Here is a 141,665-nt window from a genome sequence, read left to right as displayed (position 1 = left end):
TTATAGTTTAAATTACTATTCTAGAGTATGTAGTAAGTATATCTTATTTTAATATATTTATTTATACTTATATAGAAAGTGTTACTTTTACTTTTATATAACTACTATTAAATAGCTTAACTAACTTAAGATACTAGATATTAAACTAGCTATAAGCCTTAGTATAGTAGTAGTAAAGCCTAATAAGTAGACATTTATTAATTATATACTAGGTAAGAAAATCTATAGCTTAATAGTAGAAAGTACACTAAGTTATTTAACTAGTATTAGAAATATAAAGAATATAGTATTAGACTATAAAGATTATATTAAGTATATAAGTATAGTAAGTAGAGTATATAAGAAGTAATAAGTAGAAGTATTAGAGCTAGAGAAAAAATTAATAATTAGAGATAACTAAGTATATTATAATTATATACTTCTAAGAAAAGTTAGAATAAAATCTATAGCTATACATTTATAAGCTAAGTAATTATATATCTAAAATAATATAATTTTAACTACTATTTAACTTTAATATACTTTTTAAAGTAGTAAAAGTATTAATTTACTCTACTAAGACTAATTTTATTTAATCTACTATAATAAGTATACTTTAGTAGAGTCTAAGCTTTAAAATTTAAAGTATAGTAGTAGATTATAGCTTAAGTAAGTATCTACTTATACTAAATACTAATAGTAGTAAGCTTTTACTTATTAAAATCTAGCTTAATAGCCTAGAAATTAACTTTATTAAATTAGAAATTATTTTATAATAGTCTAGAATTTAGCTAATAGCTATAAAAATCTAAGTATTTAACTAGTAAATAATTCTAATAGTAGAATCTAGGCTTTTAGCCTTTTTTAGGTAAAGTTTATAGTATAATTAATAGCTTTATAAGCTATACTAGCTATTTATATAAGTACTTACTTAGGCTAGAAATAGATACTTTAAAATTAATAATAAAGTCTCTAATTTTTTTTTTTTCTACTATAGTTAATCTCTCTATTATATTATAAAATTACTAAAGCTTTTAGCTAAAAACCTATATTTCTAACTTTTTTATTTACTTAAAATTCTTTACTTTTAAGCCTTTACGCTTATAAGCTCTTATACTTAAATTTTTCTCTAATATATTATACTAGTGCATAAGGTGTTCTTATATAAATTAGATCTTTAATAACCTAAGAATTATCTAAAGAGAGAACGTCTTTTAATAAGAGCTCTTTAGAATTATCTTATTATCTACTATCTTATCTTTTACTTATACTTTTTAGTATTAGACTCTTATATAATACTTTAGATAATAGAATCTCTCTATAATAGAACTCTTTTTTACTAAACTAACGTCTATATACTTTCTTACTTATACTAATTACTTTACATTCTTATAGTAATATATCTTTATACTTTCTAATATCTAAATAAATAGTAAAGCCTATAAAGATATATTCTACTATATAGTATAAGAAGTAGTTAGTATACGTTAATACAACGTATATAGTAATAATAACTATAATAAATATAATAAGTATAGACTTAGCTCTTTTCTTTAGGTTAGCTAGAACTATAATAGTAGTTATATTTAGGCTAACTACGTTCTTACTACTAAGTAATATTAGATAAGATAATTACGTAGATAAGGTAACTACTTAGAAACACTAGAAAATATTAATTTAACTAATACCTAGAATAGTAATATTAAAAGTATAATAAAATGCTAGGCTAACTAAGTTAATATAATACTATAATAGTATATTTAGAATATATACTAGTGTAGAACTATAGTTTAATAGAACTAATAACCTAATAGAGTATTATAGTAAGTAAAACACTAAGCTATACTAACTATAAAAGTATTTAAAAAGTATTCTCTACTATTAGGTAGAGAATATTAAACACTATTAAGTATTTAGAACTTATCTTTTAATTATATAATCTCTATAGTATAATATCTATTTAGTATTTAAGCTATTAAGTAAAAAAGTATTAGCTTCTTTATAAGTTATTTAAAACTATAATAACTACTAAAGAAATAGAAGAAGCGTAAGGCGTTAAGAGATCTAGTAATTTTCTCTTTTAAGCATTTATTTACTACTTCTTTAACTACTTTAATACTAAAGATACTAACTTCTAAAACTATCTCTAAAGTAGAGAGTATATTATTATTTATAATAGTAACTAATAGTGTAGTCTTTATAGTTTACTCTAGACACGCTACTTTAGTCTTTACTAGTAATAACGTTACTAAGTTTCTTAAAAACTATAACTAATAAGCTAATAATAGAGGCCTCTCTAATAAGATAAGAGTCTCTATTCTTTTAAATTATATTAGTAATAAGAATTACTCTATTACTTATATTATTAAGCTTTTTACTAGTTATAAGAAAAAAGACTAAGCTAAGCTTAAGGTAAATATAAAGAAATACTAGGTAGATAAGAATACTACTATTATAATAAGTAAGCGCTTATACTTATAGGCTTTTATCTATAAGTATATAAATAATCTACCTAGTCTTACTAAGTATTATACTTACTTTTACGTAATAGTAGAAGCCTATATTACTAATAAGTAAGTTCTATAAAAAAAACTTAGCTTTTTATTCTACTATAGACTTCTAAAGTATAATAAGTAGATAGTTACTTTTATAATATCTAACGCTTCTAAAGGTAATAATTAGACTAAGTACTATATAGATAAGATCTATACCTTTCTTAAGAAATACTATAAAAAGAATAATACTATTAATAATATATATACCTAAAAATATAGTAGTATAGATACTAAAATAAGATATATTATACTTACTAATAAGTATACTATCTTTAACCTAAAGAAGGTAAAGAGCGTTATTACTAATTTTAAGAAGTAATAAGAAAAGTAAGAATCTCTACTTTCTTCTAATATAGATTCTAAAGTAGAATAACTTATAACTTTACTAAATAGACTAAGACTTAACGTAGACATAGTTTATTTCTTTATAGCTTACTTATTAGTTACTCTAATCTTTAAGAACCTTTATAATACTCTATACTTTATAAGCTATATAACTAAGAAAGAGCTCTTTATTAAGAGAAATAATAGTTCTTTTATTACTAAAGTACCTAAAAATATAGCTTCTAAGAGAGAAACTATTTAGTATAGAAAAGCTAAGTATACTAATACTTACTATATATATAATAAAAAGAGTTATAAGATTACTAAGTATAAACTTTATAATAACCTTTATAACTTAGATTAGATTAGTTACTATTAGAATAGTAAGCGTAAGTAAGAAATATACTATTTTAGCCTACTCTATAATTATCTTAACTAAATCTCTAGTACTTCTCTATTAACTTATAAGCTTAAATAGCTTAGATCTAAGATTAAGAAGTATTTTAATATTACTAATAATATAATAAAATAGCCTACGTCTAGTGTTCTTTCTAAGAAGTTTAAGAGAAACTCTTACCTTAAGTATATTCTTTAGTAATTAAACTTAGCTAATATAATTACTTACTTAGACTATTACGTTAGTTATAAAAACGCTTAATAATAGTTTATCTAGTTTTAGAAAGGTATTAAGTACTCTAAGAAAGTCTAGCTACTTAATAATATTAATTCTAATAGTATTATTATTAGTAGTAAGAACACTACGTTTCTTTATAGCGCTAAAGGTAATACTATTAAATATCTAAATAAAAGTATTCTTAGTAACTCTAATTAAGTTTATAATAGCTATATTAAGAAGAGAGGTAGACTCTTTAAGTAATTATAAAGCTCTTAGCTATTACCTAAAAAGAATATAATTAGATAGATTTCTAACTTATAAGTATTAGACACTACTATAATACTAGAGAATAGTTAGTTAGAGTAGCTATTTCTTCTATAAGCTTCTAATACACTATTTATAGTTATTTATCTACTTACTAATATCTATATTAATAATAGTATATTAGCTAATTCTAGATATTTATTATAAAACTATAAGAAGAAGGTAGTTAAGTTCTTAGACGCTCTTTCTAACCTAGAACTTAAGAAGCTTATTAAGAGATAACCTAATTAAATTGTAATAGCGCTTCTAAGTTAGAAAGTATAAAAAGTAATAGTTTCTAATCTAATTAGTTAGAATAATATTACTAATTAATTATGTAATCTTCTAAAGAAAAATAGTATTAGTATAGATAGTGTTAGAATAGTAAATAGCTTTAAGGCTAGCTACGCTATAGATTTTAAGTAGGCTCTATTTTTACCTAAAATCTATACGCTTTTCTACGCATTTACGCTCTACTATTATACTTTCTATAAATATCTATTATAACCTCTACTAACTATATAGTTATATTAATATAACACTAATACCTCTTATAATACTATTAATATATACTACTTAAATATATAAACTTAATATAAAGTTACTAGTTATAGTAACTTATAAAGTAATACTCTTAACTATATACCTACTAAAGTAGTATATAGAGTATAGAGACGCGCTAAATACGCGTTTATCTAGATAGACTTACTAGAGGCCTAAGTTTATATTTATAGTAATTCTATTAAATACCTTATTAATATAAGTATATAAATAAATATTCTTTATCTTAGCGTAGCGCGCGCGTTAAAGATACTATATAAATACTAGATATAAAAGCTTAGTAATCTACTATAAGATATTACTTCTACTAATAGAAGCTATAAACTATTTATTAGTACTACGTTTAATATACTTATACGTATTAGTACTATAGTTATTTACACTACCTTTTATATTATTATAAACCTTATACGCTTAGCTATACTTAGAGAACTATAGTATATAGCGTTATATATTAGAATATAATATAATATATTTAGTAGAGTATAATATTATATTTAGTCTAAAAATAGAACTAAGTTAGTTTTCTTTATTACCTTAGACTCTAAGCCTATATATCTATTTTCTACTATAAACTATAAGTAAGAGAATAAGAATAATAATACTATAGAATACGTATAAGTTAGTACTATAACTAACTCTACTTTAGAGCTACTTTAAGATTCTTCTATAGTTTAGTACTTACACTAAGAAGTGTAGTATAATCTAATATATAGTTTTAGGTAATATAATATACTATTTCTAGTAAGTATCTAATAAATATAGAGAAGATAGATGCGCTCTCTCTTTAATAATAGCGTAGAGGTACCTTAGATAGATAAGAATACTAAGCTAATTATTTAGTATAAATAGAACCTTACTAAGTATACTATTATATATAAGATTAACTATAAGAAGATACTTAATTACACACGTAGAACTTATTAGTAACTAGAAGTTACTACCTTATATAAGACTATAGATAAGAAGATTTAACTTATTAATATTTCTTAAGTAGATAAGCTAATAGAGTTTAGATAAGAAGACTAAAAGAAATAAGCTATTTAGTATTAATAACTTTATCTATCTATTTATAAACTAGACCTAGAACTATATAATAATATCTTTAAACTATAATACGCTATATTTCTATAAGAAACTTACCTTATACTTAAGAGACTAGCTAATCTTTATATTAGATTATAAGTTATATAAGAAGAGAGAGATCTTTTTATTTAGATACTCTATAATAAAAAAGTAGCTTTATTATAGAAATTTACTAAATCTAGTAGAATATACTCTTATATATACCTACTATATAAGATCTATATAGTTAAATATAAAGCTTAGTAAGTGTAAAGCTTTACTATTTCTAAGAAGCTTAAGCAGGTTATAGTTAATATAGCTAATACTTATCTTAATAAAGGTACTTAGAAACGCTATAATAGTTAGTATTATAACCTATAGTACTTAGTCTTTAAGAAGAATAGAGAAGCTTAATAGATCTCTAATACGTAAAAAATTAATACTATTAGTATATATAATATAAACTTACTACTAATAGTAGATAAGTTCTCTAAACGCTTTACTAGATATCTTATTAACTTTCTTATAGATCTTTATTCTAGTTATAATTAGATTACTTTTTATACTATAAGCTAGAATATAATAGTCTTTTAGATACTAGTTAGTCTTTTTTATTTATATACTATAGTTATAGAGGTAACTAACTTAGTTATAGTATTCTAGCGCGTTATAATAAAGATTCTTAAGAACTATTAGCTAAATACTATAGTATTTATTAATAATATTACTTATAGAAGTTCTAAGACAGACTATAGTAAAGAAATAACTATACTTAGTATTTATTACTACGTCTATAAATATATTTTCTAACTTAACTACGTTCTTATAAATATTAAGTACGTAGAAAAGATAGTTTTAAGTAAGAAATACTACTTTTTTATAAAGCGCCTAAAGGTTATTAGCTATAAGATTAGCTCTAAAGAATACTATTCTAATAGTAAGAAAGTCTAGAAGCTTTTAGATTAGCTACTTTACTATAATATATATAATGTTTACTCTTTTCTTAGGCTATATATCTACTACTACATCTAGGTAAAAGAATTTACTACTATTACTAAGCCTCTTTTCTATCTTCTTTATAGAGATATAAAGTATAAGTAGAGTCTAGATTAAGATTAAGTAATATACATACTTAAATACGCTATATACTTAGCGCTAGCGCTAGTAAGCCTTAACTACTTAGATATATTAAAGTATAAAGTTTTTCTTATAACTAATACTAGTTAAGATAGAAAAGAAGCTTATTTTAAATAGCTACAGGCTAATAGTAGATACTACTTTATTTAATTTAAGAGTATACTCTAGTTAGTAAGAGAATATCTTTAGTATTCTACTAAGTTAGAATATAAGGTAGTGCTATAGGCTTTAAAAAAGTTTTATATATACTTATATAGTATATACTTTACTATTAAAACTAATATAGTAATACTTATTACCTAGCTTAATTACTTTTCTACTAATAACCTAGAATTAGTTATAAATTAGTAGATCTCTACTATTCTTCTTTAGAACTTTAATATTATCTATATTTCTAGAAAGAAGAATATTATTATAGACACTCTCTCTTACTACTCTAAATCTAATAATTAGGTTCTACTAGAAGAACCTAAGAATAATCTTAAAGAGTTTATTAACTACATAATTAGAAGTATAGAAGAAGAGCTACTACCTATTAAAGCGTTCTAAGTACTTAAGTATAAGTATACTAAATAGTCTAAGTAGATTACCTAGTTTCTTATTAATCTTAAAGTTTCTAAGAGTATAATACTAAAAGAGCTTTATATATAGAAGAAAAGAGCTCTAAACTTCTTTATACGTAATTACGCACTTTTCTATAAGACTTTAAGAAACGTAGCTATACACTATATTATTAATAATACTAATATCTACTTATAAACTATATAGTTAATATATAAAACTATTAGCTATTATAGAACTAATACTATATACTCTATACTCTTCTAATATTACTAGTAGTCTAATATATATAAAGATGTTTAAGAAAGAATTTAGTATTATTCTAAATACTAGCTTTACTTCTCTAAGAGAAGAGTTAGTATATTAACTAATATATATAGCTTTATAATCTAGAAGTTAGTTATAATTAATATAGTTTATATACTTTACTACTAAGGTAAGAAGTATCTTATTATTACTAGAAAATACTTAAGTAGATAGCTAGAGGCTAAAGTGCTTTCTAATAATAAGTTTAGCACTATTACTAAGTTTATCTATAAGAATATTATCTATTAATAGAGTATAATACGTAAGATCTTAGTTAATAGTAAACTAGACTTTGCTAAAGTAGTAAAGTATTTTATAGCTAACTATAAGATTAAACATATCTAGTTATTCTTATATAACTTATAGGCTATAGGTAAAATTAAGAGTAAATATAAACCTATTATTAATACTCTTACTAAGCTATTAGGCCTATAAGTAAATAACTTATTTACTATTCTTCTTACTAACTACATTTCTACTTAGTCTTAGATAGACTATTTACTATACTAGTTAATTACTAGTTAAAACCTAGTTCTTTTATTAGAATTAGAGCTTCTAATATAGTAGACTCTTCTATTCTAGAAAGTAAAGAATTATATATAACTTCTAGTAATATAAGTAATATAACTAGACCTCTAGAACTAGTTTATAAAAAATACTATTACTTATTCTAATTAACTACATTAAGCTAAGAAGAATTATTAGAAGAATACTAAGAAGATACGCTATAAAAAACTTTAACTTAGTAACTTAGTTCTTTTATAGAACTCTATATAGAAAATTAATATATCTAGAGATAAGAAGCTTAACGCTAAGTAGATAGATCTCTATTATATTTAATAGCTATAGCTAGAGTAAGACACCTATTAGATTAAGAATCTTAATAGAACGCTACTTCTATATACTATTTCTAGTAAAAGACTAAAGCTCTTTTACTAATAAATACTAGAAGATATTACTAAGTAATATTATAGCTAGATAAAGCTCTATAACTTAGATAGCTAGAAGAATACTAATGTCTCTACTAATATGCTAGCTAGCTCTATTAATAATAATAAGAAAGATAGCTAGAATACTTCTTTCTAACTATAACTTAAGAAAGAGAAAGTAAGTAACGCTCTAAGACTTATTAATTAGCTAAGTATCTTTCTAAAGCTTATTAGTTAGCTAAGTGTAGTTATTACTAAGCGCCTTATAGAAAAAAAATAGAAAGTATTTAAACTAGACTTTATTTCTTTCTTTAATTCTAATATATTATTAGTATTAAATAGAGAAAGAGCTTAGGCTATAGAATAGCCTTTACTTAAGAAAAAAAAAAGAAAGTCTACTATAGGCTCTTTTATCTAAAAGCCTCTTTAATAATATATAGTTTACTATTACTAAGTCTTTAAAGCACACTTCTTTAGTTTCTTTTTATTTCTTTCTCTTCTATTATATTAACTATACTATAAAGAATCTTAATATTATAAATATATATAGACTATACTAGTCTTATAAAGAAGTAATCTATAAGTTCTACTAAAATTAAAGAGATAGTACTTTTTTTACTTTTAACTTTAATTTATTCTAGCTTCTTTTCTACTATACTTATACCTTAATAGTAATAATAAGTCTTTACTTATTATACTTTCTTTCTAGCTTTTATTAACTCTTACTACTACTAGTAAAAGAAGTATCTAACTTCTTTATAGTCTTAAACTACACTAAATAAACGTATTATAAACTATAAGATAAGTAGTAATAAAAATAGTATAGCGCTTATAGCAGCGTTTAGCTAAAAGCTACTACTAGAGCCTAAGATAAACGCTACTCTAAGTACTCTCTACTACCTCTAACTTCTCTACTATAATATTAATACTAGATAATATAAATAAAGAGTTTACTATATATAGTAATATCTTTTCTTATAAGCACTAAGTAGTATATATTTAGATACTCTTAGTAGAGTATAAGTACTATAAATCTTAAGATAAAGTAAAAAAGATAGCTACTACTATTCTTACTATCTTACTATATTCTATCTTACATTAGATTTTTTACTACTAGTTTACTAGACTATAGAGTTATATAACTACTAAGGCGTTACCTCTACTTAGTAATAACTACCTAGACTTAGTTAATTTACTATTCTAAGCTTTTTAAGCTACTTAAATTAGAGCTTAGAATAGTAATTTCTAGTTATATTAGTCTACTTATAGTTAGGTCTTTAGAAAGTAACTACTACTAGGTAGATAAGAATATATTTATTCTACTACTATCTTAATATACTTAGAACGTCTAAAGAACGTAGTAGCTATAATTCTACGCGTAATAACTAGCTATAACTCTATATATAACTACCTAGAAACTACTATAATAACTATAACTATCTTATCTTTAGTAACTAATTCTCTATTACTTCTATACGCTTTTAAAAGTAATAAAAGAGAGAGCTATAAGTATTATAGCTCTTTTATAACTTTAATATTAGAAATACTAGTACTAATTATAATAAGTATTACTCTTTTAACTATTCTATCTAGCTTTAAACTCTCTTTAAACTATATTTATATAGTTATTATAGTTTTTTAGCTATAATTCTAATAATTATAGACTATAATAGTTCTAATATATAGATTTTAGATAGGTTAGAATTTTATCTAAAATCTAGTTATTACTACTATAATAATATAACACTATCTATTTACTAATACTATTATACGCGTAAGAATACTATAGAGTATAATAGCTAATTACGTAATTAATTACTTTACCTTTACTATAATTTTATCTTTTAACTTTACCTATTAATATTATAATATTATAATACTATAATAGATAGAGGTCTCTTAATTATATATATATATATATCTTCTCTTAGCTATTACTTCTTTCTTTCTTTTTTAATCTTTTTAATCTTTTTTTCTTACTTCTATATACTATAGTTACTTCTTAGAAGTAAGCTATGTCTTCTTTCTCTCTTTATTAATCTAACCTTTCTTATTTTCTACTTTAGTAATTATAATAATAACTATAACTATAACTACTACGCTTAGTATAGAGAAGTATAATAAGCCTATAAGCTATCTAAACTTTCTCTATAACTTCTAGTTACTATTAACTCTATATATAAGAGCGCGCGCTTAGTCTACTATACTTATAACTAATTCTATAAATAAGTATATAAGCGTAACTATATATATATATATAAGCTTAGTACTATTAGTTCTATACTATAAGCTAGTCTAGTAAGAGTTTCTTTATAAGAGCTAGTCTAGAATTATTAAAGAAAGATACTTACGCTACTAGAAGCTTAGTAGAAAATAGCTAGTAATAAGAATAAAAGTAAGAGTAAAGCTATAGATACTAGAAAGTTAACTTTCTTTTATAGCTAAGGCTTTTCTTTATAAAAGACTTTTTCTTAAAAAAGTCTATCTTTTAAGCTCTATATATCTAGTCTTACTAAGAATTTTACTACTTTAGATATCTATAGTTAAGCCTCTAAAAGCAATACTAGCTCTTTCTCTACTACTTCTTTTAGTTTATAACTAAAGAAAGATACTTTTATAATTATTTAGGCTCTATATACTAAAGCTAAAATCTAAGTTCTTATCTTAGTTTAAAACTAAGATCTCTAAAATCTAAATATTAATAGTAAGGTAATAGAGTTTATTACTAGTCTTAAATAGTAGTCTTCTAAGTAATAGAAAGTTATTCTTAATACTTTTATAACTAACGCAACCTTTCTATTTAACTAGATTACTAACTTTATTCTTAAAGTATCTAATATAGTTAAGGCGCTGCTAGAGCTTATAAATAAGTATAGTAGTGTTAAAGTATTTAATAGCTAGTATTAAGTCTTAAGCTAAGCTAAGAATACTAAAGATAAGCGTATTATAGAGCTAACTACTACTACTAAAAGTATTAATGTATTAGAGCCTAGTCTTATAAGCTATATCTCTTACTTTTTAAGTAAGGTTCTATATAACTACTAGGCTATATCTAATATATAGTTCTATCTTAGACGTCTAGATATTAGTAATATAGCTCTTTTCTTAGTCTAAGTAGTAGCTATTTATATTTATACTCTACGTAAAAGTACTAAGACTAATATTATTATATAAGACTAGGCTATCTTAAGAAATTCTATTAAGATAACTATTTAGTTTACTAAGAAGAATCTACTTTCTAAAATACTATCTCTTTTAAAGTATTCTATTAAAGTATTAAAAAAGAACTATAAGAAGTATAGTATAACGCTAAGTATACTTAGTCTTACTACTAGAAATATTATAGTTTCTTTTACTTATAAGTATAAGAAAGATAGTACTTATAATAGTTAATATAAGTTTTAGTAATATATCTTTCTATATATAGCTAATAGATATTCTAATAAGAACTACTAGATTATATATACTCTTTATAGTAGTAATAACATAATAATTACTAACACTATTACTAGATACTAAATAAAGCTTTACTCTACCTATTAATTAGCTATCTCTATTATAATAGAACTTAGATTATTTCTATATAAGTTAAGAGTAATTAATAAAAGTAGTAATTATATTAAAGTAGAGCTAAAGAAGATTAGAGTAAGGTAACTTAGTAGAGCTAGATTAGTTACTTCTTTAGTAAATCTAAAGAAGTAGGTATACTAAGAGCGCTAGACTAGTCTTAAAGTAGTTAAGAAAAGAGTAGTAGTAGCTAAGTTATAGAAATTAAGGCTTTATAGTATATAAACTAGCCTTCTACTACTACTACTACTACTTAGCGCTAGCGCTCTAAAATCTACTTTAGCTTACTAATCTTTATCTAAGAAGATAGACACTACGCTTAATAAAGATAATTTAGAAGATAAAGACTAGAATTCTAATAAGCTTAAGACTTTAACTATAGCTAAGAACTATAAATATCTAGATAGAACTTCTAATTTTCTTTAACTAATTCTTAATAGTTACTTTAAGTACACTAAACTTAATAACTATAAACGTGTTAAAGTTATCTAAGTATAGTATTAAGAAGTCTATATTAGCTACTACTCTAATAGCTTATTAATTAATAATACTTATATTTATTAAACTTATATATAAGTAATAGCTACCTATATAGGTTTCTTTAAGTAAGCTATAAATATAAAAGCTATAAATAATATTCTTTTTCTTTTATATCTTTTCTAAGATAAGTAGTATAAACTCTAAACTTATTTAGTTATATCTATTCTCTTTGTTAAGTAACATAAGCTTAGTAAATAAAACTCTAACCTTTTTAGCTATTACTTTTATTCTTAGATAGCCTATAATTTATATCTAATTTCTTTCTAAAAAGTAGTTAGTAAAAAAATAAGTTAGAGTAAGCTAGTAGAAAACTTTAAGTAGAAAGGTAATATTACTATAAAGAACTTTAAGTAGCTATTCTTTAATAATAAGAAACTTAAGAAGATTATTAAAGAATTCTTTAAGATATACTATTACTACCTCTAACATATTAATAGTAATAAGAACTTTAGCTAGCTTTGTATTATATACTATTCTCTTATTTAATAAGCTATCTATACTAATCTTTATTACTAGATACTTTACTTAGTACTTTATAAAGAATATACTATAGTTTTCTACTCTTACTACGCTAAGTACACTATACTAGATAATAAGACGTTCTTCTACTATATTAATCTTAATCTATTATTTACTTACGCTTAAGAGTAAAGTATAAATATAATTTAAGAATTAGTTTTAATTAATAATAAGAACTCTTAGAACTATATAGAAGTCTTAGAGAGCTTCTATTAATATATAAAGCTATACTTATAATAGCGTAAGACTACTAAGAAGAATTCTACTAGCCTTATTAAAGAATAGTATAATAATATTAATTAAATATAAGAAGTATAAGTAATAGCGCTAAGTATAAAGTAGAAGAAGTCTATTTATAAGAAAGAAGATATTTATATTACTTACTCTATAACACTCTATAGCTCTATAGAACTAGTAACTAAGATTTATTAAATAATTCTTTTATAGTATATTATAGTACGCTAGAGCGTTATAGAGATTCTAGCTATAAGAACGTATAATAAGATCTTAAAGGCTTATTATAATCTTACAGCCTCTTCTATAATACTATCTAGATATTATAATAAGTATAGTAGTATTAAGTAGGTATTTCTAGTAGATATATATATTAACTTCTTCTTCTAGATCTAGAAGACTATTCTTACGTAAGTCTTTTAGAATAACTCTCTTATATATAAGAAGATTTATAACCTTCTTAGTAAAAATAAAAATAGTATTCTAGAGTATATTTAGAAAGAGCGTAAGTATATTATTAAAGAGATTAAGGCGCTATAGCTAGTAGTTAAGAAGCTTAAGAAAGCTACTTTTACTAAGAGCGCTAATAGTAAATATCTAGATATTTTCTTTTTTACTAATAAGAGTACACTTTTTTTTTATAAGAGATAGTAGTATATTTAGAATTATAATTATAGTATAGAAGATGCTATTAGATATCTTATTAATAAGATTAATATAGAACTAGATATTTATTACTACTTCTATAACGCTACTAACTTTAATACTATATCTACTTCTTTCTCTCTATTTAAGACTTCTTAGGCTTACGCTAGTAGTCTAGTGTCTAGTCTATTATTACTCTTTAGTACCTTACGCTCTCTAATAATATTACTACTACTAGTTCTACTACTTTCTTTTTAGTTTAAGATACTAACACTAGCTCTATTAGCTTCTTCTACTAGCCTATCTAAGCTACGTTATAGTAAATAAAATGTAAAGTAGACTAAATATACTAGTAATATTACTAGTACTTAGATTTTAGGTAAGCTTTTTATTTTACTTAAAATCTACCTACTACTTACACTATAGTAGTGTATTACTAATATTTCTACTTAATTATTTATTTTACTTTTTACTTTCTTTTCTATATTTTTTTTTTATCTTTTCTTTATACTATAAGTAATTAACACGTTCTAGATAGTATAATAAAACTATACTACTAGAAAGAGAAAGTTTATACTAGTATATAAGGTATTCTTATATAAATTAGATCTTTAATAACCTAAGAATTACTTAGAAAGAGAATATCTTTTAATAAGAGCTTTTTAGAATTATCTTATTATTTACTATCTTATCTTTTACTTATACTTTTTAGTATTAAACTCTTATATAATACTTTAGATAATAGAATCTCTCTATAATAGAACTCTTTTCTACTAAACTAATATCTATATACTTTCTTACTTATACTAATTACCTTACGTTCTTATAGTAATACATTTTTATACTCTCTAATACCTAAACAATATATACTACTTTACTTACTTTTTTATTCTTCTTATTACTATAGTAAGGTTTTACTTTAATACTTAAATTAATAGCTAATAATTATAAGTTAGTCTAATACTTAACTTGTAACTTTTATAATAACTATAAGTATTAGCGCCTTAGCGTCTATTATAATACTACTTCTTATACTAATTTAAGTAGTAGTAGTTATAATATATATAATAGTACTTTGTATAGAAGCGCTTAGTATAATAGCACTTTGCTTTATAACGCTCTAAGAGTAAGTACTTTATCTTTACTATATATATAACTTCTAGTAGCTACTAATTAATATTTAGTACTCTAATTAAAATAACAATCTAGAGTATTAGCCTATTAAGCTATTTTTTTCCTCTATAGTTTATAAAAGCTTTAGTAACTTAAAGCTTTATATTAATTAATAATTTTTATTTATATTAGAATTAGATACTATAGTATAAGCTTACAGTACTAAACTTTTTAGCTCTTAATTTAAGTTATAAGCTATCTTTTTTTAGTTACTTTATTAATAAAAACGTTTATAAATCTTTAAAGTATAATTTTAGAAGTAGTATTTTTATTAAAAAATATACTTTCTAGTCTTAAAATTTAAATCTTTAATAATTAAATTATATTAAGAAGTAAAGTATCTAGAATTAATAGAAGTAAGAGTTTTTAAGCTAAGATAATAGCTATAGTTATTATAGTAAGTAATCTAAAAGTAAAACTTCTAAGCTTTAGACTTTTTAGAATTATTATCTAAAGTATACTAGTTATTAGTATAAGTAAGTAAGAGTAATACTTTACTATAAAGCTTCTAAATGTTTATACTAGAATTAATATATTTTTTAGTAAGTTTAAGATTATATTTTAAAGTTTAATTACTATAAGTAATTTTATAAAATTAAGTACTACCTAAATTATAATCTTTATAACTACTTTACTAACGCTTTATTAATAGAGAGTAGAACTATAATTATAATAAGAGTTTATAATTTTCTTATTAGCTTGTTTTATTTTTTACTAACTTAATAATAAAGCTTAAGCTTAAATAAAGCTTAGTAATATTAATAAAAGCTTTATAAAGATATTTATAGATATAAAAAGAAGTAAAATATATCTAAAAGTAGTTCTTAAGCTCTATCTAGATTATTAGCTAGAAATTAAAGGTTTTTAAGTAGAAAGAGCTCTAAAGCTAAATCTATCTAAGACTTTTAATACCTTCTCTTAATATAGCGCTTATACTAAGTCTATAATACTAAGTAAAAGTATAGAAAAAATTAATATAAATAATAACTAGTTAATACTACTACTTATACTTTATACTTAAGGTTATTTACTTATTATCTTTAATCTATTATAGTAGTACTTAGAATATTATTATTAATATTAGTTTTAGTAGTAAACGCTACTTTAATTTTAGCTAATATTTTCTTAACTTTAGACTTAGTAGCTATAGAATTAGTAGTATAATTAGTATAGTTATTACTAGTCTAAGTAGTATAACTCTTAGTCTTAGTAGCGTAGCTTATAGACTTATTATTAAAATTTATAGCTTAATAGCTAATAATCTAATAGCTTTCTATCTAGTATTATAAGTAGTAGGTTCTACTACTATTTATAATATTAGCTAGCTAAGTATAAGTATATAAATATAAGTAAGTAAATATATATAAAGTAGTAGTACTTACTACTTTAGTGTTATATATACGCTAATAAAGCTTAAACTACTTATCTATAAGCTTAAATTAAAAACTTTATAAAAAGCTAACTTAGAAAGAATAACTTTAAAAGTTGCAGAAATCTTAATTATAGTTCTAATTAGTAAGATAGTTTATATGTAGATTTAGTAGCTATATAGATTAGTAAAGTAGAAAGGTTTAGTAATTTAGCTACTTTATACTTAAATTAATTTAAAGTAATTACTTCTTATAACTAGATACTATTTAAAGTAATAAAATCTAGCTTAGATATAATTAAAACTTATAGTAGTAGACTAAATAAAGCTTTCTCTACTTTATTTACTTTTAAATAATTTAACTTTATAGATTTTGTAAGTTAAGTAGCTACTTAGACTTTTTAAATTATTACTAAGTAAGTAATCTAGTTAATCTATCTATAGTTATAATAATAGTTTATAAATACTTAACTTTAAATTATTTTTTTAGTATATTCTTACTATAGCTATATATTTTAGATATTAATATATTAAAGCTAAGTATTAATATTCTTATCTTTTTTTTATAACTAGCGTAATAGTTTTCTTATTATTATATAAAACTACCTAGAGTTTTTTAATATTAATTATATACTCTTTAAAAAAATACTTAAGCGCTATAGCTTTTTTAGTAGTATACTTAAAAGTAAGAAGCTTTGCTTTTATAGTAAGTATAGTAATAGTACTATACATAAATTTATAGCTTTATATAAAATTATACTTTTAAATAATATAATAATATACTTATAAAATAACTTATAAGTTTCTAAATTATTAGTAAAAAATACGTTTTTATTAAAAGTTAAAGTAGGCCTATTATAGTTACTATATAAGATTATAATATAGTAAGTATAGTAAAGATATATAATTTCTTACTTTCTAGTTTTTCTATACTTATTACTTAGATTTATAAGAAAGTATAAGAGCTTTAAAAATATATATACTAGATTTAGTTAAAGTATAATTACTATATAAAGTATAAAGCTAACTAGTATTTAGTATCTTATAATCTTAAGTTTAGTTACTTTTTTAGTACTCTTAATTAGTATTTCTAATAGTAAAAGTGTAATAAAGAAAAATCTATCTTTAAGCTTAAACTTAATAAGTATTTTATTTATATATATATTATAAATAAGTATAATTATCTTTAGATACTAGTCTTTAATTATATTAATACTAAGCAACTACTCTATATCTCTTTTATTTTAGCTCTTTTACTTACTAAAGCTTTTAGTTTATATAGCTATTACTTATTTCTTTATATTCTTAAAATAAAGTATTAAACTATTATTAATATAAAAGAGAATAAAAATCTTATATTCTTAATTAATGAAAAGATATAGCTTTTTTTAAGAAGCTATTATACTAATAGTTTTTAGTATTTTTAAAAACTTCTTATACTATAATAGTAAAGAGATTATTAATTTATATAGCGCGTTCTTAAGCTATATAGTAAATTATAGATTATTAGATTCTCTACTATAATCTTTATATAAAGAAATATAATAATAATACTAAACTATTTAATCTCTAGATTACTTTAGATAGTAATTACTATTATAGTATAAAAAAACTTTATAGTAAGTCTTACTATATAAGTAAAGTTAATTAAGTTCTTATTCTAGAAATTACTATAAACTAGAATTAAAGCTTTATATTTAAGATGTTAGCTATACTAATTATATTTATAAGTAAATACTTATTTTAATAAAAATATCTAATCTTAAGATTATAACTTATAGATTTCTATCTAAATTTTCTTCTTACTTAGCTAATTAATTTCTCTCTTAGAAGTATTTTAAGAAAGTCTATATTAGATATAAAATTAGTTATTTCTATAACCTAAGTAGCTTTTAAAAATTCTTATAGTATTATTATATAGCTTTTAGCTTATACTTACTAAGTAAAGTAGCTATAATAATAGAGTTTATAGTCTTATAGCTAGCTTAATTATTTTAGTTCTTTTAAAAAACTAAAAAGATAGATCTTATAAAAGTTAATCTAGGCTTATTAATTAAGTAAGCTTATAATTACTATATTAACGCTCTTTATATTATTACTTTCTAGATAATTACTAAACTAAGTAGGCTATCTACTTTTACTTTAAGAGTATTCTAATAGTTAGTTAATATTTATAGTAAAAAAGTACTTAAGCTCTTTATTTTTTACTCTTCTACTTTAGTATAGTTTAGAAAACTTAGCTTTTAGCTAATTCTATAGCTATATTAATTATTAAAAAAAAGCTACTAATTTAAATAGTCTACTTTTTTCTCTTTTTAGAGCTTACTCTAGTTAAGTAGATTTTTTATTAATTTTTTTAAAACTAGATTATCTTATAGTAGACTAAATAAATAGAGTTAGATATTCTAATTTATATATAAAAAATTCTCTACTTCTAGACCTTAATAAGTTAGCTCTCTTAAGCGTAGATACTACTTTTTAAGTATTAAAAACTTTATTATTACCTTAATTATCTATCTTTAAAACTTCTAGTTTAGATATAGATTTTAAAGTAGTAAGTTTAGTAAAAATCTACAAATTATTAGAAATTTCTAATAGAATACTAGTCTTATATCTTATTTCTACTAAATTTATAAAGTTTTAATAAAGTTTTATAGATAAGCTAATTTTATTACTTTAATTAAAGTCTATATTATCTTTTTAATTTTACTTAGTAGTTAATAACTCTACTATACTAACTATTTATTTAATAAGTAAAATATTTAATTTCTTTACAAAATTAATAAGCTTACTATTATTAAGTATTTTAATCTACTTTATTACTTAATCTCTAGTAAGCTTCTTTTTATACTTACTTTAATAATACTTCTATTTATTAAAAGCTATATTATAAGTTATAATTACTTATATAATTACTAGTACTTATCTATTATAGTAAAGTATTAATATAGAGTAAGATTATAAAACGTAGTTAGTAACTCTATATAGTAATCTTATTATAGGTGTATTTTTTAAATACTATATACTTACTATATATAACTATAGAATTTAATAAAACTCTCTCTCTCTAATATTTACTATAGATATAGTACTTTAATAATAATAATAACGTGCTTATAGAAAGTAATAGTTCTCTCTAGATCTTAGAGATAGAGTCTACTACGTTATATCTTATAATATTATACTATGTTATAAATAATAAACAATCTTTTAAGCTATTAAAACTAAGCCTAGTAGACTTAAACACCTCTTACTACCTACCTACACTTCTTTTTTTTATATATTTATAATAAAGACTTATAATTCTATATTAACTTATTTATTACTACTAATAATACCTAGATAATATCTAGTAGTACTACTATATTATACGTAGTCTCTTTTAAAAGTAAGCGCTACTACTACTTCTATTATAGTTATAATTACTTATAAGCTTAAAAAAATTCTAGAATTAGTAGTAATATATCTATAGTGCTATAAAAGAGCTATATATTCTCTATAGCTTAATATACTAGCTAAATACTCTAAAAAAATCTTAAGTATACCTATAGTCTATACTAGTTACGTATTCTACTATAAGCTTATTAATAAGCTATTAGTATTACTCTATTATTTAAATTATCTATCTTACTTATATTATTAGCCTAATTATAGGTTTATAGTTATTATTATTATTAATTACTAGCCTATATAGAAGCTACTATAGGTATAGCTTAGAGTGTAGTAGTAGGTAGAATAATAGTAGAGAAAGTAAAAGACCTCTTAGCTTTAAACTTAAATAGCTTCTCTACTATAGTTAGAATATATAGTATCTAATTCTTATATTAATAAATAAGTATCTTATAGTTTATAAAGTTTTTCTAATAATTAGTTTATTTAAAATTTCTACTAGTAGTAATAAGATCTAGCTAGCGTATATACTATACTCTAGTATACTCTTTTATAAGACTACTTATTAGTATAATAAAGATAGAGCCTAGGTAGTAGACGTTAATACTCTTAGATATATTAGATATATAGTATTATACTATATTATCTATATTAAACTTAGAAAATAACCTAGTGTAATAGTATACTTTAAGTATTATTTCTTTAAACTAGTAGATCTTTATAAAATAGTTTATAAAGTTAAACTTACTTAGCTTATACTTAGTAATAACTATAGAAGTCTTAGTTATAGTAGATATAAAATAGTTTATATGCGTCTTAAAGATAATAAAAGCTTTTATAGTTAATATTACTATATTAATAAGTAGAAGATATAGAAGATAAAAAAGATATAGAAGATAAGAAAGATAAAGAAGATAAAAGAGAAGAGAAAGAAGAAAGAAGATTTTACTTTTTATAACTATAGCTAAAGAGTCTAGTATAATTATATATATAAGACTCTTCTACTACTATTTTAGAATAGCTATTACGTAATAGATTTAGAGTTACTACTAATAAAGAGTTATAAACTACTATACTTTACTACCTTTCTATCTTATAGCCTTATTTTATAAATAGCTTTAAATACTTAAGTTCTTAGATATTTATTACTATTTCTTTATAGTTATAGCTCTCTCTACTTTTTACTTTTATATAGAGTTTCTAAAGAGTAATAAGATATAGATATAACTTTTAAATATTCTTCTAAAGATATATAGAATGTATACTCTATTATACTTCTTTCTCTATAGTTTCTAGGTTAAATTCTAGCTTTTTACCTTTATACTTTTAGATAAAGTTTAAGAGTATTAAACTTTATAGCTTAGGTTTAATTTCTAGACTCTTTAAAAGAATATATACTACTACCTACTATAAAATAAGGTATTTAGAAAATACACTTATATTATAATTATATACTATATTACTTAACTATATTATACTTGTATTTCTACACTAGCACACTTAATAAAGTTATAGAGAGTAATAGTAATAGAGGCTTTTTTAGTATACTTAAAAGTAGACTTAAAAGTAGTAATAAGTAAGCTATAAAGCTATATAAATATTAAAATATTCTTAAAAGTTAATGTAGAAGCGTTCTAAGAGAAAGCTTTTAGTAGAGACTTTAGTAGAAAGAGTAGAAATTATAGTAGAAGTTAAAGTATAGTATAATATAGTTTTCCTCTTAGCTATAGAGCTAGATAGATAAAAACACTTTATAGATAAACTTTAAGTTTAAAAAGTAATATTAAATTATAGTACTATACTACTATAAAATATAAAAAGATATTTATATAAGTAAACTATAGTATAGAGAATAGTAGTCTAGAGAAAAGTATAAAAAGCTTTATATATAGAGAATACTTTTTTTTTTTTTTTTTTTTTTTTTTAAAGAACTTCTTATATCTCTAAGAGCTTCTTATATCTCTAAGAAATTTAAATTTTTAGCTAAATACTTAGCTAAATACCTAAGTATAACTTCTAAACTTAATACTAATACTAATATTACTTTTAAGATATTAAACGCTTTTCTCTCTATACTTAGTACTTAAGTAAGTACTTCTAACTCTTTAGTACCTAGCTTAAATAATAGTTACTTAGTACTACTAATAAGCTTAGTTTCTTATAAAGTTAGTATTACTAATATTAATATAACTTTTAATATCTTATACTTCTAAGCGTATATATATAAAAATAATCTTAAGAATATTATAGTAATATTTATAGATATTATTCTACTAAAAGAATTTAACCTAAAGAATAAAATACTATATACTTATCTTTATATAGATATACCTTTTATTATTAAGCTATTTTAGATAAATACGCTATTTATATACTATACTATAAGAAAAAAGAAAAATAAAGTCTTTACTTAGAAGAAATTTAAGTGTTAAAAAAGAGTAGACGTAATATATAATAAAATAATAGTGCTAGTATAGATAGTAGTAAAAAAGTAGATATAGTTAAATAGACTCTATCTCTCTAAAAGTTAAAGACACTTAGAATTATTAGAAAGATAAGAGATAAGCTATAAGTATAAGTATAGTAGTAATAAAGCTAGTAAGCTAAGAAATAGTAGTTATAAGCGCTTTAGAATAACTTAAGCGTTATTATAAAGTTTAGACTATAGCTATAAGAGCTTAGAAGTTATTAGTATAAATAGAGAATAAGTAAATAGATAAGTAAGTAAGTATAAATATAGATAGTAAGTAGTAGTTGCGTAATATAGCTAATATAGCTAAGCTTAAAAATAATTGTATATAAAATATAAGTTACTAGTAATTATATAGATATTATATAGGTATCTTAGATTAGTTTAGAGGCTTTATACTAGCGTAGCTAAACTTACTTAGTTTTTTTTTTATATTACGTAATTATATAAGACTTATACTAGTACTAGTTAATAGTCTAGATAGCTATTAGTAATATATAATAAATATAAAGTAGTTAGCTTATTATAATTATATATAGTAACTATTATATTAGTAGTAAAAGTAGTATAGGTATAAGTATTATAAGTTATAAATCTAGGCTTACGTTAGAGATTTTTTAAGATTACTTTTAGAGTCTAATATAGTAACGCGTTATTACGTAATTATATAATTACGTAATTACTTAATTTTAAAAAAAGTACGCTATAAGCTCTATCTCTTAGGCCTAAGAGAGACTAGTACTTATCTATAAAATATATTAAAAGTGTAATAGCTAATTAGAAATTTTATATAGCTATAAAGCTTAACTTTAAAGTTTTAATTTTACTTTCTAGCTATATAATTACTATTAAGTAGATAGATATAATAAATATAAGTATAAATTTTACGCTAATCTAAGTAAAGATTAGTAGCTTAGTACTTAATTTTAGGTAGCTAAAAATATTAAAAGTAGTTTCTAAACTACTTATATAATATTTAATTTAAGAATTAGTAGCTATAAAGCTATAATAACCTTATTTTATAGATTTAAGCTATTATATTTATAATTTCTAGCTAGAGCCTAGCTAGAAGATTAGCGCTTATATATAATTTATTAAACTAGTAATAAGCTTTAAGCTAGCTCTTCTTACTAAGCTATTAGACTTATAAGTATATAGTAGATATATTTAAATTATAATTCTCTTTTCTTTAGTTTATTTTTTATATTTTAAGTACTCTTTCTAGAGTAGTATTATAGTATAATTATTTTAATAGATTTCTATTATTATTTTCTAATAGTAGTACTTATCTATAGCTATTAAGCTTATAATAATCTTTATTATAGATTTTAGTATTTTATTACTTAAGTTATAATTATATAGAGTACTTAAATAATTTCTTTTAATAATTTAAACTTATTTATTAAGTATATAGCTTATAAAGAAGTTAAAGAGATATTATAATTCTCTAAAGAAACGTTATAGTAATAGCTTATAACGCTAATAAAGAATTTATTAAGATAAAAAAATAGTGGTATAATTATTATACTTACTATATCTTATACTAGTAATCTTAAAACTTTAAATAGCTTTAACTAAACTCTTAAGAGCTTACTTACTTAGATATTTAAATATCTAATACTAAAGAGTAGCGTTACTAGTATATATTTATAGAACTTATAATTAGAGAAGAGTATTTAGAATAATAAAATTAAAAAAATAAATAAAAGTATTATATTTAATAATTAAAAAGCTAAATCTAAACTTAAAAGATAAAAATCTAATTAACACTTTTAGTATATCTATTTTAATTATATACTTATAGTTTATATACTATATACTATAGTAGAGTAACAAAAAGAAAAAGATATTTTTAGAATTCTCTTTTTAAAAGCTAGATATCTAGATAACTAGAGTAGTTAGACTAAAGCTCTTTAAACATTCTTAAAGAGAATATAGTAAACTAATTTTTAGAAGTTTAGAATCTTAGCTTAGTAAGCTACTAGGCTATAATATACTAGCTTAAAGATTAGCTTTAAATTCTAGCTCTTTAAAATAGCGTACATCTTTTTATATAGTAAGAAAAAGTATAGTTTTAAAGTTTTAGTAAAGTCTATATAGTTTTACTAATTCTATTCTAAAATAATTAGATAGTAGCTATTTTAAGTAATTTTAAAATTAAGAATTTAGATTTAAACTTTAAAGCTTTATAACTTACTTAGACTTATCTTAAAAAAATTACCTTAATAGAAAAAAAAATATAGTTTTAGCTAAAGATTATAGCTTAGTTCTTAAAATAGTAATATTCTATTTTTAGTATATAATTAAACTATTATAAAGGTAAAGTAGCTCTAAAAGGCTAAATATAAAATATAAATAAATATTTTCTAATTTAAAGTAGTTTATATAAGTATATACTACTAGTTTATAGAAGAAAGTTTCTAAAAATAGAAACTTAATATTTTAAAAGCATAATACTTTAAAGTAGTATAACTTAGCTAAAACTAAAGATTAGAAGCTAAGATTTAAAATCTAGGCTATATAAGATATAAGTATTAATATTAGTAAGTTATTACGTAATTTAGAGAAAGTTTTATTTTAAGCTTTACTTAAATACTTTAATAACTATTTAAGTCTATTTTCTAAAATTCTAAGAAAATTACTAAAAATAGATAAAAGTATAAAAAATATTATAAGAAAATAAAATTAGTAGTTTTTAGCTTAGTTAAAAAGATGTACTTAGTTAAAGTAGAGCTTTTTTATTACTCTTTTTTAAACGCTAATTAACTAGCGCTAGTTGCTTAGTAAGTATAGATGCTAAAAACCTATCTTTAAGAAGAGGTTTCTAGCTTTCTAAATTACGAAAAAATTTACTTCTAGCTAGTCTAGCTATCTAGATATAAAGCTTTAAATAAGATAACTTTTTTAATATCTCTTTCTTTTTGTTACTCTACTATACTATTTTTAAGAAGCTTTTTTAAAATCTTATTAGTATAGAGTTTAGAGATAGTTCTAATACTAGTAAGTATAAAATTACTCTTTTTAAGTCTTCTAGAGGTACTAAGTATATAATAAGGTATATAACTACTAATACTTATTACTAAAAGAATTTAGCTACTAGTTTTTACTATTTCTTTATTAGTCTTAATAGAAAACTTAAACTTAAATAAAGCTTAAGTATTAACTAAGTAAACTATAGCTCTACTATTAAGAATTATACTAGGTAAAAAAGTATAAGACTTAAAGCTTATATTAGAAATAAAATACTTAAACTTAGTAATTAGCTTTTTATAGTAAAGAATTATTAGAAATAATATTACTAAAGTGCTTAAAAGCTAGAGTACTTATTTTTTAGTAAAATTACTTAACTTTCTTATATAAGCTACTTTACTTCTCTTTATAATTATACTTCTAGATCTTTTACTTATCTTAAGTAAAGAGCTTTATAAGTATAATATCTTATTATAGTAAAGTATTAATATAGAGTAGAGTAATAATACGTAGTTAGTAAATCTATATAGTAATTTTATTATAGATATATTTTCTTAATATCTTATACTTACTATATATAACTATAGAAGTATAATGTCTTATAGTCTAGATCTAGTAATTATAGTTTATAATTAGAAGTATAAAATAAGCTTATATATATATTTATCTTTAGCTTATATAAGTAGAATTTAAGTAGTAAGCTTAATAACTTCTTACTTAAGTTAGTAAAAGTAAAGAGTTATCTTATAATAGTATTAAAGATTATATTAGCTTTACTTTTTTTAGAAGTAATTTATATCTTATAAAAAATAATACTTAATATCTTACTATAATTATTTATGCTTAATATATTTTTTCTTAAGGCTATAGTAGTAAAAAGCTAATTATTCTACTACTAGTAAGCCTACTTAGAGTTAAACTTCTTAATTATAGTAAAAGAGTTAGTAATTATAAGAAGCTTTTATACTTTTAAGAGCTTAATAATTCTTACTTTTTAATTAAATATAAACTAGTTAGTAAACTACTTCTTAGTAGAAGCTTTTTAACTTTTTTTAAAATAAGTATAATACTTTATATAAACTATATATAATATAGTCTAATTAGTATATAGAAGTATAGTTTAAAAAGTTATTAGAAAAGTCTCTACTATTTTTTTATTATTACTTATAGTTATAAGTAATAAGTACTTAAGTATAATAGTATATATAATATAGATTTTATATTATTTATCTTCTTAATTTATTCTAGCTACTACTAAGAATTATAGTTACAGTAAGCTATAAAATTAGTACTATCTTTAGTTTTATTATACTAATTCTAGAAAAAAGTATTATACTTATATGTAGCTTTATTATACTTATTTTTTAAATTCTTATTTAGTTTTAAAGAAAAAGAAGCTAAAGCTATAAGACTTTAAACTAGAAGCTTAAAGCACTTAAAATTCTAAGCATCTATTTATATAGTATTTTAAAAATTAGAAATAATTCTTCTCTAGATACTCTTTTTATTATAGTATTACTTAAAAAGTATAAACTAGATATTTTAGTTAAATTACCTCTTAAGAAGCTTACTTATAGCTATAATAGCTAAATTATAATTACCTATATTTATAGAGTTTAAAAATTACTAAGTTAATTAATATATAAAATTATAGTAAGACTAATATAGATATAGATAAAGAAATAGAAAGTAATTATAATTATAAGAAAGTTTAAATTACTAAATATTAGAGAAAGTAGAGCAAAGTAAAATTAATTAATCTATCTTCTAGTAGGCTTTTATATATAGTAGGAATAATTTCTATAGTTAAGTAGCTAAACTTATTACTATAAGAGCTAGAGATAATTTATAATAATAGATAATTAAGTATATATAATTATTACATACTAAAAGAAAGTTAGAAAAGAACTTTTAACTATATACTATAGAGCTAAATAATTACGTATTTATAATAACGTAATTAGAAGTACTCTCTAACTTTAATAGGTATTATAAGTTAATAATCTAGACTTATATTATAGATATATTAAGTTTACCTATAGTATCTAATATAGTAATATATTATTACAGAATTATATATTTATATAACTATGTAATTCTTTAAATAAATAAAAAAGTACGTTATAAACTCTATCTCTTAGTTCTAGAAAGAAAATTTAATATCTTTAAGTATTTTTAGATAGTTTCTAACATCTCTTTATTAGCTTCTAATATTTGTAATTTTCTATACTATAAATAAGATATTAAACAAGACTTAAAATACTATAATAGAAATTTTAATATATATTCTAGAATTTAATAAAAATAGCTCGTAAGTATTATTATTTTTAGAGTAGTAAGCTTAGTTTAATTTCTAATATTATAATTAGTATCTAATTTTAAAGTGTAGATATTAGCTTTAAGAATAGTTTCTCTAATAGTCTTTTTTCTAATAGTTATAAATTAGCTTAAAATAAGTTTATATTTATAGTATAGAAATATAGAGAGAAACTTATTTAAAATATAGTAGCTTAGTAAAGCTTCTTAGTAAAGAAGTAGAGTAATATAACTAGTAAGAGATTAATCTTATCTATACTAACTATTATCTAGAAAGCTTATAAATAATTCTTAACTTATATTTAAAAAATAATTAAATATTCTATAAAAGATTAAAGCTACTTATATCTTCTTTTTCTAAAGTTTTATATATTATTACTATAAAAGGTTATAGAAATAAAAGAGTATACTTTTCTAAGAGCTACTATATATATATTCTAGCTTTTAAGCTAAAATATACTCTACTTATTTTTAAATAAGTAAATAAGTTATAAAGATTATAATAACTTAGTTATTATTATCTTTTTATTATTATTAAGCTTTGTTAAGATTACACTTATTATTATTTCTTAATATATTAGAAAAATTCCTAATAAATCTAATTGCTTACGTAATTAAGATTTTAGTAGCTAGTTTTAATCTGCTACACTAGAAGATTCTTAAACACCTCTATTTATCTTAGCCTAGTTAATATTAGAGTTATTACGTAATATAATAACTTTTATCTTCTTATCTCTTTTTCTGTAATTGCTAAAAGATCTAGTAATAAACTAATTATTAGTCTATATAATATAACGCATAAACTAATATAATTAGTACTAGTCTAGATTATAAATCTAGAAGATAAGAAGAATTTAGTAGACTTAGATTATAAATCTAGGAATTAATAGGAATTAAGCAGATTTAATTATAAATTCTTATCTCTAGGCAGAAATAGGTAGATATTTACATAATTATTCTAGTAGCTATTTTCTATAAAAGAAATAGTAATTCTCTATAGTTATTCTTTACCTAGCAATAATATTATTACCTTTTACCTACTATTTACTTTGCAATTACTTTATTATAATCTTTATTAGTTATACTATTTATTATAGTATTTAACTACTTTGTTCTAATAAAGCTATATTCTATTATTAGAGAATAGTTTTTATTATCTATCTATTCTTTATAAGTTATAAGCCTAGCTAAGCGCTTAAAGCTTTGTTAGAATATATTTTATTTATATTATTACTTGTTCTAAGTAATTAATATATTTAAAAGAAAAAGATTTTTATTATTCTAAAAGAGTTATTCTTTAGAATTAATAAAATATCTATTTTAGAACTATATAGTTTAACTTATACTTTTTATTTATTATTATTATAGTACCTTTTTAGCTTTAAGCTATTTAAAGATTTAAAATCTTTATTTAGTAGTTAATTAGCCTCTATTATAATTAATAATAAAAAGAAAAGCACTTATTATTATTTTATAATAATAAGAAAAAAAGCTTTTAGCTATTATTATTAATAATTAATAAGAAAGAAACTATAGTACTTCTTATTAATATTAATAAAATAATAGTATTAGCTAAGACTTTTACTAGTATTAGTCTTTACTTACTCTACTTATAGAAATATAAGATAATAGAGTTTTATATACATTTTCTCTATTTAGAGAGTAGTTAGTTATCTTTTTATATTATCTTAAAAGTAAACTAGCTAGAGGCTTTAATAAGCTTAAAGAATTTCTTTTACTAGAATTCTATATATAAAAAGACGCCTTAAAAACGCGTTCTACTTTATATATACTAGTATTTGTAATTTCTTTTAAAGAAAAAGAGAGAATTCTTTAAGTTATTAATTATCTAAAAAATAAAAGTCTATAATCTTAGTTATTATTACTATAATAACTTTATCTTTATTATTAAAGATTTATAGTAATAAAGTCTTACTTTAGTTACTATTATAAAGTAAGCTTTATTACTATTTTCTCTATCTTAGATTCTAGAATTATTCTAAGTAATAAGTAATTAATATTACTCTAAGAATAATTTAGTATTTTTATAATACTAATTCTTTTATTTTATTAAAAGAATATAGAAGAAAAAGGTATAGAGCTAAACTATATTATTAATAATAATAACTAGTTTATTATTATTAATAAATATAAATAGTCTTTGTTCTATATCTATTATTATTAAATACTTTTTAAAGTAGTTTAATAATCTTATTACTTTTAAGTAATAAAATCTTTAGTTATTTAATTATTATTTAATTAATAACTAAAAAATATTAGATACTATATTTAAAATCTCTAAATTAAAGAGATCTAGTAATTATAATATTTAGTCTAATAAAATAGAAGCTCTTTTAACTAAAGAAGGCTATCTAGAAGTAATAGTATATAATTTATTTAGTTTAAGTAAAGCTACTAGAGTTCTATTATAAGATAAAGCTATTAAAGCTACTAGCTTTATTAAATTAGCTCTAGAAGATAGACCTTTATTATAAGTTAGATATATTAGTAATTCTTATTTATTATAGTAAATGCTAAAGAATCTATATAAAGTAAAAGAATTTAGTAGCAAATTTTTAATTAGTAAAAAACTAATTAATACTACTATTAATTCTTATAAAGGTAATTTAAAATTATATATAAATAATTTTAAACGCTTAGCTAATAGCTTAGAAGCTAAAGAAATTAGTTTACCTAATAAATTTCTTGTAGCTTTGCTATTAAATAATCTTAATAAAGATTATAAATATATAGTAACTATAATTACACAAACTATTAGAATAGATAATAATAGTATAGATTTAGATACTATTATATCGCAATTATTAGACGAAAGTAGAAGAGTTAATTCTATTAAGAATAAAAATTCTACTTCTAATTCTAATAATATTAATAATTCTTTTAGTTATAATTATTCTACTAGTAATAACTATAATACTAGTAATAATAATAATAATAATAAAAGAAATTCTATTAAAAGTAGTAGTAACGAAGATATAGAAATGTCTATGTCTACTACTAAGAAAAACAATAATAATAAGTCTAATAATAATATTAAGACTTGTAATTATTGTAAAAAGAAAGAATATTTAGAATCTAATTGTTTTAAGAAATATTCTAATTTAATTAAGAATAAATCTATTAATAATACTACTAAAGAAGAAACTATTTTAACTTCTTCTATAGTTAATAAAGATAATAGTAATAGTACTATAGACTTTATTTTAGATTCTAGCGCTACTATACATACCTACTATATTAAAGAATTATTTATTAATATTAAACCTAGTATTACTACTATTAAGTAGAGTAATACTAGTAATAATATTAAAGCTAGTAGTGTAGGCAATATTTTAGTTAAATTTACTAGTACTAATAAACTAGTTAAATTAACTAATGTTCTTTATGTACCGTAATTAGAAGTTAATTTATTAAGTCTTAGTTTAATAACTAAGAAAAATTACTCTTTATCTTTTAATAAAGATAATTGCTTTATATATAACTCTAATAATAATCTATTATCTAAAGGTTATTATAAAGACGGAGTTAGTATATTCTCTGTAATTAGTTCTACTTCTAGTATTAGTAAAGATTATAAATCTTATACTACTTTAAATACTATTAATAATAGTAATTTAGAAGATCTAGAAGAATCTAATCTAGAAGATAATCTAGAAATAGATAATGCTATAGAATTAGATAATAATTCTAATTTAGATAATAATTCTAACTTAGATATTATTTCTAATAATAGCGAACAATTAGTATTAAATAATAATACTATAGAACTATTATATAATAGATTAGAATATATTAATCTTAATACTATTAAAAAATTAAAAGATAACGCTTTAGGCGTAGATTTTAATTTAGAGGATATTTCTACTACTAGAGTTAATTTAGATAATTATATTACTTGTATATAAGCTAAATTAACTAAAAATTGTAATATAGAAGCAAGTACTAGAGTAAAAGCTTATTTAGATCTATTATATATAGATATAGGTAGGCTTATTAGGCCTAAAACCTTTAGAGGTTTTAAATATTATATTACTTTTAGAGATAGTTTTACTAAATATTTAGTAGTAAAATTATTAAAAACTAGAAAGAATATTATTAATGTTATAGAAGATACTATAATAGAATTAGAATTAGAAGCTACTAATAATAATAGCTTAGATTCTAATTCTAATAATAATTCTAGTAATTCTACTAGTAATAATAACTCTATTATTATATTTAATAATAATAAAGTTAAAGCTCTACAATTAGATAACAAGTTTAAATCTAGAGAACTAGATAGTTATCTAATTAAAAAAGAAATAAATACTAGATATTCTAGTTCTTATACTTCTAAGCAAAATAGCGCAGTAGAAATAATTAATAAAGTATTACTTAATAAAGTAAGAGCTTTATTAATTAATAGTAATCTACCTAAGAATTTATAAAGAGAAACTATATTAACTGCTACTTATTTATATAATAGAACTTCTAATAGTTCTATTAATTTTAAAACGCCTTATAAGTTAAAATATAAAGAAATACCTAATATTAATAATATTAGAATTTTTAGATCTTTAACTTATTATAAAGAACCTACTAGTTTAATTAAAAAACTAGATAGTAAAGCTAGTCCTTATTATTTAATAGGATTTAGTAGTTCTAATATCTATAAATTATATAATTCTAGTAATAATAAGACTATTAGAGCTAGAGATTGTAAAATTATAGAAGGTTATTATTATAAGCCTAATAATAACTTAAATATTAATAAAATATTTACAAAACTAGAAGATCTTTCTTCTAATAATAATAATAATAATATTATAGAAGAAGACTTTAGTAAAATAGAATCTATTACTAGTAATAATAATAGTAAAATTATTATTAATAATAGTAATAGTAATATTGTTATTAATAATAACTCTAAATTTAAAGATTCTAAAGATAAGTTATTAATTAATAATAATAATAATAACTCTAATAAAAGAGTTATTTTTTCTAATAATAATAATAGTTTAGTAGAACTAGACAATAATTATCCTAAAGATAAACTAGCTATTAATTCTACTATTATTATAGAAGATAATAACTTTAATAGTAAATTAAATATTAATACTAGTAAAAAAAATTAGAATACTCTTTATAATAATTCTATTATAGAGAATATTTTAAATACTAGTAATAATAGTTTAATAGAACCTAAAAGTTATAAAGAAGTATTAAATAGAAAAGATAAAGATCTATATCTAGCTACTATAAAAATAGAAGTAGATAATCTTATTAAAACTAATACTTAGAATATAACTAATAAACCTAATAATATTAATATTATAATAAAAACATAAGTTCTTTCTAAGAAATTAAACTTAGATAATACTATTAAAAGATATAAAGCTAGATAGGTAGCTAAAGGCTTTCTACAAAAATATAATATTAATTATAAAGAAACTTTTACTTCTACTAGTAAGCCTAGTATTATTAAGCTATTATTAGCTATTTTCTGCTATCTAAATTAAGAAATCTATACTAAGAATATTAAATAAGCTTTTCCTAATGCAGAAATAGATAATAATAATATTTATATACAATTGCCTATAGGCCTAGAAGAATATATCTTAAAAGAAGCTTTAAAAGATATTATAGATAAAAGTTTAATAGACTTTATTAATAAAGCTATTTTAAATAAAGACTTTAATAATCTAGTTTATAGATTAAATAAAGCTTTATACAGTCTAAAACAAGCTTCTAAGTAGTAGTAATTATTTTTAACTAAAATTCTAGAACAACTAGATTTTAAAGTTTTAAATATAGATAATAGTATTTTTATACATAATACTAAACCTATTATATTAGCTACACACGTAGATAATATATTAGTATTTGCTAAAAATATAAATCTAGTTAATAAGTTATATAAGAATTTAACTAGAACTTCTAAATTAGAAATAACTAATTTAGAAGAAATTAAAGAATTTCTAGGCGTAGAAATAATTAGAGATAGATCTAAGAGATCTTTAATTATAACGCAAAAAAGTTTTATTAATAAACTATTATTTAAATATAATAAGCTTTTAAATAAGCCTAAATCTATACCTTTACCTATAGAAGTTAAATTATCTAAACATCTAGAAGATAGTTCTATTATTAAAGACTATTAAAAAGAAATAGGTAGTTTAATTTATTTAACTATATTTACTAGGCCTAATCTAGTTTATAGTGTTAATTACCTAGCTAGATTTATGTCTAACTCTAGTCTAGAACATTGTAAATACTTAAATTTTATATTTAGTTATTTATTAAAGACTAGTAATTATAGCTTAGATTTAACTCTGCAATCTTTAGAATCTAATAATTCTTATAATAATAATACTATTAATAATATTAATAATAGTATTAATTTATTAGGTATTAGCGATTTAGATTAGAGGGGTAATTTAAATTCTTAAAAATCTACTATAGGTAATATATTCATTTTAAATAATTCTAAAAGTAATTATAATAATAATATTGCTATTAGTTAGATTTTAAAACTGCAAAAAATAGTAGCTATTTCTAGTGCAGAAGCAGAATATATAGCTTTAAAAGAAGCTACTAAAGAAAGTTTATATCTTAATAATTTTATTAAAGATCTTTTTAATAATAATTCTATTAAAGAATTTAGTTCTATTTTTAATAGAACTAATATTATTAAAACAGATTCTTTAAGTGCTATAGAACTAGCTAAAAACCCTGTTTTTCACGCTAGAACTAAGCACGTAGATATAACTTATTACTTTGTTAGAGAAAATCTGCTAGATAATAAAATAAATCTAGTTTACAAAAATACTAGTACTATTCTAGCAGATAATCTAACTAAACCTACTAGTTATCCTAAATTTAAGGATTTTATAAATAGAATTAGTCTAGTTAAACTAGATTAATTATTTATAACTAGTTATTATTATTATTATTTATAATAATAAAAATAGTATATTAATACTATTACAGGGCTTAGGTTTTCAACCCCTAAGTTCTTATACCTTAGAGATTCTAGTCTAGGCTTTATATTTAGTTATTATTATATAACTATTTATATTAGCAAATAGAAATAGAAATAGAAATAGAAATAGGTTTTTAGTTTTAAGATAGTTATTAAAACTTCTTATATAAATTGTTATTAATAAGTTAGTTATAAAAACTACTTATATTTTCTTATTATTTAGTTGTTATAAACTGCAGCTTAAGAGAGTGTGTAAAGATTATAATAACTTAGTTATTATTATCTTTTTATTATTATTAAGCTTTGTTAAGATTGCACTTATTATTATTTTTTAACAAATTAGAAAAATTCCTAGTAAATCTAATTGCTTACGTAATTAAGATTTTAGTAGCTAGTTTTAATCTACTATACTAGAAGATTCTAAAACACCTCTATTTATCTTAGCCTAGTTAATATTAGAGTTATTACGTAATTTAATAACTCTTATTTTTTTATCTCTCTTTCTATAATTACTAAAAGATCTAGTAATAAACTAATTATTAGTCTATGCAATATAACGCATAGACTAATATAATTAGTACTAGTCTAGATTATAAATCTAGAAGATAAGAAGAATTTAGTAGACTTAGATTATAAATCTAGAAATTAATAGAAATTAAGTAGATTTAATTATAAATTCTTATCTCTAGGCAGAAATAAGCAGATATTTACGTAATTATTTTAGTAGCTATTTTTTATAAAAGAAATAGCAATTCTCTATAGTTATTCTTTACTTAGCAATAATATTATTACTTTTTACCTACTATCTACTTTGCAATTATTTATTGCAATCTTTATTAGTTATACTATTTATTATAGTATTTAACTACTTTGTTTTAACAAAGCTATATTCTATTATTAGAGAATAGTAATTGTTACCTATCTATTCTTTACAAAATTACTATATAGAGTTACTAACTATATATTATTACTCTACTCTATATTAATACTTTACTATAATTAATAACTTTTTAAGTATATTTTCTTAAATTCTAGAAAGATTACTAAGAAATAATAAGAATAAAAAGAATAATAAAGAAAAATAAAATTTATAGTTTTAGGCTTAGTTAAAAAGATATAGCTAGTTAAAGCTAGAATTTTCTTTTACTCTTTTTTAACGCTAATTAACTAGCGCTAAAAGCTTACTAAGTAAGTATACTAGTAGGCTATCTTAATATAAAAGTTCTTAGCTTTCTAAACTACTAGAATTCTTAGTTTTAGCTAGTCTAGCTATTTAGATATTAAGCTTTAAAAAAAAAATCTCTTTTTAATACCTTTTTTTTTTATTACTCTACTATAATAATAAAAAAACTTAATTTAGCTTTAGTAAGTAAGGTAATATAACTAGTAATAAGATTAGCTTTAGATAAACTTCTAAATACTAAAAGAACTTAGAAAAGAGTAGAAATATAGTTAAAAGCTTATATAGTTTACCTTTTAGAGTTAGATTTAATATTAAATAAGTAACTACTAATTAATATATAATATAAGAGATATTAGAGTAATAGTTTATTATCTAGTAAGAATAGATAAATTACTACCTATTTAGCTATAAGTCTCTAGATCTTCTTATACCTACACTAGATAAGATTACCTAATTATCTAGAATATAAATTTCTAATATTTAAGCTATAATTTACTTTAATAAGTTTTTAGATCTCTAATTTACTATATAGTATAAAATAAGAATAAAAATAAAAAGTATATATATATAAGAGTATAATTTTACTTACTAAATATTTTAGTATTATATTACTTTCTAATTTATAGCTTTATTAGTTATAAACTATTAAGAATATATAATTATATTATAATTTTCTCTACTATAATATAAGTAGATATTAGTATTTATAAAATATTTAGTTTACTACTTTAAATTTTAAAAGTTTTAAGTATTATTACTCTACTTATAGAGCTTTTAAAATTATTATAGATAAAATAAAAGTATATACTATAGTTAGCTTAACTAGAAATATATATAATTAGCTAACTTACTTATAGTAATTATAAAGGTTAGTGTTTGAAAGCTATATAGCTATAAACTAAGTCTTAGTAATAAATATTAAAACTTTAGATAGTTATATATACTATAATGTATAATATAATATATATATAATACTCTAGATTAAAGTAAATAATAAGTATATAGTATAGAGTGTAATATAATATAATACGCGTAATACTCTAGATAAAAGTAAATAATAAGCGTATAGTATAAAGTATAATATTATAATATTATAAAAGCTTTATAGACTAGTAGCTAATATAGACTCTAAAATCTATATAGTCTTATATTTTAAAAAATCTAGTTACTACTTCTAGCGTTAGCTAGAAGTAGAGTAGCTTAACTCTAGATAGAGTTACAAAGAATTTTATACTAGTTATAGACTTTACTTTTTTTAAACTAGCTTACTATAGAATTATTAGCTTACTAATACTCTATATTTATTATAATAACTTACTAGAGTTATAAAAGTAGTTCTAGATAAATACCTAATATAAGTCTAATTGCGAAACTCTGCGCGCGCTGCCTAGGTGCTATTATCTACTTTAATATTAAATAACTTTACTAAGCTAATTACGCTTCTAGAGAATATATATAACCTACGCTAATATTATGTGTGCTATAGCGCGTAACTCTAGAGAGTTAATAGAGCTGTAGTAGGCTATCTTTCTAGAATATGCTGTTAGAGGCCTATTATCTAAAGTCTTGCTATTAAAGGCCTATTATTATTACTACTATAATATAAGATAATAGCTGTTAAGCGTACGTTAGGTAACTTAGAGAATACCTACTACACGCCTCTTATATAAGAATACCTATTCTTTCTATAATAAGAGTTACTTCTAACTGCTTTTATATTAAATTCTAGTAGATTCTAGTAAGGTATACTAAGAATCGCCTGTGCAGAGAGTCTCTAATAAGTAAATATTTTCTAAATTTAACTGTAAGTACACTTAGAAGGTGTAGCGCGATGTTATATATTAGAGTACTTTTTCTATAGTACCTTCTAACGTTTCTTGTTGCTACTGTAGTTGTTGTTGTTGTAGTTGTTATAGTTGTTAACAGTGTTGCTACCTTCCTACGTTAGGATAGAAGGCACTACTTATTCCTTAACAGGCTTAAATTTTAACATTAATTACCTCTAACATTGCCTAGTTAGCTATTACGTATAACACAACATTAGGGAGCTATTAGGGGTAGACAGCTATCTTAGAAATAGCAGGTATCCTCATGCTATCCTACCCCTAACTACCCCCCTACAGTGCGCGTGACGGTGGAGACCGCTCATCATAGCGTTGAAGGCGCTGTCGTCAATAGGCCCCACGCTACGCTTCCAAGCCTTGATCTTGCGCTGCTCTTCAAGAATCGCGGCATCCTCAGGATTACGAGTAGCCAGCATATTGATGGTCGCGAGCGCAAACGGGACCAAGCTCGACTCACCCCACAGCCTCAAGAACTTCGCGTATCGGAACGTGCTCCTCATCTCCTGCGCCGGCGAGGGTTTCCATGAGTGCTCGACGCCCCAGTATCCTTCCTCGGTGCTACTCTTCACTTCTCCGTAGGACTTTTGGATGCCGGGCAGGACCTCGCGGTCTCCTTCTTCTAGCCATTTGAGTCCGATGGCTACGATGTTTAGATTCGTGGTGTAGTAGAGCTCGGCAACCTTTGCGACAAATGAGGGGCCACCTTCCTCGATCAGACGCTTCCATGTATCGGATTTGTGGGCTTCATCGATCTCGTCTCTGACCCCAGCCCAAAGTTTCAGGCAGCCACCGTCGCCTTGTTTGAAGAGCTGTGTTCCCTCAGCTTTTCTCTCGGTCCATGATGAGATGACAGCGTCAAGATCGTGGAATTTGCTACGTGCGAAGTCTTCTTTGGCTGACTTAGCAAGGGCTTCCTCGACAGTACCATTAATGGTGACCTGTGACATGTCGCGAAGGCTCTGTCGGAAAGGCTCCAACAGATCTTCCTGGGTCTTTGCAGAAGAGAAGTAATCCGTTGGGCCTTCGAGCTGATACGGTGGACGCTTGAGCACCGGTGCAAGTTCGAAATCCAGAGTTACAAGACTTTTGTAATCTTCCAGGCGATCATCACCTCCTTTGATGGCCTCGCAGAGGAGCTCTACGTCTCGAAACAGCATGATAACGTTGCAAGGCTCCAACAGCTCCGAAGGCGGCAACTCCTTCCTCCATCGAGAGTTGCTGTTCCCTATGGTGATATGCATGGCGTAGCCTCGAAAACGTTGGGTGATGGGCTTGATGACCTTGTTCCCACTCTTCTTTTTCGTCTTGGTGCCATTGTCCAGGTCGAAAGCTAGCGTCGGTACCGAATTGGCCTTCAGCATGTAGGCGAAATGTAGACCGCCAGTCGAAGACACGAGCATGAACCGGTTCCCCTTGATCATGGCGTCGTAACTCTCGGCGTAGATCTGCTTGTTAGCGCGTAGAATACTTGGGCTGAAGTCTTTCTTAGACAGCATTGTGCCGTGCGTAACAGACTCGGGACGCGGGAATGTGCATAGCAGGATGCCATATATCTTGTCGCGAATCTCGCGGGGGAGATCGAGGAACCGGAAGGAAGCCATGTCTGGTGATTCTGGTGAGCTGTTCGGGACGATGTGTAGAGGTCGTGTTCGGGCATGAGAACGGGATTGTGCGGGGCTTAAATTCAACGGCGGTGAGTGGATACCCTTCGATCTAGTACGTTGTGGGCTAGGCTGAAACCGCATGTCGATGAGTACTTGCGCGGCCTCTTTTGCGCAATTCTAGTAATCATTCGATAGCAGTCAGATCCTGCCTCTGCGCATTAGGGACATTAAAACCGATCTGTCACAACATTTGCAGGAGGCACATGTTCAAAACCATCCATAGCAAGAGTATCTTTGGCAGTAGGACTGATGAGGAACTTTGCTTGCTGTTAAGCCGCGTCTACAAGCTTCCTTCCGGCTTTTGATACACTGGCATCGCTACATCGGGATCGTATGTGGACTGCACGACCTTGCTCCCTGGGGGCAATGCTATTTTGGTGCCATCAGGTAATTTCACTTCCCCGGATCTATCGCTCGCGATCATCCATGCGCTCTTCAAGCCCGCCTCTCTCGCGATATGTTCTTTAACTCGATAGACAATTTCCGGCCGTGGGATGAAGTTGTCTAAGTCTCTGCCATCTGTACTCTCTTCTAGCTCGTCCGGTATAGCTATGACCCAAGTCGGGTTTACGTAACGATGCTTGATATGATCGAAACCCATGCAGAATATTTTGTTCTGGACAAAGTCCTGCTTTATAGGATACGGCATATCGACAGTTTCTAGATCGTTTCGAATATCGGTATTGGCGATACTGTAGTTCGCATGCGTGATGACAACGTCGCGGATATCCATGCGGATCTTGTAAAGAGTGTTGAGGTTCTCGGCTAATCCTTCGTCGAGATCGAATTGCTCAGCAAAGTGGTCAAGATACCAGATACCGCCGTCGGTGGGCGTTTGAGCGTCGATAACAAGTAAGGGATCTGCTTCGGGGAAGGCTCTCCTCAAGTCTGCATGGGACAGGTGTGACAAGTCACGTTTGTCTTCGATGAACAGCTGCTCTGCAGGATATGGAGAGCAGAAGTTGGCGCCAATGCCGAAGAGTTCCTGGACTGCATCGAGTTGGGTAGGTGTAAGATCGGCGATGAGAATGCCAAGAAAGCGCTCTTTGCCGCGGTACAAGTTTGGGTCGTAGACCATGATGGAGAAGCTGTGTCAAGCACGAGCAGCAGAACGTTGAGCAATAAGACACTTAAATGTCCGAAGATGAAAGTTGCCTGGTGTCTAACATGTCATCGTAACCGAAGTCGCACGCCTAAATCTTCTCTACAGCTACGCAGAATCAGTCGGTAGCTTAGTGGTAGTCATGATTGGACAAAGTACTGGACTGTGCGAGGCCGTGGGGGAAACAGTCGAGGCTGATGCCTATACTATCATGGATCCGCAACAACGCATTGTGTACTGGTGTAGAGTCGATCACATTCTCTGTCAGACGCACAACGAGCCAATGACGTAGGAGGGGAGTCTGGAGCATTGATGTCTTGTGTCGCGCGTTGATGCCTTAAGTCGTGCCTGGCTATAGCATGCGAAGTGGGGGAGCTGCAAGCCACTACGATGGGAGCCTGGAGATGGGGTGCATTGGTGCCACAGGTTCAACCCACGTTGACACCGAAAGTCGACAGAGTCAATGCAAGGTGACAGATTTGACGTGTGCTCTCTTCAGTGGCCAGGAGTGTGATGATGGGCGGCGAGAGTGAAACTAGGTGGTGATGCTTGGTGTGTTGTGCTGGCCGTCTGGGCGTGGATTGGAGCGCTATGAGACCCTGCTTTTGCACTCCCCACATACTTGTGCTAGCCCAGCGCGTGAGGAAGTCGCGACTGAGAAGCGACAGCTACGCGATACTATCTTCTGCTGTTTAGATCCATCCCATTAGGCCGGCACTTGCTGCACACCCCGCTGAGAGCGCGATTGCGAGTGCATTGATCAGCAGAGGCCCCTGAATCCGGCACCGAATGGCGACACCACCCCCGGCTCGCGACAGAGCTCCCTCGGAAAGCGTGCCAGTCGGGAGTCCGCAGCCCAAAAAACTGCCCGCCCCCTCAACGCCCACATCCTCAGTCCGCCGCAAGATGGCTGCCAATGCGCCTTCCCCAGCTTCGAAAGATGGCGTCCCTCCCCGCCGGCCAACCGCAGCCAGCGGCACCGCTGCGAGCGCCCGTCGTCCTGCAGCGGCATCAACAAGCACGGCGCGAACTGCTACGAGCGCGTCCAAAGCCCCCACCACGGCAACACCGCGCACCAGCACGGTTGGATCCAGCCTGAACAAGCCGCCGACGCGTCCGGCAGCAGGCACGACTGCGCGCAGGACCATCTCATCGTCGAGAACCGCATCCGATGCCGAGCCAGATCTGTCGTCCGTCACATCGGGCGACGAGAAGAAGAGGACAGCAGTGCGCCGGACGCCAGTCACGTCGTCAGCTACTTCGAGGCCATCTCCTGCCAAGCCGACTTCGAGGCAATCCATTGCGCCTTCCTCGACGACGACCACAGCCAAGCGTCCCGTAACTACACGCCCACCTGCAGAGGCAGGCACAACCCGCACTGCCCCACGCGCCTCTCTTGCTGCATCAACACGCCCGACCGCTACTCGGCCCACGGCGGGAACACGGACGGCAGGTGCAACAGCGAAGGCGCCGGCTGGGCCTGCGAAGAAGCTGTCTGTCTCCGCCCCTCCACCACCAGCGCCGGAAACAGATGACACAGCCGAAGAAGCGTGAGTCAGCATTGGCCGCCGGGATAATACAATTGCTAACTTCATCACAGAGAGAGCCCCGTCGTCGTCACCCCTCGCCGTGCGCCTCTCAAGGACAAAGCTGCCTCTGATGCCGAAACCGAAAAACGCAAGAGCGCTCTTGAGCCCATCAGGGCTTCTATGGCGAAACTCGGCGAGGAGCCGCCGCGTCCGGATACTGCGCCGACGGGACGTGCCGAGATGGATGTGGAGATGAAAAGGCGGAGCGCTCAGATCATGCAGGACTTCTTCAAGGAGACCAACCTGCGCGACAAGCTTCAAGAGCAATGCGACGACCTCACCCGCGAAGTCGATAACCTGCACTCGGAGAAAGACAAGCTGCGCAAACAGTTGGCGGACGCTCAGGCCGCTATTGTTGAGAAGGACAAGGCCATCTCCGGCGGCTCAGATGCCTCGCCCTCACAGCACCGCGCCCACACGATCCTCGTCGAGGACATGGAAAAGAAGTTTGCGAGAGAAACCAAGCAGCTGGAAGAGCAGAGCCAACAGCTGGAGGAGGAGAAGAAGGCTGCTCAAGAGAGGGAGGCAACCGAGGCAGCCAAGGCCAGCGAGCTGCAGCAGGTCTTGGACGATTTGAACGCTGAGCTGGAACAACAGGGCCAGCAATGGGACGAAGAGAAGAAGAAGCTCGTCGAGCAAGCTGCGCAGATCGAAGGGCTCAACAAGGAGATTTCCACGCTTCGGGGTGAGCGTGACAGCTTGTCGCAAGAGCTGGACATCGCCAAGAAGACGCTGGAAAACCTCGAAACGAAATTTGCGGAGCTCGAGCAGACCCAATCCGACAATCTCCGATCGCGCGATGCTAAGATCACCGAGCTGACCAAGACTGTCGATGAGTACGTGACAGAGGTTGCCTCTCGGGAGGAGAGGCATACCAATGCCCTCCAAGAAGCACAACGGTCTCTTGAGTCAAAGTCCTCTGAGTCTTCAGCTGTCGTGGAGCAACTTCAGTCGGAGATCCAGACGCTACATCAGAAACACACTGACGAACTGCGCCTCAAGGAAGAGACTATCGCGTCTCACATTCAGGCGCAAAAAGAGCTTCAAGACGATATTGCCAAGCTGCAAGAACGGGCTGATCAAGTCTCTGCTGACCTGGGCACCGAACGCAACGCCCACGCAGAACAGATGCAGGCCAAGATCGAGGAGCTACAGAAGAGTTCAGAAGCAGAGCTGCAAGCGAGAGAAGACGAGCTTTCTGGTCATCTCAAGTCTATCGATGGTCTCCAGGAACAAATCGTGGCTCTGCAGCAAGGTTCAACTGACGGTGCCAGAGTCGCTGAAGAGCTGCACAAGCAAATCCAAGAACTGAAGGAGGCTCATGAGGCAGCGATCAAAGTCAAGACCGATGAGAACGAGGAGCTTGTGCGACAACTGGATGCCATGAACGAGCAGCTTACCACTGACGCCGCCGAGCTTGAACAGCTGAAGGAAGAGGCCGCAAGTCTCCGCAACACCATCGAGACACTCGAGAAAACCTCGCAACAGCAAGAGTCTCAGTACGCCTCCGACATGGCTAAAGTCCAAGCCGAACTGAACGACGCGAACAAGAAGGTGGAAGCCCACAAGGCAGAGCTTGATACGCTGCACGATAGACACAAGCAAGATCTCCGGGTCATTGGCGAGGACTATGAACGCGAAATTGAGTCGCTTCGGGCGGATCTTGAAGGAGACGCAACCAAACGACTGAACACCCTGCAGGCTGACTACGACTCCCTCGTGACCGAGAAGAGCAAAACACTGGAACAACACGAACAGATCCTTGCCGAACGATCCAGCGAGCTTGAAGCTGTCAAGAAGCAGGCAGAAGAAGCCCAGGAGAGTACCGCTCGCGCCACCAAAAATCGAGACGATGCGCTTATGAAGCTCAAGAAGTTCGAAGAAGAGAAGGTGGCTCTCACGGAGGCACACGGCATCTCGCAGTCTCTAGTCGCCGACCTTCAAGCCCGCGTTGATGCCCTCACCCAGGAAGCCGCCACTGTCAAAGACGTCCAGTCTCAATTAGATCGTCTGAAGGAGGAGAAAGCGGCCATAGAAGAGGCGCATGGAATGACCCAGTCGATCATCGCCGATTTACAAGCCCGTCACGACTCCCTTCTGGAAGACAAGACCGCTGCTGAAGACGCTCATAGCCGAGCGATTGAAGCGCTGAAGCAGGACTCTGAAAGCCAGTCCAAGCATCTGCTCGCTGAACTACAAGCGAAGTATGATACCTTGCTGGAAGAGAAGAAGACGGCAGAGCAGGAACACTATCGTGTGCTGGAGACCCAGAAGCAGGACGCCGATGCCTATGCTTCTTCAAAAGAACTAATCGAAGAACTCCAATCTAAATACGACAGTCTGCTGCGCGAGAAGACTGCATCCGATGACGAACACGAACATGCGATCGAGGCTTTGAAGCAGGAACATGAGAACACATCGAGACAGCTCATCGACGAGCTTCAAGCCAAATACGACGCACTGCTCGAAGAGAAAAACGCAACCGAAGCAACCTATACTCAAACGATTGAGGCTTTGAAATCTGAGTCGGAAAGCACCACCAAGTCGATCCTAGGCGAGCTTCAATCCAAGTACGACGTACTCCTGGAAGAGAAGTCTGCGGCTGATGATGAGCACAACCAAGCTATCATGCACCTAAAGGAACAGGTAGAGGGCGCGTCCAAAGAGGTTCTGATCGAGCTCCAAGCCAAGTACGACCAAGCTCAGGACAACGTAAAGAACATGTCCGAAGCTTTAAGCACTTTGCAAATGAAGCACGATGCTGCCATGGAAGAGATTAACAATATCGAGGCTAAACATAAGGCTGAGATCGATGCTCTCCAGAGCCAGCGTGACGACCTTTCCAAGCGACTTTCACAACTCGAAAAGAGCCACGCAGACGTGCTCACCGGGCAGCTGGTGACCGAGGAAGCACACGCCAAAGCACTCGAAACTCAACAGGCTGAGATTGAGCAAAAGTATGCTAGTCTACTTGAGATCATGCAAAGCGACGCCGATCGACTGGAACAAGAGAAGTCTACGGCGCTATCGGGAAAACAATCCGCCCTCAACGAGCTCGCTGCTCTTAGGAAAGAGCTGAACGCTGAGATTGACGAGCTCAAGTCCGGACTCTCCACGAGGGATGAAGTGCAATCCACCGGAGATGACGAGATGACCCTGAAATACGAGAATCTTCTCGCAGAGAAAACTGCTGCGGAGAAGGAGCATCAGGATGCCATGACGTTGCTCAGGGACTCTCTCTCGCAGGACCATGAGCAGGCCCTATTGAAGTTGCAATCCGACTACAACGCTTTGCAAGAAAAGATTGCCAAGACAGATCAAGAGCAGAGTGACGCAATTGAGCTACTGAAAGACGAGTTCCAAGCAGGTCATTCGAATGACATGCAAGCCTTGAAACAACAGCTTGAGACTATGCAGAAACGGCACTCTGATCTCACCGAGCAGAAGGCGTCTATGGACCAGGCACATGAGGAAGCTATCAGCGAATTGATGGTTGGCATGGAGGCTAGCACCTCCGATGCTTTGCAGCAACTGCAAGAGAAGTACGCTGCTCTTGCCGCTGAGCTGGAAGCAGAGCGTTCCCGGCATGCCAGCGAACTTGAAGCTGTAAGGCAAGAGGCAGCCACACAAGCATCCTCAGACAAGGACATACCGCAGCAAGTCCCAATCACCGACATCCCGGAAGCCTCCACATCGAACGGAAATGATTACGAAGAAAAGCTTCGTGAGGTGGAGCGACAACGTGATGAAGCCATGAGAGCCGCTCAGGACGCCGAAGACCGCATCGAGACCATGAAAGGCGAGGTCGTTCGCAAGCACCTGGCACGGGTTGAGCCTTTGGAGAAGGAGAACGCCTTCCTCACGGACAAGATCGACCGCCTTGAAGCCATCATCGCCGCCGGTGATCGCATTGCTCGTGCTGCAGCGACCATAGGCGAGCAGCGTAAGATCAACACTCTCGCAGAAGAGGACGAGGAAGATGACGAAGCCATGGCGCCGGGCATTCAGGCTCCCAAAACAAACGGCGCCAGTGACCACAAGGACGTGGTGGGAACTGTAAGTAACACCCTATCCTGCATGTGATTGTTTTGCCCGGTTTGTCGCACATCAGGTACAGATCGCTAATCCGCCGCTAGCAGTTGGCAGCTATGCAAGAGACCCTGAACCAGCTCGCTGAGCTCAACAATGAGGCCATCTCTGAGAGCACGAAGACCGCCCACAAGCTCACCGTTGAGCAGGACTAGAGGTCTTTTCTTCTTGGGAGGATTGCATGTTGAACATGCTTGCCGTGACGTACGAGTGCGAATGATGCATGTGCTTCTATTTCTTCTTCCAACGTACTGTTGTAATTCTTCCTCTCTCGCTTTTCACAGCATGAGTTTGCCTTTTAGATCATGGCACTATACCCACTCAATGTACTATTGTCGATTATGAAGCCTTTGTTTGCAATATGCCCTGCAATGCAGACATGATGTCACATTTTCACCCAACGTTACACTTGCTGTCGCTACTCATTCATTTCAAAAAGCCAGGGACTGGTGCGAGCACCTTCAGATATCTTTTACACAAGTCAACAAGATTAGCTTCCAATTACGGGGCTATATGAGCTGGCTTTGCGATCAGACAACGAAAAACGCGTCACACATAGACCAAGCCCTGAAGTTTATCATGATGATTTGATTGAACTATACAAAAGGCGCAGCCAACAGAATGTAATATTTATATACAAGAAAACTTTTCCTCCTCACGTCTCACTCAGAACGTTCCATCCTTCCAGATCCTATGACTGGTAAGAGTCGATAAAGGTAGCCCTTCCAAGCTTCTGAGCATGGACGTGCTCCCTGACAACAACAGGGCTGACGGGCTTGTGGCCGTTCATCGCACGCCTGGTGGGGGCGTCGTGACGAAGGGACACAGGCTCGGAGCGGCCGCGCTTAGAAGCCGAACCCTGGAGGCATTGGAAGTAGTAGTCGTTCTGCTTGACGCACTTCCAGCCGGAGGCGCAAGCGGTGGGGCCGGTGAAACCGATGCCGCCGCAGCGCTCGTAGGCTCCGGCTGTGCTGGGCTGGGCGGGCTCAGCGGGGGCAGGTGTGGTGGTAGGAGCAGACTCAGCAGGCGCGGAGGGAGTGGAAGAAGACTCAGCGGGCGAAGACGGGCTGGGAGAGGCAGATGCAACAGGTGCCTCAGACTCAGCAGGTGGTGCTGACTCCTCGGGTGCGGCGGTAGGGGCAGCAGACGACGCCGCGCTGGTGGGCGCTGCGGATGAGGCAGCGGGGGCCGAGGCAGTAGCAACTGGTACGCCGGAGCTGACCTCTTCAGGGGTAGCAGGAGTGGTACCGCTGGCAGGGCTACCACCAAGGGCTAGGATGCGCTCGGCAGCGGCCTCGGCGGCAACCATGACGATGGCTTGAGTGTTACCAGTGGGAAGATCGGGGTGGATGGAGGCATCGACGACGAAAAGGTTGTCGGTACCGTAGACCTTGGTGTCAGTGTCAACAACAACACCAGCATCTCCCTTGGTTCCCATCTTGGCAGTGCCGACGTAGTGGCTACCGGTCTTGAAGGACTTGATGAGGTCTGCACCAGTGACGTTGGAGACACCGGCAGGTGCTTGCACAGTGAGAGTGGAGTTGCCACCCTTTGTCATGGCGATCAAGCGGTCCATCATCATGGTAATGGCCTCGGTGTCGACATCGGAAGTCATGTGGGGGTCGGTGATGAAGGAGGTGGCGCCATCAGCAGTGATACCGAGGCTACCGACAGACTGGAGACCGTGGGTGATGTAGACCTTCATCTGGATGGTGTTGTCGGAAGGCGAGTTGCAAGTACCCTGGAAGAAGATCTCGCTGCCATCAGTGGTGTTGACGGATGACCACCAGTTGAGACGCTGACCAGACTGAGCGAGCTCACCGGAGCCCTTGGCAAACAGATCGATGGTGGTCTGGTTGGGGGTGATAAGCGCGTCCTTGTCAGTTGCAGCAAGCGGTGTGCTGGTGTTGAACTTGACAGTGAAGATGGGGTGGTCCTTGATCTCAGCACCAACCGGGAGATCGATCCAGTCAGCCTCGTCGGGGAGAGTGACCTTGCTGCTGCCGCTGGCAACTGTCTTGAGCTGGTCGGCGGGACCGATTCCAGAATTGAAGAGAATGCGGGGAGTAGACATGGATCCGGCTGCGAGGATGACGCTACCTCCTTTGTTGACGTTATAAATGACGCGCTTGCCATCCGCCGTCTCTACCTCGATACCAGAGACCGCCGATCCCTCACGGACAGCGCGGACGACGTTGGTGTTCATCATCAGCTCGAAGTTGTCGAGCTTCTGGGCGAGGGGAAGGTAGGTCCTGACGACACCGGAACGGAGACCGTCGGCGATGTTCCATGTGGGGTGGCCGTAAACATCGACCTTTGCGTTGGGGTCCTTGACGAAGTCGGTCTCGGTCCAGCCCTGGCCCTCGAAGAACTTGGAGAGGACGTCGTAGGCGCCATCATCGTAGCGGACACCATCTTCGGATCCGTAGGTTTGACCGGGGTTACGCTCGTACAGACGGTCAGCCGCCTTGGCGACATCGGTCCACTTCCAGCCAGCGGGCCACTTGTCGTCAAAGTCGCGCTCCTGGGGCTTGACGTACATCATGGCGTTGATCGCAGTGCTGCCGCCAAGCAGGCAGCCAGCCATATCCGCAGTGTCGGCGCAGTAAGCTGGGCTACCGACATCGCTGAGGTAGTAGCCGTATCCAGGAACATCATACATGGAGACAGTGTCGTTCCAAGGCATGACCTCAGTCTTGCCAGTGAACGCGTAGGATGGGCCACCACGCTCGATCAAGAGGACAGACGCGCCGCTCTCGGCAAACCTCTCAGCTGCGATGATACCGGCGGCGCCCCCTCCAGCAACGATGTAGTCGTAGGTAGAGTTTGCGATGGTGGCTGTGGTGTTTCCACCAGCTGGGGCAGTCGAGTTGCCACCAGTGGCTGGGGCAGTAGAGTTACCAGCGCCGGGGGTGCTAGGGGTACCAGCTACCGCGAGGGCAGCCCACTTCTCGAAATCGGGGCTAGTGGCGTTGCTCATGGGCAGTCCGAAAGCTCCGAAACCAGCGTCGTGGTAGTTGAGAACCGCGCCAGCAGTCGAGGAGTCGGCGAGCGGCTTGTCAGAGTAAGCCCAGCCCTGAACGTTGACGCTTGGGTCCTCGTAGATGACAAGGCCAGTAGATGGGTCGTCGCTTATGCAGTTTGAGCACAAGAATGTGTATGAGAAGGCGGTGTCGTTGACGAAAGTACCGTCCGGGATAGGAGACATGGTGAAGTCACCGGTCTTGACAGCTGGGTTGGTGTAGCCAGTTGCCTCCCGGAATGATGCAAGGACCTTGTCCTCGTGAGGCCAAGCAACGACCAGCAGGTTACCGGTCATAGATTGTCCCAGACTGAAACCAGCCCAACCTCCATCGTTGGTGATGGGTGCTTGAAGCTGAATGATGACATCCGTAGTAGGCTTCTCAGGTAGGGCATAACCCAGTGTGTAGCCGGAAGAGTGATGGTAACCCTGGAAGGTGATGCCTGTCTTTTCATCTGTGAACTTGCCAGATGTTTGCGCTGATGCGCCAAGAGCCAGAATGGCAGTGGAAAGAAGGAATGAGCGTGCCATTGTGACGCTGTGAGTGATGACTGAAGTGGAGGAAAGAATGGTGTGGCACTGCCGCAAAAAAAGAGTGTGAAGCCGTCAAGGCTGTAAAGAATGACTGGAAAGCAACGTTCGTAGAACGAGCAAGTAAAGCGAAAGAATGGACGAAAGCGAAAGAGCGTGTACCGAATAAGTCGCCGCAAGATGCATCCTTATATGAAGACAATACCTATTGTGGACCATGTTTCCCTCAATCTGCCACTTCCAAGGATGAAATCCTTCTCCGACCTAGCGCCCGTCAAACAAGCTCATGATGCAGCCTCACCACGTTGTCAACCTGGAATCTGGACCTCCGATGCCCAGGAACATGGTTTATAGGTGGCGCTACAGGTGTCAGAACGGTCAACTGGCGTTTGCACCACTGTACTAAGTAGATTGGGTGGAGCTTGGACGGAAATATGCCGACGCACTGTTCGGTAACACGGTTGCGTTCATTCGTCGACGACGATGTTTCATGTTTCCATGGCATGAACCTGACGTTGAGGTGGATGCTAGAGCCGTTTCGAAACGCCGCCAAGGCAGGAACCGCTATCCTTCGCAAATTGCGCGTGGGCCTCCAAGCAAAACACCATCTGCGATGGATCGCGCTCGCTGTTCAAGGGCTTGATTGTTGAGTCGGGTGTTCCTCATCGGCTGTTGCACCCGGTGGCTGCAGGAGTCAGGCTGCTTTGATCACGTTGTGGCCCGAAGCCGAATGCGAAAAGCCATGGATCGTGTCAATTTTCGGCGTCGGTCGTTCTGCAACAATCAAAATACGGCAGAACGGCATTTTCGAAGAATTGCATCGATGCAACAGTCGGATTTTGAGAAGGTGACGCGCAAAGCCGACGGACTTTCGCGCGTGCAAGCTTTAGCATATTTGCGACGATGCGACCTGCGATCTTTCCGGGGGACAAGTACGACTTTGTATCCGGATGACGATAGTGCGATGGCTGCTCGATACTCAGCCGTGAGCAACGAGATGAAGTCGTGAGGTCGGATGCGCCCAAGCAGCTACCGTGCTAGCTGTATGCCGATCGCCTACCACAGAAGCACGGCGCAGCGGTTGAGGACGTCGACCTGTCAAGCATAGACTAGTGCTTCGATTGGTTCGAAAGGTTGTTGAACTGTCTCCAAACTAGGTCGGTGGGTGTTTCCGCTGAGTAAGGAACGAGTCGAACGTGCTGATGCTGCGGAGGTGTACAAGTGGGGTAGTCGAACCTCGGCCCAGGGGTGTCGCCTCCCGGCAGCTACTTACCATAAACAATATCTAGGCATACCAACAGTCGTATCGAATCTACCATTACAACTTGATCACTTTTGCACAGAGTCCATCGCTTTCATCACATCACAATGACGAAAAATGAGGTTCCAGCATATGTCCTTGGTGTCGGGCTGACCAAGTTCATCAAGCCTCGACAGACCCGCGCATATCCGGAAATGGGCTATGAAGCGGGTGTGAAAGCAATGCTGGACGCACAAATCAATTATGATGAGGTTGAGACTGGTGTTGCGTGTTACTGTTATGGCGACACCACGAGTGGCCAAAGGATCTTCTACCAGTTCGGCATGACGGGGTATGAAAGTCAATAGCCTTGTTTTGAAGTCTTGAGGCACTGACAGCCATTAGTATCCCTATCTACAACACGAACAATGCATGCGCTACCGGCTCAACTGGACTGCATCTGGCGCGAACACTGATCAAGAACGGAGCAGTTGACTGCGCGATGGTCATTGGATTTGAACAGATGCAACCAGGATCCATCAAATCGGCATGGAGTGACCGACCCTCTCCTATGGGGCTCTCGATGCGTATGATGGCCGATACGCGCGGTATAAGCAACTCTCCACCCAATGCTCAATACTTCGCCAATGCCGGTCTTGAGTACATGGAGAAGTATGGCGCCGAGGCGCGTGACTTCGCTGAGATTGCAAGAATCAGCCATGAACACAGCCAAAAGAACCCCTACGCGCAGTTCAGGGATGTGTACACACTTGAACAGATCGAGAAGGCTCCTATGATTCACTTCCCGTTGACCAAACTCCAATGCAGCCCGACAAGCGATGGCGCGGGTGCGGCGGTCATCGTGAGCCAGAAATTCTTGGACGCGAGGCCACACCTGAAGAGTCAAGCTATCCTCATCGCAGGCCAATCGTTGATGACAGATTCACCACAGCTCTACTCCAAGTCATCGATGGATCTCGTCGGCTACGACATGACCAAGCGCGCGGCGCAAGCAGCTTTGAAGGAGGCTGGCGTCAACGCAAAAGACATCAAAGTTGCAGAGTTGCATGACTGCTTCTCAGCCAATGAACTCATTCTACTGGAAGGCTTGGGCTTCAGCGAGCCCGGAAAAGCACACATGATGGTACGCAATGGCGACATCACATACGGCGGCAAGGGTCCGATCGTCAACCCATCAGGCGGTCTTATTAGCAAAGGACATCCTCTCGGTGCAACAGGACTCGCACAATGTGCGGAATTGACATGGCAGCTTCGTGGCTGGGCCAACAACCGACTTGCTGAAGGGGCCGACGCTGCGCTGCAGCACAACCTCGGCTTGGGTGGAGCTGTTGTCATCAACGTCTACAAACGTGCGGATGGCCAGAAAAATGCAAAGATGAGTGATGAAGAAGTGAAGAAAGCGAGTCAATTCTCCTACAACCCGGCTGTGGAGGCGCGCTACGTGACCAAGCAGGACGGAGAAAAGGTCAGGAGCAAGACTGTCGCAAGCGAGTACGCTTTGGGCGATACGCTGGAGAAGATTCAAAGTCGGTTGTAGACTACAAATAATAGCAATTGGACAGTGTTATGCGAATTGATCTCGCCAACCATTCGGTGTTGCTGCTAAAATTCTTCGGATGGAAATTTTGTCCTCATTTATTCCTTGCTCGAAGGCTTCAGCAGCATAACAATTCATCTTCTTGGTTCTCGTGTAAGAGATATCACCTCTTCTTCTTGGCAATACAGTTCGATCATCTAGTTAACTGCGTTTCATCAGTTCCATATTTAGTTGTTTCAAGAAGATTTTGGTAGGTATCGTGCTACTAATATGCTAAGCAAAGATACTGTCGACCTAGAATTATCTTCAAGCGTGTTAACCATCCAGATATGTCGACTAAGGCGTTGTCAGACCAGAACTTTGCAGGTACTGTCGGTCGACAGTGATATCATGATAGAATTCAGGAGAAGATGGCAATAGTCCAATTTTTCGCCATGACTCTAACATCAATGAACCCGTGGTACGTCGCGATTGTCAAACAAGAGCTGCACTGGGGCCGCTTGTGCTTGCCTGTTTGTAGGACGGAGTCTTGCTGTCTATAAAATACCGCCGCCACGCAGAAACAATATCTACACTTTCTTGATCCACCGCCGCGCAGTGGTTGGCCAGAGTGCCCCACCGGGCAGTCGCTGCGTGACCTCTCTCACCGTCGGTCCTAAGCGACGTCTGTCCCTCTATCACCACCGCCCAGGTACAGATTTACCCCACACATCTCGATGTCACATGGGCGCTAGTGGGTTCCCACCGACCGTGCGTCTTTGTTATCGAGTGAGTGTATATAACCAAGCCTCTTCAGTGACAGACTACCTATCCTCCGCAGCAACGGCCAGTTCAGAGCGACCGCCTAAGTTTCCATCTTATTACATTTGCGGCTCATCATCAAAAAACTTGAGTATATACCTCTTCTATCAACTCCTGATCCCTCCGCTTCATGACTCGCCCGCGTGTCAATATGGATCACTCGTACTCTCCAGAATCGCTTGAGCGTATGTCGAGTCCAGAATGGGGCCTCGAAGATGACTCGCCACCACCTGCGCCCCAAGTCGTTGAGACGCGCGTGAAGTCGGAGTCCGCTGCTCCCTTGCACCCGGTAAGTAACCCGTCACTGCGCCAGTGGTAACGACAAAACCATCGCGACGACTTCCAGGCTTCCGTATTAGCAGCTTTTCTGTATGAGATAGTTGTCGCGAATGCTCCTACGATAGCTTTTGTGTTTACAGCGCTGACCAACCCAATAGGCGAGCGTAGACGCTGAGAACGGCTCAACCGCCCAGGAGAGCATCTTCGTCTCAGACGACGACGTCAAAGAGGTGACGCCCGTAAAGCGCCAGCCCACCAAAGTCCAGACGATCCCCTCCTCATCAGAAGACGATGAACCTATCGCCTCCACCCGTCAGCGCCACAACCTACGCTCGTCAGCGCGCAAGCCCACCAAGCCGTCGCCAAAGAAGCCCGCCCCAGATATTGCCGAGAAACCCAGTCCACTACCCGCCAGACCGCGACCCATCTTGAAGAACGACCTAGTAGCCAAAAAAGCCGTGATCAAAAGCATCGAAAGCTTCTGGGGCAAGAACTGGGTCAAAACCCACATCCCCAAATGCCACCGCCCCCTAGTAAGTACCCACCCACCACCCTACCCCTTCCCTTCCACCAACACCCCACAGTACAAAAACGGCACAAAACGAAACTACAACCGCGCCCACGAAAACGACCCCATGAAATGGCTCCCTTTAGTCCTAAAATCCATCCTCATGGTCGCCAAGCTCACCAAGAACCGAAAGTGGCTTGCGGCTACCATGAACGAAGTCGTCCGCTACCGGGTCAAGAACACTGGAAACCGCAAGCCACAGCTCTGCAGCACGGACTTTGATGTCATGGAGGATATGTTGGTTAAAGACTGGGAGGTGGAGTATGCGTTTGGGGTCTGGTATAAGCATTTGCTTGTCAAGGCCAAGGAGATCCAGACTGAGGAGGATGTGGATAGAATTATGAAGGTTAGTGAGGAGGAGGATGATGGTGGGGAGGGTAGTGGTGGTGGTCAGGACAGTTCTGGGGGGTCTGATTCGGAGTCGGATGACGATGCGAAGCAGAAGTTCGGCGGAGGTGCTTCGGATGGTCACCGGGTGATGGGTGGTTACCAACAGTCCCCTTCGTCGACGCCTCGCGGTAAGAAGCACAAGACACCCAAGAAAGAACCCGTCAAGGAGGAGTCGCCGACGCCGCCTCATCCTCCGCCGCCCGGTATGTATGGTCATTACTACGGCCAGCCTCCGCCCCTCGATCCATGGGGTCGTCCGCTGATGATGCCTCCACGGGGTGGTGGGTTCGGTGGTAATGGCGGCTACCCAGGTTTCAACAGCTACGGCTATCCACCGTACGGCCAGCCCCCATTTCCCAACCAATGCCGCCAACCATCTCATCCATCTCCCTTCCCACCTTTCTCTCGCCAACCACCACCAATGGCCCATCCGCCCGGTACCCCAGATCCTGCGCGCGCAGGTCGCCACATCCCCACGATCAAGCGCGAGTCAGCCGGCCTTGACGGCGAGCAGGCTGAAAACTTCGGTGAACCAGGAGTCGACGGTCACGAAGGAGCCATGGTCGATGACGCTGACATGGCCGAAGACGAGGAGAGTATCAAGGCGGCGATGGCCGTCGTTAGGGCGGAGATCAAACTTGCACGTCTTCATCACAAGCAAGTGAGCATGGCGAGCATGTCGAAGAAGTAGAGTTTGGCGAAGGTACTTTTGGCAAAGATTTCAACTTCCCTTGGGTGAAGAGTTGGGGCTGCATGGTCAGTGAAAACCAGTTGAACTCCCTGTTCCCACTGACGACGAGGCTGTGAAGCACTCGAAAAATCACGAATAGTGTTTGATGTATAGCGAGATAGTTTGCAGTAACAGGCACAAAGCCTTAATGATAATGGAATATCGTGGATCTATCTCATTTCAACGTGTGTCCTAGTAGACCTCAAGCACGTAACGGCCATCATCCTTCAACTTGTCAATCTCCTTGCGTCCATCAATCTTCTTGGCGCCAACGTTCTTGACCTTGTGCTCAACTTCAACAGCCTCCTGAAGCACCTCGGTGACATCAGGTACCGGCCATGTCGGTCCACAGAGGTAGAAGCTACCCTCCTTCTCGAGGTACGCCCTGCGGATGTCCTTCAAAGACTCCCTCATACGGTCCTGAATGTAGATCTTCTGAGGCTGGTCACGGGAGAAGGCGCGGCCGAGGAGGGTGATGATACCGGCGTCTTGATATGCCTCCCATTCCTCGCCGTAGAGGTACTCTTCACGCTGGTGACGAGCGCCCATGTAAAGTAGGACTTCACCAATCTCGTGACCCTGCTGCTTCTGGTAGGCGCGCTCCTGGACAAAGGCACGGAAAGGCGCGAGACCAGTTCCGAGACCAGCCATGATGATGGGCGCGGTGGTCTTGGTAGGAAGCTTCATGACAGATGGCTTGACGGAAACGGTGACAGGCGCGCCAACCTTCAGGCTGTTGAGGTAGCGAGTCGCCTGACCGAAGCGGTCGCGGCCCTTGGGGTCGACCCAGTTGACGGTGACGATGAGCAGAGAAACGGAGTTAGGGGTTACGTGCTGTGCGGAGGCGATGGAGTATTCGCGGCGCTTCATGGGGTTGACAATGCGAACGATGTCGTGGAAGCTTGGGTGTGCAGACGGGAACTCAAGGAGGATGTCGGCGTAGGTGACAGTGTCAACCTCAGCACGGCGCTTGAACTCAGTGGCACCCTCAGCACTCAGAAGCTGCAGAAGCTCGCGCTTCTCACGCTCGTCATCAGCGAACTCAGCAAGCGACTCGTAGAAGCGCTTTGGTGGGCGACCGAAGATGTCGACGTTCTGCATAAGAGACTGGTAGACGGTGCGGTTGACCAGAACGTTGGGGTCGTCACGAGACGGGACCTCGACGATCTCATTGGGGTTGAGACCATACCACTTGATGAACTCTTCAACTTGTGCCTCGTCGTTCTCTGCGTGGATGCCGAGAGCCTCGCCAATGGCGTAAGTAACACCAGAGTTACCGAGATCGAACTCGATGTGGAAGATGTTACGGTCGTAGTTTTGCGGTGTGAGGCGGCGACGCTCCTTGACATGGACGATACTGGTCTTGAAGCCAAGATCGGGACGAACTTGGTTGGCAGTGCCGAAGGCCTCCTTGAAAGCAAAGCCCTTGGCTGCGACTTGCCAGTCCTTGAGCAGGGTTGGTGGCTCGGCCTCAATGCGGTCGAAAGGAGCAAAGCTGTTAACGTTAATGTCTGAGGGGAGGCGAATGGGCTCAACATCCTCCTCAACAGTGCCCCAAGCAGCAGGGACTTCGACTTCACGAAGAGCGCTTTCGAGCTGCTGGGTGAGCTGGTCGAAGACTTCTGAGCTACCGTTGATAGCAGCAAGCTTGCTCAGGCCAGAGGAGAGCAAGTCCTCGCGAGCAACCTTCAAGAAGGCAAGCTGGGTGAGGTAAGACTCTAGAGACTCATCTTCAGCGACAGCCTCAGATGAAGCAGGGTCAAGGACGAAGAGCTGAATGTCCTTGTCCACGAGGGCCTTGCGGAAAGCAGGCGAGAGCTTCTTCTCAATGTCCTCGTTCTTTACACCGGGCAGCTTGACGATGATGGAGCTGTCAGGCTTGACGCTGTTCAGGACATCAAACTCCTTTAAGATAGCAATGTCGCCGACGAAAGCGACATCGGCTTGCTCAACAGCATAAGGCGCTTCGATGGTGTAGTCGGCATTACGGATGTCGGTGCGCGTAACACCGCCCTGCACGAGATTGTCGTGGCCGCTGCGAACGAAGACGTTCTTGGAAGAGTCACTTGAGAGGAGTTTGCCAACAACAACAGGGGCGTTGGCGGCGGTTGATTCGTCGAGGTTCCAGAAGCTGTACTGCTTGACGTCGGCAGTGTTCAGGATGTCGACGTATGAGCGGACCTCGGCACCCTCCTTCTCGGCGTGGATCTGGCGGAAAGCATCGAGGAAGTTGCTGGGTGTCCAGACCTGCTCGCGCGAGTACTTCACATCGGTGACCTCAACGTCTCTGTCGTAGGCGAACTGGATCGACGCCAAGACGTCCGAGTAGAGCCTGGAGTACTCCGCGGGGTCAAGCACGGCAGCCTCATCCTTGACTTGGCCAAGAACAGCGATGCGACGAGTGCTCTTGGGAAGTACCTCAAGGAAAGCCTCCTCAACGAACGGTCGGTAGACACGAACGTTGACGACACCGACCTTGTCCCCATCCTTGGACAAGGCATTGGCGACCTGAGCGGTCAAGGAAGCCTCCACGGTACCAAAGACAACAAGTACACTCTCCGGTTCCTCGTGACCGTAGTAGTCGAAGAGCTTGTAGTCCTCGCCAAGCTCATCGTTGAAGGCCTGGAGCAGGCGCAGAACGCGTCCAGCAGTGTCGGAGTGCTTCTTGTCGACCTCCGAGACGGCCTTGAGCACCGCCTCGTAGCTGTTGTGCAGCCTGGTCTGGTCGAGAGTGTCAACCAGCCTCGCTGTTTCCCTTCCAACGCTAATGCCATCGTATGTGTGGATCGTGGGGAGGACGCTCGAGAGGAGGGTAGCGAAGAGGGACATGTGCTGAGCCTCGAAGACAGACGGGCTGCAGACGAGACCAAGGCCCAAGTCCTCAGCTAGTGTGAGGGAGGAGACATAGTCGGTGACGAGGCCAGCGCTGGAGTTGGCGGAGTAGTCGACTGCGGCGATGTGGGCGGTCAAAGGGTTTGCGACCGAGTAGAGGGCGGATAGCTGGTCGAGCGAAGCGCGGAGGTAGTTCAGCGTAGAAGAGGAGGCGACGATGGACTGGGGGATATGGCGCTTCTTCAGGTCATAGTCCTTGGAGAACATGTATCCCAAGGCAATGGCACCAGCACCGGTCCTCGTCTCCAGGGAAGAGACACCAGTCTGGTAGCCGAAAGCATTCTTCTCGCCCTGTTCTTGCCAGTACTTGACTGCGACGTCCAAGTCGAACGACTCAGCCGAGTATGCGAAGATCTTATCCGAGAGGGCGTACGCGACCTGTTGAACGAGAGTTTGGGCCGTGAGGTAGGTGGGGCCACCGATAGATTGGTAGGAAAGGTCCTGACCAAACGGTAGACTGGACGACTTCTTGGAGAAGTCCTTGGGTGCGTTCTGCTCAGCCCCAGGGCCGGCAGATTCGGTCTGTTGGAAATGCATCTTGAAGACAAGTATGCGCCTCAGCAACTCAGCCTTTCAAGAAAGGCAGTGAGAGTCTCTCTTTGGGGTATATGAGAGAAGGGGAGGTGCTACGACTCTCCGGAGGCTTCAGCGTGGGAGTATATCCGTGTCGTGGGTTTGCCGCCTCGTAGCAGCCAAAAAGTGCCGTCGTCCAGTAGCGACATCGGCAGAAGACCGACCGAGCAAGACGCAATCCTTCACAGACACCATGATTGGCCCTGTCGAGATGCTCTAGCACGTCTTTCGGGCGATAGATTGCAAATGCGCGGAATGTCGCCTTGACGCGACGAGAATTCGGCCCTAGCGCGAATTGCGTGCTCGACACGCCAAGAGTCAGGACACGTGACGGCGGGGAAATCACGGCTCTCGGAGATCTGATCAACAACACCGTCTCATCTCGTCTTCCGCTGTCCCTCGCGCAATGCATTGTCGCGCAACACCTGGCAAATTTCCGTCACGACACTGGACTTGTACTCCAACCATACCTTGCAAGGTTGTTCATTACTGCACATTCTGCGCGTATGGGTGCCACGACACAAGGCTGTGCATGCACGACTGGATGTGCATGCGGATCCAATGACAGGCTGTATGCGCGCAGCGGTGCGACCTATCGCAGGACTTATCTGACCGAATGTGGGCTGTGTATGCCTCTTTTACACACTTGGTGTCGTACAAATAACATTGGACAACTATAGGACGCAGCACTGCGCCTCATGGCCTCCATATGTCCTCCCACCTTGCTTCTGTCGAGTTCATCATAACGACGCGGAAGTCTTAGACTCATCTACCCGCGTTTGCGAATTCACGATGGAAGCCATAGGCCTAGTGGCCAGCATAATTACCCTCGTCAGCGCAGCCAGCCATGTCGCCTCGATCTTGGAACGAGTATGGGGCCTGCGCGGCATTTCCCTCAACGTGCTTGGAGCGATCAACGAAGTCACCGACTTCAAGGCTACTCTCACGTTGGTGCAGAGATCATTAGAAGAAACCCAGGACCAGCTTCCGCTAGAACATCGGGTCGAATACAACAGACTTTTGGATCGAGCAACGAGCTGTGTCGACGCCTTCACTAAGCATCTACTGGAGAATGTGCTACGTAAGCGAGAAAAAGTGGCCGGTGCTGATAAAGTCATAGAGTTGAGGAGACGTGCGAGGTGGATGGAAGTGTTGGGAGGTGGTCAAGCGCAATCTCGGATTAACACATACCAGCAGGAGCTGGCTTCATTGAAAATGAGCTTCGTATTGGCGATGAGTGCGACAAACTTGTAAGTTGAAGTCTGCCGTTGCCGGTCGTAGGTCGTTTTCGCGAGAGAACTCTGGATCAGCTAATGTCGCTGGGCGAAGTAGCTGACTTTGCGCATATAGGAAAACGACTAGTAGGCTTTATACCGTTATCCAAGACGTTACCATCGTCCACGCTGGAGAGCTATCTACAGAATCTATGACACATGACAACACGCTCGATCTGCCTCATGCCATGGAGAAAGCGGCTTGCGTGAGCACAACCCCATCAAGTATGGATAACGCCATGATCGCCCAGCGGATTGATGTCACTTCCTATGTCAAAATCGAAACAATAGAGACTGCGACAAATCGGACTTGCAGGTCAACGTGTCCTTGCAACTGTCATGTACCATGTCAGGGTACCACGCCGAGATGGCTACGGGGATTAGTCGGTGCCGCCTTCTACAAATTCACCTCGGTACCTTTACTCAACCGCCGAACATGCAACTACGGCCATTGTCGTCAAACTTCAAACGGGACAGGGTCACTACATTTTCGTTACTTTTTCCCAACATGGCTTTTACCCCTGGGAATTGAAGTTGCGGGATCTTGGCGCTCGCTGGGTGGTGTTGGGGGAACTTGGAGTCTCAAAATACCACGAGTCATCACAGATGCCACCCTGAATCGCGCATTGCGCCGAGCCATAAGACTTGGGACTGTATCGGATTTGAAGCGCATGATGCAACTCTATAAAGTCAAAAGCATCGACATGGTGATGACTCCTCCACTGCAGCCTGAGTCATTTCTTCAGGTAAGTACGTTCTCGCCGATGTGTGGGCTTGCTAACGTTTTCGTGAAGCTCGCTCTGTTGCAAGAAGTGCCAATGATAACGATGCTCTTGGATGAAGGAGCGGACCCGAGATGTCCATCGCATACGGGCAAAATGTAGGCTTCACTAAGACCATCTTATTACATAGACTTATCGCTACAGGACGCCTGCCCAAAAGTTTGGCATTCGTTCTCTAATGGGTCGCTTGCCCAACGAGCTGCACAGCCGACCAGATCTACATGATATTTGTGAGGAACTCGATCTCGCTCCTGCTTCGAAGCTGCTGTTCGGAGGGTGCTTAGAACGTCTGAGAGACCTTCTTTGGGTTCAACCGAGCGCAGTGCTCGTTCGAGATGCCATGGGAAAGACTCCGCTTCACTGGGCTGCGAGGCTGAGAAACGATGAAGCTATAGATATGCTGATCGAAGCTGGTGCGGACATAGATGCGGTCGGACACGATGGAACGACTCCATTGTATGACGCACTTCGTGGATCACACGTATCACGAACCACTTGCATCAGAATGATCCAAGCTGGCTCAGACGTCAATCATATTACGCCTTATGGCAAGAGCCCTCTCACCACTGCGGTTGGGTTAAGCTCTTGCGTTCCAGTCATTGATATCCTTCTAGATGCTGGAGCGAACGTGCACCATGTTTGCAATGGTCTGCATCTTCTACAAATCGCGGCTAAAAATAGCACACGCTTCGTCTGCGAAGGACTACTATGCGCAGGCGTTGATATTGACGCTCAAACTCCAATAGGCCAGACGGCTGTCATGACGGCCGTGCGGCACAACAACCATCCTGTACTCAGATTGCTTATATACCACGGCGCTCAGCTTGATACCCTGACAGTTGCAGGGTTCTGTATCGTGGATTATGCAGCCTTTTACGGAGATATAGAGACCATGCAGATACTCGAGCAAGCATCCATAGAAGGCTTGCAAATGGATGAAACAGCAAAGGAATATATCTGGGGGTGTTTCGACGAACGCGATCTTCATATCTACCCGCAGGATCGAGAACCTCTACAGGCTGAGGAAGCCGCTTTGCAGGCACTCATCGATAGCATTATACCCACACAATATGCCACGTTGGATGATGCATATCACAGGGATTCTGATGCTTTCCACATACCTGGGGCGTTTCCGACTAATCCAACCGAGGCCGACTGCGACAGTCAAACCGCAGAGGTACAAGAGCAGGACGATGCCGACGGGTACGAAGAGAAGAGAGATAGCGACCATGAATCGTGGGTTACCACCGATGGTGACTGTTCAGACGGCGAAGAGGAAATGGAAGCTGTAAGCGATGATGAGGTCGACGAATTCATTTGAGAAACAGATACATCTGGAGAGAATCACTCAAGGATGTTGAATGAAATATGTACTTTCGTTCATGTTCCGATGATTGCACATTATGGGCAGGCACTCCAGAACTCGGTATCGCGAGTATTATTCCTGATTTTGTAGCATGTAGGACCTGATTCTTAGAAATAGTTCGCTGCAAATGATTGGTGGTGTGATTTATGGGTACTCGCGATTCCCTTCACGTTCCTTTTGGCTATCTCATCGTCTGCAATGACCATTACTTTACTCATCATCCTTCTTAATGTTTAGCTAGATCGACCGTGCACATGTATTTTGTAGATAAGCAACACCAAGCAACACCGCCCCACATCGACGCGAACTGCTGTAGTTGGCAATACCCATAGGCGATCCTTGATCTCCCTAGTGATCACGATCGTCACAAAGCCTTACTAAGTCGCATGTAGCTTTTGTCACATAATTCGACGAATGAAAATGATTGTTCGGTGTTGCGTTGATGTCAAAACCTCCACGCGGAAGTGAGGTGCCGACGCGAACAAGTCGCGATGTTCATGATCAGCACGCGGAGAGCTTTACCGCGCCACGCTTATCGTCATAACATCGTAACATCCACAACATCACGATCCTATCTCCAGTCTCCACTAACCATGCAATTGCATCATTGCAACGATGTCGCCGACTGTTGATAAACAACATCACTTATCTGACCGCGTTCCGCAACTTCCCAGCACTCACACCGTATCCTTGTCGACCCCACAAACTCACCATCCCTCCAACAAGGACCATCTGCGTCCCGTAGCATACAGAAACCTTGATCCAAGCCCCATCTTCACAATTCCAACAACACATCCCTCCCAAAATGGCACTCCACGCCGCCTCCTCCCCCAAAAAAGTCGACCAAACCCTCCAACAAACCCCCGGCATCCAAATCTTCCTCCAACCCATCGCCCCGCCCGCCGCCCTCGGTCTCGCCGGCTTCGCAGGCTCAACATGGATAACCTCATCCTACATCGCAAACTGGTGGGGCACCTCCGAATCCCCAACCATTTTCTTCCCTTTCGTAGGCCTGTTCGGCGGACTGGCGCAGTTCATCGCAGGACTATACGGGTTCAAAGCGCGGGATACGTTGGTGACGGTGATAAATACCATGTGGGGAAGTTTTTGGATTAGTATTGGGGTTTTGTATGCTTTTGTTGTAAGTGTTTCCCATGTATGGGGGGGAATTGGGTAGGGGATAATGGGCTGACGACGGTAATGACAGGCGGCTGGTGCGTTGGATCCACATGAAGTGCACACGCACTTCCCTGAACTCGCGTCCTGGTTCGTGATACTTTGTGTCTTCACCTGGTCAGGTGCGCTCGCAGCGACGGCACGCGATGTTGTCCTTAGCGTTTGTCTTTTTTCCCTGGCTATTGGCAGTACGATCGCTTGTTGCATGTTCGCATGCAATGGTCGTCCCATCACCACCGCGGACACTAGCGCGTCGGGTGATAGTCTCACTGGCGGAGTAACGATGGGGATGAAGGCTGCGAGCTACTTTTGGATGCTGTCCGCCCTCTGCGCTTGGTGGAGAGTGACGGTGTATCTCGTCGAGGAGGCATATGGACCTGATCACACGATTACTAAGTTCTTCCCTATTGGTAGGACGCCGATGGAGAGGAGGGCGCCTTTGGTCATTCCGGGTCTGGGCGAGCCTGGTGTTAAGAGGGGTGTTCCGAAGCCGTTGCCGGTATGATGGAATGTGCATCAAGCTGAGGCTGGTCTTTGTGGCGGCCGTTCAGCGTCTCCAGGACCCGTGGCCCTTCGCCAGTTGTATCACATTGTTAGAGAAGAAGCCAAATACAAGTTTTGAGAGTTATTATCTGCTGTACCTCGCTCTCAAGGTTGGCTTTGAAGATGTCTCTGTCATCACGTGCAATATGGGCGGATGTGCTGCTGTATCCTATGGCATATCGCTGCTATGCAGGATGTTCTAGGGACCGAGTCGTTCGGTCGTGTCAGGCAACGCGTACTCGGACATTTAGCTATTATACTCCGAGAGAATGTCACCTAGAATCCATGTGAACAGTAAACAAAGTCAGATTCGACTCCTGGGTATCCAAAAATGCAGCGTATACACGACGGCCGTTTCCAATGCTTCCTTCTCTCTTCTCGTAATTACGCCTTTGTAGTCCGCATATTCCTGCAATATTCGCAAAATCTTCTCCTTCAAAACAACAGTCTGCAGAATGCCGCACATCGCTGAGAATCTGGTCAACCATGCGAGTGAAACGAACTCGGTGCGACCCATTCGACAGTAAAGCAGGCTGACGGCTACTTGTTCGCGCGCAGGCTGCACCGATCACTGGCCAAACCCATGTAGCCAATAGGCAGCAGGGTCATTGGCTATAATGTAGCACATGGCCGTGGAGAGGTCGCTATCACAGTCCGCTTCCTTCCTGGAAACACAATGAGCTCATACTAGCGCGGTCAGCGAACTGAACCAAGCCATCGATCTCTTGTGCAGTACTTCGTCACCGTCGGTCTCCTCAGAGTCGGTATCTGTAGAGTGAGGCAGGGGTAACATATCCCCGTCCCGAGCCGCATCATCGTACTACTGAAGGTCTGCATCTGCGGGCATGACAAATCCAGTGTCGCCGAAGTCTTGCAAGACGTACTCAGCCAGGGCGTCTAATCTTTTCCGCTGGACGTGAAGTGCGCCGCTCCTGAGGTCCCTATCGCGCTGGCTCATGTTGCTAAGTAATGAGGGTGCTTTCCCTTTGATGGTCAAATGCTGTTCGTTGCTTGAACTAGGACGTGAGACTGGGTCGTCGGCCTCTGGGTATCGTGGGTCTCCCTGTCCTTCGGCCGAGATCTTGAAGCCCTGCTTCTTGCCGGGGGCGATTCTACCGATGAGAACGAGCAGTAGCTCTGGTTGCAATAGGCGTACTATGATATTACAATCCGGAGTCTCGATGGTGAGTGTCCTAAGTGCGGGTTGCAGCGACTGGTCCTGGGTAGCTCCATTGCGGGTCGATGGCTTTTGACGTCCTTGGCAGTTGTCTTTCCAGGTCATAGATATTAGGGCAGCCTGATCGCGAAGCTCCTTGGTCTGGACAGGCTTTGAGTACGCTAATAGTGTGCCATTTGGAGACATCAAGCTACTGGCGTTAGTTGGAATAACAGTGTATGGTACTTGGAACCTACAAGAGTCTTGGGTAGATGTGTTCGTTTGCATTCTGCGTGAGCCAGTCGCTCACTTTAGCGATGTTGATCATTGCGGGATCTGCAGACATGATTAGACGGAAAAGCTGTAGGTGTTAAGAACTAAAAATGAAGAATAGACTGTGCGTGGGAAGCTTTCAGCGATGCGTGAGCCTGTAGCGAGTACCACGCGCTGCAGCGAATGTATGTGCTTTGGATGATGGTGACGTGAAAGGCACGTACCTGGTCAATCGTTGGCGCAACCACTTCCGCGTGTCGTGCTGCTTATTCACCGATCTGCGCCTTCTCCGAGACCAAAGGCAGATATAACAGCCAGCGACGCGTCGCAACAGTAAGGGACGCGTTAGAACACGAGAAGGAACGGATGGGAGCACGAGAGAGAAGTTGCGCGTGTCAGTATCTTGATCATGACGATGTTCAAGACGAAGTTCCCCAGGAGAGAGAGCTATGACCACCTGGGCTGGCCGGAGCCTTGTTTTCCGCCGCACGTGCTCTCGCGCTCATGCTATGAAGAGCTTGTATTGTTGCAGCCTAGCACCATAAGCAGCTTGGAGATGCTACCCAGGTTTCGTGTATCTACACATCACGACTGGACTCAGACGCAGGGTACATCTTTGGGCCGGGTCACGGGTGGAGTGTGATTCGAAGGAATGAGCCCGGGCGCACGCGACACGACGATGTTCTTGGATGACACGCGCCTTACAAAGATATATCGACCTAATGTACATGCCCAGATCTGGGTAGTTAGTGCTCATGTTTGATGTCGACGTCACAGGACGGTTCGTCGTTCGCACGCATTCGAGATGCTTTCTACCCCACCGGGCTGATCTCCGAGCAAATGCCGGGTGGGGGGCGATTGGCAGCTGTTCATTGGATCGCAGACGTCATCGGCCTTAGAATCTGTTTCCCCTCAATTGCGCTGCGACACTGCCAGAGAGCTCAATCAATGCTTTTCACGCGTCTCGCAATACCAAGAACATTAAGAGTAGTCGCATCATCTGCATTTCGTCCTCTCAAATCAAACAATACACCAAGCCTCCTTATTCGAACGCTAGCAACCATGGCGACCGACCCATCCAAGTACAAGCTCAACCACTCCATGTGAGTACCCGCATGGCATTCACTGCGCCATCCCCATTCTATTGGCCAGTTACTCACACCTGCTAGGATCCGGATCAAGGATCCGAAGCGCTCTGTCCAATTCTATGAGTTCCTTGGAATGAAGCAGATCAATCAGATCAAGAACCCCGACGCCAAGTTCGACCTTTACTTCCTCGCGTACGATAGCCCGAAGGCCGTCTCACACGGCAATTACTGGACCGACCGCGAGGGAATCGTCGAGTTGACGCACAACTACGGCACCGAAGACGATCCAAACTACAAGATCAGCAATGGCAACACCGAACCACACAAAGGCTTCGGCCATCTCTGCATCTCGGTGGACAACCTGCAGGCAGCTTGCCAGAGGCTAGAAGATGCAGGTTACAAGTTCCAAAAGAAGCTCACAGACGGTCGCATGCGCCATATCGCGTTCGTGCTCGACCCTGATGGCTACTGGGTGGAGGTCATTGGTCAAAAGCCATTGGAGGAGACCGAGAACGTCAAGGATACCGACACAGGCTCGTACCGCATGGTAAGTAGCGTTAGGAAGACATCACGCTGGTATACTGATGATTGCAGAACCACACCATGATCCGAGTCAAGGACAAGGAGGCCTCACTCAACTTCTACCAAGACGTAATGGGCATGAAACTCAAGCGCACCTCAGAGAACGAAAGTGCTGGCTTCAACCTATACTTCCTCGGATACGGCCCCGATGCATCCGAAAACACCGCAAACGGCGTCAACCCGGTAGCAAACACCGAAGGCCTGCTTGAGCTGACCTATAACTACGGCACCGAGAAGGATGCAAACTTCAAGTACCACAACGGCAACGATGAGCCCCAAGGATTCGGCCACATCTGCATTGCTGTCGACGATCTCGACGCCGCCTGTGCCCGGTTCGAAGAGAAGAAGGTCAACTGGAAGAAGAGGCTTACCGACGGTCGCATGAAGAACATCGCTTTCGTACTAGGTGAGTCGTTATCTATCCATCGCACGAAGCGACAACTGACAGAACACGCAGATCCCGATGGTTACTGGATCGAGGTAGTGCAGAACGAGAAGCTCAAGACACGTAGCAATTGGTAAACGGGCGGCGCCGACTACCCGCGTGATGTGCATATCCCACTCTACAGCAATTCAGCCTCCAATCGTTGAAGATCACACCATATGTGGCTACCCACGCTGCGCAACATATGCACAGTATAGTACCATGACGGACGCGAGCGCTCGCGGTACTACAACAACGACTGAATAATGAAACACGTTCTACATTACATCGATTTTCTTTCAACGGGTTCTCTCATGAAGGTTTTTAACATAGTCTCTGCAAAGTTCCGAGGGCGTTGAACGATACCTAGGTACTTCGCCAAATTGACCCTGCAGCAGCGGCGCTCACCCCGTGGGGTAGAAGGAGTGCGGGGTAAACCTAGCCAACAGGTAAGGCTACCACAAAGACATCCCTCTGACGCATGCTACTGCAGTAGACCGATAGCGGCGCAGTCTTACTCTGGGTGTACAAAATGGAGTGTACTCCTCCTGTAGGCTTTGCGCTTACATCTCATACAGTCTCACATAAACTTACAGTCAACGCCATAACCGACACATACCCTTGTTCAACTCACTGAAACTCTCTCGTACCTAGTTACTTAAGTCTGTCCAGTGCCGGCAAGAACAGCACATACCGATACCCGTCCACATGGCTATCCTCATGCACACAACGAGACGGAAGATCCTGATACCAGAGAAGGTCTCGCCAGATGGACTGGCATTACTCAAAGACCAATTCGATGTAGACGAAAAGAAAGGCCTAAGTCCAGAAGAGCTCAAGGAGATCATCGGCGAATATGACGCCCTCATCGTACGGTCGGAGACGAAGGTGACAGCCGAGCTTCTGGGTGCCGCCAAGAACATGAAAGTCGTTGCACGTGCCGGTGTTGGTGTTGACAATGTGGACGTTCAGAGTGCCACTTCACACGGTATCATTGTGGTGAACTCACCTTCTGGAAACATCAACGCTGCTGCGGAACACACTATAGCTCGTGGGTAGTCTAAGCAAGGTCGTTCTTACATTAACTAACATGTGACAGTAATGATGGCTGTGGCTCGCAACATTGGAGATGCATCGCAAAGTATCAAAGCTGGGAAATGGGAGCGAAGTCGACTGGTGGGTGTGGAGGCAAAAGGCAAGACTCTGGCCATTGTCGGCCTGGGAAAAGGTAAGTTTGATGCTTCACTTTCATAAGAACTGGCTAACATCATCCTAGTCGGTCTCACAGTGGCTCGTATTGCCAATGGTCTGGGCATGCGTCTCATAGCTTACGACCCCTACGCAAACCCGAACTTGGCTGCAGCGGCGTCAGTAACCCTCCGCCCAAGTCTAGCTGAGATCCTGAAAGAGGCCGATTTCCTGACCCTGCACACTCCCTTGATCGCCTCGACTAAAGGCATGATCGGCAAGGCCGAACTAGAGACCATGAAGCCAACGGCCCGCATCCTCAACGTAGCACGCGGCGGCATGATCGACGAAGATGCTCTCGTCGAAGCTCTAGACGCTGGCGTCATCGCCGGGGCAGGCATCGACGTATTCACCTCCGAACCCTCCGAGCAAAACTCATCAGCATCCCGGCTAATCGCCCATCCAAAAGTAGTAGCAACCCCCCACCTCGGTGCCTCGACCAAAGAAGCCCAAGAAAACGTGTCCATCGACGTCTGCGAACAAGTCGTCTCAATCCTCAGCGGCGAACTCCCCCGCTCAGCCGTCAACGCACCCATCGTTCTCCCCGACGAATACCGCACCCTCCAACCCTTCATCAGCCTAGTCGAGAAAATGGGCAGCCTCTACACCCAACACTACTCCTCCGCGAAAACAGGTTCTTTTCGTACAACCTTCGATCTCATCTACGAAGGCAAGCTCGCTACGATCAACACCACGAAACCGCTTTTCGCCGCGTTGGTTAAGGGACTGCTCACGCCCATCACCTCCAGCGACGGCCTGAACATTAATATTGTCAATGCAGAGTTGTTGGCCAAAGACCGCGGCATCCTCATAAACGAACAGCGCTCCCGCGAAAACGTAGAAGACAAACCCTACTCCTCCTTCATCACCCTCCGCGCCCGCGCCTCACGCTCTGTATCCCAACAACCGCATTCCCGGAACGCATCTCCCTCCGCCGCCCGCGCCCTCCAACCTACCACCAACCCCACCACCTCTTCCTCCTCCTCCTCCTCCTCTTCCGACCAAATAATCCAAGGCTTCGTCTCCGGCAACAAACCCTTCATCTCGCGCCTCGACAAATTCAAAGGCGAATTCGTGCCCCGCGGTACCCTGCTCATCTGTCGCAACTTTGACAGTGTGGGTAAGATTGGGTATGTGGGGAATTTGCTGGGGAAGGCGGGGGTGAATATTGAGTTTATGAATGTGGCGCCGTTGAGTGGGGAGGTGGAGGAGAGGTTGGTTGGGAGGGATGGCAATGGGGGGAATGGAGGGGATGGGAATGGAAATGGGGTGGAAGGGGGAAGGGAGGGGAGTAATGAGGCGTTGATGATTTTGGGGGTTGATAAGCCTGTTGGGGAGGATGTACTTAAGGCGTTGATTGGGGAGGAGGGGGTGCTGGAGGCTAGTGTTGTGAATTTCTGATGGGTTGGGCAGGGGATGTGGGTGGCTTCAACATGCCACTGCTTCCCTTATCTCTGGTCTCAGCTCGTCCGTTACATGCGCTCGATTCAATTCATATACACAACCACCACCTTCCATCCACCCTTTCCCCTCCTTCGCATTCCCCCCCCCCCCACCGTACGTCTTCACCACCACCCTTCCTTCCATCCATCCTTCCATCCATCCCTACATCTCCCCCTTCTCCCCCTTCTCCTTCCCCTCCCGCTGCAGTTCCTTCATATGCTCCTCATGATCACTAACCTGCTGCCTATCCGCCGCAATGTTGCTCTCGCCATGACTAGCAAGGTCCTCGCGCCATCTGCCCTCGCCCTTTTCCTGCTCCTGGAGCTGTTCCTGCTTTGCGGCTTCGACTTGTTCGGGGGTGCGCGCTGCGTCTTCTTTGATGCGCAGGGAGGGTGTAGTCTTGAAGGTGCGGCGCGTTGTGAAAGGTATGGTGGTGAAAGGTGTGGTGGAAGTGGTGCGCGAGGTGGAGATGGGGGTGGGAAAGCGCAGGGAGCGGGTTGCTGTGTAGAGGGCGCGGTGTGCCATTTTGACGGGCTTGAGAGTTGTGGTTTGTGGTTTATGGCGGGGGATATGGGAGGTTTGTGTTTAGTTAAAGGGGAGTTTTAGAGGTGTAGTAGGAGGACTAAAGAGGTGTGAAGTGTTTTGTTGTGCAAAGACGGATGTTGCTGCCGCGTTCTTGTGGGCAGCGTCATTGGCTGTGACGTCATTGCATGGGTGCGAGACTGAGGTTGCTCCACGCAGATGCCGCATCCGGTGGAGCTGCAGCATGGGCACGTCACTGGTCGTCGTGGCTTCGGAATTGGCTTTTTTACTTCTTTTTCGATTGTGGGGTATATACAGTTGGATGCTTGAGATGCGACTCCCAATGCTATGATGTTGTGATGTGATGCTCCCTGTACGCCCTGGATTACCCTCGATAGCTACCTGATGTTTATGCCTTTGACATTTCCTTATCATGACTATAGTCTGTCCGCATGGTATCTGCATCTATCCTGTGCTGTTCTTAGGCGCGCTGCCTCCACCGCTGCTCTTCTTGTCCGGCGCTCCGCCATTGCCACCAACATCTGGGCTGTTGGGTTCGCTGACCTCCTTGTTGCCTGGGCTGGCGTTCAAGCTGTTCTGTGGGCCTCCAGCTTCCTTCTCAGCAGTTGCCTCTGCCTCCTCTGGGCTGGTCTGTTTAGGGTCGAAGGCAGCGTCGGAGTGTGCGGCGCCATCGTCGGAGCCAGACTTGGCGTACTCGGTCGACCGGGGCTTCAGCGAGTCTTTGTCTTGCGCATCTTTTTGAGCGAAGCGTGTTGGTGTTGTGCTGAGGAAGCGAGGGCGAACGATGGCTGGGCGAGAGAAGGTTGCGCGTTGTACGGCGCGTGCGGGTTGGATGCGGAACATGGTGAGGTTGCGATGTGCGACTGGGGTTGGTGTCCGATTGAGTAGATTGGATGTATTGAGTTTGAGGTTTGGGAAGTCGAGTAGTTGCGGGGGCACCAGCAATTGACTATCTTGAGATCGCGGTGACGAGTTGATGCTGTAGCTCGGAGCTTGTCCACGGACCCTCACATTGACGTCAGCTCCACCAAACTGCAGCCGAGGCCGCTCCCCACGTGACATACGACGCGTCCATCATCTCAACTCCTATCTGAGCTTTCATTCGCGTCACATCATCTCAAATACCGTTGAAAGGTTTTTGACTCGACGTATGACTTGTGTGTTCGAGCGATTCGACGCGTTCAAGCCCGTGTCGGGGGGTCGCGCTCATCTCCGACCTCCGCCATCTCCCTCGCCTGTAACTCGGCGTTCGCAGGGCTTGTTTGGTACAAGCTTTTCGTTCAACAGGCAACATCCCGCCAGACCCCACACATTGGATCGAACATGAGACAACTCCAAAGTGTCAAATGTACAGAACACCAGGAATTGAATGACGTATTGTGGTCTTCTCGTCTGGCCGGTCATGATGCTGAGACGCACATCGAACCTGACTCTTGCATGCTTACCGAATTGTGCATCTAGCTGTCTTCAAGACTCATCGACTTCTCTTGCAGAGTCACAATCTTCCCATACGCCTTCCGAGTCTGGTGTAGCTTACAATCAGTCTAGACTCATCCCAGGGTACTCCGCAGGCTATGGCTGCACGCCTGATGACTGACCTAACACCTTACGAGTTGTTGCGTGAAGTAAAAAAGGACCTTTCTCTTCATTGCACGTTCGTGATCGACGACCCCATTGTCCATTCTCTTTGACCCGACCTGGCGCACGGAGCACCAAGTCTTTACGCCTTAAATAAAGAAACGCTTGTAGAGATCGAGGGATTACAGCTGCGCCAACTGGTCTACTTCGACGTACTCAATCGATCCCAGATACAATCCTAAGTATGCCCATCTCGACGTGGATACCGCCGCCACCCCCAAACCCCGACACACTGGTCAACCCAGCGCCCTTCGAGCCGTTCCCCCTCATCCAACTACGCGCCGGCAAGATCAAGAAGTCGCTCGGAAATGGAAAGATCGAGTCAGCCATCTACAAAGGACCGCTGACGGGTCCAGTCGAGATCACCGAGCTTGGTATTCCGACCGATGAACATGCATTTCATCTGCACGGCGGCCCAGACAAAGCGCTCCTCCACTACTGCACATCGCATTACGATGAGTGGAAGAAAGAGTTACCCGCTTCGGAACACCATTTTAAGCCTGGTGCGTTTGGCGAGAACCTATTCAACACCGAAGTCAGCGAGATGAACTTGTGTATTGGAGATCGACTGGCTATCGGTGACATTATCGTCGAGGTTAGCGAGCCACGCGGACCTTGCTACAAGCTCAACCACCGCTTCGAGGTCAAAGACATGGCGAAACGCACACAGACGCTACTGCGGACAGGCTGGATGTACCGCATCATCAAAACCGGTACCATCACCGCCGGCGACATGATATCCCTACTCGAGCGACCGCATCCAGAGTGGACGATAGCCAGAGTCATGTACTACCTTTTCATCGAAACAAACAACGTGGAAATGATGAAGCAGATTGTGCAGCTGCCGCAGCTTGGATGGGACATCAAAGGAAAATTCCAGAAACGTCTAGACAGAGGTGTTGTCGAAGACCACAACAGCAGACTGTTTGGTGGCGAGGACGAGAAGATGGATACCTGGAATGAATACCGCCTTGTCGAGAAGCGAAGAGAGACGAGCAGTGTCACAGCCTTCATCTTCGAATCCATTGAAGACATCCCAGAGCCGGCGCCCGTCGAGCCAGGTAGCCACGTGCGACTGAAGCTTGGCGGGAAATTGGTACGCGCCTACTCCGTCGTAAGCGGTACCTCAAAGCGTTTCGAGCTGGGTGTCGCTCTAGACCCAAGCAGTCGCGGCGGCTCCAAATACCTCCACTCGCAGACCAAAGTCGGGGACATCCTCACCGTCGGCCGCATCACAGCAAGCTTCCCCCTCGCCAAAACCGCAGACCGACACATCATCATCGCAGGCGGCATCGGCATAACAGCCTTCATGACAGCCTTTTCCTACCTCCAAGAAGCAAACCAAGACTTCCACCTCCACTACGCTGTCGCAGAAGAAATTCCCTTCGCCTCTAACATCGCCGCTCTGGGATCCAAAGCAACAATCTACAACAAATCGCTCAACCAACGCCTGAACCTCCCTGCTATCCTCTCAAAAGCCGATCTGCAAACCCACATCTACACCTGCGGCCCCCCACGCCTCATGGACGCCGTCGTCGCGACCGCAAAAACCTACGGTATACCCGAGTCCTCTGTCCACATCGAAGCGTTTACGGTAGCTACATCTGGCGATCCGTTTACCGCGGAGCTTAAACAAAGCGGCAAGACGGTGGACGTGCGGGCTACGGAGTCGCTGCTGGATGCGCTGAGGGCTGTGGGAATGGAGATTGATAGTTCGTGCGAGGTGGGTAATTGCGGGACGTGTAGGGTGGATGTTTGTGGGGGGAGGGTGGAACATCGGGGGACGGGGTTATTGGAGGTGGAGATGGAGGCGGGGGCTATGTTGAGTTGTGTTAGTAGGGGGGTGGGGAGGGTTGTGTTGGATTTGTAGGGGGGTGGGTGGTGTGGGTTGGTGATGGGGTGTCTTGATGGTGCGTAGAAGGGACATATAAATCTGTCAAAACAAGTCTAAGGAGTAGCATGTTTGAAGATACTAGAATTGGTGTTATCGGATTCTTTCCAATAATTGACAATGCAACATCTCAAAGACCCAAACGCCATTCCAATGCAACCTCTAATCAATCATCCCACCGCATATTCAAGACCAAGTATTCAACTTCCTTACTACTCAATCCTTTCCCTTTTCCTACCGCCTTCCCCGTCTCCCTCTCATCCCCCTCTCTCTCACCATCTTCGAGTCACATATTCCCATTAAACCACCACGACGCCGCGACCGGCCAACCAAATATAACCGCGTAGAACGGGAAGTAACTTCATGTTAATCAGCAACAGGTTCCCAACAAGAAGGACGATTTGAGTAGAAATGAAGGAAACTCACACAGCACTCGTTTTTACCAATTTCCTTGAGAGATCACCCGCTCGCCATGCATGAGGCGTCATGGTAATGGGGTTGCGAGCGAAGGGGTGGGGTTCTACCATGCTGCGGGAGAGGGTGCGCCAGAGGAGGCGGGCTTGGGTTGGGGAGGGCATGGTTGTGTGAAGGTTGGTTGAAATGGATTTGTGATGGAAGTGATGTTGTCGTAGTACTGTGTAGATAGAATTGGCGTTTACGTCTTTTGCTGAGTGGAAAGATGTATGAAGTGTATGAAGTGGACTGTTGATACCAGTAGTTGTAGTAGTTGTTGTTGTCTGTGAACAGCCACCATACCTCGCATCCACCATCCTATTTATCCAACCTACCCTCCAAACTTCCATCCCCATCACCCTCACAAACCCGCGATCGCACCACCAAACCATGGCGTGAGCCCTCCATCCTCCTCAGCCCTACGCCGCAACCCGAACGGCTGGCCTGACACGCCGGACAAGCCAGGCACACCAAAGCCAACAGTCATCAGCAAAATACAACCCGTATCGGGCAACAGGACTGGGCACTGTGGAAAGCGGTCGCTTGTTCCCGGACACTGTCATTGGTCTGGACTGGTGCGAAACTTTGGATGTGATGACGGTGGTGAGAGGGTGGTGTGAGTTCGGTTGGGGCAGGGTCGGCGGGTGCCGACGGCTTGAGTCAGGGGTGCTGCGGCGGGCTGGTGATGCGATTGTGGTGTGACACGGAAAAGCAATGTGTATGCATGATGCTACCCTCACAAGGAGGAGACGAAGCTTCTGTCATGGTTGTTTGTCTTCGTCTTGCTATGCGATTGTCGGCTGTCACATGTGAGGTGCAGGTCCGATGATGAAGCTGCGAGAGACAGCTATCGGGATGACGCACCTCGGTCGGCTTATCATCAGGGTCGCGGACGAATTTCCGCACCTGCAGACGCGGCGAAACTTTTGACTGACAACACCACGCGCACACATTCCATGCTGAGCAAGATCTTCATACCAAGATCTTCATACTACCAAACAGACCACGACTGAAGTAGCAAAATGGCGGCAGCAGTACTCGCAGGCAGCACCGGCCTCGTCGTACGTCCCCCACAACCCCCAGACAACCCCATCACGCACTCCTAACCCACCACCCAGGGCTCCAACATCCTCACCACGCTCCTCGCGCACCCCTCCTTCTCCGCCATCCACGCCTACACGCGCCGCGACCTCCCCAACCCAGCCGGCTCCACAAAACTGCAACCCATCACCTCTCCCGACTCGTCCACCTGGCCCGCCCAATTCCCCTCGTCCTCTTCCCCCCGCGTCTTCTTCAGCGCCCTAGGCACAACCCGCGCCCAAGTCGGCGGCTTCGACGCGCAACGAAAAATCGACTATGACCTAAACCTCGAGCTCGCAAAGACAGCCAAAGAAGCCGGCGTAGACACATACATCCTCATCTCGTCCAACGGCGCGAATCCCAATGGCTACTTTGCGTATCCGAAGATGAAGGGCGAGTTGGAAGAAGCGGTTAAAGGGCTGGGGTTCAAACACACGGTTATTGTACGCCCCGGTCTGATTGTGGGGGAGAGGAGTGAGTCGAGGCCTGCGGAGGCGGCGTTGAGGAGTCTGGCGAAGGGGTTGAGGGGGCTGACGCCCAAGATGACGGATTGGTGGGCGCAGGATGCGGGGGTGATTGCGAGGGCGGCGGTGGAGGCGGGGGTGAGGTGTGTGGAGGGGAAGAGGGAGGAGGGGGTTTGGGTGATGGAGATGAGGGATATTGTTGAGTTGGGGAGGGGGTAGGTGGTGGATGGGATGGAGATGGGATGGGATGGGGATGGTGGTGTGTGATACCCTTTATGCAGTTTCTTCTTAAAAGAAGTTATGTCGCGTCTTCAAGAGCAGGTCCCGATTTCTTGACATCAATACGATGCCCATGACTGCAGACTACGACGATAAGCGACCCTTTATCACGAGCTGCTTATAGTCAGTCTTTAGTGTATAAAGGCCATGTCAACAGAAACCATAGACTACGACGTCCCCTCTTCACACACCCATTTGAATATCCTTCACAACGAAGTAAACACAATACTCAAACATTCAACACCGATAACCACACTCGGCACATCTACCCGCTCCAATGCACGCTGGACCCTTACAGCACATGCTAGACTCGCTGCGGAAATTCACGCGGTACCTCGCGCTTTCCCCACCATGCTAGAGGTATCTTCCGAAACCTTATACTGCCACCCAATCAGCACGACCAAATGAGACTGCGCCGCATGAAGTTCCCAGACTACCGTTACCCCTGTATCCCTCCCTCGTCTACCTCGCGCGAATTCCCTCTTTCACTTTCCGTGCAGAAACAGCCTGGCCTATATAGACGGAACGGAATGCCTCCCAAATCGCAGCGCAGTAGAGCTTGTGCTCAGTGTCGGTCGAGACGTGTTAAGGTATTTTTATTCAGTATCTGCAATTGAAGGGTTGAAGACTGATATCTGGTGTAGTGCGATGAAACTCCCGTTGAATGCCAACAATGTCGACGACTCGGTCTTGCATGCTCTGGTGCTCTCCAGGGATCCATTGTCATCGATATGACGGAGCGAGTGGCCAAGCCTAGAGGGAGGAAAAAGAAAGAGACAACAAGAGCTGCACTGGCAGTCCGCGCAAAGGATTCAACAGGCGATGGCCAGCCATCAGCGATTCCACGTACTATTCTAGCCCAAAACGAAGCCGCAAGCACATCAACACCAATCGGCCAGGCTTCTTCATACCCAGCACTACCATCCGAAAGCAGAGACAACGAAAAGATAGAGCAAGCCATCGTAGCCATCCGCTACCAATACCGACCTCCCATGCTAAACCAACCCTCAAGAATCCTGCCAGAAGCTCTAGACACCGCATTCCTCTCCCACTACATTGAGCTCAACAAAGGCGGAAGTCAGTACGCACCGGAAATCCAATGGCTGGGTCATATAAACCAGATTCACAGCAACGCACGGAAGCCTGCTGTTCGATTGTCCCTCCGCGCAGTTTCCATGGCCTTTTTCGGGAAGCATCATCATGATCCGAGTATTCTCATTGATTCCTGGAGATGGTATACCGTGGCGTTGAGTGCGCAAAGGACGTCTATAGCGAGGTTAAAGAATGATGCTATTCCGGATGAGGAAGAGGTTTTGGTGCCGCTTATCATGTCGTTGTACGAGCTGTATGTAGGGGCGACTGCGACGGGTGCGATGTCTCACATCGCGGCTGCAGCTGAGATTATGAATATGCGTGGGCCAAGTAACTGCGGTTCAGGCGCCATCTGGCCGCTCTTCAAAGGAATCCGCAGCTCTGATGTAAGACAAAACCCAACACTCTCTATAACTACGATACTAACATCCCCAGGCGCACAAATCCGTAGTCTTCAACCGCAAATCCGTCTACGCCTCCCCAGACTGGATGACCCTCCCCTTTATCGGCAAACCGCGAGACGCACACCAAACCCTGGCAGACATCGAACTTATGGTCCCCCACTGTTTTGCCATGCTCGAGATACCGGGGTCCATGCGCGTCCTCTTCTCCACGCCAATACCCTCGCACGTCGACGTTCGACCTTGTAAGGAACTCGCGTGCAAATTAATCCGGCAACTGGATGACTGGGCTGCAGCGTACCCGCACTTGACGAACTTATCCAGGAGTCCACGCGGCGAGACACCGGTTGAGAGGGGTACGTCGAAACTACCCAAACCCAATACCAGGCAAGGATCTCCCAAATCAACCACAAGTTCACCTAATACCTTCATAGCCCTAATCGCCTCAAACTACATGGCCGACCGCCTAGTCCTCAGCATGCTCATGTACAAAACACACACGGAATCCACAGCCCCCATCGAGTCCCATGAGATGCCTACCCACTATTACTTCGACGTCGCCACAAAAGCCACAACGGATATCATCGAGGCGGCAGCGGAGATCGAACAGGCCCAAACACCGGGGTTTGACCTACTAAGGAGTATTGCGCCCGTTATGGCTGTGGCTTTTGCGGCGCCGACGATGGGGCTGAGGAAGGATGCGGTGGATACGATGACGAGGTGGGCGAGGAGGATAGGGGGGTTGGGGAGTATTATTGGGGCGATTTGAGGGGGGGATTGGTGGGAGGTGTTTGTATGCGACTGCGAGGTCGAGGTTGATGCGACTTGGGTTTTAAGTGCGAGAGTGAGGCGCGAGTGGTGGGTCGCGATGATGCGGTGTTCTTCTGCCTGCCGCCTTTGGTTGTTCTCTTGGACCAGCAGTCAACGCATGTCCGCCTCCAGCTATTTCTTCCTCCACAACGCAAGACTGGGTCGTTGTTCCTGTGTGACGGGTGAGAGCGATGTCATGGTTTTGCCGGTCGCGCGCAACGGAGAGAGCTCGCTTTCGACCGGCTGGACTAGATCAACGCCGATGTCTTCTAGACGTGGGAAGCTGCTCGAACGCGAAGACCTTGTTGGCGATTCTTCTGGGCCTTCTACTGATGCACTGTCTGGACTTCGAGATCTGAGTGGCTGCCAGTCACTTCCAGATGGCCGCGGCATGATTGTTGGCAGGGCGCCCCCGATAGCAGTTTGGTCGTTACCGACTTCGATCGACCGCTCACATTCAACCTCTTTCAGATCGGCCAATCTCCAACCCTTTGCAATTCGCACATCCGCAGTGGTCACGGCGGCCTGTCTTGTACCTTTGGACTATTCGCATCGCTCCCTTACTGCGTCGCGCAGCATATCCTTTATCCATTCGACTCGATCTCTTGAGAGCATTGACAAATCAGATAGCGCCGTCACGAGCGTGGGGGCAATAACGGTACTAGGCTGCGGCCGTAATTGGACAGGAAATGCAAGGCGAAGCTCCGCAATGCAGGGGTTCTTGGACATGCGATACTTCTCTATTTCATAGAGTACCTCCTCGCGAATGAGTCGTATGATTTGCGGGAGGTGTGGTTGGCTCGTCGTGGTAGAGGAAATGTAAGGGAATTGGAATGGGGCTACTTGCTATAGGCCCATCATGTCAGTACCATCCACTGTTGCTGCAGAACCAAAGTATGGAGGGTTTTGATCCAGAGTATCTCATATTTGCCGGCCTTCACATGTAGGTGCACGATTCTATATGATATGTCTGCGCCATGCAAGCGGATTCCGTTACCCATTTGGTGCAAGATCTCAACTCGTCGCCACAACTCTCCAACCCCCATCTCAAGCAACGATGACACACCCTCGCATCAGTCACTTGACCCTCCCAGGAGCAGGCACCGCTACGCTTCGAAACATCAACAAAACTTGGAAGCTCTGGGACGCAAGTCACGCTATACCCTACGACCTACATCCCCACGGCGAGCACCGTGCGAACAAATGGTCTCGACTCTTCCAAATTCGACTGGAGCGTCTTGTACTACTCACACATGCACAGATGAAGGATTACATCCTAGAGCAGATGCGCGACGTTGTATACCTCAGACACCAAGGAAGACAGAATCGGTTGCTGTGTGTGACTGTCTGCGATCTAGACAGGCTGTACAGGAGGATTAGACGCGATCAGATGAGGGAGAACAGTGCGGCGGAGAGAGCAGAAAGATTGTTTTATCGGCAACACATGGAACAGGTTAGGCGATTGGAGCTTGTGGTCCAAGATCTACGTCGGATGGATATGGCCCGGCAGCGACGATTTCAATTACCGGCTCGCACCTTCATCAACGACGCCCCTTAGCATTGGATTCGCATATCAAATGCGACATAAAGAACGACAAGATATCAACAATACCCTCCGGCACCAAGCGTGGCCATTCCTATGCCTTCAACCTCAACTACCTCCTTTGTCACCCATTGTCGTCTTTGTCCACCATCTCACAACGCCATCTTCTTTCACCACCACCATACCCGCAAATACCACCTTCAACTCCGCAAACCGTCGTCACGCCCACCACACACCATAGCTAGCCCATGACCTCCCCTTCATCTACATGCTCCTCAAAACAACCAACTTCTACCCTCTGGCCAAGATCGAAGAAAGAACCGCTGGAGAAATCGCACGCGCAATGTCAGGCAATCCACCATACCCTGCGGGCTATCCGTTTCTTCCCCCTTCGAAAGCTAATCAGAGTGCCACTGAGCGGTTAGCGGAAGTCAGGAAGCTGTTAGCTCAGCAGAAAGAGGGAGGAAAGAGCGGGAGCGGCACGAAAAAGACACAGTCGAGAGATCTTCCTCCCACTGCGCGGAAACACGGTCCAAATGCTTGGGGGGATCTGGAAGAAGCCAGGAAGCTCATTGCTCAGCAGATGGAAGGGCAGAGGAGGATGAATGGCAGCGAGACGCGGCCGCGGAAAGTGAGATGTCCGTCGTCATCGACATCATCGGTTTCTAGCGATAGTCTGCTGGGGCAATTGCCGGGGAGCTCACGATCGCAAGGCCCATATCCTCCGAGCTTACCGTCGCCGCTTCCGAGGAATCACCCGAGGAGTCATTACACGAGACACCTAGAGCCTTCCCCAGATGAATCATCACGCAGTTCTTCACCAACGCGCGCGTCACGACGACCTTTGCGATCAACCCACAATAAAAGCGATCAGGAACGGAAGGCACACCGACCATCACAGCAACGAGACCGGAGTTGCACGCCCATGGACGAGGTGTATGTACAAGATATCACGTGGCCGCCGTTTCCTGAATGGCCGAAGGATGTATCAAAGGATGAGGAGATGAGGTTTATCGAGGGTGAGATCGAACTTTATAGGATTAGAGAGGCGTATGAGAGATCTGTGGGACGGAAACTTGTGGCTAGTTATAGGAAGAGGGTGCTTATGTATGAGAGGGATGTTTTGGCTTGTAGGGTTAATAAAGAGCGGAGGCGGAAGGAGCAGAGCGGAAAGGGCAAGAAGGTAGGGTAACCATACGAATATCACCAGCTCTCGAAACCCACTGTAACTCCGAGGATTAAAATCTCTCTCATTTAATAAGAAGTACCTTTGCGTACATAGTAGTTATATATTTTAGGAGTTATAAGTAGCTCGTCTCACTCTGCGTTATTGTAGTACTATAGATGGGATGGAAGAACTGAAAACCCACTGTGCTAGAATAATATATCGTCGTAGGCGGTTCCATACGTGCAAATAGATAATTTAATGTGTGGCACAGTCATCGAAAGCCGTGGACCGCTGATCCTGGTTGTTTAGGATGTAGATTTGTTTGGGCGGCCCTAATGGTTTGCTACGCGTCTTTGTCTCAGGACAAAAAGCTCGACTTCCTTTCGTCTTGTGCTTTCCTCTGAATAGTCACATAACGCTTTCATACCACTTAACGGAGCAGACTTCCTGCACGTTCGCGTCGGACTAAATACATATCTTACACGTAATCGAGACATCTCAGCGCCAATAATATCTTGCGTCGACGATACTTCTTTTTTTTGAAAGTACCTAAGTGGATGAGTACAGATGGATTCCGGAGTTCGTCAGGTGCTCAGCATCCCCTCACCGCAGGACCCGGGGACGAATTGGAGGGCCCAAAGTGTCCTCAACGCCGACAACAAGTCTGAAATCCAAAGCGAGTACTCATATGGGCCCTTCGGCCCCATGAACTCTATGGATGATTACATATGTCGTACCTGGGACCTGTACCGCGTGGAAGATTTCTTCGCACCACCACTTCCACCGCTACCAAGACACAGGAATGCAGACCCGTGGCTTCGCTTCGCCTTGTTCTCACTAGCCAAAGCAACCTCCTCTGTGGATACGGCACGTAATGCAGTTTCCAGAGCCACTCGCCGTGGAGGACACGGCCGACGTAGGCGAATCGTCGATGAAATTACAGCTAGGCATGTTGAAGAGGCGCGGGATTATGTTGTAAAGAACATGGGGCCAGACGCTTTGGAGAGATATAAGGCATCTGCGGAAAGTCGGAGACGCGATGAAGACAGGTGGAATAAGGAGAAGGAAACTTATGAGTGGAGATATGAGGACAACTTACGGAGGAGAAAGAGGGAGGGTAGTGGTGATAGGCGGCGCAGTCGTTTCAGAAGCCCCGTAGGTAGATCACCGAGTCGTAACCGGTCGCGAAGTAGGAGCCGACCTCGACCACGCGATCGTGAGAGACGTGCACCAAGCGTCAATAGGCGATCCAGCCCACCACCGTACCCTTCGTTGCAGCGAAGTCGACCGGTTGAGCAGCCAGCCTATTTCGGCGCAGCCACTAACCACTCCAGTGAATACGCCATTGAGACGCCCAATCTGGTTACCGACCCACCCGGTACCACTTTCGATGAGCGGCTTGGACTACGGGACGAGGCAGTGCAACTGCTTGGTGCGCAAGAGGAATATTACGAAGCTGTGAGGCGGAAGATACTAGCTCGATACATGGCGAGAGTGCAGATGTATGAGATAAAGGTGATCGAGACTAGCAAGCGTGTCGCTGGCGACGAAAGAACTAGGTACAACAGAGGAAGAGATAGGGGAAACAGAGGTCACGAGAGGGAGACACGCAATGACCGGCGAAGATGAGATGATCACTAAAGTCCATACAACGTCTCGTCACTCTCATGTTCAAGTGCGAAGTGTGAGCTTCGTTGGTTAGCGGGTAGAATCGATCAACCATCCCGTAGCTTATGTTGGATCGTTATTAATGAAACACCATGTTACTCGGTCTGCTTTCACTTCAAGTATATTGAATCCGTGCACACTTACCTGCACTAGCTCGGAACTTGCCCGGGAGGACTTGGGCAGGCCTACCTAGGTACGCTTTCCACTCGTAGTCACCGACCGCGTTCAACATCTACACGCCTTTGGACAGTTATCACAATATGAACGCCTATAGCTCCGAGACCGCGATTGCGCATGCTCGTCACCGCGCCGCATGTGTACCTCCGACAATCATCGATGACGAGATCTCTCAACAAGAAGGCGCTCTGGGTAACAGTCATCGACGCCTGTCTGAGATCAGCAAAACCCCGAAAACCTTACACTCTCCGATGAACCTGCCTTTCCGTCCGGCGCTGAAGCGTCCTACCGACGCACCTGATGCTCACGAAGAACGCAAGACTAAGCGTGCACGCGAAAGCCACGACTCAGACCAAGCGAAACCAGGAGATACTCCAGTGCATGAGGTCCTCTTGCTCAAAAACCCCAAGTTCTTCGTGAAGGCTTACATAGCCGGACTCGAGAGTCGGCGTCAGGAGCCACGTTACCTGGACCAGGATCAAGTTAGCTCTCAAATGAGCGCACGTAACCGCCGAGAAATCTCCCGATCCGCACTACGCCCTCAAAGTCATCGTCCTCGTATGACCGCACATAAAGCCAAGAGTCTCAATGCACAGCCCGTTCCGCAAACGACCTCTACGCCTAAGCTGAAGACCGAAGACTTCGGAGACCGCATCGACTTCCTGAACTTTGGATACGATGATTTCGAGCCTAAAACACCAGAGGAGAGGTTGATGAAGTACCGAGCCGATGTTGAGTTGTCTAGAGTGCATGCGAAGCGCTATAAGCTCATGGCAGACCGCAAATTGAAAGGCTTCTATGCCGACAAGGTACCGCTGAGGACGGACGAAACTGGAGACCGTCTCGCCTTCCTGAGCAAATACGACGAAGTAAAGCCCCAGACGCCAGAGGAAAAGTTGATGAAGCTTAAGGCCGATGTCGAATTCTCGAAGATACATCAGGATCGGTACAGGTTCAAAACTGCTGAGCTGTTGTTCGAGGGCAGAGCAATATTCGCGCAGCTCATGGTGAATGTTGAGGAGTCTCGGTTGAAGAGGACACGGGAAGGTGCTGCTGATGCGAATTCGAAAGCTACCTTGTCATCTTCGGAGGATCATAACCATGGCGCATAAGGTTAGGATACAGATGCATGAGAAGGAGGTTATTGAGGTTAGGAAGCGTTTCGCGGAGGCGGAGTAGACGAGGCCAGAATCTGCCAGAGAAGGTAGGGGGAGGGTGGCCGGAGGTACGGGTGCGAGAAGAATATCTGCAAGCTGAAAGGGGCGGTCGACATAGCTAGTCGGTCTCTCTTGATAAACATAGATTGCTGAGAAGACTGTAGGTGCAAAGGCGTTGCAGCGCTACTATTGAAGAAGAATGCTATCACATTACCATGAATATAGTGAGAGTTGTGCTACAATTTGCTAGGCTTTATTCGCAATGACACCCTATTCGACGTCTCACTGATTCTCTTGACGGAGTCGGTCTTGTGTGAGTTCAGCATTCCCACACCGTGGGCACCGAGATGACACTCGTCTTTGTCCAAGAGTCTTTGAGTGCGTTACGGCCTTTGTTTGCTTGATCGCTTGTCTCTCGGCTGTCTACACTTACACTGACGACGATCGCGAACTAACAGTGGACATTATTGAGAAGCTATACTCTGCTCCTCTCGACCCACGCAACGCCTCATAATCTTGATATTCGCACTCCATCGTCATGGCATCTAGGCGGGCTGACCAACTACATGAGATCCCTTCTCATTACCAACGAATATGCAGGAATCGGAAGCTACCCGAAACTCAGGGCCAAGAAGCGGATAGACGGCAAGATCGTCCGGATTCCTCCCCGGACCAAAGTGAACGACGCGCAAGTACCGATGGAAGAAGATCTAAACACACTAGGCGAAGAGGTGAATCTCTGATCAGCGATGAAGGGTGTTTCCAATCAGCCGAGAATAACACTAAAGAAGCGCGTCCACTCCATGAAAATTTCGCAGGCATCGATGGAGATGACGGTTTGCTGAAAGAACCCCCTGATGACCCCAAAGGTGCGTCTTTCGACGACTTGCGAAATCTACATCTTGAGAAAGATCAACTATACCAAGCGCAGGAAGACTACTACCATGCTTTGAGACTGCAGATACTGGCAAGATATCGAAGAATGCACATGAGCTATTCGAGTGCTGTGCGCGTCGTAGGGAGCAGGACCGATAGTGATCGGAATGGCGGAGTGATCATGAAAGGTAAGGGAACTGTAGGCAGAAAGAGAAAGAGAAGTACCGATGATGAAAAGGACAGGCGGCCTCGGGCTTGAATGCGACATTCTGATCCAGACGCAGGAATGAATGAGATCTCTAAACCACACCAGTCCAATATCGAAGACCGGATCAGCTTCTACAACTTTGGTTATGCACCCGAAGACGAACAACTGACGAAAGAAGAAGAGGTCCATGTACTACCTTTCGACATCGATATGGCCGAGACGCCGACACCGCGCTTATAGCGAATGGCAGAGCCTTTTATACGGATCGTATACTGGAGCTGTGGAATATGAGACGAGATGCTGCAGCCTTGAATACTCCGGCCGAAGCTGGACACTAAGAGACACACTGATGATGGAAGGGCGACACGCGGCCTATATTCCAGGCTCGTTCCAGGATGAACGTCACATAGTCTCCTCGTATGTCTAGAGCAATTCGGTTAGTCACTAGTCCCTCAAACAAAGGTCATTGTCCATTGGTTCTCGTCCTCTTTCACTTTGTACGTGCGCACGCTTTGTTTGACCAGCCCCACCTTTTTGACCTGAAGCTGTTGTCGCTATCTTTGGCGCACAATTCATAACACTCGCCGCAGAGATATTCTATGACCCACGGCTGATCTAGATACTCCCGCATCTTTCGCGGTCGCTCTTCTACGCAACAGCTACGACAATCGAATTGCCGACTCCAGCGCCGCCAACGCGTATTCAGATCCAGGTATGTCGATCTGCCTTGACACCTCGCAATTGCATGACCACTAACATGGCGCTGCTAGTACTGTTGATCTACATCGAGCGCGCCGCCTCTGAGATCGGTCGACATCTCGACAGCACCATGGCGACTTCATACGAAGAGGATACCCCGGTCTTAGCGGAAATACTAATGGAGATCGCGCGGAATTGGTCTGTCGAAGAGGCACATCAAGTGTTTCCGTATCACTTGCAGCCACTGGACTGGGATGATACTTTTTCCTGGGACGAAGCAATCGCCAGCGCCTTGCTGGAGGTGTCGCGATACAGAAAAGACTATGTCGCAGTGTTCGAAGATATTACCGAGAATGCACGATGGCGTGTAGGCAATTCATTCGAGGAACCGCAGCATTTCCTCCTCGAAGACGTACTGTTGCTGGTTAAGAATGCCCATGAACAAGAAGCTGCCGGCCACATTTACCGCCGTGCCGATGCGATGAAAGGCTCATACAAGGAGGATACGCTAGAGCACCTCGAAACAACCTGGAGAATTGAGGCTATCGACATCTTTCCAGAAGATATCAGGCCACGGGGCGGAGAGAGCGTAGATGACTGGTTTCATGAGTTCATTCCAATCTTGAGCGCCATGTCCAAGGTTGCTTTAGACATCGGGGAGGTACAACGAGAAACAAGAGTTGCGATCGAGAACAGAAAGAGGCACCCGAAAGGTATTGGCAGACCTAAGAAGCAAGATCAGGTCGATAATATCGGCATTGTTCGCCTGGATGATGTAAAGGACGCACATATCGCCCTGATAGAAGCTCATAGGATGTACAACATCAGACCAGACGTTTCCCCGAACGAACGTGGTCGAGCTGAAGAATCTGGCAGAGAGTTGGGCGGAGAAAAGGCCCCAGAGTACATTCCAGAGATGCCGCGAGCAATGGCTACAGGACGTCATCTCTTTAACAACGATGACGAGCCGGTCAATGGCTCTCCGATGCCATCTCAGCAATCGTTAGACTTCGAGGCATACCATCAGCACACTCCTACGCCGCAACAGAGGGCACCCATCGGTATTTTACCCGCTCCAGGACTGTACGCAGGTAGCATGAACCTCAGGTTCAACGGGCTGCCGGGGCAGCCTTTCCGTCCCCTGCTGCCGCGAGAAAGGGTACATGATGCTCTGTTCCAGGAACCAACAAGGCCATCACAAGCCGATGAAAGGCCGCCAGCCGAAGGTAATCCAGCCGCATCACAAGAGCGTAGACCTCGTGCCCCGGTCGGCCGTCCGACCCGTCAACCTGAGCCGTCCCGCTCGCCTCATCCGAGGGATGACCAGGCAGAGTCTCGCAGGTCACGCAGAGAGACGCACCTACGGGAACGCCCTCTCCGTCGGAGCAGAGAAGCGTCTGAAGAATCCTCGGCCGACAATGAAAAACGGCTCCGCGCTAAGCGAAAGCGAGATGTTGAAGACATCGGAGAGCGCATTGACTTCCTCAACTTTGGCTACGACTTCGCGCCTCAAACGCCAGAAGAACAGCTCTTGAAGTACGAGATGGAATCTGAAGATGCCCGGTTTCATGCGAAGCGCTTCAGGATTAGAGAAGAACGTCAAGCCGACAGGGAAGAGCTTCACGACAACAAGCTCTTAGCAGAGGGTAGAGCGAGGAAAGCGCAGCGCATGGCGGATCTTCAGAAGTCCCGGATCAGGGCAGCCCAGAGAGGAGTTGCCGCCGACGGAGGTCTTTCGTAGTTTGTAGAGTTTGTTTCGAGATGTCCTGCTCGCCTTCAGCGAGTCCACGGGAGACGGATACCTGGTTTCTGTCGACGCGAAGTCGCTAGGCCATCAGATTGTTTGCATTGCGCGATTGGAGATTGGTGATGTAGTCATCTTCATGACATAGTGCGTGATGATGGAGGTGCAGCTAGGGCATGAGCCGACCTGAGCTTGACCTGTGGGCCTTAAGGTGCCTCTTCCCAATTGCCTGGGATACAAAGTTGGGGAGAAAGCGAATTACTCAGAGGAGTATCTCTCTCGGAATGCACAGGGTATAGTGACATATTGTAAGCAGTGAAATTCTTGTATTGGTAAAGATTGCGCGAGCAATCCGCTGAATCTACGTCTGCCTCCAATCCGATAGCCAAAAGCTTCATATTAAACCTAATGCATGGTCAAGAGCAAAGCTTTCTCCTGAAGAAATCAGCCTGTCGCTTGACGCATTCCTCGAAGTTGGGTTGCGTGGCGTATGCTTCGTAATGACCACCACGGAACAAATGCAGCTCCTTTGGCTCAAGTGCACGACTGTATGCTTCCAAAGTGGTCGCAGTGGGCGTCACAACATCGTCATCTGCAACAGTCATGAGCAATGGTGTCGGAGAAATGTGGTGAATCCAGGCCGCTCCAGGATGCGCTCTAAGATTCTCCATGCTGACCACGAGTTAGCTGAATGAATCTTCGCTGGCATTGCCAGGTTGATTTGTGCGTAACAAACCTCCTCAAGGTTACTTGGTTTTTGAAGTGAGGAACGACGCCCTCAAGCCCTCCCATGGACGCGTTACTATCTTTTGTAGTCATGGCCGATCGGTTTAGTCGATTTGGATCGACAACAGGAATCATCATAGGTGGTTTGCCAGCAGCACGATCGATTCGATCTAGAATAATCCAATTAGTCAAAACTCATTAGATGTGTTAGAGAATTGGGTCGATACGAACCTTTCTGGAAATCTGCTTCCCAATCTGCGATGTCATCTGACCGAATCAAATTGGCAAAAGCAGAGTATCCCTCCACCAACGGCGCCTGCGAAACGACGGCCTTCACTCTTCGGTCTACCGCAGCAACCCAAAGCACATTACCACCGCTGAACGACGAGCCCCAAATCCCGATCTTGGTAGGGTCCACCTCAGGTCGAGTCTGAGCGTAAGTAATGGCGTCGGAAATATCACTGATTTGTATCGGTGCGTCAACTTCCAGTCTAGGTCTGCCTACTCCAGCATCGCTCTCTCCAAATCCACGATTGTCGAAAACCAAAGCGGTGATGGGAAGGTTCGCCACAAGATATTCAGCGACCGCTGTCAGGCCCTGATCTTTCGTGGCCGAGAAGCCATGTGAAATGACTACGCATGGCAACTTTTGCCCGGAGTAGTTTTTAGGGGTATAGAACAAGCCACGCAGGGTAGTTTGGTCCAGCGTTTGGAAAGAAGCTGGTTGGGTGGACATGATCGCAAGAATGTGCTTCGGATTCAGGGAAAAAACGTTTGTGGAAGAGGGTAATGAGTTTGAGGTGGTTGAGGTGGTTGAAGAGGCGAATCGAGCCATTAGGATGCTTTATATCATAGACTGACCTCAAGCTATCGTGGTTACTCATACATGTAGGCTACTTTGTAATCCATACTTTAGTGCAACCTCAGGTGAATCCTATCACAACCTTGAAATGCTTCACAGATTTCGCCCTCACGACCCTCCGGATGTCTGCGTCAAAGCTTACGTAACTAACTTCGGAGCACGTGCGGGCAATCTCATACGGCCGTAACTTTACAAAGGCCGTAACTTCACAAAATTCGGAACATAACTGCTCCGATTTTTTCCCGATCGGCAAAATCGACTCGTGTTTGGTTCAGTCCGATGATTGCACAAGCAGTGAAACGCTTTTAGTTCGACAGCCTTTCTTGATCTCCAGGCTAGCTGCGGGGTCCACTTTTTAGTGGGATCTTCCCTTTGCCCGAATTTCTTCTAGATCACAGTCTTGAATTGCACTTGCAGATGCGGGGAAAAGATTCAAGACTGCTTGTCATCTGATACGGGGGAATGGAGATTGTTTATATGGTGGCGTCCATCGCATCAGCTATTGATTTCCAAGCATCCATCTCGACTTACTAAACTCGCAACCTCTGTTCTTACCATTTTACCATCACAACCTACTACACACTCTACAATGCCTCTCTGGCTCGTTTTCTACCCCGAAGGCCATTTCCAGGATACGGCCGCGAGGAAGGCTCTCACTCAAGACATCACCAAGATCTATACGGACATAGGCCTTCCTCCTTTTTACGTTGTCGTCAACTTCATCAAAGTGGGTCCGCAGGATATGTGGATAGGCGGGGAGCAGAAAACGGACAAGCCGTTTATTCGATTCGTCATCGAGCACATTGCCGTCAACCTGCCAGACGACGACATCGCGATGGACAAAACAGCCAGGCGAATTGACCAGGCTTTGAAGCCTCACGTTGCTGACAAGGGATACGATTGGGAGTTCCACGTGGATGAAACGGACCGGCGTTTGTGGAAGGTCAATGGATTGGTGCCGCCGAAGTTCGGAAGTGAGCAGGAGAAAGTTTGGGTCAAGGAAAATCGTGCTGTACCATATCCCGAAGGATTGTAGGCTGATGATGGCGTCTGGAAAACAATACAGCTTGACCTCCTGCTCTGCCAATCTCACAGGAACCAAAAAGAACGCATACTTTGCGAACTCTGTCTACTGCTTGAGATCTGTACATCTTGCATTCGTGCAGTTAAACTATTTTCTCGTTTAGCTTTTTTGATAAGCCTCCGTTAATCGACCTATTGCGACTCAAAGATGTCGGAAACATGACCTGTGAGTACACGGTTGCAGAGCCGGGAAAGTACATGCGGCAAGTTGTATTCTCAACAGCGGGTGTTGGTCGTTGCATCCACATCATAGTTCACAACAAGCCTTTGCGGAGTTAGAGATCTCCACATGGACTGATAAAGTTCACATAATCAATTGCTAACGGCAAGTCGACAAGACAATCAACCTTAAACTTTGATTACTATTCACCAAATGTGTGGGGCGATAGCCAAGCCGGAAGTCTACCTAGTATTGCGATTAGACTTCCACGCATTTACGGGCGTAAGCTAGGGTATACACAGATCTATGGGTCGGTCCGCATGCCCCCGATGCGCATATGTACGGACGTAAACTAGTTTCGAGCTTCCCCGCACCCCACACCTGCATTGATCATTCTACGAAACCAACCAAGAGTTCACATCGTCGCCGGTACCGATTAGCCTCTTATCCACACTAGCACTCCTCTATAAAGATCCCGAGGTCTCATTGAATTGGAATTATTCTACATCTTCATCACAATATTCCCCAAATTACTGCACACAAATCACAAGATGGGTAATACCAAGCTTCAAGTCGATATCTACATTGCCCCCGTTATCCCAGCTACAACCGGCTTTCCTGATTACGAAAGGGCAGCTTGGTCACCCATCAGCTGTGTACTTGTCCACGGACCCGAGTCAGCCGCCCTCATCGATACTCCCATCACCGTTCAGCAAGGCGAGGAGATCGCCAAATGGATTCGCGAGACAGCTCCGAATAAGAAGCTCAAGTATGTTTATACTACCCACGCACATCCCGATCACTTCGCGGCTGTGCCAGTACTGCAAGAACACTTCCCGGGCCTTGAATTCGTCGCCACGCAAAACGTTGTAGCCGGAATCCAAGAATTGTACAACACGACCTTCGACCATGTTTGGCCAAATCTTTTTCCGAATCAGATACATCAAGCCAGGCCGATACCGAAGGCCCTCCCTGCCTCAGGCGAATTCTTCATCGACGGCGAGAAGCTACATGGCGTCGAAGTCGGACACACGGACAATGAGTTCTCCAGCTTTCTCCACGTCCCTGCAGTCGACCTTGTCGTTACGGGCGACATTGTGTACGGCGACTGTCATCAGCATTTTGGCGAGGCCAACACGCCAGACAAACGTAAGGAGTGGCTGGATGCTATCGATCTCATTGAGGCAAAGAATCCGCATATTGTTGTTGCAGGACATAAGAGAGCTTCACAGGCAGATGCGCCATATTTGATCCAGTCGACTAGGGAGTACATTTACACATTTGAAAAGGAGTTGGCCAGGACGACGAGTGCTGAGGCATTGTATGACAGGATGAAGGAGTTGTATCCTCAGAGATGGAACCTTTTCATTTTGCATTTCGCGTGCCAACAGTCGTTTGCGGCGCGAGAGAGCAAACTTTGAGGAACAGTAGAGTAGAAACATTTAAGCAGTTGAGCAAGAGTCTTTGATAGATAGTATAGAACGTGAAAGATCCTTTACGGCTCGTAATCAAGATGCATCGTCACTACTACGTTTTTTGTCATTTTTGGGACTAGGCCTGAATCCAGTTAGCGCATTCCCTTATCGATACTGAACGCTGGCCTCACAGCATTGAACAGGGCGCGTCTTTGAACCCCGCTATACTCACGAACTCAGTACATCAACACCCATCAGCAATAGGGTCTGGCTTCTTTCTGCAAAAGTTTCCTTATCTTCAATCTACCCAGGTATCATACGAAGTCGCTATACTGGCCCGACGTACCGGCCTTCTGCATGTTCTTTCCTTCGCATCCAACCCGTGCATGACTGAATGAAAGACATCACAGTGCTTGTCTCATAGCATCTATGGGGAGCGGCTGCTTCCAGGCATGTTCAGAGCTTCTAATGAAGCTCTGAAGCCGAGATTTCAAAGGCCCGGCCCGAGTAGAACGCAAGACATGTCTATCTGAGTGATAGCCTGTCATGGTGCTCACAAAGCCAACTAACCGCTCGCGTGCTTCGGGTCGTAGACGGCCTTACCAACGTCACCGGGCTTCGCTATCGTCTATTACACCCCGAATCTATGCTCTATAAGGTCGCCAAGTGCAAGAGCGGAGCCTCAAGCGGAGAACCAAGCGAGAGCTGGGTTTATCCACCAATAGACCTTGACCATCACGGCTGCGCAACAAAACCACCTATACCAGCGCATCGACTCTTAGATTGACCACAATCATCTTCTTACAATTCGTCACGCCCGTCTTCTGGCAGTTTCAAGTACCAAAATGGCCGCCAATGCTCTCGTCGAATCGCTGAAAAGCGCCAACCTACTTCCCTCCGCCATTATCCCAGAGTCTTTCGCTCCAGCCCTGGACCTCAATGTCAAGTTCTCCTCCGGACTTACTCCAAAACATGGAAGCCTCGCTCGTGTGAGCCAGGTCAAAGAGCAACCTATCATCTCCATCTCGTCTCCACCGACGTCTTCCGCCGCAAGCTACACATTCATGATGATCGACCCAGATGCGCCTACACCAGACGACCCAAAGTTTGGCTACTGGCGCCACTGGGTTGTGACTTCCATTCCATCTCCATCAGCGACCACCTCCCCAGAAGACATCACCGCGAGAGGAAAGACGATCACGCAGTATCTGGCACCTGGACCGAAGGATGAGAGCGGGCCACATCGGTACCTCTTTCTTCTATTTGAGGAGAAGGCAGGCGAAACTGTAGAGAAGGCGGATGTTGGAGGAGATGAGTTTGTTGAGAGGAGAAGTTTTAGAGCAGAGCAGTTGGCCGAGAAGAAGGGATTGAAGTTGGTTGGGGTCCAATGGATGCGAGGAGTGGGCGATGGGTGGAAGGAAGAAAAGGATGAGCTATAGAAAGAGAAATGACGAAGCTAGTTGCTTTTTTTCTGTATCTAGAGGCTCACAACAGCTCCATTCAGTTATGCAATCTTCCGTTCAGGATATAAAGACTGCTAGCAAAAGGATTTGCAGAGCCCTTAGCTTAAAATAATTGTATTAATCTCTTAGTAACTATATAGCCTAGTCTCTTATTCTATCTAAAGAGGTTTATATTACCTCTAGTTATAGTTATAGAGGTACTTATATTAGATTTTAAGGTCTAGTGCCTTATGCCTAATTTTGCAGACTCTATTTAGTAAAAAGACATTAAAAAACGCCTAGCTTTTAAAGTTATTCTAGAACTACTAGAAAATTTTAAGATTTTAATATATTTAGTATATATTACTATTAGTACTAAGGCTTTTATATAGACTAATAATATATTACTTTTAAAGCCTTACTAAGAAGAGAAACTTTTAAATATTAAGTAATGCTTATAGTAGTATATTAATACTTTACTATATTTAATCTTTAGCTATTAATATAATATAACTTAAGCTAATAAAGATAACTACTTTTTTAGTTCTTAAAAGTAACTATAATAGTAGAATACTAATATAGCTACTATTTATTTAATAGTATTATTATACTAAAGGTAGGCTTTAAATACTTTATTTTCTTTAGTTTATTTATTATTACTTTAGCTAAGAATTTTAATAAATACCTTATACTAGTATATAATAGCTACCTTTATTTTTATAAGTAAAGCTATTTATAGCTTAATCTTATATATAAAGTTATAAGTATATATAGTATAGATAATTAATAAATTACTTTAAGTAAAAAGAGTAATACTAGTAATATAATAACTATTTTATTACCTCTCTTAGAGTAAATATAGCTTATAAAAGAACTTTTATATATTACTAGTAAGTTACTTAAAAGCTTAGCTATAATAAAAAACTATAAAAAGTCTTAGTTTATATATTAGAAGCCTTTATAGTAGTAATATAATAATCTTAATAGTATTAATAGTAGTAATAGTCTTAGTAGTTTTAAAATATAATATAAAATAAGTAAAGTAGACTTTAAGAGCTCTAATAATAGCTTTTATAATAGCTTTAATAATAGTTTATATAATAATTACTAAAATAGTCTAACTAAGAGCTTTTTTTTTAGTAGTAGTCTTAGAGTAGTTTATAAAAGCTTTAATAAGTAACGTAATATAGTATAAGAATATAATTAATATAGATATAAAAGTAGAAAGATAATATAACTAGTAATAAGATTAGCTTTAAGTAGATATACTTACTAACGCTAAAAGAACTTATAAAAGAAGTATTAGAGATATAGTTAAGAGATTATCTAGTGCGTATTAGTATAGCTTTAGTATTAGATTTAAGCTACTATTTATATCTTTAATAAGTCTTAGATCTTTAATTTACTATAAGCTATAAAATAAAAGTAGAGATAGAGATAGAGATAGAGAATAGAGAGTATATATATAGAAGTATAATTTTACTTACTAAATATTTTAGTATTTATTATTACTTTATAATTTATAGTTTTATTAGTTATAAGCTATTAAGAATATATAATTATATTATAATTTTCTCTACTATAAGTAGATATTAGTATTTATAAAATAGTTACTTTACTACTTTAAATTTTAAAAGCTTTAACTACACTAAAGATAGTAGTACTAAGAACTTAAGCTTTAGCTTACCTAACGCCTATACTTTTAAATATAGAATTTTAACTTTTTTAGAAATATATCTTTTTATATACTAGTAATAGACCTTACTTTTTTTAGACTAGTTTACGCTATAGAATTAGTTTACTAATAAATTAGATTTTAAAGTCTTTTAAGGTAACTTATTACTATAGCTTTATAATATTATAGACTAGCCTTAAAGTGTAGCTATAATAAGCGTTAGTAAAGATATTATATTTCTTAGAGAGAGAGCTTATAGTAAGCCTTACTCTATATACTAAGCTAAGGCTTAGACAAAGTCTAAGCCTATTATATACTCTCTATAGTACCTATAAAATTCTACATAATTTTCTATTATAAGCTAAAAAATACTCTATATAGAACTAATACTTAAAAATAAAGCTAAGTATTCTTAACTATAATAGCAGAGGTAAAGTACTACGCAACTTTTATAGCTTAAAAGTAGTAATAACAAAATATAAAAAATAGCCTCTATAATAGGTTCTCTACGTGTATACTCTAAGAGTAGAATAGGTACATAATAATGCTGCTATAGCTAGTGCTAGAAAACTCTATAACTTATAGCGCGCGCGCTATAGTAGTTATATATATAAGTTATAGTAGTAGAGCGTATAGCTAGCGCGCCTATATTGCTAAGATACTATTAGCTAAGCAGGTCTATATAGAAATCTTTCCAAGCTATATATAATAATACGCTGCTATATATATATTACTATAATATACTTATATAACCTCTACTACGCTACTCTACCTATACCTTTACTACTCTAATTATACTCTATATTAGCGCTGCACTATTACTATAGCGTACTTAATAGTACTTAATAGTAGCTATAGCTTAGCCTTAGGTAGGTAGTCTTCTAGGCGCTCTCTAGGCAATTTTCTTAGTAACTCTATACTAGGCTATAGAGCTAATAGTAGAATTGTGCGTAAGAGATAGGCTATTAATAGATTTAAAGTAGATAGTAACAGTAATAAAAAAGATCTTATTCTAGCAGAGATAGACCTTAATATACTGTGTCTTTCTTATATTAAGTTTACTAAGAATTATAGAACTATTTAGCGCTACCTATATAGTAGAGGTAAGTTTTAGGTCTAGAAGTTTACTATTATAGTACTACTAATACACTATTTAGAGATTACTTATTAAACCTACTTACGCAAGAAGCTATACTATAAGTGTATTAATAACCTTCTTACTACTAATAAAGAGCTTTAAGTTCTTCTCTATTACTAGTTTAAACTAGTGTATTATAGTGTTAATAATAACAACTCTTATATTATAATAGCTAGTATAATTAGCGCTAGCGCAGAGCTAAGAAGAGGCTAGAGAGCTATCTTTACGTCTACCTTTAACTACTTAGCTAGAGCGTTCTTTAAGCTTCTTAAGATAGTTTAGGCCTAGAGCTTTATTATAACTCTAGTACCTCTTTGCGCCGCTAAGCGTTATAATAACTAGAGTAGTAGTAGTATAAAAGTCTAGCTAGCTCTATTAATACCTTCTTATAGTTATAGTAGTAATGCTATAGCTTTAGTTAACACTATTACACGTAATATAAGTAAGATAATAGCGTAAATATTAGTAGTTTAGCGGGCCTAAGGTAATACTATTACTAACCTCTCTAATATTATAGTAAGTGCTGTTATAGTAAACTTCTAGCTTTACTTACTAACTTAAACTTTACTAGACTACTAGTACTACTAGCTAGTAGCGCCTTCTAGAGGCTGCCTCTCTATTCTTGTCTAGGTTCTATAGCTATTACTGTTTGCGCTCTCTACGTTACTACTCTTACTTATATACTCTACTACGCTATAACTATTTCTAAGACTACTATAGTAGTAGTAGTTTTAGTAGGTACTATAGCTTGCGCTAAAGTTACTATAAACGTTACTATAGCTATTCTAGTTCTTCTATACGCTACCTCTATAATAGCACGCGTAGTAGCTATTATAGTTACTCTAGGTCTAGGTTTTATTTACTATCTTCTTTAGAGAGGCGCTACTAATGCAACTAGCTAGACCTATTATAGTAGTATTAGAAGACTTAGTTAGAGCTAGAGTCTTAGTAGGTAGAGCTGTAAAGTTCTTACTTATAGAATATAGTATAATCTTAGATTATAACTCTAGAATTTAGTCTAGTGCTATTTTATTCTTGTGCTAGTTTCTAGTGTAAACCTTAGTTTACTCTCTTATTCTCTATTATAGGCAAAGTCTAGCGCTCTTATAGTACTAGTAATAAAAGAAGCTTTTCTCTTTAAACTTGCGTTACACTATTATAATATTATACATTTCTATACTTTGCTTTAAACTATACTAGTACTACTATATCTAGAAAATTCTCTAGAGAGTGCTATAATAGGTTAGCGTAGCTAACCTATTTTACTAGTACTTAACATTTACTATAACTTTACGCGCTCTTAGCTTATAGAATTTTCTCTACTCTAAATTTCTACAGCGCTAGGTTAGTCTCTTCTAATTCTAAGGTAGGCTCTAGCTAAGAATTAGCCTATACCTAGCTAGAGAGTAGGTCTTTAGTAGCCTTTTCTACTAAATCTATATAGATAGTTTTATAAAGGTTGCTAGAGAGGTCTAATATAACTATAAGTAGTGTAGGTATAGTAACTACTATATACTTAACCTATAGCTAGTTAAGTTTACTACTTAGCTTATTTATCTTAATATTGCGTATTAAGAACTAAACCTTGTTGCTAGGTTAGAAACGTTCTGTAGAATGTTAGCTATAATTAGTTACTTTCTACTAGCGCTACTACTAAAACGTAATAGCTACTTACACTAACTTAGCTCTACTACGTAGGTATTCTAGAAACTTTACAGCTAAGCTACTTAGAGAAGTATCTACCTTACTAGAAATTAGTGTCTTCTATAATAGGTCTACTATATAGCTATTTAGAAGTAAATTTAGGCTTATATCTATAACTAAGAAGTCTTTATTATTTAGCGCTAATTAACACGTAGAGAGATAAGTAGGCTAGTTAGTTTACTTAAAGTTTACTATTATGCAAAGCACTATTTAAACTTTCTAGTTTACGCGCTCTATTCTACTATTAGTCTAGAGGTAATACGTAGTAGATAGAAGCTAGTTAATATCTATAAGCTAGCAGAGAGTCTTCTAAAAGCTACCTAACTAGTTAGAACTCTAGTCTATAATAATAGTAGTTAGAAAACTATAGAAACGCTACTAGGTATTGCGAAAAATACGCGCGTAATACTCTGTAGCTATTAATATTATAGTCTCTAACTATATATACTTTAATAGTTAGTCTGTTATTACTAATAAGTACTATAGTAAGTTAGAAAACTTCTAAGAGAGCTTAGTTATAAAATCTATAGAGATCTACGTCTAATATTACGTAGTAACTAGTATTAGCTATAGAAGACTTTAACATTTTTTTCTTAAAACGTGTACACTATAGTAGTAGTAGTTATAGACGTATTACGCTACGTTAGCTAATATACTATTCTAATAATAGTTGCAGCGTAGTAGCTAGAATATAGTATTCTTTCTAGAGTACTCTACTAGACTTTCTTTATACGTACACTAGATAACTATAGTAGTTAAGAGCTTCTATAATAGTAGCTATATAATACTATACTAGAGAAGTGCGCTATACGCACTTACTATATAGTTACTAACCTACTAGTTAGTACGCGCCTTAGCAGAGAACTTCTAGAACCTATCTAGCGCAGCTTATAGTCTAGATACGTAACTATAGTTCTACGTAATAGCTTTATTCTATAACTATTATATATACGTATCTACAAAGAGAAGATACTCTTTAGACTAATATATATTACTAGTATATTCTAATAATATAAGCGCTGCAATATTAATAGAGTATATAACTACTACCTTATTAGAGCTCTTCTAGAGGCAATTCTATAAATATTAGCTTAGTGCGTTAGGCTACGCGCAAAGGCGCCTAGGCCTAAACTTAAGGCTATAGTAGAACTAAGACAGTAACTCTATTTATCTACTTTAGCGCTTACTAAGTTTACGCAAGCCTATAAAGTACTCTAAGTTCTTATAGTCTATAAACACTATAAATAGATAAAAAACACTTTATAGCTTGCTACTTTAGACCTTTAGACACTATACTACTATAAGAAGCTTTTTATTATAAATAGTATAGTTCTACTACTCTACTATTAGAGTAGTAGAGTAGTACGCTATAGAGCAAAGAACGCTATTAATATACTATAATAGGCACCTGCTAAGAGCTACTTCTAAGTAGTTATATTTAACTATAGTATTCTAGAATAGGTTCTACTAGACTAATATTAGCTCTATAATAAAGTATACTTTAAGGCGCTTAAACGCTTTATACTTAGTAGAACTCTACTTAAATAGAATATTTTAACTAGTAAGGTAATACAAAGGCGCTACTACCTTAGAGAATTTCTTAATAAAGTTCTAGTAAAAGTTTATAAACTCTAGAAAACTCTAAACGCCTGTTATAGTGCGTAGAGGCTTCTAATTCTAGACTACTTTTAGTTTATTAGAGTCTAGATAGATTACCTTCTCTACCTAAACTATATAGCTAAGATAGCGCATCTTCTTTATTGCGAACACGCTCTTCTCTATATCTAAATTTAGACTAGCAGCTTAAAGTAGCAAAAGCACTTAGCGTATCTTTACTATATAATTAGTACGTAATCTATCTATAAATATTAGTATATTATCTAAATATGTAGTTAAGTATTACTCTAGAGTTTTAGAGAGCGCACTATTAATATATTATTAAAAAGTAGTAGAGGCGCTAGTTAGCCTAAATAAGTAGATAAGCTACTTAAAGAGACTAAAATAGGTATAGAACACTATTAGATGCTTATTCTCTTTAGCTACGTAGAGCTTATAGAATATAGTCTATACGTTAACCTTTATAAACTACTACGCTTATAATATTATATATAGAGTTTTTTTAATTAGTAGAAGTAGATAGTAGTTAGACTAGGTAATCTTGTTTAATAAGTAGTAATCTACGCAGAGGCACTACCTACCTAACGTCTTCTTAACTAGAAGTACTAGTGCGCCTATAGTAGAGAAGCTAGTATAGATCTAGCTCTTATCTATAAGCTCTGTAAGCTACTGCTGCAGCTCTAATAGTTAATTACGTAATATAGAGTAAAGAGAGCTCTAAGAAAGCGTAGGTAAGCTTCTATTAGGCTACTTAGCTAACTTAATATAATAGTCTATAGCGCCTCTATAAGAGAGTAACTCTAAGGCCTTAGATTTGTTAAAAAGGTTTTAAAAGTCTACTAGCTTGCTAGAGAGCTCTATTATAATAGGCTTCTTAAATAGCGTAGAGGTAGATATAATAGAGCGTAGCGTGTTAATAGTAAAAGTAAGTTTATAAAGGTTTATTACCTATAACACCTACGCTACGTCTCTATTATTCTCTGCGTTTTATATAAACGTAGATACTATAGATACTACTATAGGCCTAAGCTTAGAGAGAAATAGACGCGTAGTAGTTTTCTTTATAATTATATCTTCTACTACTCTAACGTAAAGTTTACTCTAGAGTATATTAAGAATAATACCTTTATAGTGTATCTATAGTTTTTCTAAAATAACATTATAGGTAAGTTCTAGAATAACGTAGGCTACTAGCTGCAACGTCTAACTATCTAGATTATATATTATAGCTACAAGTCTAGAAATATTAGTTCTCTCTAAGAACTCTATAGCCTAGTAAAGAGTTTAAGAAGAAATTATAATATAATTAGCCTATAGCTATAAGGCTACTGCCTTACTAATAGTGCTATAGTACTTACACTCTAAGTCTACTAAGGCCTACACTACTTTAACGCTATCTAGTAGTAGTAGAATAAGAAATAGGCTCTTATCTATAGACTACTAGATCTTATAGACGTTATTAGTAAGAAGGTTACCTATAGACTTCTCTACTAAGTTAGCGCTTACTTACCTCTAGTCTAAACTTAGACTAGAGGCTACTAGTTTTCTAAAATACTATGTCTCTCTTCTATTATAGTATATCTAAACTCTACTATCTATAGTATAGTTACGTTAGTATAGCTTTAGTAAAGATACTTCTACTTACTATAGTAAGTATAGGCCTCTAAAGCGCGCCTAGCGTTAAAAACGTTCTAGAGAATCTAGTTAGTGTAGGCGCTACTTGCGCTACGCTCTAAAGAGGCACTAGAAGTCTTTATAGCGCCTATATTTACTATCTAAATATTACTATTATAGTTATAAGCTAGAGGCGCTAAGAGCGTAAAGTTGCAATATAAACTCTCTATCTTAGTAGTCTTAATATCTACTATAATAGCTTTATACTTCTAGATAGCGCTGTTAAAATCTAAACGCTAAACGCTTTAGTTAAGAGTAACTACCTACATGCGCTTATTAAGCGCCTAGCGTAGCCTAGTAAGCTTCTAGTTACTACTCTAGCTAAGCCTACCTACCTACGCAAGAAGCTAGCTAAAGTAAATAAAAAAGTTAGTAAAGCTCTGCTTTTTACTTTGTTATAAGTAATCTAACTATACCTAGGCGTACTTCTAGAAGTACTAGTTACTATAATAGAACTTAAAATACTCTAGAAAGGTAATAGAGTTCTAATAGTTCTATTTACTAAGCTTATAGAATAGAGTAACTTTGCGCTACACTATAATTAAGAGAGACTACTAAATATAAATAAACTAGGCCTTTGCGTCTCTAATAAACTTCTAGTCTATATCTAACTTATATTTTATTATAATATGCTATAAATAAAAGTACATTTTATTACTAGTAAATAGCTTCTTTAGAGATAAGGTCTTATAGTAGAAGGTAGAGGCTACTATAGTAGTAGAAGAACTTAGAGGTAGTAGTACTACAGCTACTAAGAAAAATAGCGTAAGTACTAATAAAGTTATAGTTATAGTAATAGATAGTAATGTTGTAGAGCTAAGCGTAGAGCGTATTAAGGTAATAAGGTTACGTAGTTTCTTATTCTAGAAGCGCAACGTTACTATTATAACGTAGTCTTAGGCCTATACTTTATAGATAGCTACTATCTACTTAGAGAGCTAATAGAGTAACGTAAGAAGAGAGACCTCTAGAGACTTTTAGGTATTTTATATACTAGGTTCTACTATTATAATACTTAGATATAGCGTGTAAGAAGAAGAAATATAAATATTATAGACTAGCCTTAAAGTGTAGCTATAATAAGTATTAGTAAAGATATTATATTTCTTAGAGAGAGAGCTTATAGTAAGCCTTACTCTATATACTAAGCTAAGACTTAGGTAAAGCCTAAGCCTATTATATATAACCTCTTTTACTTTAGAAATTATATTATATAGGTAATCTACTTAGTTATATAGTATTTTTTTAATATATTTAAAGTATTTAATAGTATTATAAAGCTTAATTTTAGTCTTTATATAAGTAAAGTTATATATAAAGTTCTTAGAGGTATAAAAAAAAGTAATACTATTAAGCTTATAACTCTAGTAAGAGAGGTATATTATACTCTATTTAATATTAAAAAGAATAAAAATATATTATTAGAAAGCTTATCTATATTAAGTACTTAGTAAAAAGTAAATCTAAGTTATTAGAGAATATAGTAGTAGTAGCTTAGCTTATAGTAGTATTTATTAGTATAGTTTAAGATAGAAAGTAGTAAAGAAAATTAGCTCTTTTTAAGTATAAGTTATAGCTAAGTAGCTAAAGACAAGATTTACTAAAATATATTCTTAACTAATAAGCACTATCTTACGTAACTTTAAAAGACTATAGCATTAGCAAGCCTTAGGCGATGCTTTGGTGCTGGGTGATGACGCAGGACTCTTGCTGACTCAGCCCTACTGCCGCGCTAGCGCTCGACGCGTCTTAAGGTCCAACGCACCCTCACCTGGTTTCCCGTGAGCAACAATGCGCAACGTCACGACAGTTATTCGGCAGCACACTATATGCGAAGACCACGAATCTGCTCACATTTCTTGCGAAACCTCATTTCAAGATACTGCTATGATGTCACTGCCCCGTTTCGAACGGCACGCGTAGGTCATTCCGTCCCAACTGACCGCAAGCCAGTACCACCTTCATGGTCGCCGCGGCCTCATCCTCAATATTTCCATCGCTGTTCGCCTTTCGCGTCCCAGAGGTCGACTTCCACGCAAAAGCTCTTTTGCTGCGACCGCCGCATGCTTCCTGATATCCCGCTGGCGTTCTTTTCCATACGGCACGTTTGAGCGTCCTCGAATACTGTCTCTATTGGACCTGCCTGTATACCGACTGGCTCCTCGATCGCTCGACCGATTATTACTACGCGTATCGACATCCTCCTTTCTTTCACGGCTATGCCGCCTCGATGCATCAGCAGCCCTACGTGAATACGATGCGGTTCGAGGAGCTCGATTTCGATGTGAGCTTTGCTCGCTGGCCGAGGAACTATACTGGCGGTAGCCATGGTGGTCGCGATCATGTACGTTGGTCTGGGGCGCCTCTCGACGCAAGTGCAAGCTGGTCTGTGCCTTCCCTTTCGTGGTAGACTTTTGTCTCATCGCGGCACGTCGAAAGCCCTCAAGTGGCGACAGGCCTACCTCTGAGGGTCTGAGCTCGCTACGCCAGACCGGCAGTCTAGCTTTCCTCGCTTCCGCAGAGTTACGAGGAGACTGTTGCCCACGCCTGCTGTAGGGCGCTGCCCTGTACTCAATCATCCCTCGAGAACCGCTGTCCTGGGGCCTTACCGAGTATTTATAGATGCTATACCTCCTGTTGTTCGGGCTGGTCACAGAGTGGCCTACGTCACTAGCAAGACCCTCGCTTGCCGCGATCTGACGCCAGCCTTGACAAGCTTTCATCAGCTTCAACCTTGCTGATCCTCCGGATCTCCACACCCCATCCTCGGTCACATTAAAGTAACTGGACCGTATGGATAGGCTGCTTTCAAGTTCCGGTAGCAATGCGCCAGCACGTAGTTGCGCGGACTTCAGGTCATCCCGTTTTTGTTCCCACGCCCTGCCCAGCTCTTGCGCTTTTGTAATCCAAATGTCCTGGCGGAAGTCATCGCGAGCTTTAGCTTCATTTTCGTCGTCTGCTGCTACGGATGCAGACCCTCTTGGTCCAGTATTGTCTCCGCTCTTTGATCTAGCCTTTTCCAGCTCTTCATCGAAGTTATCCCGATACTTTCTGTATAGAAGTTCCGCTATCTCGGCAGCCTGCTGCTTTCCAGATATGTCCATCACAACTCTTGCCCGATTTTGCGGTCGGTCTGCTGTATCACTCTGACGATCAACACCGGCAGCATTGACCTGGGATCTACCATCTTCATGACGTCTTCTTGTTGCTCGCGTGATGATAGCGTCCCCTCTCTGCGGCTCAGGGTATGGCTTGAGGAACCCCGATTCTATTAACACCGGATCTAGCATGCGGTCAACGACGAGCCAAGCGTCGCGCCACGCATTTCGCTTTTCCTTGAGTTCGTCTTCTAGCATCGATTTATTATCGAGGATGATTTTCTGGTTATTTCGGCTTCGCATCAACTGTTGCCATAGATCATCCAACTCTTCCGCTTGTCTGTCGCTGGGAGTCCCGGCTTGTTCCAGCTCTTTCTTCTTGAGTTGTAACCGAAAGTCCGTGGACTCAGCTATACCAGCAGCATCCTGACCCTGCGTCTCAAATCGCTGTCGATGAACCTCAGCTTCGCTTTCGAACTTGCGGAAGCTTCTCCCAAGACAAAGTGCTCGCTGTATGCTCGCTGCAAGCTGTCTGGAAAAGACTAAGGCCTTAACCTGATCTTGATCCTGTTGAAGAGCTATGTCAACAACCTTGGGTTGATTGCAGAAGGTTGATTCGTCAACCACTGTAGTCGCCCACTGCTTGCAGGCCTTTTCAGACGACGTCTCTGGATGTGGCAGTTCGTGCGACATCTTGACATGTATTGGTGTAATGGTATAGGGTAGGTGAACACGGTTGTTGGTGGATGTTGAACGAGAGACAGTTAGCGTGGAGATGCAAGTGCGGGCCCTTGTCGTAGATCTCCGGCTGTGGAAGTCAACAAAGACAGCTTTAGCTGGAACTTTGTCAATCGTGTTAGGGCAGCTGCGTCCAAACCCTGAGCTCTGAATTTTCCGCGGAGCGCCCGAGCTTCGTTAAAGATCGAACGATAACTTCTTCCCAGGCAGAGCGCTGTCTGCAGCCCTCCAGTCAGCTTCTTGGATAATGTGACAGCGGAAACCTTCCTCAGATCGTCGTCTGCCTCTTGGGCTTGGATGACTCTTGCAGTCGCAGCAGGGTTTTGATACTCAGATGCGACTGCTCCTCTCCATTTCGCACGCGCAAGCTCGGATAATGGTTGCGCCTGCGCCATTCATCGATTTGTCCGAGTGAGTAACAACTGATAATTCTGCACTAGCATGCTCACTGCGGGCTGAGACCTGGGAGGCCCAAGCAACTTATAAAGCTGAGGAAGGCGTGTAGTCAAACAAAGGACACAAGTATTATCACTCAACAAAGGACATGAACTCGCGTTCTTGGCCACCTTGACATGGACGTAACCAAGTTCCATGTACAGCGTCTTTTGTAATTCAACGTCATCCGAAGGTTCTCAACGCCATACTATCCTGGGGCCGTGCGCACTTTCCTCATTTTCAAGGTCACGGTGCAGGCTTGGCACCACGAAGTCTTTCGGCCTCTCAAAATTCACTCCGTGGTTTAGGCTCCAACTCCTCTGGGGTTATATAAAGTCAAGTGCTCGCCCTTTACTCGATACCACCCCACCCTGCTAGCGCTATCTGTTCACTCTTGCAATCATAGTACACAAGACCAGAACTTCCAAGATGACCGATCCGGACGGGCGCAGACAAGGTACGATATACTACATTACTCTCTCAATGTCGCTGACATGCTTTCAGGTTTCAGTGCATCGGAACTTCCCCTGGTTCAATCGTACCAGCCTGTGACACCCCAACTCAACTATGACGAGGTACGATGACATCTCGCCACTATCAACAAAAGCTCCTCTGAGCATCAACCCAGTTTTGCTCACGGACCTCTTTTCCGTCAAAGCAACATTTTTAACCCAGCGAGCAAAGCTAATGTATTGAAGAATGATATAGCCCCTGCTATCCCCGCGTTTGGAACTACGCCCGATGTCTCGAAAAAGCGTAAACACACGGAAGTGACTACTGGCTTCTCTGATGACTTCGACGAGGAGTCCTACGATGTCAGCGATACTGAAGTTGAGGGTGACCCGAGCGCCGTCTTGACTGGCAGTGAGACGCATCCAGCCAAACGCCCAAGGACCACAAAGCACGAGGGCGCGGCGGAAGCATCCTACTTCACACGCCGAGTAAAGACAGATGAGGTCTGGATGACCGATCGCCTCACCTCTTTTCCTGGCAGATTCAGCGACCTCATGACGGAAGACATCGCCGAGATACTGCGGCGCAATGTGGTCTTTATCCATACTAACCTTGGTGCGGTGATCAAGGGCCTTGCAGTTCATCTGAACCCAGCATTTCACGATCGCGTATTCATGATGTTCAGCAAATCAGCCGTGAGCATCCCGCGTGCACCCCAGATGCCTCTTGAACATCGAGTCAAGGTCGGTATGGTCTTTAAGGAGCGAACAGTGGGGTTCTCCTATGACGAAGGTACTCCTCTCGGAAACGACGCCGCTGGTACTGCACTGGGAAAGGTCTCCATGGAACGGCGGTTTCATATCGTTCGCGCCATTGTAGGCGACAATGAGTTCCTGACTACGTGTGTGGAGACTCACGGTGAGCGAGGGCTCCGCGCTCCGTCCATACCGCCGGATACGTACTGGCAGTGGCTACGCGTAGCTGATGTTCGCGACCGAGACCCCACTAACCATGGCCCTCATGGCGTTCTCAAGGTGGACACAAGCCAGGCAACGAAGTCAGTTCGGATCTCGGATATGTCATACGTGCTTGCAGGCGCGTCCAGTCGATGCACACTTACGGAAGACTGGGATTTCGCCGGATATCTCGATGAAGCCAGTGTCACTCTGCTGGAGACGATTGGAAAGAGAGTGACAACATCGCAGCGAAACGACAAACTGAATCGCGAACTCTATGACTCAATCAACTGGGATGCTATAGACGATGGCCGTAACGCCATGGGTCTCGCAACGTATCCACGACCTGACCGGCGGTCACCCCCTCGTCGAACTGAGACTCCTCAACATCACCCGTATGACGACGAGTCGGACAAAGATCGTAGGCGTTCCGAGCATCGCCGCCGCTCTGATGATGGACGAGGTCGAGACCACCGGGCTTCATCTCGACAGGATCGTGGCTACTTCAACACCGCATCTTCCGAGAGGGATCGACCACAGCGTCCTCGTGATTCAGACTCCAAGAACACTGAGTCTCGGCCAGGCAAGGGAAAGAGGGCCGAGCAATATGACGACGTCGACCGAAGCAAGGCTGATGCCCCTCGCGGGGATCACACCGCAGAAGCTGATCAGTCCTGGAACAATGCTGTTAAAGGCATCACGGCCGGTAGTGTGTACATCAGCCCCAACTATCACGGCCGGCAGTCTAGAGGCCGGACCGACCGCGTTGATCAGTCCTGGAACAATGCTGTTAATGGCATCACGGCCGGTAGTGTGTACATTAGCCCCAACTATTACAGCCGAGAGTCTAGAGGCCGGACTGACCGCAAGAACGACGACGAGGGTCCTCCCGGATCGCGTGGCCTTGGTGGTTCTTACGATCGCTTCTAATGCTGCGATCCAGTACTTCCTGGAAGATTCTGGCGAGGAGAAAGCGCGACGGTATATGGAGAATGGAAGAGGGAGGAACTTGTTGGAAGCTGGGCAAGGTGAGGTGTTTGGAACACTTCGTCTCAGTGCGCTCGTCGTACATGCCTTGCATCAATGCGGGCTCAGCTGATATGAGCTTTCCAAACCTTTGGAAGCCAAGCTGGTCGGATTTGTGTAAAGTAGCAGTGTTGCTAATAGAAGATGACATCTAATGTTCTTGTGAGTGAATGCTAAGTTGCTTGCCCAGGTGCTTGTCTGTGGAGATCGGGCAGAGAAGAGCTGTTGGTGACGTCAGTGCACGGGCCATGACGCGAAGGTCACGCGTAAGCGAGAGTCCACCTGGGCAGCTTCCAAACTTCCTTTCACCACCTGTCACTGCACTTGTTCACCCTCCATCCACAACAGCAGCCCTGCTTCACTGCTTTCTCGTGTCTCTAATCGGATGCAATGGTTTCCTTCTGTACATTATGATCGCCATAAGGAGACAAAGAACCACAGGCTTGCGCGCCCAGCACAGAGGCTCGTGTGCATCGAGAGTCTCTTGTAGTTCGGTGTCATGTTGAGTCACCTGGGCAGAGCCTTGTGCTAAGACGTAAGTCCTTCATTCATTTCATTTCATGCCGCTTCTACTGCTATCTGCTCTCCGTAAAGCTCTGACTGGGGTTGCCCTTTTACTTGTGCTTATCTCGCCCAGGAGCGTTCATCGTTCATCATGTCCTGCCAGCATGATGGTCAAATTTTCGTCAGATAGTCCACTCAAGCCGCACGTCGTGTGACGATTGATTACGATCGACTTACGCCATCCCGTCACCAACGTCGCTTCTCGTAGAACTCCACCGCTCGATTTCCACCTGCGTACCGCATCACACCCGATAGTAGCATACCGCACACCATAGAAGTGCTTTCGGTGGAATACATGGCGATGAAGTTCTGCCGCGCTTGACAGTTTGCATAGTACATGATGCAATTGCTACGCACCATGTACCTTGCGACCTTGGTGTTTGGGGGCTATCCCCTCGCCTCCGCTTGCGTATAGCTCTGCTGGCATTGATTGCTATCGTCTATAAAACGAAGCCAATCTCTGTCACCCAGTGCGTGCCTTGAGCGCAGTTTCCGGCTGCGTTCGCCTCTCGGGCGACGACTCACAAAGGATTGGATGGCCTATCTACAGTGATCCCCTGAGGGATGTCTGCGTTCACCGGGGATAGCGTCGGATGATGCCGTCGCGATCGCGATACTCTCCCCTCTCTAGGCCATCACGAGAACTTCTTCGACCACGTTCTCGTCTCTCTCGATTCTGATCCAAGGAGGGTGATCGACTTCGACTCCGACTTCTCAGCCTCGGAGAATCCCTCGTTCTTTGCCCGGTCTCCCCTCGTCGATCTACAGCTTCTCGCGAGCGTAGGCGCGGACTGCTTCTTCTTCCACCTTCATGCTCTTGTCTAGTAAGTCGTTCCTCTCTTCTCCTCTCCACAGTGCGGCTGCATCTTTGGCGATTTTCTTCGACTTGATCGGAACTGTCATCTTGCTCGTCCGACCGATCGCTGTAGTACATCACTCCCGTCCGGTCCGCGCGTCTTTCTCTTCGACGTGTCGCGGCTTCCGTCGATTCTCTGCGTCTGGACCGGGGCCGATCTCTTCGTTCCCCGCGGTTTCTGCCATTCGTTCCGTCGCCGTGAGTCTGGCCCTGTTCATTATTGGTTCGATTGCCAGAAGTGGCCGCCGGTCTTCCAGTTCGATTCTCGCCGGTGCTTTCATATTGCTTCAATATGCCAGCTTCCATCCACACGTTATCTAGCAGCTTATCCACTTCAAACCACGCATCTCTCCATCTCTCTATCTCTTTCTTGTCACCTTCTTCTAGGGTGACGATATTTCTGTCAATCACGTCCTTATTGTTGCGCATGCGATGGAAGTCTTTGGCCAAGATTCTAAGCTCTTCTCTCTGCTGGTCGCTTGGCACAAGAGCTTGCTCAAGCTCCCTCTTTTTGAGCTGCAGCTCAAACTCAAGTGTTTCGACCAGACCTGCGTTGTCAAGTCTTTCTGTCTTGAGCTCCTTCATCTTAGCTTTAGTGAATTGAGTAGACAATCTGTGCTGCCGGCCCAAGGAAAGCGCTCGTTGAAATCTCATTGCCAGATCACGACAGAGTGTCAAAGCAAGGGTGCTATCATCGCCTTCTTGGATCTCTGTCAGCTTCGGACTTTTTCGCGTGTAGTTACGGGCCGCGGTTGGGGCCGCCCAACGGGCGACGATAGCTTCTTCTTTCGTGGGCGGATGTCCTGCATGGTAAGGCATCTTCACTGGTTCTGGCCGTAGAGATGATGGTGAGATTTCTTGTTCCTGTCAATTAAGATAAAGTTCGTCGATGAAAGAACGGAACGGACGGCCTTTTATATACGGCAACAAGAGTTCATACAAGCGAACAAAGGACTACGAACAAGACAAAGCATGCTTTCATGGGAGCTATTCAGCCTCGATCTTAGTTTCGTACAATATTGGATGAGGGTGCCTCGGGTAGCTCCCGCTGAAAGACGCAAGCAAAAGTCAGATGTAGCCTCGGCGACCATTTCCGTTATGAATATGCCCCTGGTATGGGAACTACTTACCTTGGACGAGCTACATCCAATCATTACCCATGGTTGTCAAAACAGCGCAACCTGCACTACGTGAAGTATGGTACGACTTTCACTACAGTCTCGAACACCGTTGACTCTGGTCACGTGCGCTGAACGCTCGAATTCATTACAGGGCACGGGTGCTCTTGCGCCACACCCAGTTTGCGCTCCACTCTACTACGAAAGAAGTTCTACTCGGGTCTTTTAATTGACTCCGTACTCTGCCTAACTACACAGCCAACGCTGGCAAAACATCACCACCCAACCAACGTCTAACAAGAAATACGGATACGAAGGAGACACTATCTTCTGGTCACCAATATTCAACACAGTGGATACCGCACACCCGCCTTAATATGCAAACATCTGGGCATGAGTCTTCGGTACGTACAAAGTCCTAGTCACCCGATTGACTGTTTCAATCTCTGCACTGCATATACATCTCCCAGCACACGCATCAAAAGCTACTGACATAACATAGGCTGACAATTCGGGTGATGACGCCGAGATCACAACTGATGTATTCGTTATTGAAGAGCTGAAGCATAGCGAAGCTACTTACCACGAGTCGAATGATAGCACTGGCAACAACCAGCCAAAGTCGACCGTCAGGAAGATTCAGCCAGGCCTTCAATTAACTTCCACGAAACGGCCTCACGAACACGATCCTGACGAAGACGAGAAACGAGTCCGCGTCAAAACCAACAACACGCCACAAAGCCCATCAACATCGGATGGCCTACGCACACCACCTTTAGCACACTCCGGCGGACAGACCCCGGATATCTTCCGGATCATGGCGGACGTTGCAGCGGTCACTGATGAGATTGTTGCATCCATGGAAGATACATCTTCGGCAATCAGTGACCTTGAACGTAAGGCCGTACTGAGTCAATTACGAGACGTGCTTGGTATGCTTGTTCCTTGCGTGACTGAGGTCCGCGACATAGGAGTCCTGGGTGTTGAGATCGTTGGGCTTGCAGCTCTAGTAGATCCCTCGCTCGAGTATGAAGGTATATTTACTATCATCGCGTCGCCCTATGCCAGCAGCATTCCGAAGCGGTTGGAACTCGATTATACCCATCACTTCGCAATCGGAGATATGTTTTGGGATCGCTCGACAGAGTTCGCAGCCGACCAAAACCTGAAGCCGGGTATAAAGGCCGCCCCAAGCCCACAAGGATTAGTTTGTGCTGCCTGGCGTCTGCACATTGTCACAAAAGTGACTCCACGATGTATTTGGACGACGGTCTGCCGACTTAGTGGCGGAAAGGGGCTGTCGCGTCTAGACAAAGACGACATCTGGATGTACTTACATCTTCACAGTTATAAACACGGAAGACTGCCACGAAGCATGCGAGCTAAGCATAACGATTCACTTCACGCGTCACTGATATATATTTCCGACCCGGATTACGATGACAAGGCTATCGGTGCACACACACACTTCTCTGCAATAGATGTAGTACCACACTACCCTAGCGAGGAGATGTTACCTGTGGGAAAGCTTGATAAGGACAGTCGCGACCTTTTCCTTGGACTGAAAGCCAATGCAAACAGCCCAGATGGAAAACTTGTCGCACACCCAAAAGGGATGGATGAGGCTGCGGTGAAGCGCGGCCTTGAACTGGTAGACCCCTATCCTCGGAGTGCCATGCCTCTTCCAAAGGCTGAGCGAACAGGTAACAGGTTGTTCCATCAACTGCGCATCCATCCTTCCAAAGGGACAACCGCGAGAGATCCTGTGAGAGATCCCGCAAATCTTCTCCAAAAGTCACGCGCGTTCAGCTCCGCGTACTCAGTGACAGCTCCCAATGAGGAACAAACCCGGTCTTCGGTTGATCGCCCTCGGAACCAACCCGTCAATAAGGTCAGTCCATTCAACGTCATGCCTCACACTCTTTTCAGCCCAGTATCGCATCCACACCAGCAAACATCAGCGCATGAAGCGGATGCGGTGAGGGCAGGTCGAAGATTTGGGGGCGAAAGGGCCGGTACTCCAGCCACCGGCCAACGGGAAGCTCCTTCTCATGCTAACACCATGCCCAAGATCGCTTCGATTACCACCCAACCTGCCATGGCACAAACTTTACATCAGCACGATGGAGTAATGACCAATGCCATCCTCAATGTGACAGAGCAGAACCAATCCCTCAATCTCAACCACCCGGTATCAAGCCCGCAATCCAGTCCAGAGAGGAAACGTACCGATGGGGATGATTAGCTCTGCTCGTAGCTACGGAGTGGGCTTTGAAGGTGAAGTATTTGGTTGCTTCGTAATGCAGTGTCGAATTGGCTCACCGTGCGTCGTGGAATTGCTAGTCTTCGGATTTCTCTTCTAGATAGTGTCCCGTCAGTGTTGTCTGGGCGCGCTGCCGCCTAACAAGTCATGATCTGATGCATGACAGCTTGCAATCATCAATGATACCATCACTCAAGTCATATATGCAGGTCTCATCTCGTCAACAAAACGCTGCTCTAAATCGCAGTGTGATTGACCTTTCACGAAACTGACCACGCAACGATACTGGCCTACTATACGATGTTTTACTTCATATCAAACACTACCATTCTCACAAAGCACCCTATCTACCACAGCCCCTCCCGTCGTTCTCAGAAGGGTTTCGACTTCTTATTCTCCGGGCGCTTTCATCGCGAGTCCTGTGCTGCTGACCTTCGCGGTGATCACGTTCCCGATATCCTGGTGCGTCTCTAGATGTACCTCGTTCGCGTCCTGGACTGCTTGATCGACTTCGGTCACGTCGTTCGCGATGGGCATCATGATCATCCGCTTGCTGTCGCGCGTGGCGGGGCATGGAGACATCGTTGACATGACGTGGTGGTGGGGGAGGCGGCGGCGGCGGCGGGCGCGACGGATATGCCCGATGCGTTCTTCGCGGACGCTCACCAGAGTATTGGGACGAGCTCGGAGATGTTTGAAGATCCCCATTGTTATAGGGTCGTCCTGTAGGATGCCTGTGATGAGTATTTACACCTTTCCCCTTGTCGAGGTTCGTGGGGCTTTGGGCTTGGACACTGTTTTGCCAGTCAGAGATCTCGCTTCTTCGTCTTCCCGCCTGCCTTTGTCGAGCGGGCTCTACCTCCGGTGCAGCTAACGGCAAGTTGTCGCCAGGTATATTCGCCCGGCCTCCGATTCTTCCGGCTTCGTTCTTTGACTCAGTCGCTCTAGGTGGCCTTTCGTTGTCCGCATCTGAATCGTCGTCGGGTACTAGCCGCCCTGCATCTGTCCACACTTTGGCTAGAATCTTGTCTATGTCGGCCCATGCCTTCCGCCACCTGTTCAAACCGCGCGCAAGATCCCTATCGTAGTTCGCTATCGTTTCATCCATGATACCTTGGTTGGCTTTCGTTCGCTCGACACTTTGGGCTAACATCTTCAAAGTCTTCTTTTGGAACTCGGTCGGCTCTTTGTTTGGCTGTATTTCTGCGCACTTGGCGTTGAAGCGATGAGTGAACGACTCCAAAGAACCTTTGTTATCGGCTTGCTTCAAGCGCGTTTCGTGCTTCCATCTTTTGACGTCCTGTACTGCATGAATGTGACCACGACCTAATGCAAGAGCGGTCTGAATCTTCTTCTCAAGCTCTTCTGTTAGAACCAATGCCAAAGCCTCGCGTCTACCATCTCGTACTCTCTTGAGCCGCGGCCGCAAGGTACTCGATCCCGAGCTGTGTGCCGTTGGATGCACCCATATCTGACAAGCTCTTTCGGAGAAAGTCGTATCCAATTCTGCATCGTCGTACATGGCTATCGTCTTGGAAGATAGGATTCGTTGCGACAAGATGCGCGAAGCTTCCCTGCTTTTAAGCATCATGGCAAAGCTAGCAGATTTCTTTGACCGCAACGCTGCTTTGTAAGTTGACAACAAAGGTTTGCTTAGTACTATCAGCCACGCTACTTTCAATATATTCATTATGGAAGACTTCACAGTGTACGACTGCACGAGTTGATTGGTTATTGCAAGATACCATCGTCCACGTACATCCCAGAACTCGGAAGTGGGATCTAGATATACACCAAGTTCTCGAAAGCAGCCAGTTCTGTATCAATTAAGGATGCCCACTAGGTTGGTTCCATCCAAGGGGCAGTGGCAGTGGCAGACACAACTACTAGATGATCACACTACATTCACTCACTCGTTGCACGGATCGTCCCAATGCAGCAGTGCACTACGTCAGGAACTTTCTGGTTACGATGAATTTTTCCACCCGGAGGGGGCAGAGCTTGCGCTACTGTTGCGAATCACTGCGCTGAAATCGACTACATCAAGTGCGCATTTCACTGATCCTTCCCAGATAGACCTTTCTACACAAACTAATTCTCAACCGAACCCTCAACCGAAATATCACAACTGTTTCGATCATTACACCTACCAAAGCCCTTTAACACTTGCGCATCCGCCAAACATGTCGGGTCGTCGTGGTCATGAAGGTAAGCCTTTCCCCTCTACAACTTCCAGAACTATCCTAATCAAGACAGACAAAGACAGTCCGCAAGCATCACGAGTAACACGCCCTAGAGGCTATGTAGCGAACTCTGGTCAGATCTTCGATGAACTCGAGGAGGTGGTCGTCGCCGATTCGGAAAGCTCGACACTGAGCCCGGCCAGCCCTCCCTCGCACTCTGAACAAGAGATCGAGCGCGCACCGCAGCCGACTCACGCCCCTTCTCCACAACCACAACGGGAAGCACGCGAAGCGAGTGTTGATAGCCAAGACGGGTATCATACACCTTCGGAGTTCCCCGGGGAAGAGCGCGAACCTGCTGCTAGCTCCCAAGAGCAACCTACACGCGAACATGGTAGGCAAACCACCAGCCCTTCGCCATCCGAGCTTCAGCCTCGTCCGGGTACCAACACAGCTCCTCCACTATCTCGTCAAGAAGAGCGTAGCTTAGTCGCCATTCCCCAAGACCAGACCGCACAGCTTCATGAAGCGCGGGAACAGATTGCCAATAACCGACGCGACGTACATGCGACTACCGTTCGCCCACCGTCTGAACACCCTTCTAAAGTCGAGCGCAGCCCTGGTGGTAGTAGTCGTGAGGATCCAGCATACCAAGATGTCGTCGTGCGAGAGCCACCCCTAGGCTCCACCGATGCACCTATTACCATTCCACGAACAGATACCGAGCACACATTCAAGACAAGCAAAGTCATGCAGTTCCTAGCAGCGTATGGAAGCGCACAACAAAGGCCAAACCTCATCGTTGACTTCAGTACACCACTTGGTCAGAGGCAGATGCTGGCTCTCATTCAAGACTTCGCTTCTTGGTGGGCTTCCAATGGCGGTTGCATAAAGCGCGGAAATCTTGGTCTCGAAATGCCTGACCTTGCCGGGCTCTTGTTCCCGCAATATGATGGCTTGACAACGATGATCATGTCTAAGCAATCCACTCATGTACCACAACCCATCCGGCAACGTCTCGACGAGGTGTTTTGGGAAGGCATGCTCTTTTGGTTTCGTACTTCCGAGTACGCGGTGGACCCAAAACAGGTCTTGGGGGACAAATGTGGCTTGACTGCGCATGGCAAAGCTCTCTCAGGATGGAGGATTTGCTTAGTCCAGAAAGTCTTCCCCAACGTAGTCCTAGTTACTTGGGGCCGGACTTCTCAAGGCCATGATCTGGACAAGATACACCCTGGGAACCGTTGGCAATTCATGCGACTACTTCCATTTGACCGTCGAGGTTGGCCCGAAGATGTTTTAAGGAAACATAGCCCCCATGACAATATCCTCATGCATCCAAAGGAAGATGAAGGCTGGTCAGTCCAGGAGTTGAAGACACATTGCAACTTCAATGTACTTGTTGCCAACGAAGTCATACCCACTCAGGGTTTCATATTCGCAGGATATCTCACAGACGACAGTCTTGGTATGGTTAAGTGGGTTCGCAATGCCGCTTTTGTTGGGCTTGCCGAGCTTAAGTACATGCCTCCAACCCCATCTGGAGTCGACGAGGATGCAGTACGGCGAGGTTTGGAGAATAACCACTATCCGCGGCAGCAACCAACCGGCTCTATCAAGCCAAAGCTGTTCCCTGCAGCGTACCGAATGCCAGCACCTCCCCCGTACGTCCCAGCACCGGGAGGAGAAGTGTTTGCCTTCCAAGATGCACCTTCATCCCCCCAGATCCCTACTGGTCCTCGTGGCACAGGTGGCGGTAGGCCTCGCAATCGTCCCGCACATGGTCCTGGAAGGCAACGTAGTCGGTCGCGAAGTCCACTACCTCGTGAACGTCAAGCTGACCGAAACGGAGACTATGCTCGAGGTTACCCTGGTAGATCAGCGCAACCTGATCAACCCAATCATCAGCAAGAAGGCGACGACCGCCCTGCCGACACGCGTCTCGGCGACAATATCAACCGTCCTGTCTTCATGCCAGTGAACAACGTGATGCAAGATGGAAGATATCAGCCTCACGTTATCCATAACCATGCGTCGCGCGATCACGACGACAACCGCAACCCCGAGCGTGAGAACTACGAGGACGATCGTGGCCGTGACAGAGCTGAACAGGGTGGCGCGTACCAGCATCCTGAGCGGCGCGATCACGACCACGACCAGGACCGCGGTCCCGAGCGTGAACACTACGAGGACGATGGTGGTCGTGGCAGGCATGAGCAGGGTGGTGAGTACCAGAACGGGGATTTACTCAACTATGGTTGAGAGTACAAGAGGCCTCTCGTACGAAGAAGCTTCTTTGTTACCCTGGCATCCGAATCCGAAGCACGTATATGGGTCGATGTCGGTATCTCATCTCAAGAGGTATTCTCGATATACCTTACGCTGAGCTTCGATTGAAGAAATGGGCTTGTTACCACCGAGATATAAAGCGAGGCCTTGTTCATTGTAAATGATGTAGAACAATGAAGTGTGGGATTCTTGATGGCGCGATGTGCTTTGTTTAAGCTTTTGTTATCGATGTTCCTTGACGACCGAGGGACGAGACGATGTCCGCGTGGTTCTTTGTGTGATTTCCTGATTGCAAGACCCCTACGTTATATGACCTCGTTGTTCAAAGTGCAGTATATGCGAGCTTTAACAGGGTTATCGCAACGTGATAGCCTTAGTCAATCCTTGGTGTTCGTATGATAACTGCGTTGACGATGGTCCGACGAGCCTAATTGCTGCGGCCGCAACATCGGCCGACAGCTGTCGGGTGTTGGTTTCAAACAAATTCTAGGCCTCGTCGCATCTCGAGTTGAGGTCCTCATAGATTCGTATAGCCTTTAATTTGGGACAAGTGAAGTCTTCGGACTCTGCTGGCGCGGCGGACTCGGGACTCAAAAGTGCGAATAAAGACGTGTTCTCGTGGGCTTGTATCCATACATGTCGCATGCGACGAGAGTTGAGGCGCAGAAGGAACGATATTCATCTGAAGGGCGAAGGCGTGTGCGATGGCCGTTTCGGTTTTGATATAATGAGAGGGAAATGGAGTCGAGGGGCGCAGGGGCGAGAACTCCGAGATGATCGCCTGAAGCTAACCCGAAGACGAGGCGCACGGTGACACTAAGCACATGTCATGACATCACTCATAGTCTTGCAATAACCATTCCCAGGTGTTCTCTTTCTTCAATTTCACGATCGAGGTTACATGCGCATCAATGTGATTACGTTAATTATCTGCGACTACATACGATAGTGTGAACGTGTTGAGTCAGGTCGCAACAGCGACGTGCTACCAGATCAATGCCTGAGACATGTTACTCCTCCCGGAACCAAGGATCATGAACAACAGCATTCGCTGATGCCCTCGCGGAAGGCTCCATCCGTAGCATGCTTCTGATGAGTGTGCCGACATGCAAAATGTCTTCTCGGCTCATATCCTGGCGCCTCTCCCCATCAAAGTACATTTCCTCTAACCATTCTTGGAGTGAGCTAGTGGGATCGCTCTCATCCAATGTTTTTTCCATGGCATGCCAATCCGTCTTCCAACGATCCGGAAAATCGTCGCTGACTGTCTCGAGCATTTGGCGCACAAGGGTTGCGGGTGTTATCATGAAGCTGTCAAACGGCGGCTGTCCGACAATGAGCTCGAAAAGCTTGATACTATGTCAGCTATCCATCGCTAGGGCTTGCATGGCAGAAGTCGGACTCACCAAACAACCCATACTCCAGAGGTCTACGCGATAATCCACCTTATCTTTGAAGATAATCTCCGGGGCGCGAACAGGAAGCGGAGTACGCAGGGCGCCAGGGCACTCGTTGTTTAAGAAAGATTGACCAAAATCAATGATCTTGATCGAGCTAAAGGATGACTTGATGTCTTTAGGGTAGGAGGTAGGTCTAACGAGATATCGAGGCATATTAGGTCCTATTGGCTGACCATCCCTTCTTTGTACAGCGCCTGTTTCGGGCCGTCCCAGCGTTTGGAGGAAAACTTCTTCTCGCAAGGCTTGGAGCGAAGGGATCGTGAACGCTAGGTTGCGGGTGTGCAGATCTAAGAACTATTAGCAGTGCTGATATGAATACTGACATCATGCCGTACCTGCATGCGCAATTCCTCGCTCGTGAAGGAAGCACAAGCCAAGCAAAGCTTGTCTCGCGATAGTTCTCGCAAGCTTACCGGGAAGCCTTTCCATGGAATGCGCGTCGAGGTAATCGGCCACACTTGGTCCCAACAACTCCAGCACCAGGCACTCGTGAGTTCCATTTGAACCAATAATCTGGAAAGAATCTGTCATTGTCATGAAATGCTGGTAGCCAGAGCGATTCGATTGCGCCGCCGCTATCGTACGCAAGACTGCAGCCTCTCGATTCTGATGGTTTGTCTCAGATACCGATATCTTCAGAGCGACGTACGTTTGGTTTCTAGTAGCATCTCAGCTCAAGTTGTCAGTGTTTCGCAGAAAGCGGGACCTGGTATCGCGCGCAGCCCAGACAGTCGAGTATCCGCCCCAGCCTAATTTGTGCAAGACTTTGTATCTGCCATTGCCCAAACGGTCTCCCAGGTGAACGGGGTGATATCCACCCCTTTTGTAACGATGCAAAGGCTCGGCATCAATGTCGCAAATATGTGTATTCCAATCCATCGGTGGACCACGCTGAGGCTGTGCGTGTGTAGATGAAAGTGAACGTGTAGACGCGATTGCCGTCATGGACGATTTGTTTACGAGCCATTTCTGAACCAATATGGTGCGAGATCGAATGCTTATCCTGGCGACACTCATGCTTTCGTTCACGTACTTGTATTGAGTTGTGAGAGGTGTCTAGCTACTAAATGGTGGTGTAAAGATCAGACCCTTGAGAAGGGACCCGTGGACGCCAAGAAATTACGGCAGGGCCGCGAGTTGAGCCGGCGCGCGTTTCGAGCCACCCAACCACCACCACAACACAATCGTCCGAACTTCAGCGTGCCACAACTCCGCCAATACTAATTCGATTCAAAAAGCAATTGAAGCATTCGATTCGCGCAAACAAGGCGCAGATTTCAACGAAGACCGGAAATGAGCTCATAGTCGCACCTCCCACGCGTGATCACACCTGCCGGGCGGCATTTCAACACGGACGAAAACAGGAAAGACTCGTCTGGGGTTCAGACTACCCTCCGCATCCAATAGCATAACTAAATCTAACACAAACTCTCGACACGACCTTGATACGGCTCGAAAAAGTCGCGTATCGACAATCTCATGGACTCTGGAGTCCTTCCCGCAGTTACCTGCACACATGGCTCTTCCTGAGCCCAGCCATCAGCTGTCGCAACTTCACACGTCGAGGATTCACTCTCATCCGTTTGAGACTCGCCTAATTTTCGAGCTTTCCTTTCACTCAGTTCGTGATTCTCCCGCTTCCGCTTATTGCCACTGGGGCGATAAGGCAAAGCTTCAGACGGTTCAGTCGGCTTTGGGGATGGCGTGTCTCTCTTGTTGTACTCCAGCGCTAATTGTCTCAGGCCATCTTGGAAGTCCTGAGCCTGTTGCAACATTGGTACGGAGGGGTTAATGACTTGGCCTGCCAATGCTTCGACGCTGTCTTCGATGCTTATATCGCTAAACGGATGCTCGACGTCATCTGCCATGATTGCTGCTGGCACAACGTCGCGTACAGAGATTTGGCTATCTCTGTCTCGATAGTCATCTGGTCTATTCCAGTCAAGAGTCGGTTTCGCTGTGATCTCTAGACGGGCTGGGGTGATGTCGCATGTATCGCAATTGGATTCCTCCATGCGCCACAGTTCAGCGTCACTTTGAGCATGTGAATGAGATGAAACCGGCGAACGCGGACTCGCAAGACCATCGTGTGAATGCTCGGAAGCTCGGTCATGGTGTTGTCTACGGTCATGCCTTTGCGGCCGTGAGCGGGACTGAGATCGATGACGAGGTTGTCCACGACTTCGCCCATTGGAGTGTTCCTGCCTTCCATTTTCATGGGTATGAGGCTCTCTTCTACGATGCCTGGACCTGTTGTCTTGTCTTCGTGATCGAGAATGAGACCTGGATCGAAACTCAGTACGAGAACGTTGGGCACGATTGGGACTTCGTGATCTATCCTCCCGCCCATTTCCGCGGCGTGAGCTCCGATGTCTTCTGTCTCTGGATCTTGAGTGAGCGCGCGGCTCTCGGCGTCCCTGCCCCGCAGTACGCCGCCCAGATAGTTGCTCAGGTCGATATCTCCGGATCTGGCCAGCGTGCGTCCACAGGCGATCGAGTTCTTGCTGTACTTCAAACCAAGCGTTTATCCATCTCGCCTTTCCTGACTCTACTCCGTCTTCGTGCCTTTGGCGCTGACGTTGGTGATATTTAATAGTCTGTCGACACTTTTTCCGCTCTTCAAGAAGATCTTGTAGCCTATTGCGTTCTGCGTCAGTTGCTCGACCTGTTTTTTTCACCCTCTTCTTTGTAACCTCGATCAAATGCTCCAGCTCCTCTTCCCAGGCCTCGGTCCTTGCTTCATTCTCAAAACGGACCTTCACTTCCTCAGCGTACTTTTCCGGGGTGGTCCAGTACGAGTGGGCGATACATAAGGCATTTTGTATTTTCTCCGCCAGTGATTCGGATAACACTAACGCATCAAACGCATCTCCTCCGTCCCGTATACCGAGGAAATATGCTGGGTCAGTGGTACATCTAAGTCTGTCTCCATCGTACCTCGTCCACTGGCGATTGATCGTCTTTAATTCATTGGAGTGAGGATTAGGATCGTAATCTGGATAAAACAGGTAATGATGGTCCATGTCGGGCGGCTGTAGAATGAATGATGGCATCCTTGCGCAAGATATAGGTTCTATAGGTTCTATGGGTTCGAACAAAGGAGTTTATCACTCTACCACGTATATCCGGATTGGGATAACGTAGTAGGCCTACAACAAAGATAGCAATTTTCTTTCATTGTCATTTTGGTTGATTCGATTTTCTTTCACTCTGGTAAGGCCATTCACATCCGTTGGTCTTCGCCAAGGCCCAGTCTTGTCAGCAGCAATAAGGAACTAGACTGGATTCGTGATATACAGCGTCCGTGAGCACGTACCTGGACCTACGAAAGAGCAGGCGCAATTGCCTTCGATATTCACTGAGGTCAACGCGGGCGCAATGCCTGCCCCTACTTCAGTGGCTGCAGCCATGAAATCACAGGCAATACCACTCTACCCGCAGAACGATCTCAACCCCTTACTGGCAGAAAAAAGGTATCAACTGTCACTATGCCTGGCCAACGTGAGCGCCCAAAGCCGCCTTCAGAGCCTCACAGCCGGGACTCTCCGCAGCATGAAGCCGACGACGGTCCACAGTATGATCGAGTACCGGCACGGAACCATGATCGCGGTTACGACGAGCGTGAAGAGCACGGAGACCGGTACAGGGAAGACGACCTGCCTCTCGACTATGGCGAAGGAGAGCCCCGTCGTCAACCTCAACCTCGACCTCGAGACCGGTCACCACCTCCACGCCCCCGCAGTCGAAGTCGGGGTCGAGACTACTCCAGAGAACAACCTCGTGGCGGGCAGCAAGACCGAAGATCCCCCAGTCGGCGGCGAGACCGAAGATCCCCTAGTCGGCGACGAACCCAAACCGAAAGAAGGCCTCACCGACCTTACAGTGCTGAGCGCGGTCAGGGGCGAGACCCGCGCACGAGACGATCTCGCTCTCCCGGTACTGAGCGCGCGCCGAGACCGCAGACACCACAACCACTTGCTCATCCTCCTCTTCCCCAAACTCGCGGTAGGGGCTATACCGTCATCGATCACCGTACAGGAATTGAACACGTCTGGACCCCTGAGTACGGACAGTCTCGCGGGTCTTACACGGATTTGACGAAGGAGTATCTCGCTACCGACGTTGTTTCCGTTCGCCTCTGTGACTTCTCATCTGACGACCAAGCGAAAATTGGACAGAGTTTCACACCGTCTTCACAAGGTATGATCAACGTGAAGTATGATGTGCCTTTCATCTTCAAACGAGTGGAGCGGGACTACGGCATTGGCTGGGTTGCTCACGGCTTCGGAGGGCGCGGATTGAAGAGAGCGCATTGGATACCAAAGTCGGAGCATGCAAAGTATCTGGGAGTGGCCAGTGATGACGATTCGTCCGGATCTCGAGGAAACGGTAGTCCGCATGAACAAATGAAGGTGCGGCGAACCCCAGGAGCAAGATTTCTCGAGAACATAAGTCATGTCTTCGCGGGTGAGTTGGTGAAAGTCACCTTCCCACGAAAGCCTTACTACTGGGGCCGGCTGACGCTTTGGGATTTCCACCGGCTGTGTTGCCTCAGTGATTTCCTCACGGCAGCTCCTGGGTCGAGCGCCGCCAATGAGGTTCCACCAACGATGGACTTCGACCACGGTGCGTTGAAAGAGCTGCGAACTGCGGACGACTCTTTGCCCAAATACATGAGAGATCATCTCGCGACTCTCGATGCTCTACACAAGCCGAAGCCATCCGATGACGACACGGACGCAGATGCCCGTCCGCCTGGGGCTCAGGCAGCACCGGATAACCGCAGTCCACCTCGCATCGGGCGCCCTGTTGCTACAGACGTTCGCTCGACAGCGCCCCAAGATCAGCCTCGACAACCTCCAACGAGGACTACGAACGCGCCGAGGGACCCAAGACCCCTGCCACCCACAGGGCCGAGGTTAAAGCGCTCGCGCGACGGTGATGATCCTCCGGCGCAGAATACCACCCGTCGACGGCGGGATTAGTAGAGCGCTTGGCAGGGCCCTCGAGGCGATGTGGGAGGAGCCGTGGGGGGGTATCCGTCTGCACTAGTCTCCAGTTCACAGTGAGCAGCGCATCACGCCAACCTAGGAAAAAACTGAACACTCTAGAGCCTACGTTGACGTTGGGTCACCCACTTTGCAGATTTTTGTCTTGATGTAGTCCGCAGGACTGTTCAGGTTTTTCCTTGTATGAGGTGGCATTGTGCTCAAGAAACAAAGCGGGGAGGAATGTGCCCAATGAGCAAAACGGGGCGGGCTGATCATCCAAAGAAGGCAAACTCTTTGTAGACAGATGCTCAAGTGATTCGGAGTAGAAAGAAGCGGGCTTTCTTTTGTTGCAAGACATGGGAGGCGGAAAAGTTCATGGCTGTTCGCCGTCGTCTTCATCGGTGAAGTTTGACGGGATTAACGCTTCATGGACGATGCGGCGCTCTAGACCTAGGGTCGGCTTTGTAATACGTCTCGGTTAGCCAACACAGTTGATGTGTGTATATAAAATGACATTATGTTGTATATGTGTCGATGCGTGAGGATAATCCGATGGTGGATAGCATTTTGCGAGAGAGACGAAAGTTTGCCGAAAAGAAGTAGGGTGCTTGCTACAGAGAAGGGAGCAAGCGTCGAGCTGCAAGCAATCTGATGGACATGGAGTGGAAGCTGCGAGCCATCAAATGAGGCGAGGTAGCGAAGGTTAAAGGTGGAAGGGTGCCCAAGCGACGATGCGGCTCCTTGCCCGCCAAGACCCCCGGAGATTGCCGGCGCCGATCATCACAACTCAAGGAAGCATCGCTCGTGAACTTCGACAACTGCGCCAGCTTCTTCTCTACGGGCCGTACAGCATGCCCTGTGTAGTCGCTCGTCACTTACCCGTCTCTTTCGTATAGACTATAGATCTCCGTCCACACTAGCGCGTACACAGCTCCACCGCTTCCGCCAGCCACCGTCGCGCGCATTCGATGGGTATCTGCTCGTCGTGCCTGGGAGGGCGAAGGACTTCTGAGTCTGATGTAAGGCCCCGGGGATATCATACTGCGCTACACAAGTACTTACCCTTCTTTACAGAACTCGGATGCCTCGCACCTTCTCGGAGATCAGTACCAGCCCAACTATGGCACTGCCAACAGCACCCACAACGCGCCCCAGCCAGACCCAGAGGAGCTTCGACGTCAGCGAGAGAATCTGGAGCGAATCTGCGCTGAAACCAATGAGTGAGTGCCGCCTTCCTCATCTTTGAGCGTTCCTTCCCACGAAGTCGTTCGCACCTTCCCACAAAGGAGCCCGCACCTTCCAAGTTACGGGCCACAAAGTCCCTTGGGGGTTCCCCATCTTCAGTAGGACATGACGCTGACCACGTACAGGCAACTGATCCCCGTCTCCCAACCGAGCGCCCTCCCGGAAGTCACCGAACAGCCCTCCAAGAACGACGAATACGCACATCTCTTCAACGAGCGCTTCAAGTCGATACGAAGCCAGCGCCCTTCCTCCGCCGGTAACGACGATGACGACGAGACGACATGGCTCGAGAACGCCATGGGCAACCAGGGCGAAGATGAGCTGGAGCAGATCAAGCCGGCCAAGGGGAAGCTGACGATTCAGTTCGGTCAGCGGTAGACACCTACACCGAGGGTTTCGAGGACGGCGATATCCTTCGACCCTGTACGGGTTCTCTTGCTGAGGCTATACGCACTTTTTCATTGCTTGTCGCATTCTGCATTGCACCAGCGCCTTTACGGATACCCATAATCTTTTCCTTTTGTTATTTTTCTGCCTCGAAAGGAGGTCGTTTACGTACGTTTTCTCAAGTAGCATAATCATGTCTGCATCGAACGTCTTCTCGTCTCCTTTCGTTCATGTCTTTCAAGAGTCAGTCCGGCAATGCCGTTATACGAGGCACGTTCTTCTTCATTACTCATTTGATGCAATTGGTTTCTAGATACATGCTCCTACGACAGTACTTCGCTATCCTAGGCGAATGCCAAGCTGGCCAGACGAAGCCAACCAATGCCAACTTGCTATCCATGTGTTTGGACTGGTGCAAGTCCCGACAACTCTGTCTATCGCTGAAGATATATCAATGCAAGAAGGAGGCCAAGGTAATCATCGCTCAGGCCAATGCAACACCATCACCGCCATCACCTACCCTAGACAGCCTTGAACAGCAAGTCCGGAGGACCAGTCGCAGGCTTCTCGTCACTCACACCCAACTCCGCCAGCATACTGCCAGCGCGCTCATCCATCAACTTGGCCAACTCCTCCCGAAACTTCTCGTCGATGAAATCAAGACGCAACTTCAAGCCTGGCTGTACCGTGCGCTGCTTCTCCGGATCGAGCTTCTTAAACGTCTTCTTGCCCCAGACCAACGCGGCGCTCTCCATGGCGTTGAAAAGGGCCTTGTTATCGTCTCCGTCCATGGTGTCGGCGTTGAGGTACTTGGTAGCCATCTGCTCGACGAAAGCGCCAACGGTACATTCATTAGCAGCCTGATCAGCCTCGTTCTTCGTCGTGTCAGCTTTTTCGTCGTCGATCACAGCTCTATACTCGTTACTTACGCTCTGCTCAGCCAAAGATGCCACAGTCTCTTCTCCAGTCGTCTCGCCTGACTGGTCTAATCCCATCTTCTCACGGAGATGCTTCTGGATGTACTTGTACGTCTCACCCTGTGGCCTCGGTACACCACCTCGCTTGATGATATCGGGGATCCTCGAGGCAGGGTTCGACAGGACGGGGTTTTGACGACTCAACAACGGCTCTTCGTATGGTCCGATGGCAGCATCATAGAGGTCTGGATCGCCCTTGTAGTCGCCGCCTAGGTAGCCATTCGACCTACCGCCGCTGCGCACACTGCCGTCGACCGGGTCCGAGTGCGGGGATGGTGGATCTTGATAGGTTGGAGCGGTGGTTGATCGTCGAGTCGCGCGTGTGGCAGGCGGTGTCCGGGTAGCGGTAGCGAGGGCGCTCTCGGCGAAGGTGAGTTCAGTTTTGCGCTTCTTGCTGGGTGTGGGTGAGTGATCGTCTGGCTCGAAGTCGTCTTCGGATGAGATCTCGTCGACCTCACTGTCAAGAACAACCGGCTTCTTCCTGATCGAGCGCTTCTTCGCTGACGACTTCTGTGCAGACGCAGTAGTCTCCTTCGGCGCGGACTCGACTTCCTTCTCCTCTTCCTTAACTTCATCATCCTTCTTCTCTTCGCTCTCACGTACGGGTGTGCTGCTCGCCACCGGCCTACGCCTCACCGTCCTACCTGCAGGAGTAGTACCGGCGCCAACCCCAGCCGCACCTGGCGTCGCCATATTACCATGAAGAAGACCTTTATTATTCTTAACCCGCTTCTCATAGCACGGCTGACAGACCTGAAACGTACAGCCAGGACAGCGGCGCATAGTATCCATATTCCGCTGATCGCACTCAGTGCACTTGGCCGTATGGACAGTCACCCTACTAAACAGCGTCTCGTCGACAGTGCAGGGCTGGATTGCCGATGATGCTCCTGGAGTGCGGGGCGCGCGTGTGGGGAACGGGCTGCTGGATGAACGTGGGGTGTTGGGGAGGAGGGGGCGGTTACGTCGGCCTGGTGTGGACGGTGCGGGTGAAGGCGCCGGTGCGGGTGTTGTTGCAGTTGGAACCTTAGCGTGAAGGCCCGCATCTGGACCTGGTGTCGCTGGAGGATCCATGGCGCCACGTGGTGAGCCTTGCTCTGCTTGCTCTGGTGGGGGTGGGGGTGGGTCGGGTGCTGTGTCGCTCATGTTGTTTAGTCGCCTTGTCCTTGCGGAGGATGAGTGTACTGGAGATTGTATCGCAGTACTTTGAACTGTTGATGTGGACGCTGGAAGAAAAACACACGGTGGGGGATATATACTCCCAAGATCTGAGACTGAAAAAGGGTCTCAGTAGTCGCCTGAGACTTGTCGGTGACTCGCCGCTTGGACCGTTATATCCTGATCCAGGTCTGTAGGAGAGAGACTGATTCAAAAAGGTATTGAGTACAATAGGTGTGGACGGTAGAAAGCAAATGTGAAAAAGGCGCCCACTTCTGATCAATCCGATAGAAGTTGGTGCTTTACGCTCGGGCTAACGCGGGGCACAATGACGCGAGATCCAGGCGCCAGAGTTGTAGAAATCGAACCGGAATGGAATGTCGGATCCGGGGCGAGCGGGTTCAAACGGGGGTGACAGAGGGTTATGGGTGGCGAGATCCGAGGGATCGAGGGGTAAATGTTGCTCGTTCGAGGGAGTATTCACTGACTGGGACTGGAACTGCTTGGGGCCTTGGGCGTGACCTTAGGTGTGGCTTTGGGATAGACGGATAGAGACGGGTGGAGAGTGGAATGTATGTACAAGTACAGGTGCAAAGAGCAGAAAGAAGACAACCACCGCAACCAACACCAAGCTATATACAATCCTTCCGACGCGCTATGTGAAGAGAAGAATAAGAGATAGCCAGCCGACTCACATACACGACGGAAGCGGACTGCAAAACGAACAAGAAGCAGGAGGCGAACGAAGGACCAGTCATTGTTGATTATGTGAAGAGGAAATAGTTCTTTATAGAACGTGTGACATGGCGGGGCGCGGGTTCGTGCTGTCACATCTGTCACAAGTGGTATTGGAGTCATGAGTTTGGGGGGCATGTTGCGTAGCATTCACCTGTTCGGGGCCTGGGAGAGCTGCGTGCGTTGGTGGTACGGTGGTGACAAACGGTGGAGATGGCAAGTTGGAGCTCGGGTTACTGGATGGGGTAATCGTGGTCGTTCAAGGCGTAAGTGGAGATGAAGATGTTGGATAATCGCAGTGTAGTCTGGCTTTGGTATCTTTGATCTGGTTGTGAAGTTGTGTGACTTTGTAGTGGTTTTTCGTGCACTCAGATGCCTCGAAGTGATGAGCCGCTCACAGCCGCCGCGGCCTGATTAATAAGCGTACAGATAGATGAGTCTGGTTTGATGATATTGCTGCTACGGGGTACTGGAGTGTTTCTTGAGACTTGTATACATGTTGGGTGGGGTGTGGTACGGTCGCCAAAGACCCTGGGCCAGGTCGCTGTTGGATGACCGTGGTCGTTGGATGGCCCCATCTTTGCCATGCGAACGTGCGGATCCTGCGGGCCGATCTCGCAGTGGATCTAGATCTGTTGGATCTGGGATGTCGTGCCACATTGCATAATCGATGGCTTTGCGATGCTACCCTGGTACTGACAGAAGCGTGCTTAACATCTGGACCGGACTTCGGAACCGAGGATGCAGATGTGCTCGGTGGATCGCAGCAGCATCAGCGACGCTTCTGAGCGTGGAGAACAGTCAATCTTGATATCAAACGCGGTGTCGTAGTCATGACGTGGCGACAAAAGCTCGGTACAGCATTCTCCCAGACCAACGGCGTGAGGCTCCTGCTAGTCACTAGTGAGGCTCTCGTGAACACTAGCAAAGCTGCTAGAGGACTGGGCGGTGTGCTTGTCTGATAAGAAAGCTAGATCAAACGCTAGGAGTGGATGCCGTTGATGGTATTCAAGTCGACGTGTCGTGCATTGCGGATCTACAGAAAGCATGCACGGTACCTGAGGAAGTGCAGCCTCGCTTACCCAATCCGGCGCAGAAGGAACTCGCATCTTGCAGATGTGACACCTGCAAGGAGCCGCATCGTCCATCAAGTCCAACCCCGCTATGGGCCGTGAACCATTTTCCCGAATCTCTTTTGCCGCCTCGAGCGCCGACGGTCGCTCTGCCGCCATGGCTGTTGTGTTGGGTGCTTGCTTCTGCCTAGAGCGGGGTCTCGCCGCTTGATGACGGCTCTAGAGAAATTTGGGGGTGTGCGGCCTCACCGGCGACTCTCTGGGAAAATGCAGCGCTATATATACATCGTTGCCGCTTCTTCAGCAGCGGCGGCACCGGAGTGTCGCCGTACGCTGTACGCCGCATCAAGCAGATAGCTGGAGACGGCGGTGAGTGGACTGCATGGTGATTGCAGTAGACCTAGCAGCGGGCACTAGCCACACCGACTAGGCTAACAAGGGCGCGCAGCTTCTTCAGTTCGGAATGCGCAAAGCGCGACAACCAAACATCGCGCGTCCATCAACAGACCGCCAAAATCATCAAGCGCGCGTGACAGTCGACGCCGCGGAAGTTTGCGCCGCGCAATCGTATAACTCTGGAGGCTGTCGCAAAGTACGCGTCGCGGGCTGTTCGAAACCCAGGCCTTAAGCGAAGACAACCCTGCCCATCACGACAGCATACACATACTCGAATCCTCCTGGCTGAGCTCGCCGGGTATTCTTAAGCGGAGAAGAGCGTTGTGGCGGTGCGGCTGAAGACCATATCACCAAATCAAAAGCTTGGGGCTGCAGCCTCTGCCTCCTCGCAGCGGCCGGATTCGCACACCACCAAGCACCTTCCTTTCGGCGGCCTGCCCTTGCCAGTTTGAGACCTGGTGTGCGACCTACTCCCAGGCCTCCAACAACCGTGTGAGACGATAAAGTCGCCTCCCACGACCTTGCACAGACCGTGTATCTGTGCGCAGCCATAAGTGTCTAAGACAGACGCTACGAGAACAGGAACATCAACGAAGAAACGAGCTCACGATCACGACTACGACCATGGATCAGCCAGAACCCGCGACACCGCTTTACCCGGCCATGGCCCTCCTCAACTACATGCATGCGCCCACCGTCGGCTTCTACTACATGGGAGCATGCGCATTCAGTTTGTGCATACTGCAAAAACCACGGTTAGTATCAGCAAAGAGGCGGTGGAGCATACTTATCGCCATGCTCACAATACTGGTCGCCTACATCACAGAGGTACTTTACTACTTCAGCCGGTCAATGGGCGACTGGGACTATGAGGCACCACAACCTGCAGCAATCCGCTGCTTAGGATCGATACTGGTCTGGAGTCCGCTCGCATACATACTCTGGTCGAGTAAGGCGTTACGGTGGCACGCCTACTTTGGCGCGTTTGTCCTGCAATTCGCTTTCGAGACTACAACATGTCTAATAACGGCATTTTCCATCCCCGAGAAGGGTCGGCAGAAGAATGCGCCTTTCGTGATTGACTGCGTCAGGGCGTTGGCTTCGCTCATATTACTTCTTGACGCCTTCATCATTCTGGTCACCAAGCAGGCGGTGGTCAGCACGGACGAGGAACGCCAGTCTCTGCTAGGAAAGCAAGCGAATGGTTCATCAACACCCAACGGCAACGCTGGATATGGCACCATACCTACTGGAACGTCGAGCGACGATGAGGAAGCACCGCCGAAAGATGACGACAAGGATATCAAAGAGCAACAGGCAAAGCGTCTCGAAGAGGAGGGTGGCTGGTTCGGATATCTCAAGGGTTTCGCCGTGTTCTTGCCCTACCTATTCCCGAGAGACGACTGGAAAGTCATGACATGCCTGGGTCTACGACTCATTCATATGCTGACAGAGCGTGTTCTGAACTTGCTTACTCCTCGCCAAATCGGTATCATCACCAACAAACTACAGCACTCTTATGAGACCCAGAGTGGCGTCATGCCGTGGAGGGATATTGGCCTCTGGATCTTGTTCTCATACATCAACAGCTATGCTGGGCTCGGCATAATCGATGGCATCGCAAACTTAGTCATCTCGAACTCCGCGTATCGGCGCATCACCTTGCTCGCATATGAGCATGTTCTCGGTCTATCCATGGACTTCCACACCTCAAAAGACTCCGGGGAGGTTCTGAAAGCTGTTGAACAGGCGTCATCTCTAAACTCGCTCATCGAGATGGTTCTCTTCGACATTGCGCCCATTCTGTTGGACCTGTTCGTAGCCATGTACTACGTAACGCACTTGTTCGACGCTTACATGGCCTTCATCATCCTCTTCATGGGCGCAGCATACATCGTAATCGGATTCTACTTCACGACGCTCTCTCAGCCGAAGCGAAGAGACTATGTCGAAAAGCAGCGTACTGAAAGCTCTACGGTCAATGAGACTGTCCACAACTGGCAGACGGTCGCTTACTTCAACCGATTGGTGTTCGAACACAAGCGCTATGCCGAGAACATCATGAACACCATCTCCGCTCAATACGCATACTACTTCCGATCTATGGGCGGCCATGCGGCACAGGACGTTCTGACAACTCTCGGGTTCGCCGGTGCTTGCGTCTTTGGTATGTCGCAGATTGTCACTGGCCGCAAGCCAGTTGGCAATCTTGTCACTCTGATCATGTACTGGCACACAATGACATCGCCCCTATACGTTCTCTCGTACAGCTATCGCCACATCTCCAGCTCGCTTATTGATGCTGAGCGCCTTCTGCAGCTACTCAATACTAAACCTACAGTTGCCGACCAAGACGGTGCAAGAGACATTGTGGTTTCCGCGGGTGAAGTCGAGTTCAAGGACGTCGACTTCCACTACGACGAGCGTAAGCCCATTATCAAGGGCGTGAATCTGAAGGCGGAAGGCGGACAGACCATCGCCTTCGTTGGTGAGACAGGAGGCGGCAAGTCGACAATGCTGAAATTGCTGTTCCGCTTTTACGACGTGACCGGCGGCTCAATCATGATCGATGGTCAAGATCTACGTTCAGTCACGCAAGCCAGTCTCAGGAATGCTCTCGGTCTTGTGCCGCAAGACCCTGTCCTCTTCAACCAGACCATCCGACAAAATATTCGCTACGCCAAACTCGACGCAACGGACAAGGAGATCGAAGATGCCTGCGCCGCTGCTGCCATTCACGACGACATTGTTGGCTTCCCCGACGGCTACAACTCCAAGGTTGGCGAACGTGGTGTTCGTCTCTCAGGCGGTCAACTCCAGCGCATAGCTATTGCTCGCGTACTCCTCAAGAACCCCAAGATCGTCATGCTTGACGAAGCCACTTCAGCAATCGACTCTTCCATTGAAGCGCTCATCCAGCAAGCGTTCCGCAAGCTGAGTCAAGGCCGCACAACCTTCGTCATCGCGCATCGCCTCAGCACGATTGCTGATGCGGATCAGATCTTGGTCGTGGAGAAGGGTGAGATCATCGAGCGAGGTACGCATCAAGAGCTGCTGAAGAATGAAGCTGGCAAGTATTCAGAGCTTTGGTCGAAGCAGACTGCAGGGCATTTGTCCAAGACTCCATCGAAGGAGGACGTGAAGAAGGATGTGGCGACAAGAGAGACCGAAGACACGGTGACCGAAGACAAGGACACCGAAAACAAGAAGACGAAGCAAACAAATGAGGCAACAGCAACGGCCGTAGAAAGGAAAAGCGATAATGAGGACACGACAACGAAGCGTAAATGAGGATTGCTTGCTGTCTAGGGAGGAACGTAATTAGGGCTTTCGGCCACGTAGTACCGCGATACAGCAACGCGAATCGCATTAATCACAACACACACACATCAGAAAAGATTCCCAACGTCATCCCGTAAAACTCGTCCGCTTGCTTCTGCAGTTTGCGACCTCATGATCCGTATACATTCCTGCTGCCTTGAAGCCACTCAGCCAACGCGGGACAACAATCCCGCCAGCCAGTCGCAAATGTGCCCTAAACAGGTGGGCGTTCTCGGGAAGACAACATGCCGACTCTGGCGCACGGACTTTTGCGGACCAGCTACGCGCAATCGAAACGATGCATGTGCGGGCGAGCAGCTGGATGTTTAAGACAGCTTGCTGAACCTCAATTCTCTCTTCTTACGATATATCATCTGTGCTGGTTACTACTTGGCATTACAGTACCACGCCGCTCAACAACCCCCGTCGTGGCGCAGACACAACTTCCTTACGTCATCCATTACCGAAACACCTTGATTCGCCGCTTCGCCACATCCACGCAGGTCAATCGACCCCAAACAGTCAATCCCTTTCGCACATCTGCAACCGCGCCCCTTGCGCAGAGTTCCTGATATGGCGGTGCCGAAACGCTTTTTGCTGCTTGCGGCTGCGGCGTGGACGTGGTTTAGTCAGCGGTATGCGCCTACTGTCTCTGTTTCGACGGGCTACATCAAGAACACCATTGCGCTTTTCGCAATCGCAGTCTTGGTTCAACTGGCATGGTCCATCGTTGTCTACCCACTGTTTTTAAGTCCGTTAAGACATCTACCATCGCCGCCAGACAGCCATTTCCTGCTCGGCCACTTCCGACGCATCTACAAGGACCCGACGGGTGAGCCGCAGCGGGATTGGATTGACAATGTGCCGAATGACGGTGTGTTGTATTATCGGTGGTTGTTCAACGAGCCGAGGATTTTGGTGACGAATCCGAAGGCGATTGGCGAGGTGTTGGTGACGAGGAGCTATGAGTTTGTTAAGCCGGGGAGGTTGAGGAAGGGGTTGGGGAGGTTGTTGGGCGTGGGGATTCTGTTGGCGGAGGGGGATGAACATAAGGTGCGTATACATTATGGGCTTAAGAAGATGGTAGCTAATGTGTCTGCGATTACAGCGTCAAAGAAAGGCACTTATGCCTGCGTTCAACTTCCGACATGTCAAGGACCTGTACCCGATCTTCTGGAGTAAATCCCAGGAATTTACGGACAAGCTGGCTGAAACCATCAAGAGCAGCCCTGATGGGTCATCTGTAGTCGAAATCGGGCATTGGGCTTCCCGCGCCACTCTCGACATCATCGGTGTCGCAGGAATGGGCAAAGACTTCGATGCCATAAGCAACCCGTCCAACGAACTCAACGAAACCTATCGCAAGATTTTCGCCGGCGCTCGTGGTGCTCAACTCATCCAAGTATTGCTCAATCTGCTCCCCCACTGGGTCGCCGTCAATCTTCCCTTGGCGCGCAACGACATAATCGGCAACGCCGTCGACACCATCAAGAAAGTCGCCAGAGACCTCATCCACGACAAGCGCGAGAAGCTGCAATCCGGCGAGGCAAAAGGCATGGACATTTTAAGCGTAGCCATGGAATCCGGCGGTTTCAGCGACGAAGACCTCGTAAACCAACTCATGACGTTCCTCGCCGCGGGCCACGAAACTACCGCTTCAGCCATGTCATGGGCCGTATACCTGCTGTGTCAAAACCCTGATGTGCAAACGCGGCTACGACAGGAGATACGCACCGAGCTGTCTGAAGCACTACAACCAGGTGGTCAAATCTCTTCGACCGAAATCGACCGTTTACCGTACCTGAACGCCGTACTGCAAGAAACAATGCGCATCTACCCCCCCGTCCCCCTCACCCTCCGCGAAACCGCCCACGACACCACCATCCAAAACCACTTCGTCCCCGCGGGCACAACCGTCGTAATCTGCCCCTGGGCCATCAACACGTCCACCCACCTCTGGGGCCCAGATGCCCGCTCCTTCAACCCCGACCGCTGGATGCAGCCTGGTACTGCCAACACGGGCGGCGCGGAGTCGAACTATGCCATTACGACGTTTTTGCATGGGCCAAGGAGTTGCATTGGCATGCAGTTTGCCAAAGGGGAGTTTGCTTGTCTTGTGGCGAGTCTGGTGGGCAGGTTTGAGATTGGGTTTGAGGTGGAGGGGCATGTGGCGGGGATTCAGGGGGGGATTACGGCGAGGCCTAAGGGGGGGTTGAGGGTTAGGTTGAGGGATGTTGGGGTGGGGGAGAAGGTGTAGGTAGGGTGTAGATGATAGGATTGGGTGTGTGATTGATGCTATCTATTACAACCTCTTGTGTTGAAATACGAAAGAACTCCCTGGTGGCTCTTGGCATACTCAGCCCTAAATTCGTGAAGTATGTCATAAGTCTTACATTAAAGCTACAGTGCTCTCTGGGAGGAAGGCGTGACCAAAGGCTCCTTCCTTCTTAGGTTGCCCAGGCGGTCAATCACGGGTTGATTGACGTACTAAGACAGATTCAATGAGTCTATGCTCAAAAGAATATGAGACTCATCGATGGTGTAGCTGTAGCAGTGCGCCCAGTTCCGAGTTGCCGTGGAGCGATGCTGTAGGGATGAAAGACAGAGTAGCCGGGGTATTCCAAATTTGGCTCGCGTCCCCGGCAGGCGCTTGGTCCAGCTGCTACACGACGAACCTCTGGTCCTGTCCTCATATTAGATGATCTTGCCCTTCTTGCGAGACCTACGTGGGGTTTTCGAACACCTTCGCCGACCAGCAAGGGCCATCCTAGACGTTCGCTGCGAGACGAGCCGCCGGTGGGGGTGGGAGCGCGCGCTATTGGGCATATAACCGTCGACAATACCTGGAGTAACAACCCGTTTTGGAAAAGCTGCAATCTCCGAGTTACTGCATCATGTACAGAAAATCAAGGTAATCTTAATGATCATGGAAACAGTTTAGCGCGCCATACTTCGTGGCTGTCCAAGGTTTTCGTTGGGCGAAGTCGGCGGCATGCGATCGAGGCAGAATGCCGCTTCTGGACTGTGATTGGTCGAGCCCTTGGCGAAGAACGTACCACATTCGCATGTCCTACAAGGTCTGCATAGGCTATGACAGGCCTTGCATCGAACGCAATACATCCTTTGTCGCCGTGAGTACTAGTCTACACTTGTTTTTGGTAACACAGATCTTGGGATGGCAGCCTGGACGTTAGGTGTAGACTGTCGACGGGTACAATTGCTGCGACGATAAGACAAGAAAACGTTGAAAGCACTTGAAAGCAGAATCCAACTGTGAACCTCGATTTTGTCATGATTGGCGCGGGACACGTAGTGCGTCCGTTCCGATATGCAGATAATATGCGGGAGCGCTATGGCAAGCAAGATCGACCCAAAAGGGTAAAGTCGCTATGCGCAAGGCTTGTAGCGACGACGAAAAGAGCAGGATGAATGAGCGTCAAGCGGTACGTATCGCCAGTACATGCAACTTAGTTAGTCGCCCACTACCGAACTGTAGCGAGATGAGAGAAGTACTGGGTTGGTTGCCCAGCATATCCAAAAGTGCAGTCTCGCGATATCATTGGTCGAACCGGTGCTTTACATGTGTTCCGGCTATGCACACAAATTCAACTGCAGCCCAATACATCCAAAGTGCGGCTTTTAGACATGCCTTCTGTCGTAAGTCATGTACGAACCATGTCTGAGTGGTCCTGCTGACAACACGTCGAGCTGGCTCATTGGTCGTCGTGCTGAACGTATGCCCCTCAGGTGTCCACCTAACCGCGTCTTTCAGCCCGAGGGAGGAGCGGTAGTACACGAGTGATAACCTGTCGTATGTCACGAGCGCTTAAACCTACTCGCCGTGGTAGGGCTTCGGTCGCAGCATACTCAAGAACCTTGGGCAGCCCCATACGCTCTTGTTCCTCTGGTCTGGACGACCCGCGCTCTCCTTCGCACGAACACACATCGGATGGTGAGTCACCAAGTCTGGATAACGATACGGGTAGCGGATGGCGGAGAAGAAACGTGGTGGAGTCGAGCCTTGAAGACGTATGAAGGCGATCGGCCGCTATTCAGGCCACTTAGCGTTCGCCACGTAAGTCGACTCTTCTAACCTTCCTTCCTGGCTCTTGAGACTGTTGCAACCTACTACGACCACTGTATAGCTTAGCTGACCTCGAAAGCAATTTTTTCAACTGGAAGAACGAGGAAGAACATCGTGCAGCCCGCACGAAAAGCACGATGGAACACACGGAACACGACAGATCGCCCACGAGAACAGATGATCATCAGAGCGACGCCGACAAAGTGAGCGAAGTACTCGCAGACCACTGCATATACCCACCTGATCAACGCATCGGTTCACGCACCTTTCCCTCGATAACCCAGAACGCACACATATCTGCGCCGCATGAGCTCGGCCACACAGGGGGAACGACCGACCGTGGGCCATGCGGGTTGCTGTCAGTAGAGCTTTACGGACGAACGAACACGTCGTGGTGTCCATAGGCAACACAAGCCAGGCCAAAGACGTGGAAGAAAGAGTACACAAGATGACAGAGTGAGTGCAGGCCGACCAGCTGACACTATGGGATAGGCAACTAAGACCGGGGCATTATCGGCACTACCCGCTCACGCCATCCGAGTGAGCCCTAGCGTCGTCACGTGTCTGCCAAGCTGCGAAATTTACCCCACCAGCCGTCCTCCGACACAACAACACCACCGAATCCGACCCTCCGCCCGCTTCATCTCACGATGGTCGACCTTGCTGCATGGCGCAAATTCTTCGCCCGAACACCCGACCAGCCTTCCCTGACTGAGGGGAAAGCGCCGTATTGTCTCTCGCCGGGCCGTGCACCATGAGCTCTCCACTTCTATTCGCGGCTACGCGACGGTCACGGATTGGACAGCTTCAGCCCCCAATTCAAGCACAGCGGCTACAATCACCACAATCGAGGACGCAACCAATCATACAAACTGAAAATGGTCATTGCATCATTAAATAAGAATCTCAGGAATAGAAAGAAGCGACTGTAAGAGGTAACGCCCGGCCTTCCATGTTCCGTATGCCATCGCTCAATGCCAGCTCTGCGTGCATCATTCCGCCTCTGGACCCAAAAAATGAATGGCCTCAAACTGAAAGAAAATACCGAAGCGGTATACATGAAACGAAACCGCAGACGCCCGCGCCGTGACCGCTGTAACCTCAGTAGACTGCTTGCAGTCTACGGTTGCGCTCGCAAGACAGCTCATTGATTTCTCCATCCAGACTGCGAATCATCTCCATCGACTTCTCGATCGAAGCACCGAACTTGTGAGGCTCTCGCTGCCAGCGCCCGATGCGGTCCACCTCAGCGGCTCGGCGGCGCATCTTGGTGTTGATCTTCTCACAGAGCTTGCAGTATGTTCCCGTGGGAATTGTCTGCATGATGAGCTTCATGCCACACGTCTCGCCGATTCGGTACTCCTTGGCGCAGTGCTGTCGGAAGTGGCCCCACTTCCAGTCGCCGCAGACGAACCTGTGTTGGTCGTAGAAGCACATGTTTCAGGCTGGAAGAGCTTGGACGTCTGATGTTCGGTAACACGTTAGTCTTGTTCGCGAACCGCTTGGATATCAGCACTCGAACACCTACCTGTTACTGTTGGTTCAAACACTGGACCTTTTTGATAGGGCCAGCGATCGCGTTCCTGGAAGTGGGTCAGCTCAGGGGTCACCTCAACCTTGAGCCTCAAAGACACACACAGAATGGTTGGATGGTAGGAGGGCTTTGGCAAAGACGGCTATGGTCTATACCCAAGAGAGGTGTTGTTGGTCAAGCCCGGTGTTGCAAAAGATGGCTGAGGATCAGAGTCTATGGTCAATGACTGGAAGAGATCTTTGGACTGAGTGTGAAGAGACTGATATTCTGGCAGCAGCGTACCGCTATTTATCCTTCGAAACGAACTCCTCTCACCGGCCTCGCCGGCCATCCATCGAACCCGAGCCCGCTTCGCTGTCAGGCCATAAATTGATGCCGTGGCCTATCCTTTCATCGACGTGGTAGCACCCCACCCGGTTTCATCCAACGATATCGCTACGATTCACGGATCCCTCTTACTCTGACGCTAGAGTAATGCGGAGACGGGCTGAAATGATACCCTAGGCCGTGCCGGCGTTTCCAGCTGCAGACAGTTATCACATTTGCTAGGGGATCAACGTGTCGTGGCTTCCTCAACCACGTAACCCTTTGTTCCAGATGCGAAAATCCCGCATGTTCCTTGTCAAGACGCCTTAGTTGGCGCTTGGGGTCGTTATGGTGTGTCCTTGTCGAGCAATCCGGGCCTCTCATGCCATATGAGATGGAGCATTCGTGAACCGAGATACGATCACGTGCTGCTTGGTGTATGCCGAGTTACAGTCCGGTTCAAGAATATTTTCCTGGGTCCAGTAAGCGATTGGCCAATGGCTCCCGCTATTGGTACCTCAGTGGAAATGCCACCAGGCAATACACGGGCCAACCTTGAGAGTCTCTAGGTTCCACGCCCTTCACCTCGAGCTATGGTCAACCGTTACAAGATGCACTGACCAGGCCCTGGAGAATAAGCAGTATCGTCGCCTGCGGTTGGGCATCGCTGTCTCCTTACGCACTAGTACGCCATGTGGTCACGGTACTTCGGGCATTTCTCATTTCCTACGCTACATGCTCGACCCCAAATTTTCCGTTTGTGGTCACGCTAATCAACCTGTGTAGCATCACTGAGCTTCACCGATGGTGCTCGGCTGTTTTTTGCGTCCACTAGAGATCCTCACCTTTACCGCTTGGCTGACACACAACATGCCGGTCTTTCCACTATGGACTCGAAACGCTGTTGGCCAGTCACCTTATCTTGTTCTGCTGCAGACATGCGTCTTCGCCTTCGCACCTGGTCACCCAGCATCGCCACTGGGATGGAACGCTAGCAACATCCGCATGCATGTTGCATAGCACGGACTGGGTCCTTCATTCAGCTGATCGATATCCCCACTCAACGGCTGACTTTGCCCGTGGCCGGTCCGTTGTTGACTGACTAGGCCCTGCACGCTGACAGGCATTCCTATCCTAGATAACAGGATGGCGTGAAGTTAATGCGGAACCTAAGCCGCCATCGCATATCACGGTAATCATCTGGGCCCCCGGACACACACTAGAACCAGCCAAAGCATGCCCCATCGGAGATCCTCTGACGTGGCGAGCGGTATATGGTTGAGCAAAGGAGAAGCCGTATCCCTGGCGTTGTCTCGCCATCTGTCATAGCTTTTACGAACACATCCGCGTTGGCTCGCCTGCCTTTCCGCTCATACTCAGCGAAGGATGCCTCCACCGGGCCTATGGGAAGGTTTTCTTCACTAGAACCGTCTTTACCGGTGAGCCCAAAAGGATGGCAAACAAGGCTTGAGCCATATTGTGTAGTCAATGCAGTGGCAACATGATGCAGTGTGCTTTCGTAAGTCGACTCAACCAGTCTGCCTTGCCGTCGAACAAGGCAACAATTCCACATTACCGAGCCAATTGCTTGCTCTCAGTTAGATTGAGCTGTAAAATCATAACCATCTTCTTCAACTGTGTTCTGGGCATCCATGGCATGAGTGCGGCAAAGTGAGCGTACATCGAGTGATGCAGAAAGCGAGGTGTCCTTGAGGTGTCATCCGGCCCAACGACGGACTTGCGTCGTGCACGGAACCACACACCAGCCATCACAATTAACATGACAACTGCGGCCACTGCTGCGACCATAAGTAACCTTGCAAATAGTTGCGCAATCAATCGACCCGTTGCTGATTCCACCTCTTTTGGGTTTCTCTGACGCTGTGACTTGGCCTCTTATGGTCCTGGCATGCAAAAATGCCCAGAATTGCGCTCCTTGAGTACGCAAACCTCAGTCTCATCAAGGCTCGACGTTGGAATTTGCTACGCGGCACTCCGCGCATACTTCTCGTCATGTGAGAGCAAGGCGATGCTGGGTACGCCGCGAGTACATGGGCAGCGATGGAACTAGATGGCAAGTCGCACGCAATTTTGATCCCGAGACGAGCGACTGCTGTGCTTGTGTGGGCCGGAGCTGCGGTCACCGGCGCTCTTTGTGCATGACGAGGCTAAGCTGTGTGGAGGCGGATTGGTGGGCGCCGCTTCACGGTGGGTCAAGTCGTTCTGGCCAGCCAGGTTACATGTCCCCGCGTAAGAAGAATGTGGTTGGTCAAGGCGGATGAGAACGTTCATGTATGCCGAGACCAGCGCAGACTGGATGACGAAAGATTGCCTGGGAGGACATCACAAATCACTCCACGGGCTACACGTCTTAGTCAAAGCAAGGTATTCGATGACGGAAAAAGAGTGAAGCGTGACATGAAGGATAAGCTACGACAAATACCTGAAGCAAGTGTGACAGTAGATGGCGGCCACCCCGTGCAGAACGTGAAAAGACCGAAGTGGCGGGACCTCAGGCTGAAAGCCCTGCCTTGTCTTCGCTTGACCACCGAGAGCATATGCATGGCACTGGCAGGTTTCGCTCGAGCACGGGAAACTGTTGCATGCAACCAACCTCTAGCCGCATATGCACAAAGGAGGAGGGATCAGGGGACAAGCTCATGGTCTGGCTGATGCCGTGGACATCCTTTGGCTGGCCACTATACGAGCAG

At 42.8% G+C, this 141,665-nt stretch overlaps 31 protein-coding genes across 31 annotated transcripts; 21 read left to right on the top strand and 10 right to left on the bottom strand.

The window, feature by feature from the left end:
* Positions 1–37,783: 37,783 nt before the first annotated feature.
* On the bottom strand, positions 37,784–39,139 carry J4E88_004008 (uncharacterized protein; the record flags this gene model as incomplete). The annotated part of the gene is made up of 1 exon (XM_049397656.1): positions 37,784–39,139. The coding sequence occupies one exon, from the start codon at positions 39,137–39,139 to the stop codon at positions 37,784–37,786; it is 1,356 nt and encodes a 451-aa protein (XP_049257044.1).
* Positions 39,140–39,482: 343 nt separating this feature from the next.
* On the bottom strand, positions 39,483–40,280 carry J4E88_004007 (uncharacterized protein; the record flags this gene model as incomplete). Its single annotated transcript, XM_049397655.1, has 1 exon — positions 39,483–40,280. The coding sequence occupies one exon, from the start codon at positions 40,278–40,280 to the stop codon at positions 39,483–39,485; it is 798 nt and encodes a 265-aa protein (XP_049257043.1).
* Positions 40,281–41,093: 813 nt separating this feature from the next.
* On the top strand, positions 41,094–46,137 carry J4E88_004006 (uncharacterized protein; the record flags this gene model as incomplete). The annotated part of the gene is made up of 3 exons (XM_049397654.1): positions 41,094–41,854; positions 41,905–45,949; positions 46,030–46,137. The coding sequence occupies 3 exons, from the start codon at positions 41,094–41,096 to the stop codon at positions 46,135–46,137; spliced, it is 4,914 nt and encodes a 1,637-aa protein (XP_049257042.1).
* A 536-nt stretch (positions 46,138–46,673) lies between these two features.
* Positions 46,674–49,535, bottom strand: J4E88_004005 (uncharacterized protein; the record flags this gene model as incomplete). The annotated part of the gene is made up of 1 exon (XM_049397653.1): positions 46,674–49,535. One exon carries the CDS (start codon positions 49,533–49,535, stop codon positions 46,674–46,676), a length of 2,862 nt encoding a protein of 953 aa, XP_049257041.1.
* A 1,368-nt stretch (positions 49,536–50,903) lies between these two features.
* Positions 50,904–52,333, top strand: J4E88_004004 (uncharacterized protein; the record flags this gene model as incomplete). The annotated part of the gene is made up of 2 exons (XM_049397652.1): positions 50,904–51,127; positions 51,181–52,333. 2 exons carry the CDS (start codon positions 50,904–50,906, stop codon positions 52,331–52,333), a joined length of 1,377 nt encoding a protein of 458 aa, XP_049257040.1.
* A 952-nt stretch (positions 52,334–53,285) lies between these two features.
* On the top strand, positions 53,286–55,062 carry J4E88_004003 (uncharacterized protein; the record flags this gene model as incomplete). Its single annotated transcript, XM_049397651.1, has 3 exons — positions 53,286–53,423; positions 53,572–53,946; positions 53,998–55,062. The coding sequence occupies 3 exons, from the start codon at positions 53,286–53,288 to the stop codon at positions 55,060–55,062; spliced, it is 1,578 nt and encodes a 525-aa protein (XP_049257039.1).
* A 231-nt stretch (positions 55,063–55,293) lies between these two features.
* On the bottom strand, positions 55,294–58,530 carry J4E88_004002 (uncharacterized protein; the record flags this gene model as incomplete). The annotated part of the gene is made up of 1 exon (XM_049397650.1): positions 55,294–58,530. The coding sequence occupies one exon, from the start codon at positions 58,528–58,530 to the stop codon at positions 55,294–55,296; it is 3,237 nt and encodes a 1,078-aa protein (XP_049257038.1).
* A 4,263-nt stretch (positions 58,531–62,793) lies between these two features.
* Positions 62,794–63,669, top strand: J4E88_004001 (uncharacterized protein; the record flags this gene model as incomplete). The annotated part of the gene is made up of 2 exons (XM_049397649.1): positions 62,794–63,129; positions 63,196–63,669. 2 exons carry the CDS (start codon positions 62,794–62,796, stop codon positions 63,667–63,669), a joined length of 810 nt encoding a protein of 269 aa, XP_049257037.1.
* An 858-nt stretch (positions 63,670–64,527) lies between these two features.
* On the bottom strand, positions 64,528–65,209 carry J4E88_004000 (uncharacterized protein; the record flags this gene model as incomplete). The annotated part of the gene is made up of 2 exons (XM_049397648.1): positions 64,528–65,074; positions 65,121–65,209. The coding sequence occupies 2 exons, from the start codon at positions 65,207–65,209 to the stop codon at positions 64,528–64,530; spliced, it is 636 nt and encodes a 211-aa protein (XP_049257036.1).
* Positions 65,210–66,198: 989 nt separating this feature from the next.
* J4E88_003999 (uncharacterized protein) lies at positions 66,199–67,328 on the top strand (the record flags this gene model as incomplete). Its single annotated transcript, XM_049397647.1, has 4 exons — positions 66,199–66,239; positions 66,306–66,771; positions 66,819–67,212; positions 67,264–67,328. The coding sequence occupies 4 exons, from the start codon at positions 66,199–66,201 to the stop codon at positions 67,326–67,328; spliced, it is 966 nt and encodes a 321-aa protein (XP_049257035.1).
* Positions 67,329–67,938: 610 nt separating this feature from the next.
* Positions 67,939–69,879, top strand: J4E88_003998 (uncharacterized protein; the record flags this gene model as incomplete). Its single annotated transcript, XM_049397646.1, has 3 exons — positions 67,939–68,281; positions 68,330–68,458; positions 68,507–69,879. The coding sequence occupies 3 exons, from the start codon at positions 67,939–67,941 to the stop codon at positions 69,877–69,879; spliced, it is 1,845 nt and encodes a 614-aa protein (XP_049257034.1).
* A 204-nt stretch (positions 69,880–70,083) lies between these two features.
* On the bottom strand, positions 70,084–70,446 carry J4E88_003997 (uncharacterized protein; the record flags this gene model as incomplete). The annotated part of the gene is made up of 1 exon (XM_049397645.1): positions 70,084–70,446. The coding sequence occupies one exon, from the start codon at positions 70,444–70,446 to the stop codon at positions 70,084–70,086; it is 363 nt and encodes a 120-aa protein (XP_049257033.1).
* A 462-nt stretch (positions 70,447–70,908) lies between these two features.
* On the bottom strand, positions 70,909–71,307 carry J4E88_003996 (uncharacterized protein; the record flags this gene model as incomplete). Its single annotated transcript, XM_049397644.1, has 1 exon — positions 70,909–71,307. The coding sequence occupies one exon, from the start codon at positions 71,305–71,307 to the stop codon at positions 70,909–70,911; it is 399 nt and encodes a 132-aa protein (XP_049257032.1).
* Positions 71,308–72,286: 979 nt separating this feature from the next.
* J4E88_003995 (uncharacterized protein) lies at positions 72,287–73,972 on the top strand (the record flags this gene model as incomplete). Its single annotated transcript, XM_049397643.1, has 1 exon — positions 72,287–73,972. The coding sequence occupies one exon, from the start codon at positions 72,287–72,289 to the stop codon at positions 73,970–73,972; it is 1,686 nt and encodes a 561-aa protein (XP_049257031.1).
* Positions 73,973–75,468: 1,496 nt separating this feature from the next.
* Positions 75,469–76,209, top strand: J4E88_003994 (uncharacterized protein; the record flags this gene model as incomplete). Its single annotated transcript, XM_049397642.1, has 2 exons — positions 75,469–75,507; positions 75,565–76,209. 2 exons carry the CDS (start codon positions 75,469–75,471, stop codon positions 76,207–76,209), a joined length of 684 nt encoding a protein of 227 aa, XP_049257030.1.
* A 411-nt stretch (positions 76,210–76,620) lies between these two features.
* Positions 76,621–78,531, top strand: J4E88_003993 (uncharacterized protein; the record flags this gene model as incomplete). The annotated part of the gene is made up of 4 exons (XM_049397641.1): positions 76,621–76,629; positions 76,983–77,747; positions 77,797–78,118; positions 78,197–78,531. The coding sequence occupies 4 exons, from the start codon at positions 76,621–76,623 to the stop codon at positions 78,529–78,531; spliced, it is 1,431 nt and encodes a 476-aa protein (XP_049257029.1).
* A 4,419-nt stretch (positions 78,532–82,950) lies between these two features.
* J4E88_003992 (uncharacterized protein) lies at positions 82,951–84,240 on the top strand (the record flags this gene model as incomplete). Its single annotated transcript, XM_049397640.1, has 2 exons — positions 82,951–82,958; positions 83,226–84,240. 2 exons carry the CDS (start codon positions 82,951–82,953, stop codon positions 84,238–84,240), a joined length of 1,023 nt encoding a protein of 340 aa, XP_049257028.1.
* Positions 84,241–86,126: 1,886 nt separating this feature from the next.
* J4E88_003991 (uncharacterized protein) lies at positions 86,127–87,809 on the top strand (the record flags this gene model as incomplete). The annotated part of the gene is made up of 1 exon (XM_049397639.1): positions 86,127–87,809. The coding sequence occupies one exon, from the start codon at positions 86,127–86,129 to the stop codon at positions 87,807–87,809; it is 1,683 nt and encodes a 560-aa protein (XP_049257027.1).
* Positions 87,810–89,989: 2,180 nt separating this feature from the next.
* Positions 89,990–90,436, top strand: J4E88_003990 (uncharacterized protein; the record flags this gene model as incomplete). Its single annotated transcript, XM_049397638.1, has 1 exon — positions 89,990–90,436. One exon carries the CDS (start codon positions 89,990–89,992, stop codon positions 90,434–90,436), a length of 447 nt encoding a protein of 148 aa, XP_049257026.1.
* Positions 90,437–91,194: 758 nt separating this feature from the next.
* On the top strand, positions 91,195–92,064 carry J4E88_003989 (uncharacterized protein; the record flags this gene model as incomplete). The annotated part of the gene is made up of 1 exon (XM_049397637.1): positions 91,195–92,064. The coding sequence occupies one exon, from the start codon at positions 91,195–91,197 to the stop codon at positions 92,062–92,064; it is 870 nt and encodes a 289-aa protein (XP_049257025.1).
* An 839-nt stretch (positions 92,065–92,903) lies between these two features.
* On the top strand, positions 92,904–93,497 carry J4E88_003988 (uncharacterized protein; the record flags this gene model as incomplete). The annotated part of the gene is made up of 1 exon (XM_049397636.1): positions 92,904–93,497. One exon carries the CDS (start codon positions 92,904–92,906, stop codon positions 93,495–93,497), a length of 594 nt encoding a protein of 197 aa, XP_049257024.1.
* A 12,576-nt stretch (positions 93,498–106,073) lies between these two features.
* J4E88_003987 (uncharacterized protein) lies at positions 106,074–107,918 on the top strand (the record flags this gene model as incomplete). Its single annotated transcript, XM_049397635.1, has 2 exons — positions 106,074–106,154; positions 106,278–107,918. 2 exons carry the CDS (start codon positions 106,074–106,076, stop codon positions 107,916–107,918), a joined length of 1,722 nt encoding a protein of 573 aa, XP_049257023.1.
* Positions 107,919–110,929: 3,011 nt separating this feature from the next.
* On the top strand, positions 110,930–111,759 carry J4E88_003986 (uncharacterized protein; the record flags this gene model as incomplete). Its single annotated transcript, XM_049397634.1, has 2 exons — positions 110,930–110,956; positions 111,055–111,759. Coding segments are annotated over 2 exons (732 nt in total), but the record flags the coding sequence as incomplete, so codon positions are not given.
* Positions 111,760–114,998: 3,239 nt separating this feature from the next.
* J4E88_003985 (uncharacterized protein) lies at positions 114,999–117,260 on the top strand (the record flags this gene model as incomplete). The annotated part of the gene is made up of 4 exons (XM_049397633.1): positions 114,999–115,023; positions 115,072–116,662; positions 116,724–116,871; positions 116,907–117,260. The coding sequence occupies 4 exons, from the start codon at positions 114,999–115,001 to the stop codon at positions 117,258–117,260; spliced, it is 2,118 nt and encodes a 705-aa protein (XP_049257021.1).
* Positions 117,261–120,713: 3,453 nt separating this feature from the next.
* Positions 120,714–121,770, bottom strand: J4E88_003984 (uncharacterized protein; the record flags this gene model as incomplete). The annotated part of the gene is made up of 2 exons (XM_049397632.1): positions 120,714–121,247; positions 121,426–121,770. The coding sequence occupies 2 exons, from the start codon at positions 121,768–121,770 to the stop codon at positions 120,714–120,716; spliced, it is 879 nt and encodes a 292-aa protein (XP_049257020.1).
* A 529-nt stretch (positions 121,771–122,299) lies between these two features.
* J4E88_003983 (uncharacterized protein) lies at positions 122,300–122,845 on the top strand (the record flags this gene model as incomplete). The annotated part of the gene is made up of 1 exon (XM_049397631.1): positions 122,300–122,845. The coding sequence occupies one exon, from the start codon at positions 122,300–122,302 to the stop codon at positions 122,843–122,845; it is 546 nt and encodes a 181-aa protein (XP_049257019.1).
* Positions 122,846–124,706: 1,861 nt separating this feature from the next.
* On the top strand, positions 124,707–125,361 carry J4E88_003982 (uncharacterized protein; the record flags this gene model as incomplete). Its single annotated transcript, XM_049397630.1, has 3 exons — positions 124,707–124,757; positions 124,813–124,958; positions 125,109–125,361. 3 exons carry the CDS (start codon positions 124,707–124,709, stop codon positions 125,359–125,361), a joined length of 450 nt encoding a protein of 149 aa, XP_049257018.1.
* Positions 125,362–125,891: 530 nt separating this feature from the next.
* On the bottom strand, positions 125,892–127,493 carry J4E88_003981 (uncharacterized protein; the record flags this gene model as incomplete). The annotated part of the gene is made up of 1 exon (XM_049397629.1): positions 125,892–127,493. The coding sequence occupies one exon, from the start codon at positions 127,491–127,493 to the stop codon at positions 125,892–125,894; it is 1,602 nt and encodes a 533-aa protein (XP_049257017.1).
* A 2,840-nt stretch (positions 127,494–130,333) lies between these two features.
* J4E88_003980 (uncharacterized protein) lies at positions 130,334–133,000 on the top strand (the record flags this gene model as incomplete). The annotated part of the gene is made up of 1 exon (XM_049397628.1): positions 130,334–133,000. The coding sequence occupies one exon, from the start codon at positions 130,334–130,336 to the stop codon at positions 132,998–133,000; it is 2,667 nt and encodes an 888-aa protein (XP_049257016.1).
* Positions 133,001–133,603: 603 nt separating this feature from the next.
* On the top strand, positions 133,604–135,287 carry J4E88_003979 (uncharacterized protein; the record flags this gene model as incomplete). Its single annotated transcript, XM_049397627.1, has 2 exons — positions 133,604–134,083; positions 134,139–135,287. The coding sequence occupies 2 exons, from the start codon at positions 133,604–133,606 to the stop codon at positions 135,285–135,287; spliced, it is 1,629 nt and encodes a 542-aa protein (XP_049257015.1).
* A 2,928-nt stretch (positions 135,288–138,215) lies between these two features.
* On the bottom strand, positions 138,216–138,551 carry J4E88_003978 (uncharacterized protein; the record flags this gene model as incomplete). Its single annotated transcript, XM_049397626.1, has 1 exon — positions 138,216–138,551. The coding sequence occupies one exon, from the start codon at positions 138,549–138,551 to the stop codon at positions 138,216–138,218; it is 336 nt and encodes a 111-aa protein (XP_049257014.1).
* Between the last annotated feature and the right edge of the window lie 3,114 nt (positions 138,552–141,665).

The sequence above is a fragment of the Alternaria novae-zelandiae genome, assembly GCF_023758075.1.
Source record: "Alternaria novae-zelandiae strain BMP 2774 chromosome Unknown scaffold_6, whole genome shotgun sequence".
Taxonomy (NCBI): domain Eukaryota; kingdom Fungi; phylum Ascomycota; class Dothideomycetes; order Pleosporales; family Pleosporaceae; genus Alternaria; species Alternaria novae-zelandiae.
Note: the sequence above shows the minus strand (reverse complement) of the source record. Positions and strands in the feature narration are given on the sequence as shown.